The sequence below is a fragment of the Tenrec ecaudatus genome, chromosome 5 (assembly GCF_050624435.1).
Source record: "Tenrec ecaudatus isolate mTenEca1 chromosome 5, mTenEca1.hap1, whole genome shotgun sequence".
NCBI classification, from domain to species: Eukaryota; Metazoa; Chordata; class Mammalia; order Afrosoricida; family Tenrecidae; genus Tenrec; species Tenrec ecaudatus.
Window position 1 is genome coordinate 176,900,151 of NC_134534.1, and position 144,179 is coordinate 177,044,329.

The 144,179-nt window shown below is 42.3% G+C and overlaps 1 protein-coding gene and 2 pseudogenes across 4 annotated transcripts; 2 read left to right on the top strand and 1 right to left on the bottom strand.

Moving 5' to 3' along the window:
• Positions 1 to 1,017: 1,017 nt before the first annotated feature.
• On the top strand, positions 1,018 to 104,156 carry EPC1 (enhancer of polycomb 1). 4 transcript variants are annotated; one of them, XR_012784521.1, is made up of 16 exons: positions 29,113 to 29,558; positions 69,844 to 70,003; positions 81,517 to 81,662; positions 82,059 to 82,265; positions 82,454 to 82,602; positions 84,806 to 84,965; positions 87,545 to 87,721; positions 87,808 to 87,897; positions 87,993 to 88,141; positions 89,254 to 89,606; positions 98,438 to 98,556; positions 98,637 to 98,723; positions 99,485 to 99,626; positions 99,732 to 100,095; positions 101,906 to 101,965; positions 102,740 to 104,156. XR_012784521.1 is itself a non-coding variant. In XM_075550325.1 (15 exons), the coding sequence occupies exons 1-15, from the start codon at positions 1,299 to 1,301 to the stop codon at positions 102,810 to 102,812; spliced, it is 2,379 nt and encodes a 792-aa protein (XP_075406440.1). In that variant the 5' UTR covers positions 1,018 to 1,298; the 3' UTR covers positions 102,813 to 104,155. The 4 variants fall into 4 exon arrangements, 3 of the variants coding, with proteins under 3 accessions (XP_075406440.1, XP_075406436.1, XP_075406439.1); XM_075550325.1 differs by lacking the exons at positions 29,113 to 29,558; positions 101,906 to 101,965 and adding an exon at positions 1,018 to 1,301 and having other exon boundaries at positions 102,740 to 104,155; XM_075550321.1 differs by lacking the exon at positions 101,906 to 101,965 and having other exon boundaries at positions 29,114 to 29,558; positions 102,740 to 104,155.
• On the top strand, positions 50,062 to 50,337 carry LOC142449035 (COP9 signalosome complex subunit 9 pseudogene; annotated as a pseudogene).
• On the bottom strand, positions 64,345 to 64,770 carry LOC142449036 (cofilin-1 pseudogene; annotated as a pseudogene).
• Positions 104,157 to 144,179: the final 40,023 nt, after the last annotated feature.

Sequence of the window (144,179 nt, forward strand, 5' to 3'; positions counted from 1 at the left end):
GAATACCTGACTCAGCTCACAACTAGAGACAGAGCATCAAATTTCCCAGCCCACTTAATTTGAAAGCCTGCCAAGATAGGTGCAAGACCTTATAAATATGTAAAGCAGGAAGTTCAAATTACAGTCAAGTGAATCTCTACTGATTGATGCTCTTTACAAAACAATTAAAAATAATAATAAGCAGCAGCAAATTTCTAAGACCCCCTTTACCACTGGTTTTCCCCCGAGTTCAAACTTGACATTGTACTTTCAGTACTGTATTTATTTTGGATTTTCACCACTTCCTGGAGGCCAGGAGGAGGTTCAGTGGGAGGATCCACAAAACTCAGGGCCACAGCCATTTTGTTTGTAAGGCAGAGTGGTAGAAGACTGCCAGCCAGTCAGGGTTTTTTGAAACACAAAATTTTAAGGAAAAAAAGAAAAGTCTGCCTCTCTGTGTCCATCTATATGTTCCTGAAATAACCACAAAAATAATTATTTTAATAATTTCCCCAGCACAAATGGCAGTCATTATATTTAACAAATAATGATCGACACCCCCCCTCCCCAAGGAATTAAGGACTCGAAGCTAGAGCAAACGTGCATTTCCTCCGAAGAAGATTGCCTTCTTTAGACACCTTCAAGAGTCAAATCCAAATATATTTTCACGGAAATGGCTTTTAAGGGGCCCCCTCTGCAACCAAACGTCCGATCTGGAAGTAATAAACACCATTTGCTGAAGAAAAGCACGGTTTTCTGTTCAAACGCCCGTGCCAGGGGCAAGCGTGTTCCCGGAGACGGGGAAAGGGCATTTTCCGGAGCTGAAAGGCAGCCGTGAACGCTATTGTTTTGCAGTGTCACTTAATAGCGAGCCTCGACTTTTGTCGTTGGGGTGGCTGCGCTTTTAAAAGCCCAGTGTAAAATGGCACACACGCCGCATTTTTCGTGAGCTGCAGAGGGCGGGGGCCGCGGGGGATAGTGCAGGCTGGAGGGACACTGCCCTCCCGGCCAATCAGAACGCGCCTGTTTGCCGTCGCAAAGTTGTTAACCCAGAGTCTTCTGGCTGCCGCTGCCTCCTCGGCTTTTAATCTTCCGTGGATATCCCTCCGATTTCCCCCAAACGCCCACCGATCCTGGGGGAAGCCACCCTCTCCGGCCACCGATCATGGAAGAAAGTCTGACTTGGTGCCCACCAAATATTTTCAAGATGTTTGAAGATCCGTATGCTGCATGGAGGCTGTCGTTTCTAGGGACACAAGTATCCAGCCTATATTGTTACCATTATTTCTCCCCAACTGGCTTCTTCGCTGCCTACACTAATGGTAAGTTTGTAGTTTTAAACATGTATGCCATGAAGTCTTTTGAATGAGCCACCGGGTAAAAGGGATTTTCATTGTGTTTCCGCTAACAAAAAGCAATCTTTCTCTTGTTTCTTTAGCTTCGCTCCTTGCATACTCCACTTAATCTTCTCTGGTTAATTTTTAGCAAAAGAAAAATATAGAGGTTGCTTCCCCAGCCCCCTTTTGTTGAAGCTACATATTTATATAAATTATACTTTAATTGCTGGGAACTACAGGAGAACTCAGATCTTTCAAGATGGACTTGTTTTGTGCCAGAAATGCTGGTAATGCCAAATATGTGCATATCCTCTTTATAAAAATTATGTATTACCTAATTTGTCCTGGACTACATTATCAGCAGATAAACTATGAAGGTAGTTTAAAAAAAGAAAAGAGAAGGGGGGAGGGGGCTATTGTGGTTCTCTTGATGGATTACTCGGACACAAACTACAGAAAAGCTGCCCTTGGTATAATGAAGGTGGAGATTGACATAACCGGGTTTCTATTAAGTTATGGCTGTTGCTAAATAGTGGATCTTTTATTTGCCCATCAGATCTAAACTTGTATTCCATGGTATTATTTCTTTGAAGCTGTTCATTAGGTAATTTTTACAGATCGATCTTGATTTTCTCCAAAAAGGTACATTTGGGAGACATTTTGTAATTTGGGGCATTTTTTCTAATTTTTTTCTTCTTTTTGCACACGGTGGGAGATCTTTTTTGTTTTGCATTGATCTGTGTTGGTGGCGCTGTGGTGCTCTTCAACAATTTATGTCAGTTTCACGAAAAGAAAAAGGGAGGAAAAAAAGAGGTGGGGCAAGATTTGATCTATTATCTTATCCCTTTATTTCCTCAAGGAAAGTTGAATTTAGTCCCAGGGAATTATTCCGTTGTATTATCTAAATGTTTGCCGTGAACTGTGGATGAGAGCAGACATGTCGTCACAGCCAGTCTAAGGAATCGCAGCGACAGGCTTGCAGTTTGCAGTTTTGTTTTATCTGATGTAGTTTATTATCTCTTAGATCAGAATTCTTCAATAATAAGAGGTTGGGTTCATGCTCGTTTTCCTCAGTAATATTTTGTATTTGACTCCGGCTCCACTATCACAGCATCTTTTCAATGTAACTAAATTGTTGAAGTTTTAGTTCACTGAATGTGGTGAAAGTTGAATTTCATTTTGATCCCAGGGATTTCTTAAATAAGTATTCTAAGTTTCGCCTGAGAATTTTCTAGTACTTTGATGCTTCGTAACGCCCACGCTATTTATTTATTTATTTCAACATGCTATTTCAATTGACTTCATGTACATCCTTGTTGTTGTTCTTAAAAAATGTTTAGGGCCTAAGGTAATTTCATAATGGTATGTGCTTCTGCTTCTGATTTTCTAAACGTTGATGTCACATATCTAAGTACATGATTAGAGCTTTTCAATCTTTGTTCTAACTGAGAGTTCTCTGATTAGAGAATATTGGATTTAGGCCCACAGCCTCCCAAGAACAAAAATGTATTAGGGGATGATATAGGTTTTACTGATATATGTAAATATTGTAGTTGTTTATAAAGATAGTAAATACATCCTTCGTTCAAAAAAAGGGTGAGGAATCAATAATTGTACTTCAAAAATATTGGTTTGCCAAATAGAATTTTTAAAAATTCAACTAATCACCTAGACCATCTCTTTCCAAGTAATTTAATGCTTGATTTCTTGAGGGAGTGAAATGTTCAGGAGTTATTAAAAGTGATATTATTTCCCTTATATTATGCAAATGCTCATTTCAGTGTTTAATCATCTAAAATGTTGAGGCAGGAAAACATGTATAAGTATTTAAGAGCAGTATTTTTTTATTTCTGTGTCCTTGTCATCTACCTTTATGAGACCCTTTCCTTCACCTTAAAAAATAATTATGTACTATATACTATACCCATATTTTGTTTATGCTCTAAACAAATTTTCTTCACTATACAATGTGAAAATGTTTATTGTAACATATCATCTGTTTGTAAAATTCAAATGCCTTCATCAAGACTGGTTTTTGACATTACAGATTATTTATAGAATGAAATGCTGCCGGTGTATATATATTATCTGGTCTTCTGCTTAAACCGCAGAGTTTAGTTCTCTGAAGTTAATCTGCCAAAGAATGTATACTTTCTAACATGTTTATTGTTAAGTTATTCAGTTATGCAGCATGGTGGTGGTTTCTGTTTTATTTAATCTGTGGAAACAATAAATATTTATATGGCATATTTTCCTTTAAAAAAACTGATGCTATGAAGTCCATATGTAGCTATGGAATGCTCTTTGTTCTCCTACATCATTGACTATTACATCATTGATTATGAAGAAGCAATTATAGTTAAACCTTCACGTCTTAAAATCATCTCTAGATATTTGCACTAAAAAGATTCTTCTATATGTAACTTGCAACCCAATATGAATAAGGAGGCTTAAATCTATGACGCTAACGCAAATCACTATTCTACATTATTCTCCATTTTTAAATCCATCTTGTGCTTCATTTTAGCTCTCCAGTTTTTGAAAGTTAACTCCCTTTTTAACTGATAACATTTTTGTAGACATCCAGTTCCTAAGTCTGGTGTGATTATGATTAGAATGATTATAATAAAGTATGCTTTTATCATGGGGAAAGTAAAAACCCTTTGTTTTTAATATATAGAGCACTCAAATCAATTTTCCATGGTAGCAGTGGCTAGTTCACGAACAATTTTAATATTTTTTAAATCTTAAGATGTCATTTCACTCAACAATTACACACTTGTTTCTTTCTTGCACATCACCTTATCAGAAATGGTAACAAGTAGCACAATTGACTATATTAAAACGTCACTCGCTTTTCACCCTACCCATCCCTCTCTGAAGGGAGGGGTTAACAAGTAACGAAAGGCCCCAAAACAGGTTGTAGGAAGAAAATGAAATGATGCCAAGGACATGAAGAATCTGCATATCAAATTCTAAACAATAAATTTCAGAAAAAATGAACTTGGAAATATACCTCTTTGCTTAATAACAGATATAAACAGAAAATTATATGAAGATCTAATATCGTGTTCCAATATAATTTCCTAATTTATTAATTTGTATTCATTCATGAACTGCTAAAGATGGAAGAAATTACCAGGTCAGAGAATCCTATTAGGGAAAAGGAGGTAACAAAGGAAAGAAACAATTTTTTTTCCAGAAATATTAGGGTGACCTAACATCCAATGCAGAAAATCTTAGGCAGGATCAATATACCTTGTAATGAACTTTCTTAAAGGGCGGGTAAAGAGCTAAAATGTGTGTCTTTGACAACCGTGCCTGATGGAGCCGAAACCTTGGGTGCTCTAATTCCGTCCATTTCGCACAGGTGTTCCGGGGCCATTTCTTGGACAGGTGATGTGTTTTCCGTACGACTATCCCCAGCATGGGTTTCAAAGGAAGGGAAGAGTGCACAAAAGGAGAATAGTATGCCTTTGTTGTGTATCATTGTTTGCCTTTTCAAAACAATTCTCAAGCAACCCGCTAAAGAGAAAGTGAAGCAAAGATAATGATTTCTTTCGGAAAAAAGTGAAAGGGGTATTTATGCTTCATATATTGAACATGGATGTTTATTTGGGGGATATGTTTTGGTCTGGCCCCGTCAGTGTGTGCTAAGGTAGTAAAGATAGGTGCCCGCATGGTTATAGTCCAATACGGCTGAAAGTGCTGAAAGAGGCTTCATGTCTAAGGTCTTAGTTGTGCAACATTCTTATTTGAGGAGGAAAGCTAAATATTTCTGGTGTAAAAAAAAATTTTAAGAACCATTTTAGACATCGCCTTATGGATTATACATCAATAGATGGTTATTTCTACGAAATCCTGGTGGTGCTAGCATGTAAGCATTGGACTGCTGACCTCAGTGTTGGCAGTTCAAATCCACCTGCTGGAGAAAGTTGAAGTTGTTTGCGCCCATAAAGATATACAAAGCTTCAGAAGTACTATATAGCATCTCTATTGATGGCAGTGGAAAACCAAATTATTACTATTTCATCATTATTAATATTGCATATTACTGTTTCACAGCAAGATGTACAACATTAGCATATTTGCTTGAGAAGAGTGACTAAGGCAGGCCTCTTGGTTAATACTGGTTTTAGATGTGTCCATGTGAGGTCCATTTGAAGAAATCATTAAAAAGGGAAAAGCTGGTAAAACTTAATTTTGTGGTTCCTCCCTCCTTTTTCTCATGATACTTGATGATCATGAAATATCGATGTAAATATGAATTGCGACCATGACAACAGGAAATTAAATAAAACATTCTAAAGACTATAAGCCAGAAACCAAGCTCCAGGTCATGGAGTTGATTCCAATTCATAGTTCAGTTTACATGCTTTCTTTTATTTTAAAATTTTTCATAATTTATGAATATTATATATTTTATATATAATAGAACGTTTTAAAAGACGATTTTCATGTAGAAAGATAATATAATTAGACATTTAGATAACGATTAATTAGCTGAACACATCAGGTATGTAAGGTTGATGTGATTTCTATACAGATGAGCAAGAAGAAACTATCTTAAGTGGATGTAAAGGAACCCTGGTGGCCTAATGGGCTACACATTGGGTTGCTAACTGCAAAGCCAGCCGTTCGAAACCACCACCTGCTCCGAGGGAGACAGATGAGGCCCTCTACTCCCGTGAAAGATTTACGGTCTCAGATCCTCAGGGGCAGGTCTACTCGGTCCTGGAGGGTTGCGATGAGTCAGAATCCACCATGAAGGAGTGGGAGAGCACGTGGTTTCAAGGCGCCCCAGTGCTGCGATGCTTAAAGAACTTGGCTGTGCCGCAAAAGGTCTGCGTTTGGAGAAAGAGGCAGCAGACCGCTTCCGTGAAGATGTACAACCCTGAGAACCCTTGGAGGCAGTGCTCCCTGTCCTATAGGGTGACACGAGTCACAATCAATTCGATAGCACTGGGTTTGGTTTTTAGTTTACATGTAGCTTAGGATACATCAGGAATCAAGTAACCAAATGATTTCGTCATACAACTTATCCCTGCTGAATAGGACAAGACATCATTTAGTCTGCTTTCGTGCTAGCACAGAACCCAGTTGATAAGTGACAGAAACCATGATTTCATGGAAATCTATAATCAGGAGGCAAGCCAACTCCATAGGTGGTTCAAGGGCTCGGCGGTGCTGTCAACTTCCTTGATGTTCACATGGTTAGCCTCACAGTTCCTCGTCGTCCCAATATGGCTGCAGGTGCCCGCGTCACATCTTACATTACAACTCACGACGACAGCCAGGGGAGCTTCTTTTTCATAGGGAAGAACCACGTCTAGACTCCCTTCAGTGCGCTGTTGCTTACAGGTCACTGCCCAGGTTTGTAAAAGATTCTTTTGCCTGTACTGATCGTGGACAGGATTGAAAGGACCAGGATTGGTTTGGTTTAAGGAACAGCTCTTGAAGAGAAGACAATTACTGTGTCTCCAGTGCTCTGGTCTCCTTTATGTAAACTGACACTGCTTTGCCTAAACATTTTTGTGTCATGAAACATTACTGTCTATTTTCAAAAGGACCAGTCTGGTTGCAGGTAAAGGTAATTTAAATACTAATAATTACAGTTTACTGTGTTCCAGCTTGTAGACTAGATGATGCCTTTATTATCCCCATTTTATAGACAAGGAAACCGAGGTTTAGATTCTTATGCCTAGGATTTAACCTAGATTATACACTGGTGAATCAAAAGGCTAGACTTTCAAACCTGGACAGTTTGACATCAGAGCTTTTGCAGTTAACGACCTTCTAAGCTGCCAAGTTAGACACATGCAAAGGTGTATTCTGTAAAAGGTATACTCTGTGGCATGTTTTAAATGCGCTGCATTCTAGGAGTCCATGGACAGACTAAATGGTTAAGTTCTCAACTGCCATTCTCCATTTATCCTCCTGTGAAATATTTTATAAATCTAGTCATGTTTTCACAAAGTAAATAATTGCCCTCCTACTTTTGTCAGTGGTACGCATGCGAATTTTGTTTGTTGAATTTGCTTATGTTATATGCGGTATATTGTGCATCTCATTTCTTCCAGAACATCTCACGAGACTCTTTCAGAGGGTGAATTTTTTAGGGTGGGGGGAAATGAACGATTAGAGTTCTAGTGAGGCCTTGTCAAAGTTGACAAGTTCCTGAGTCATAACCTGAGGTCCAGAGGTTACACTGAGCTCTGGTTCACAGTGTGCAAGGCCAATTTTCTGTACTGAAATACTTTTGTTTTTATACCATTCAAAATATATAGACGTTGTCCACCCTGAGACTTTTGTGTTGGGGGGGGGGGCGGGGGGGCGCTCTCACTGTCTTCTAGATCAGCGGATCTCAAAATTTTAGTGTGTAACAGAATCACCTGGATTGTTAATTAAAACAGATCACCAGTGGCCACAGCGAAGATTTCTGGTCCTGTAGGTTTGGGGGTAGCGCCTGCAAACAGGGATGTCTAATAAGCTCCCGGATAACTGAAGATCAGTTCCGAGATATTGCTGCTAATCCAGGAACCACCTTTGAAGAGCTGCCCTGATGGTGGAGCGGTTTTGCGTTGGGCTGCAAACCGCAGGGTCCTACATACAGTTCTAAACCACCAGGCACTCTGCGGAGAAAGATGAGCTTTCTACTCCTGCAAAGAGTCACAATCTCAGAAATCCACAGGGGCAAGTCTTCCCTGTCCTATAGGCTGACCATGAGTCAGGAGTGACTTAATGGTAGTGAGTTTGGTTTGGAGTTTTGCTCTAGAGAAAAAGGGATGTGGTGGTGTAGGAAATGAAACAGTGTGTCGCTGACCTCGATGTTAGTGGTTCCAGCCCACCCACCACCCCGCAGGCGAAAGGTGAGACTGTTTGCTTCCGAGAAGATTTATACTCTGTCTTATAGGATTGCTCTGAGTTGGATTCAGCTAGATGTCAGACGTTGTGGGGTTGGGTTTTATTTGTTTGTTTTTTGACGCCAGAGAATCAGATTGTACCTGGAAGAATTAATATTTGGTCTTTGAAATATGTATCATAAACTCCAAAGGAAAATATTTAGATAAATACTGCATACTAAATAGAGTGGTCAGGGTATTTGTTCTTGCTGGGTGGCATCGAGTCGATTCTGATTCATACTGACCCCATGAGTCGAAATGTTCCCTGTGGTTTTCTTGTCTGGCGGCTTAGTGCTTATGAGTTGAGCTGCAGTTCAAAACCACCAGCCACTTCTCAGGAGAAAGACGGGGTTTTCTACGCCTCGAAAGAGTTATAGTCTCTGAAACTCTTAGGGGCAGTTCTATCCTGTCCTATAGAGTCGCTAAACATTGGCATCAGACTCAATAGCAGTGAGCAGGTTTTTGACTTGTAGAACCTTTTTCGGAAGCAAATCAGTAGATCTTTCTTCAGAGAGCCGCTGGATGGGTTCGAACAAACAACTTTTCAGTTAGCAGCTGCTGGCTTTCCTCTTACATCCCTGGTACTCCTTGGTAGTCAGGGTAACCTCTTTGAAAAAGTTGAGCCAAGACTTGGAGGGGGGCTATTCGTATGCTTAGTATTAACAACACATTTGAGATTTACTTGTCAACAATTCGTGTGTGTGTGTGTGTGTGTGTGTGTGTGTGCTGAACTTTAAAAAAAAGCAGTCCATAATTTATCAATTTTTTTAAATATTAAAAACAGTAGCACTCAGTTTTTTTTTACTAGCCAGTTATATCTGAAAGTGCTTTCTGTGTCTATGTCATATTGCAGGCTTTTCCTCACTCGGTTAGCCCATCAACTCCTGAGGTATCACTTTCATCTATAGAGCTGGTTTCAATGAAACCGAGAAAGGGAGTGAGCCGGCCAATGGCCTATATTTAGCGCTGTAACTCAGGCTCGACCCCTTGGAAACTCGCCACGTCCCAACACCGAGGTCACACACTCCAGTTGCCAAGGGTTTAATTGCTTGGATGCTCCCTCCTTAAGCTGGGGTTCTTAAGAAAATGTTCATTCAGACCGCTTTGGCTCACTTTCCATTAAAGTATAAAGTCCAGGAAACAAGAGACTAACCCTAAAACACCACCAACCAGGAAATCAATATAAAGATCAAACTATCCTTCCTTCTCCCTGTAATCAAGAAGATGATGTCCAGGATCGAGAAGAGTCATTCAGGACCCGTGTAGTAATAGACCTTGAACACTTTAAGTGACCAGAAGCTGCCAGAACTAATCTAGTTACCAAGGTGGTGAAGTAGAGGTTCGGATTGAAAAAGCGATGCGAGGCCAATTTAGCAATAGACTCCAACCCCTGGAAACGACCTCAAACTGCCAGAGCTGTGCCGTCCAATACGATAAATAGTCCCTACCTCCTGTGACTTTTAAATTTAGTTTTGGTTTAATTAAAATGAAAAAACTTTAACCCCTGGGTCACACTAACTACACTGCAAATGCTCCACGGGCACATTTGGGCAGTGACTGCTGATCGGCCCTGCATCCTCCCGACCAGAGCCATTGGCTCAGACTGCTCTGGTGGCTCTCCACGCCACTAAATCACCCAGAAACGTGTTTCTAGAAGGGAAGTGCTTGGTCCTTCTCTCAGAGATGTCATTGTTCTGGGATGGGATGTGGGCTTCAGTATTTCCCAGAAGCTGTCCGTGGAATTCTAATATGAAGCGAAGAGTGAGAATCCCTAAATTTCACAAGCAGGCTAATGGAGGTGGAAGAAGCCATTGAGCTAAACATTTGAGGAGGTCAACAGACTAGTGATGCTGTCCTCGTCTTTTAAAACACATAAGCCATCTCCTGGGAGCGGCGGGGGGTAAAAGACCTGGGCAGTCAAGCCAGTTCTCCTGGGTGAACACTGCCTGCCTAACACCAACTCTGGCTGCAATAAATTCATCCAATAGGCTGACCTCTTACTCTACACTGCATGGAGTGATCTCAAGTAGGAGTTAGCAGTCACTTAACACTGTGAAATATGCTGAGATTGATTAACCCACCCCAAAGCAAACCCACTCCCATCAACTGAATTTTGATTCATAATGACCCGATGAGCAGGCCATTGTAGAACAGCCCCCTGTGGGTTTCTGAGGCTGTCAGTCTTTCCAGGAGTAGAAAGCCCCATCCTTCTACCGTGAAGCAGCCGGTGGGCTCAAACTGCTGACTTTGCAGTTAGCAGCACAACATGTAACCCACTATGCCACCAGGGGGCTACTTAGGTTGATTTACAGTAAACTTTTTTTTTAATTTTTGTGTTTATTCTAAATATTTCTTGAGTTGAAAGATGCTTACCTGCTAACCCCAAGGTCAGCAGTTCAAAACCACCACCCAGCTCTGAGGAAGAAAACTCCCACAAAGATTTACAGTCTCTGAAACTCACAGAGGCAGTTCGACCATCTCTGATAGGGACACTGAGTCCTTGTTAACAGTGAATTTGAGTTTAAGGAAACAGTTATGCCCTATAAAATTTGAATGTGGTCTTGAGGTTTCTTGATGGATTAGCAGAATTGCATTGGAACACAACTGGGATCGGTGTCTGGGATGCTTACATATCCTGAGACTGACTTAAATCTACTGTATATTTTTTAGAAGTATTCATAAGGCCTGCTTCCTTAGTTACTAACCAAGAGGCTAGAGGCTCAACTGCACAGGCTGCTTCTCTGAAGAAGGACATGGCTGTCTGCTTCAGGACAAAGGATGGCCTTGGCAATGCTATGTGTATGTTGCAGGTCTGCTCTGCCCGATAAGGCTGCTGTGAGTCAGAACAACTTGGAAGTGGCTGTGTGTGTGTGTGTGTGTGTGTGTGTGTGTGTGTGTTGGAGTAGTGGTTTATACATTGGGTTGCTAACTGCAAGGACAGCAGTTTGAAACCACCAAATGAAAGATGAAGGTTTGCACTCCCGTGAAGATTTACAATCTTGAAAACCCACAGGGGCAATTGTACCCTGCCCTATTGAGTCTCTGAATTAGATCCAATTTTGTAGCAGTGAGTGTGTGTGTGTGCACGTGTGTGTTTCCTTTTATGTGAATCTTGCCTTTACCTATTTTCAAATTAACTTAAAATCTTTATTGTCCACCTAAGTTGCTACATCAGCTAACTTAATATTTGGATTTTATAGTTTTAAAATCTTGGGAACACCTGTCTTTTATTTCTAGATCTAGAACCTTCGAATGTGGCAGAATCCCACGTACTTTCACATCCTGTCAGGCTGATCAGTTCATCTAGCTCTTACAGACACCTGCTTGAATGCTAAGTCTATTTCTTGGCTTTTTCTGACCATGTGAGCATACTGACCGTGGCTATTCCATTAGTGGGGTGTTCACATTTTAGATTAGCCCCCAGAGACCTAACCGCATACATTTTCCTGAAGATCCTGTAAGAAGACTCCAGGTACACAGGCTTTGGGATGTTCTGGATTACCGGCTTTGCTCTTTACTAGCTCTATTGCCTTATGCCAATTGCTTCTTCGCCCAGATCCTCATTTCCCTTTTCCCACATCATTGAGCTGCTGTGATACTCGATGAGTGAATACTTCTAGATTACCACATGACATCGCATTCACTCTATGCTCCAAATTCATTTTCCATAGACAAGCCTGTTCTCAGAGATCAAACTGGACCTTACACTGTGTCATGAGAATTCAGAACATCACCCTATTCAGGTGATATTTGGATATTAGAGGCTTCTCTGGGATAGATCAGTAACCTTTCTTACAATCTATTAAAAGTCAGTTGAGTCAGATAACCTTTCCAAGAGGTAAGGTGTTTTTCACTCATTAAATATTTACTGAGCGTCTACTACTGTTGTTTACAAAACAACAGCAAAACAAAAACACTGCTGAGCCTTCAAAACAAACAAACTCAACTGCTATCAAGTCAGTTTAGGACCTTTAGGACAAGTAGACCCGCTCCTTTGCGTTTCTGAGACTAAATCTTTACAGAAGCAAACTCCTCTTTCTCCAGTGCAGCAGCTGACAGCTCGTATCTCAAAATCTAGTCTCTTTTCTTGACACTTTACATTTTAGAAGAATGTATGCGCGCCCAGTTTTGCTTCCAATAAAGAAGCCCTGGTGGCGCAGTGGGTTGTTAACCCAAAGGTCAGTGGTTTGAACCCACCAGCTGCTCCTCAGAAGAAAGATGAGGCCATCTGCTTTCATAAAGATTTCAATCTCTGAAACTGGAGCAGCTCTGTTCTGTCCCAGAGAATCAATGTGAGTCAGAATCGACTCTGTGACAATGGAGTTAGTTAGAAAGGGTCAAAGAGAACAGGAAAAGAGAAGCATTTGGGAATTGGGGTGAACTTTACAAAGAAGACCGCTTTTGACTAGAGCCTTGAAGAGCAGGTAGATTTCTCACCATGTCGAAATTTAGAACACAGCAACAGGCACAGGCAAGGAGGCAAGAAGTCGCATGGCGTTTGGGAGCGTTAGCTCGCAGTCCAGGTGGGTGTAGCACGTGCGCTATGAGGTGGAGGCTAGAAAGTGGGGTAGATAGGTCCGGAGAGGGAGCCTGGCACCAGCACAGACGGGTACAAGATGGGTTTGAAATCCCAGGCTAAGCAATCCAGACAGAAGCCAGTCACTGCCCACAGCACAGCACTTGGTGATGGGGAGCTACCTCCCTCTAATATCGGTGTCGGAGAGGAAAGCTCGCTGCAAAGGTGTTCCTTTCCAGCCAGGTGGGTTGTTAAGGTGAGACTCAAAAGAAGTGGAACCGTCGAACGCTGGAGACGTCTTTTAGCAAGTGTGGACACTGAGCAGCAAGGCCAGCATGAGGGTGCCTGCACGTTGAAAGCATTGTTATTGCATTGAAGGCGAACCTCTTATCAATGATGGGCCTACCTATAACTAATCATCATCTGATATTTGCACCCCCAAGTGGATGGAAATAAGAAGGGAAAAAGAACCGTGGTGCTTCGTTAGGCTGGGCCACGGGGCAGAATGGCGTCGTTGTTTATTTGAGAGTGTAGAAACAAGCAGTTCTCTGCTTAGTCTTATCTCCTTTCGTGTGAGTAAGAAATCAGCGTTTGATGAAAATGAGTAATCTCGATAGAAAGGAGCATCTCTCTGGTGTCCTTTTAAAATTCCGCTCAATTTTCTAAGTACCCGAATGTAGCAGCACTATGTTCGAGGGATGAGTGAGCCAGTGGGAGAGGGCTTACAAAAAAATCTCTAAAAAATGACTTTAAAATATAAGATTATTCTCCTTTACACAGCAAACAGGAAACTTCAAGTTTTAGGATTAAACCTGGGGGAATTTTACCCCTGAAAGTCAAACCTCCCTGCACTAAATTTAATCAGGTTTTTCAAGTGAAACCCATCCTTTACTAACTTTTAAAAAAAGAAAATAAAAAAGGCTAATCAGTAATATGTGATATTAAGAGGGGAACATTGTGTTTGTTTATTTGTTGCTTTGGAATTTGCCATTGTGAGTGCTACATTACAACCTCCAGAAATCTTCCTCTTTGCTGTGTAGGGAACTGTGTCATCCACTCTAGTTACAGACCTCCCAAGTAGCTTGACATCCCCAGATTTTAATTCAGCATTGGACTACTAGCCTCAAGGTCAGCTGTTCAAACTAACCGGCCACCCCATGGGAGAAAGATGAAGCTGTCTGCTCCTACAAAGATTACAGCCTCAGAGGGCTGTGTAAAGTCACTAGGACTCGGCCTTGATGTCATGTTAATGGGTTTGTTTTGAGCTGTTTTATTAATATGTTTCATACCTTCTACTTTAGATGGCCATATAAATTGATAGCCTGATTATGCTATAGCTTCTGAATCTTGGCTTCCAGTTTTTATTCATAAAAATCTAAATTGATAACTTAAATTCTGTGTGTGCTAGTTTTGTATGAAAATAGGTTCTTAAGCATGATGGAAACAATGAAGATAAATTCATTTGTAAAGCAAATTTATGAAACTTTTCCTGTATCTTTGATTGAGATCTTTGGTAAATCTAAGAAATTAAAGATATCAGATTATTTTAAATACTACCTCTCAAACTAGGGCATGCTTTCTATCTGTCCCCTGTTTATTTTCACAGTTCATTAAGCTCAATAAATAGGGGTTCTGGTGGCATAGGGGTGATAGACTGGACTACAATCCACAAGGTCAGCAGTTTGAAACACCAGCCACTCCAAGGGGCAAAGACAGGGTTTTCTACTTTTATAAACAGTTTCAGTATCAGAAACTCAACAGGGACAGTTCTACCCTGTCCTACAGTGGCAGTGAAAAGGCCAATGACTAGGTCATCTTTTATTTTTTATTCTCCATGGTTCGTAACCATGCGTGAACAAAAGAAAGAGCCCAAACCAAGATGAGATAAACTTGAAGTATGTGAAACAATATTCTTGATATAAGATTTAAATATAGTCCCCATATTTTCACCATTCTTTTTACAGGTGGCTACATTATCACTGTTGTTCTTATTTTAGTGTTTTTTTGAAACCTATAGAATACTCTCGTGCTAATTATTTTAATTGATTACATAGAAATCTTTTGGCCCTTTCCAGTGAGAACCTCAGGCTATTTGGAGAGCTCAGTCTATATGGAGAGCTTTAACTGTTTGGATACTTTAATCAATTCTGTTTCAACTTTCTTTTTGAAATTTGCTTCTTGCAAATTTACTAGTTTTAATGTAATTTACTATTTTTAATGATGTCCCTAAGAGGTGCATAGTTTTCCTAGATCGCATTTGACCGCACTCAAGAAAAAGCTATTTCCTCCAATCTTTCTCCAAGACACTTTTGCTTAGGTGTTAACTACTGACCCAGAGCCTTATTGTCAATTCTAACGCATGTTAATCCTATGCAGGGTGCCGTTGTTTTCTGCCGACTATAGAAAAGTTAGGTGCCCTGCTCTTACAGCAGTTGATTTAATGGTTCGTTAGCAGTTCAAAACCACCCAGCAGCTCTTCAGGCTGCGAGCTCTCCGTGTAGTCTTCCACCAAGGAAACCCAATGGGGCCATTGTACTCTGTTACCTCCCAGACCCGGGAAAGACCATCAAGTCTTACTTAACTTCAAAATTGAAGAAATTGAGTCACAGGGAGATTAAGATCAAGAACTGAATCTGGTGACGGAGCGAGGATTAAAATCTATATCCTTTAAAATAAGATACTGAGGAATGATTCATTCAAGTGAGATGGCCTAGCATTTTGAATTGCTTGATGATATTTAAAATTCCGCCATGGCTTGCAATGTTTCACTTGTTTAAAATAATCTTAAACACAAATGATGGATGCTATAAAAACCCAAGTAGATTCCGACTCATAGCAACTCACCCGGACAGAGTAGACCTGCCTCTGGGCTTTCCAGGACGGTAACTCTATATGGGAGCAGAAAGCCTGGTCTTTCTCTCGCAGGGCTGGTGGTTTCAAACGACTGACCTTGTAGTTAGCAGTCTAACACATAACCCCCTATACCCACAAGGCTCCATTGATGGATGTAATACTATTATAATATCTTTTTTTATATTCAAAGGCTTGTTTTGCTTTTTTTCCCCCCACTAAGAATTAAGAAATGAAGGAATTTTAGGAAAGGCCATCATACAAAATGCAACTTAAAATTCATTGTTGGTGAGCCATTCCTTTTCAAGTAAACTGTGAAACATTGTTTTATTTGAAAAAGCATACATTGTGGCATTCAATAAAATAAAGGCAAAGAAAGTTCTGCTAGAAATGGGGGTTGGGTAATGGAGAGATACACAAAAGCATCTTGTAAAGGTGTGTGTGTGTGCGTGTGAGCTTAGAAAAGTGTGGGGAAATGGGATTTAAAAAGCAGTACGGTTTTTCCAAACGTTCTGAAACCTGTTCATGCATGTGTACTTGTGAGCATTTTCACTAATGGGAGGAGAAAGGTTAGGATTTGAAAAATTGTTCCAGAAAGAACACTTTTATATCAGAATAGTATTTATTCCTTTGTAATGCTTGAGTTCTGAATGTTTTTTTCTCAAGAAAAAGGATTGAGTAGCCAGTGTTCAAAACTAGCTACTGGGTTCATGTTCAAATGAAACAATTTAGACCCCCAATTAAGCCTACATGGAAGCAACTTTCCACCCTGCACTGCAAACTCTTCCTCAATCTTTGTATAAGAAGTGTGTTTGTGTGTGTGTGTGTGTGTGTAATAATATCAATAGTATCTAGTACTTACTGAAATCTTATTATATTTAATATTGGCATTGGAGCTATCGTAACAGATTTTGTAGAGATTAAAGGAGATAACACATGTAAAGTTCTAAGCCTGAAGTAAGAACTCTGTTCCAATGTATTATTAAAGAGTGGGAAATATATGCCTTTGTAACCATCAAAATTAACTTTCAAAAGATTTTCATCATCTTATCTCATTTGCTTCATAATAGCCTAAGAGGAAAAAGAATAAATATGCTTGAGACGGGACATATGAGAGGCTTTCGACTTAGAGTTAAGTCATTTTATTGAGCGATTCTGCTGGCACCCATTGGCATTGAGTCTGTTCTGACTTGTGGCACCTTTTGGGAGTAAATCACCAGACCTTTCTTCCACGTGGCCTCTAACTAGTTCAAATTGCCAATCTTCAGGTTAGAAGCTGAGGGCTTAGCTGCTTGCTAGTAAATGGTAGATATTTGACTAGAATCCAGGTCTTCAAACATGGAAGCCCGTTCTCCTTCCAGCACATCATAGTGTACCTCATTACAAAATATAGCTCCTTGGAAGGCAAGCTGTAACTTATCGTTTGATTGTTTTAACACAAGGCACTCACCTTGAGGGAAACAGTAGCAACTTGAACAGGAAAGAACTGACCTCCTGGGGATTTGGCTTGACCAGAGTTGGAAATGAAGCAGTGACTGGCAACCACCCAATGAACCACATAGAGTTCCTGCCAAGGGGGTACTAGGCTACAGGGTTCTTTGTAGATATCAGCATGTACATGATCAAATAAAACAGCCAGGTGAAAATAAAACAAAAAGATTCCAGAAATCCATTCTGATATTTTATATCAATTAATTTGATATAATATTTTGTAAGTCTGTGACTCCACCTGAAGATCCTTTTCTTTCATTTCTTCTTTAGCTAAAGATTAGGAGGCCTTAGGAGCCATGTTATATTTTATACTAACAAACAAAAAATAAATAAAGCTTAGGAAACTAACACTACCTATAGAGAAGCTCCATGAAAGGAAATGTAGCTGGTCTTTTTTTTAATCCCAGCTAAGTAAGCCCCCTGGTGACACTGTGGTTGAGTACTTGGCTGCTGAGTGGATGGCGGTTCAAATCCATCAGCTGCTCCTGGAGGGAGATGAGGTAATGTGCTACACTAAAGACTGACTGCCTCGGAAACTCTCCTGTAGGCTGTTGTGTGTTGGAATCAAGCCAGTTGATGTCAATCGTGTAGCAATCTGCTCCCTCCGAATACCTGTTAGAATTCTGCTCAGTTTTACATGTAAATGTCTTGAGCCGGACAAAAATCACAGTGGCAATAAAGATGATACTTTACCTTTATCCGATCTTTCTACTTCTCCAAATTTTCTATATCATACTTCTTAAAGTAAGTGGGTCGGTGAAACTACTATTATCTTACACTGCCTAAATTAGAATTTATCGATGTGTGCTTGTAAAAAATTAAGGTAATAATTGACTATACATGGAAAGGGGTTTCATGGTCAGATAAGTTTGAGGAATATTCGATCAATCAATGGAAAATGTTGCTTTCTGCAGGATTTCTCCAAGCCCATACAGTGTGATTCTTAAAGAGAAAGATATAAGTGACACTATTGCCCTGATTTATTAGACTACCCCATTCTTAAACCAAAACATTCGGATTTAGTGTTTTATAGAACATAACTATTACTATGGAGGGAATTGATTTTTGAGAGCTAGATTTTTCTTTTGCTCTATTCAGACTCATCGGCAAAATCACCAACCTTCATTTGTGTCGACTTGGCACTGCTGTTATTCAAAAGCAGCAGATCATTTTTGGTGCTCTTACTCCTAGAAATGTAAACCCGCTCTTTATTTTAATTGCTATATTACAAGTTTTCTTAATTACAGAAAAATGATTGTTAGGTGCTGTCAAGTCAGCTCTTGTCTCTTAGCAACCATACGTATGACAGAACATAGCGGAGAGAAGGAGACAGCACATGATTGATGGTGCACACAGGAGAGAGGTATTTCCCACCAAACTGTTCTTAGAATGCTTAAGGCGGTAGGAACATTCTCAAGTTAGAATAGTCATTGAGAAGTGAGGGCCATCCAACAGAATTGTCCGCATGCCCCAGAGTGCGAAACAAACAAATGAAAAGCAAAACTCAAAAAGGACTGCAAAGGAAAGCAAGCACACCAAGATGTCAACTTTATTAAGTCAATTGAAACCGAAATCTACAGTCTCGCCCAGATACATGCACTATTACACTGCAACCCACCGAAGGGCTGTGTTTGTTGGTTTGGGTTGAGTTTTAGCTTGTAAGTCTGGTGTGTGTGAACTCGAATTCCAAAGAAATCTTCCGTTCTGGATGTGGCTTAGACCCTTGTGAGTAATTCACTTGGATAAGTCCAGTCTTTTGTCTGTAACTTTAGAATAAAAACTATGTTCAACTTCCTCTTGCCACCAGGATGGTGTGAAGACTCGCGAAATAATGAAATGTTTCCTCTTCTCCGTGTGGGAGGTGCTGATGGTGTTGGCTGTGTTCTGCGCCTAAACTTCCTTTTTGATCTCTCAGAGGTCTCACTTCCACAAGCATGTATGTATGTGCTTTGAAAAGTGTCAGAGAAATTACTTCCTTTTTTAACTTGGGTTTGCCCTAACCAGTAAATGATTAATGAACATGCTTCAGGCTGTACCCAGTCCGTGACCCTGACCCCACTTCCGTCTCAGGTTGGAATATCTTTGCTGCCAGCAGTGTCCTCTCGAAAGTGGGTGTGAAAGGATCTCCAGAAAGGTCCTCATTCTTCTGGGGCCTCTTCATTGACCGCCCCTTCCTTGAAAGGTTGCTCTCATTGGCTTCTTTCCTGACTTCCCCAACTTCCCCTCCCACCTGGGACTCTTCCCCTGGTTCCTCTCCAGCTGCTTACCTCCCAGGTTTGGGGGTTCCCAGGGCTGCTGTCTCCCAGCCCTTCCGCTCCCCCTCCATGAATCATTCTTCACACCTATTACCTCACTCCTCAGGGTTGGGAGTGTCTACTTTCCCTTGCCCAGTAAGGAAGGGAGGAGAAACTGGGTTCAGAGTGTTTACCTGTTTGTCACCATGTGACTCAAAATCTCATTATGAAAAACAGAGTGACAGTGAAACATTCCATTTCACAATTACGCCGTTATTAGATTATATGAATGATACTTCTATACCTTTAATCTCAGAAGGTAAAGAGAAATGATTTCCTTATCTAGGTCATAGCTACTGTAACTCACAGTCTGTCCCCTCTCTTGAATGTCCTCTGGCCTGACCATCTATGTCCACTAATAAATTGTATCTAAGTCGGGGAAAATATTGTATCTAAGTCTTCCAACATGTTTCTGCTACCTTAAGAATTCTTTCTTGCTCCTCTAAATCTCATCAGGTATAATTTATAGTATAGGAGCGTAACACTTTATACCATTAGTGATTTGTAGGTGTCGCTTGGTAAAACCGATGCTCAGATACTTTAGGTGTGGATTAATGCCAAGCTGAATTGACACAGCCGAAGGCAATCGTGGGCTCAAACGTAACAATAGTGATGAGGTTGAAAGACGGGGCAGTGGCTTGTTCTGTTGTGCATAATAAATTGTTATGCTGTGCATAATTGTGAATAATGAAATGTTGTGCATAATTGCTATGAATTGGAACCATTCCCTGGCATCCATCAGCAACATCATAGTCCGTCTCCTCCAGGTTCACAGTCAGGTAAAGACTGGTCCCTCTTCTTTGTCTCTCGTTTTTATAGTCTCACCTCTCACAGCCTGCGCTACCGCCTTAAGTGTCAAGGGGTTAACAGTGAGTTAGCACAATCAGGTTAGACTACCACATACTTTCGCCCCCGGCCTAAACAGATGGTGTACTCATCTGACAAAATGCCGGAATGTAGGGAATGGGAAAGGTGGCTTCAGGGTGAGTTCTTGGGTCGAGTAGGAAGCTGTCGTTGTTCAGGTCCCAAATGATTCCCTAGTTCTGCTCCAAAGTGCTTCCCCGACAGGATCCTCATTGAGATGTCCCCACCGAGTACTCAGCGGCTGCCTGCCTGGTGAGGAAAAGAACAGATGACTTCCACCTACCTATGGACTGCGGTCCGCAAGGCCAGCAGTTGGACACCGCCAGCCGCTTTGCAGGAGCAAGATGGGCCTTTCTAGTCCCAGAGGGAGTCACTGTCTCCGAAACTCACAGGGCAGTTCTGTGGGCAGATGCTCACTCGCAGTGACCCTTGAGGACAGAGTAGAACTGCTCCTTGAGGTTTTGGAGACTGGAATCGTTGTGGGGCAGGTGGCCACAGGTCGCCTCCTCTTTCCTCTGGTGGTTTGAGCCGCTGATCTTGCTGTTAGCTGCCCAGCACCCAACCACCAGGACGCTGGGATGAGTTTTAGGAGCCGGGAATATAGGGAGCCAAGTCTTAAAATGTGTTCAAACTTCGTGGCGAGTCCCAGTTAGAATCTGGACTTTTTGGTTCTTCTTTTAAGTCTAGGTTGGCAATCGAATTTAATGAAAATGACTAAGTTCACAAGGATTGGTCATTTCCCCCATATTCTCTGAAGATGGGGATGGACTGGAAAGGGGCATATTGTGAATGCCCTTCCTTTATACGACACGTGTCGTTAGCTGGCCTCCCCTGGCCCCAGACTCGGGACGGTGTGTCCCAAGGACCCTTGTGCACAGTGGAATGGAATGCTTCTGGGTTCACAGCATTCCTATGACTAGCAGCAGAGCGGATCTTTGTGATCCCTGTAGGAGATTTGCATTGGCTGAGCTTTGGAATGAAAGCACCAGGCTTCTCTTCCGTGTCTATCTTTCATCCTCGGGAGCTCCCTGAGATCGAGTCAGTTCCAACTCACAGTGACCAGACAGGACAGGGCAGAACTGCCTCTTTGGGTTTCCGAGCCCGTAAGTCTTTCCTGAAGCAGAGCATCCTCATCCGTTCTCTCACAGAGTGGCTGGTGAGTTCAAACCGCCGACCTTGTGGTTAGCCTCTCGAGGTGCCACCCAGGCATCTAGCTCTGCTGAGACTTGTGCAGCAGCATTATAGCAACACACACGCCTCCGCAGACAGGTAGGTGGTCGCCATATGTCAAACAAACATAGTTCTTAACTACTGTGCACAGAAGTCTATGCATAAATCAACTCTGTAGAGACCCCTAATTCAGATATTGTTTCTGTGGCACTCTATTAAGACTATCTCCATGCCAACTGGACTAGTTACTTGCTGGCATTTCCTAAATGAACAGGAAACACACACACACACACACACACACACACACGCTTCCTAAAGGGTTTCCAGCTTGCATATTCTTAAATCTTAATTTGGAAAAGTTATTTTGTTGCCATTTCTTTATAAAGCTTATGAGAAAAATGAAAAGCAGAAAGATAAGGGGGAGGGGGATTACTGCTTCAATTTAAAGCACCATCATTCAGTATTAACACTTTCACACAATGATTTCCTTTATAGCACTATATTACTTTTTAGTAGACAAATGTGCCGAATTCATGTTTTAAGGAAATGAATTTGACATTCTTCCCATTAACTACAAATGCAGCATGGTTTACTATCAACTCAGTGAGGCTAAGGATCACATTAACCCAGAGCCATCAAGTCAATTTTGAGTTATAGTGAACCTACACAGGGTAAATTTGCACAGCTGTGGATTTTTGCTTTTGCGGACAGCCTCATATTTCTTCAAAGGAGGGTCTGATGGCTTTGAACCACTGACTTGGCTGGTAACATTCCAAGACTAACGCAGCAGCACAACCAGAACTGTTTACCATTGTTTCTCCAGCACAAACCACTTTGCCTAACCTTAACAGACATTCGATAAATATTTTTTAATGCCTAAGTCCTAGGGTTTTAAAAAATCCTATTGTCTACTCAAAGAAAGTTGCTCTTTTATATTACCCAGTCTTGCCTGCCCTCCTGCTGGTCTCAAGGGAAGAAGTCACTACGACTGATTCACGATGCTTTCCTTTTAGCATGAAAACATGTCCACACTTTTCTCACCTTTAAAAACAACAAAACCCTTGCCCTCCTCCTCTCCGCCTCTTTCCTTCTCCTCACTGCCAAGCCTCTGAAAGAATAATCCGACAGTCAGCATCTTTTCCCCGCATACTACCATTTTGACTCTCACGCCACCTTATCTTCTGTGGCTTTGCTCTGGGACCAGACAGTCAGGAATTCAAATTCCAGCATTGCCTTCGGTAGCTGTGAAACCACAGGCAGGTCAGGTAACTTTCCGAAGCCCAAGAGGACATAGCTGGTAGAACTGTCATGAGAAGAATTCAAGAGAACGCGTTGAGGCCACTTGCACATTGCTCGGTATGTAGTAAGCGTGCAATGGTGCCTGCTGTGGAGTTGATTTCGAGTCATGGGGTCCCTGTAAAACAGTGGATCTATCCCGTAAGATTTCCTAGGCTGACATTGTTTATGGAGAAGGATCCCTGGCGATGCTGCGGGCTGTGTTGGATTGCTAATTGTCAATGGTTCAAACCCACCAACCGCTTTAAGGGAGAAAAATGAGGCCGTCTTCTGCAAAGATGTGCAGTCTTGGACAGTCTGAATCCGATGCTACGAATCAAAATGGACTTGATGGAAATGGGTGTAGTTTTGGTTTAATCTTTTGGAAGAAGACCACTGGTTTTGATTTTTAGGTGATTCCCCTCCCCCCCCCCCCCCCCCCGTGTTGTGGTTGGAGGTTTGAACCGTCTACCTTTTCATTTGAAGCTGAATGCTTAACCCTTGTCCTGCCAAAGCCCCTTCAAGTGTGGAATAGATGGTGATAAGGGAGTGATGAGTCTTACTAACTGAAGTGCAGTAGGACTGTAGGAATGAGAACTTGGGTGCGGGTTTGGGAGCATAGCTTTGGTTCTACCTCACAGCTCCCTCATCAGAAATTAAGTCACAGAGAAGGTGATTAGTCAATGATAGTTGCATGGAGCTTATGCTTGAATTGAATTTTGAAGGACGACAACATTATTTTCTATCTATTGAGTATTTACTGTGGGCCAGAGACCATTCAAGTGCTTTACCTAAGTTTTAGTTCCGTAGGTCCACCATAGTAAAACACGGTCACTTGTATTTCCCCAAAATGCAGTCCCTGGCCACATAACATCCTGCTGCAAATGAGTGGCCCCAACACCATTCACGTCTACTACATTAAAAATCAATGTATACACAGTGGTCTAGAATAAGAAATGGGCATTGCTTTGTGGCATGCATCTAAACATTATTATTATTATGTTAAAGATGTTTTACTGTATCTGAAAGTGGTTCATTACTTTTTTATGCATAGAAAGGAACCCTATGTACTACATACTAAGAGAAACAGTTGACTAGTATTAGATGTAAACCATACCCAAGTGTTCCGACTTCTGCTCATATTTGACTTATCGACAGATTTGGAATGGGGAAGGTTTGTACGTATGCAACAGGTGGTTCACAAAGTGAACAGATCATATAGGACATCCCGAACCCTGAGCAACACCTACCATCAACTGGGTGGCTTGTAAGAACAGACGTTCACTGGCTCGTAGGCAGTGAGTGGTTCTAAAGCAAGGTGTTGGCCACGTCTAGTGAGCGCTTGTGAGGAAGAATGTGCTGCATGCCTCGCTCCTAGTCTCTTGCAATCCTTGGCTTCTGGTCACATCACTCAGATTTCCACCTCCATTGTCACATGGCTGCCTCCCCTTATTTGTCTCTCTGTTCTCCTTTGGAAGGGTACCATTCAGATGGGACTAGGAGGTACTCTACTCCAGAATGACCTCATGTTAGCTCAGTTGACAACATCTTCAGAAGCCCCATTTCCTAACAAAGTCATGCTCACAGGTACCATCGGTTAAAAACAAAACAAAATCCCCTACCAAATCAGAGTCCCTATAGGGCAGGCAGGGTAAAACTGCCCCTGTGAGTTTCTGAGACCAGCTCTTTACAAGAGAAGAAAGTCCTTTCTTTCTCCCCTGGACCAGCTGGTGTTAAGAAACGTCGACCCTGAAGTTAGCAGCCCAAGGCATGACCACTGTACCACCGGGCTCCACTACAGGTTGGGGCTTCAATAAACCTTTTGGGGAAACAGAACGTGGACTTTTAAATTTTAATTCAAAAAACATTTCTGTGCAATAGGATTTGGATCCTTAGCAATAGATGGCCCATCTGAAGAGGGAGAAAGAGGGGGAAAGGAAAGAAATGAATAAAAACGTAGAGGCAAGGGAGACATGATTTTTTAACACAGTGATGAGATTTACCACGCCAGAGCGAAGAGGCTGGGAATAATGACAGATGGTTCTGGGTAAAGAGAGGGAAGCAAAATTATGAGAGTCCTTGACAACCACACTAGAGAATTTTAACTGTTATTTAGTGAGCAACATAAAGAGATGTTGTATGCCTGTGGAAGGGAAGAGGCTACCGAATAGAAATGGGAAGTTTAGGCACCTTAACTTGGTGGTATGCATTCACTCTAAATCCCCAAAGGAAACTGTTGGTTTGCTCTTAGCCCTAGAACACATAGCGTCTACCAGCTACTATTGGTTAGCAGTCGTCATTAGTCAGAGAGAGGGAGAGAGAGAGAGAGAGAGAGAGAGAGAGAGAGAGAGAGAGAGAGAGAGAGAGAGAGACTCTTAAGAAAGGTTCATTAAAAAAAGGTTCATTGAAGAAGTGAACAAATGAAGGGTGATTTGAGTTGGCAGTTGTTGCCAGGTGTGGTTATTTTTAAGACAGTGTGAGTGAGAATGCGAGGGAGCTCCAAGATGTTGGTGGAAATATTCTGTTACCCTTTCATTCTATTTTCGATGAACTGTTTGAAGCCCCCTGTACATACAGTCAAGTCACAGAAGCAGATCCAAAGAAGAAAGAAGAGGGCTTAGGAACAGACATCGTGGCCATAACCCAATGTTGAGAGCCATCTTTCAGGCTGAATACATACGGAAAAAGGAAGGAAGGAAAAACAGTGTCAGTGCAGCTGCACTTGACACATATGTATTCTCTTTGTAACTTTTCTTTTATCAAAAATAAATTTGGCGTTTGAAAGCGAAGGCGATGATATACTAAGTAAGCATTTGCACCATAAAACAACTGATCTCATTTTATGTTCTACTACTCCCTCCACCCAAGTTCTCACCAGCTTTACATCCCCCGCGAGAGCTGATTGTCACCTACGGAATGCTGGCCCAAATAAAGGTCTCCTCCTCAGACACACCTGGCTGTCGCCTTCTTCTGTCCTCCCATAAGTACTCCTTCTTCAAGCACGCATTCCTATTTCCAGTTGCCGTCCTTCCAAACCATGTCCTCCACCACCCTGTCTGTGATGTCTGATAAACCCCACTGGAGCCAATTGGGCCCTTTGCTAAATGCCCGCCGCACTGCATTGGGTTCATTAGGCATCACTTTGCGGCATGTTGTTTGTCTCCCTTACAATGGTAGCTCTGTGTGTTGTCTAGTCATTCGGTACATATTTGTCGCATGAATTACAGCTATTTTTTAATACTACAAGTCCCTCCTCAACCAACGTTTCCCTTATAGGAAATGTTAGTATGTTCCGCTGTGTGTGTGTGTGTGTGTTTCAGCATTTAGAACTTCACATCACTTTGTTTGGTCTGGAGCCCTAGTGGTGTAGTGGTTAAGAGTTGGGCTGAGGTCCTCAGGGTTGTAAGTTTAAAACCACCAGCAGCTCCGCAGGAGACAAGGCTTCTTACTCCAGTCCACAGTTACTGTCTTGGAAGCCCCCGGGGAGTCCGTACAGGTCATCATTTACTGGATGGCAGTGAGTTTGTTTGTTTGTTTGTTTGTTTGGTGTATTTAGAAAATGAAGCAGCCCGAGGTTGAGAACAGAAAAGAAAGTGAAAGTGAGTGCAGGAGTAGCAACGTTTGCAGGAAATTGTTTCATAGGATCAAGGAAGCAGACAAACCAAAACCCTAGAGTCCATTTGGATTCGTGGTGATCCTGTGTGTGCACAGTACTAAATTCCATAGGGTTTCCGAGGGGCAAGAGCTACCAACCTTTCCGTTAGTCGGAGTGTGCTTCACATGGAAGACTCCCAGAATAGAGGGAGCTGAGGAAATTACCCTGGGCCTTGATTGCTGCACCCCTAGGCCTTACAAGGGAGGGACGTGAGCTGAATGTTACAGGGGCTTGAGACCTTGGAGTCCTTGGGGACCAATAGGATCTGAAGGTTTAAGACCTAGGGCATTGAGGAGCTGGATGGGGAATCAATACAGGATACACACACACACACACACACACTTCTAGCAGGTATTTTATCTCCAGGGGAAAGAAAAGGCACATTTCTAAGCATAATTTTGAACTTTTGTGGAGGGCAATTTTAGTTTTCAAAGAACAAGGAATTTAGTTATTTTAATAAAAGTAAAAGAAATTGACTCACTTCCTTAACTCATTCATAACTTAACAACTCTATTTTATTCTATAAAAACTCCCAATTATGGCTTCTCCTATTAGACTTTTCAGGAATCTAATATTCTAGGGTGGCAAGGAATATACGAATTTCAGACAATAGTATTCAGGGCTTTGAACTGCTAAATCTGGTTCTATCCTTGCTAAGAATTTTCATTTCAACTGTAGACATACTGAATCAGAATCTACATTTTGAGCCAGAGCCCAGTTGAGGCTACGTAAACATACAGATTCTCTGGAGATCTCCGAGAACCACCCTGGGATTCTTGTTAAAATATAGATTCCGACTCAGTATATCAGGATTGGAAATGCAAATTCTCAGCAGGGGGTCAAAACAGCATAAACTCGCTCAAAGCCCTTAATGGACTCCCCTGCTGCTTGTGCCCACAATCGCCTAGGTTTTCATCTAACACTTATACCCTGGTGGTGCGGGTGTGACAGTTGCTATTTGTGGGTCTTTCTCCTCCCTGTTGCATAAGGAAGAGGTGGTGGGGAGCCATAAGCCCTGGGGGTGCTGCCAAGCAAGCATCGAATTGCTAGTCCCAAGGTCAGTGGTTCAAACCCACCACCTGCTCCAGGGGCAAAAGGATGAGGCTGTCTGCTCCTATGACGATGTATAGGCTCAGAAACACTTTGGGGGTTGTGATTAGTCACAATGAACCAAGGGTTTTCTTGTTGTTTTTCCAGTGGCTCTGTGGGTACCAAGTGATGAGCAGCATCTGTGGGAGACAGTGGGGGACTCCCTTAAAAGCCCATTGAATGAGTAAATGCAGTGCAGGTACAAGAAATGCAGGTGAACGTCTTTCTGCCTCACAGCGGTGAGTTGCAACTTGAGAATAAATTTTAGAAAACTGCACTCTGCCTCACCTTGTGCTCTTCCCTCCCTACAGAGTGCTGCTGAACCAACCTGGAACATAGCAGGTTTGCCCATGTGCCCTGAGCTAGTAACGGTCTATTCCAACCCAGCATTTAAGAACACTGATTATTTTTACTATGTAGCCTCCAGGGGGAAAAGCAGACTTTGTAAAACAACTTTTGTATCTTGCTGAGCATTTGGAATTTTGTTGCCGAAAGTATTAAACTCACTCCAGTGCGATTTTAAAACTGTTCCACGAGAAAGAGCTCTTGGACTTGCCCTTTTTTTTTTTTTGCAGTGTGTCATAATATAAACCAAACGGCAGCCATCAAACGCATCCATGCACATCTGTTCTAATCTGTGGTCTCATTTTTTTTCTTGGGGGGGTAGTATTGCAGGTCTTCATACAATTAAACTTTATAAAGTTTTTCAGAGACCAAATGATCAAAATTAGTACGAACCCATGACTGTCATTGAAACTGCATTTTCTTTCCGTGCCAATAGAAAATCGTGAACGGAATAGAAATAATTGACTAAAATTTTGAAGATATGGCTTTATTATCCCCCCCCCCAGGTTACTGTCCAATAATCATTCCCTAGGCTCTGAAGACAATAAAAAAATTAAATGTAGAGGTGGTTTATTTTTAAAGTAGGGTTAAATTTTTTAAAACTACCTAAAAGAAGGATGCTTACCATTTATATGGATGGGAAACTGGCCCATGCTTTAATGAGGCGCCTACCGAATAATATAACCCGACTTCATTAAGTGAGTGGGGGGGGGCGGGGGGTACTGCAGGTACAAGTTCACCGAAAGTGAACGCTTGCCCCTAATGTGTTGCATTTTTGTTTTAAAGACGTCAAGCGCCGTGGTAACCCGACACGCGTTCAAACCCCACGCCGCGTCGGGACCGCCTTTCAGAGATGCCCACCGAGTGGCACGGGCATCGCCGGGCATCGCCTCCGCGGGGAAAGCGGCCCGGGCGGCGGCGATGACAGGTGGCCGCCCGGGGCCCGCCGCCCCCGGGGCTGCGGCCGCCCTGCAGCGCGGGGCTCCCTCCGGGCGCGGGGCCCGGGCCCGCCGGCGGCCGCCCGAAAGGCGCCGAGTTTGCCGGCGCCTCCGCCGCTCGGGAGCCCGCGACGGGGAGGGAGGGAGGGAGGGACGGCCGGGCGCGAGCGTGCGAAAGGGAGCGTGTGCGCGAGCGGCGCTCGGGGCCCAGCGGGCTCCGGGCGCCCGAGCGTCCGCACGCCGCCCACGGTCCCGGCGCGCGGAGGCCCCGTCCGCCTCCCGGGCGGCGGGGGGCGGGGGCCGCGCCGAGCGGGGAGCGAGGCCGGCGGGGGCCGGGGGTTGGCGGGACGCGCGCTCCGTGCCGGCGCCCGGCCTCGAGCCCGCGCTCCCCCCCCCCGCGTGCCCGCGCCGCTGCGCGATGCAGTGTGGGGAATGGCTGGGGTTGGCTGAAGAGCGCACAGTGGAGTTTTAATGTCCGCCATGTTGGCCATGGCGTATTGAGGAGAGCGAGCGAGCGAGGCGCGGGGCGGCACTGACTCCCACCCTCCCGGCTGCTGTTAGAGCCCGGACGGCGGGCTCTGCGCTCCGCCCCTCCAGTCCCCGGCAGCGGTAGGCGAGTGGGGACCGAACCCCCGGTTCTCCATGATCCCGCTGGCCGGGGCCGTTTCTCCAGAGCGGAGAGGTATCTGCTGCGCCTGAGATGAGTAAACTGTCGTTTCGGGCGCGGGCGCTAGACGCCTCGAAGCCGCTGCCGGTTTTCCGCTGTGAGGATCTGCCCGACCTGCACGAATACGCCTCGATAAACCGGGCCGTGCCGCAGATGCCCACCGGAATGGAGAAGGAAGAGGAGTCGGTACGTGTTAACTCCCCTGTCCGACCCACCGCCAGGCCCCGCTCCCGCTGCTGCCGGCGGCGGCGGCGACGGAGCAACAGAGCCACACAAAATGGCCGCCATCTTCTCTTCCCCGCCGACGCTCAGTCGCCGGCCGGGCCCTTAGCCCGCCTGCCCCGGCCCGGCCGCCGGCCGCCGCGGCCCGCCGGGGCCCCTGCGAAGGCCGCCCGCCGACCCCGGTCACTTGTACCCGGGTCCCGCGGAGTTCGGGGGCCCGAAAGGCACAAAGGGGTCACGTGACGGAGCTGCCGGCAGCCATTTTGCGATCTTTCGTTCTTGGGCTGGGCTTGCTGCATCCGGAGAGGGGAACGGGCTGGGAGGCGGTGGGGCGCGGCGCCGGGAGCCGAGGCGGGCCTGCCTGCAGGGCGCTCCGCGGGCCGCTGGGGGGCGCTCTCGGGCCGCCGCCGCCGCCCGGGCGCGCAGGTTCCGTGCTCGGCGGGGCGCCGGGCTTCCCGGCGGCCCCGGTGCGTGTCGGGCTCCGTGCGCGCAGCCCCCACGTGGAGTGTCCGGGCCGCACGGGCCCGGCGCTGCGGGTCCTTCCGGCGGGTGTCGCCCCCGCCTTGCAGCGAAATGTCCCGGGTGCTGCACATTCCGGCCGGGCGACTCACTCTCGTAGCAGATTGGACTGCGCCGGTCGGGCCCTCCCGGGACCTTTTTTTCCCTCTCTCTGTTTTGCATCCTCTCCTCTCCCCTCCAGCGCCGGCGAGCACTCTCGCCGACTTTTCCTGAGGTCGTTGAGAAAGTAGGTTGCAGATTGGTTGGAGTGGAGGGTGGGGAGATGTGGCTCTCCGAAAGCCTGAACTTTGCCAGTTCTTTATTTTCTCCGTGAGAATTCATTTCGGTTTGCCTTCCTTCTCGGCCTTGGGGGAGCAAAGGCCGGCTTTAGAGTCAACGTTGGTAGATCCACATTTCCCAAAGGGTTCGCATAACGGAACTGAATACGGTTTACCCCCATGCTTTCAGTGACTTCTTTACGTTGCGCTGTCCAATTTGGGTGGGTTGCGTATTGAAATGACAAGTGTACCGATTCCACGTGGGGGAGTTGGGTTCCGATGGGAGGATAATAGAATCTCCGACCATTCGGGTCCCCCCACCCCTCGGCCCCCCTCCCATCCTTGAGAATATAACTTTGATGACTTCTAATGCTCAGGAATTGGTTTTCAGGTACAGCCATTTAAACCCAGGGTGCAAGTGTATTGACAGTTCAAGGAAGTCATGGAGTCGCGTGGATTTGGGTGCTACAATGTGGTGGTGGGAAATTGTGCTGTAATACTTCGATTCGATTTGGTCCTGTAAGAATTTGAAATGTCATCATCATGCTCTGTACTCTGAAAATAAAGCTGTTGAAACTGTTTGGGCTGCCTAACCTTTTAAAGTAAAATAGTTGTGACAGTTGAATGATCACTTTTAAGAGTAGTGTCTTAAATATCTAGAAGAGCCGCTGAGCGCTGAGTGTGTGTAGTCGTTGAGATTGTCCTGTGTGGTACCACCTTTCAGCACCTTATCTGTGAGACAGTACCTCGTTTTCTTCTGGTTTGTATCAACGTTAGGGTTGAATGGTGCCATTTATTGATTTTTAAATAAGTGATTTTGATTTTTTAAAACAATTAAAGTACTTGTGACTGCAGAATCTTGTCTTTTGGTTTTATTTTTGTTTCTGTTTATAAGTTTTGCAGATAATACTTTCAAGTTGAGGTGTTGGTACACTGCCTTGGAAATTAACTTGAAGTTCTTGTTTTCAATTCCAGGGGAGAGAGCAAGTTAGCACTCCGGTACAATGTAGACCCTTAGTTTAGCCCTGTTTCTGTGAAGTCTCTGGACGAGAAAGCAAGCATTGTAAACCCTTAGTTTTAGCCCTGTTTCTGTGAAGTCTCTGGACACCGCAAGAGCTGCAGCCTAAAGTCAGCCAAGCTTAGCTGAAGCATCTGTACTCGTAAATTTTGTGCAGGTAATTTTTGCTCACTGAAATAATTTCAGCAGAGGTATCACTAGTTTGTAGCACATGGAGGGGTCCCTATTTTGGAGGCATCTAAGCCATTTTCCCCATTATCCAACCCACTACCCTATTCATCTTTTTGTCATTGGTTTCCCTTTACAGCTCCGATTTATGAGCAAGCAGTGAACTTAATAAGAATGTGAAAATACCGAGTAAACCGGCTGCTCTCTAATTCTGTGGTCCGTGCTGGTGGTAGTTAGCCGTGTAAATGATACATGAAAAATACCGTGTTCGTCCCTATTGAAAATACACACTAAACCTACTAACATTGAGACTTTAAGCAACTCTATAAGGACAGTAGAACTGACCTTTGGGTTTCTGAGGCTTTAAATGTTCACGGAAGCATCTTTCTCCTGAGGAGCAGCTGGTGGATCGGAACTGCTGACCTTGTGGTTAGGAGCTCGGTGCATAGCCCACAGTGCCACCAGGGCTCCTTAAGCTTAAATAAAATCATTGAATTCCAAGTTAACCTTAGGAAATAAAAAAGGTTTGGGTAATTTGCTGGAAGATTTTGTGTATATAAGAAGAGGGGCTAAGATATAAACATGCTTTTGGACTGACACATTAGTTAAAACGTGTTTTTTGATGTTTGTTTTTATGTTCCAGTGACCCAGATAAAACATGGATTTAATATCTAACTTAGAAAAAGTATATAATCGTGTTGGTTATGAAAAATGGGCAGATTTAGATTAGGACCATTTCTTATCTACCACCAGATTAAGAAAGCATTTCCCGATCAAAATGTATCTTCAAAATTGTTATAGGGCTGTATCTAATAATTATTACCATATTTTGTTTGTGTGGTAGATTTGACAAATGTAGGTGGTTACATTGAGAAGATAGCATTAGTGTTTCCAGATAGTTTATCTTAATAATATAAACAAACACACTAGTCTTAGTAGACATGCTTCTTTAATTTTTAAATGATTCTAAGTATAGTTCTATGCCCCACCTCAATGACTTAGATGATTAAAAAAAAGTTAACTCAGATTTAGAATTTAGTTGACAGGTTTTTTAAATGGTTTTTCTTTTTGGTGGGATTAAAAAAACACCTCTACATTGTAGATGTTAGGGATTAAAAATCTCAATTACAGATTGTAATACATTGTAACTTGCTAAATTAAAAAGTAACATGAAAGCTTTGCATTTGCTGAAATTAAAAAATTGTTTTCAAGCCCTAGGGAAGCAAGAGACTTTCAATTTATGATGTAAATAATGAGTTCTTTTTGAGATTTGAAAAAGGACAAAAGTTTACACAAATTATACCCAAATCAGGGTAGGAAAGGATAGGAGGGTACCAGATGTCACTTAAATTTATGGGCATAGCATCATATTTAGTTGAAAGAACAGCTTTAAAAGGGTATTAATACTGTTGAATATTTTTTATTCAGTTTTATATTGCTACGGTTGTTTATGGATGCTTTTTATATTCGGATAGGTGATTTAGCAAATTGGAGCTACCTGGCTCTGGCTCCCTTAGTAGCCCTGATGGGATAGCAGATTACGCGTTGGATTGCTAACCACAAGTCAGCAGTTTGGAACCACTAGCTGTTCATCGACAGAAAGCGAAAATTTTTACTCCTGTGAAGATTTAGTCTGGGAAACCCACAGGCAGTTCTGCTCTGTCCTGTACGGTTACCGCGTCGGACCTGATTGTAGGGCAGAGTTTTTGTTTTGGCCCCCTTCATAGTTATAATTTGTCACTGGAATGTCTAGAGCAGTGGTTCCACCTTCCTAATTCCACGACCCTTTAATGCAGTTCCTCCTGTTGTGACCACCCCCCAACCATAAAATTAACTTCATTGCTACTTCATAACTATAATTTTGCTACTGTTATGAATCAGGCAACCCCTGTGAAAGGGTCATTCGACCCCCAAAGGGGTCACGACCCCGTTGAGAACTGCTTGTCTATAGAGTACGTGATTCCATTTGTAAGGGTTGGAGGTTTAGCCTTTATTTCCCTGCTACCATTTGGGTAGGCTGTTTGAAAAGCGTAGTCCCCTAGAGAGTCAACTTTTGAGACCATCGGTCAAGCCATCGTCATCTACAACACATTGACTTAATAGGATATGTCACCAGACATCTTTCTCTTCTGTCACTTTACAGTGTTGTTGAGGCCAACATCAGGATCCTTTATAAGGTGCTCAGCTGTTGCTTGGTTTTGAATTAGTCAGCAATAATTAAGTTGGAAACATACATATCCTGATGTGAGAAGCAATAGTTACTACATTTTCAAAATTAATGACAGATTATTTTGCTACTTTATAAAATAAGACTGAATCATTTTTAAATAAGTTTAAAAGTTTGAATTCTCTTTTTGTTTTTAAGAATCCGAAAATGTCATCTTCTGTCCCCCCCCCTTTACTATTTTGCAAATTAAGACTTTTAGCCCTTTTGCTTGGAACAATAAATAACAATATGGATTTGTCCATTCTGTCCACTCTCGAAAGTGAAGAAGAATTTGTGAAATCTAAACTATAGTAGAAACAAAGCTACACTTTTACAAATAGTTTGACGTAGAAATGAATGGAGACCATTTGAGGATTTTGCATGGAATAGGAAATAATCTCAGAAAAATCAAAGATAATTTGGGAAATAATAATAAAATTGAATTTCAACTGCCCCCAGATTTTTTAATGTTTCTAAGCTGAGGTTCTGTGGGAGTATGTGGAAATGACCCTGGAAACTGGGGTGTTTCTGTGATACACAGAGAATTCGATGATGGTGTATGTTTTGGGGCATTCAGTTCAGATTTGTCATCAACTTCTCAAAGATAACAGGTGAGAAAGCTCAGGGTCTACTGTTGGAGATTTCAGAAGGAGTATTTTGCTCTCATCCTAGCCTGGTAAGAGGAAGCAGGATTCCCCGGTGGCTGCTGCCTGAAAAGATCACTGCAGGGTTGAACACAGCAGCTGCTCTGTAGGAGAAAGATGGCACAGACCACGTTTACACAGGCGACCACCTTGGAACCCCTCTGAGACAGTTTTACCCTGGCTTACAGGGACAGTATAAATTGGAATCCATTTGACTGTTTAAATAGGGTAATGGAAAAGCTAGAAACTGCAAAAGGAATCTTGAAAACTAGAGTGCCTAACTGCCTAAAGTGTTAGTGCTTACATTTATTTCACCGATAATTCATTTTATATTTGATATTCAGTTTGCTGTTTAAAACTTTGGATGAGTGCCATTTACTTAGGCCCCATTTTCTCATAAAATAAAGTCAGTGAAAAAAAATGGGTTTTAGAGCCCTACTGTGTAGGAAGCGGGTGCTGTGTGTTGAGCTGCAATGGGATCTGTGGTGAGCTTCCCTTTGGATTTCCCATTGCCATCAAGGTGATTCTGATTCACAGTGATCTTGCCATCCTAGTACAAGTAGTCCATTAGGTTTCTGAGGATACAAATCTTTTTTTTTTTTGCATTCAATTCAGATCTCTTTTTTATTTAGTACTAGGGAATAGAGTTTAGAAACAGGTGAATGGTTCATCCCCAACTCAGAAGTGCAGGAAATGGAGAGGAAAGCAGGGGAGGGTGCTGTTGACAGGTGTGGGAAGAGGAGATTTTGATCCTTTGAGACTTCAAATCATCGTGAAGCAGCAACCTCAGCCCATATCTCTGATTCCCTTTTCTCAAAGAACCTGGATCCTGATCACTCCAGCCAGTTAACACGAAGAGACTGACCACTTTTGGTTCCTCTACTCTCTCTTCCAGTCACTAGTCTTGACTCCCTGTGTTCCTTCTATTGCAAGTGAATCTCCTTTGATCCACCTTGCCTAAAAACATTCATACTACATTTTACCCTAGGATCAACACTTTGCATAACGAACCTGCCTAAATCCAAGTTTCTCTCTACTCATACCCAACCCTGCCTGCCTCTCTGCCTTAGTTCATTCAAGGTTACCTTAGATTTCAAATGGAGGATACAAATCTTATGGAAGCAAATAGCTTCATCTTTCTCTAGAGGACTGGCTGGTGAGTTTGAACCACTGATTTTGCAGCTAGTACCCCATTCTTTACCCAGCACCACCGTCATGTAGCTTAAGTTTTATAAATGAGGTAAGAGATCGTAGGCTATTCATGAATTTGTAAATGGGATTAAATATTAGACCAATCACATCTAATACTTTGTTAAAATGGACTGGATTTTAGTTTTTACATTCTGCTATATCATGATATAAAATAGTGGTGAAAGTGCAAACAGTTAAGCACTCCACTACTAGCCAAAATGTTGGCAGTTCAAAGCCATTCAGAGGCACCTCTGAAAATGGCCCTGAAGATGTCAAAAAGTCACAGCCTTGAAACTCTGTGGAGTAAATCTGTGCTGCGCAGGAGGTTGCCCTGAGCCAGAAATTATTACATGCCAATGAAGAGCAACCGTGATAAAAGTAACGTCTATGGAAGCCAGGCTTCTTGTTGTTAGGGGTCATCAAGTCAGTTCTGACCCATAGCGACCTTCTGCACAACAGAAGGAAACACTCCATGGTCCTGCACCGTCTTCACAATTGTTCCCACGGCTGAACCCATTGGCATAGGAACAAGCACGTGTTAAGTAATGGCAAGGAGCCTTAATAATGCTTAGAGTTAACAATTGGATTGCTGCCCACAAGGTTGGTGGTTCAAACCCACTAACGGCTCTCCAGGTGAAAGCTAAGGCTATCTACTTTCATAAGAATGTATACTTTATGATCCCCCAAACCCAGAACAGCACTTCTTTTTTGTCTTTTTTGGTCTGTGAGTCAGTCTCATCTCATTTGCCATGATTTTGAGATTGGGTTGTAGATGGTAAGTTCAGTTTATGTATATAAAGGTGTGAATTCTGACTACATTTTCTGGAAAACGGAGGGCATTTGTTATCAGAAGTTGGTTAACATAGTAAGTTCACCACAGAAGGTGGCATTTTAAAAGGAATAATGCTAACGTGGAGTGGTGCTGTGGGTTGTGACCCTGTGTCTTAGAAGAGAATTTCTAAGAAAGAACTGGAGTGTATCTTTGCTTTCTGGAATGAACCTTCCATAGGGCAGTGGTTCTCAACCTTCCTGATGCTGCGGCCCTTTCATACAGTTCATGTGGTGGAAACCCCCCAACCATCACATTATTTTCTTTGCTACTTCATCACTGTAATTTTGCTACTGTTATGAATTGAGCGACCCCTGTGAAAGGATCATTTGACCCCCAAAGGGACTTGCAACCCACAGGTTGAGAACCACCGCTATAGAGCGACTTAATATAGCTTTTCTCTTAAATCTCAAATTCTTGAAGTTGCTATATTTTCAGCATATTTATAAATTGTGGGGAATCTAAAATTACAATTTGAATTATGAGGAGGGAGTATACCCTGCCCCTGCGCCACCCCACCCCCGGCAAAAAAAACAACAACAAACAACAGTAGAAAGCTCCACTGGTAGTGTGCATTTTACCTGCTAACATACTAAGAAATCCACTCTGCATCGAGTCACTCTCTCTGAGTTAGGTCACCCAGTGGTGTCACCTAAGAAGGTTCAGTGAATTCTTACATAAAAGCAGCTTTGCTTGAACCTTGTTTTTTGCGGCTGTGATATTTTGTTTCCTACTTGGGAAAAATGCAGAAAGTGTTGTGATTTTGAACACAGTTTACAGGGACAGTGCTAGGGGAAAAATTCAAGTGTACAAGTGATTTTCCCCTTTCAAAAAGTGGGAAAAACCTCATTCTGGATGTCCATCAACTTCCCAAACGAATGAAAATGTGTACTCTTAGTTCGTTTTGAGTTCATTCCGCCAGGTCAGACCGTTCATCAAGCTTTCCATATTTAGAGACTCTGAAAAGATTGTGTAACAGTGTGCAACAAAAAAATGCCTGCATTGTGGCAGATGGTTTTGCTACCATGACAATGCACCTGCTCACGCCTCCATCTCATTGCGCCAGTTTGGCACACACAAAAAGCATGCCCCTCTTGCCCCACACACCTTACCTGACTTCTCACCTTTCTTCATGCGACTTCTTTTTGTTTCCACGGATAGAAAGTGACTGAAAGGACAGCGAGTTGACGACATAGGAGAGGTGAAGGAAAAAACACAGGAAGCTATCAGCAGTCCAAACAGATGAGTCTGAAAAGTGTTTCCAAGAATGGAATCACAGATTTGACAAATGTATTAAGTGTAATGGAGAATATTTTGAAGGTGATAAGGTTGTTTTGTGAATAAATTTAACCACACAGCTTTGGCAGCTGTGGGGAATTCTGGTTTTTTGGAGGGTGTACCCCCTCGTACAGAGTGAAGTTACTAGTAATTTTGTGTTATCACAATATTTTACGCATAGTGAAAAACCAGTTTTATACCTTTAAATATATTAAATGGATTCCATTCACCAGCCCCATTGTAGTGGGTGGATTAAACACAAAAGACAACTGTAGTTAGTAAATCTATACATATGAGGGTGCTTCCGAAAGTTCATGGAAAAATGGAATTCAAAGGTAATGGATGTTATTCAACCCTGGCTTTGCATTATAATGTGGGTTGCAGAATTTTGCAACAGCAAATTTTGGCTGAGTATCCTTACTATAACTACTGCAAGCTGAACAAAAAGACAGTGTGACTTTAGAGTGAACCAGGGGAAAATAACCCAGCATCTAAGATGTGCTGTAGATGATTTAGTGTGGTGCTAGTCTTTTTGTATATTGGCATGAATTATTCCGATCGTTTGGAATCACAAGTAGCAGTTGTGTTTTCTTGGGGAATAGACATGTTGACGTTATGGCCTTTAACCTGCCTGACCTGCCGTATTAGGTTGCTAAGAAGTGAATATAGCACTATCTGAAAAATGTTATGCAGATGTATTTATTTCCAAACATTACTCGAAAATTCAAAATGCTCTTCCTTATTTGTTGGTGCTCACGTGTGCTTACATTCATACAATTACTGTGTTTTGGATGTTTTCTTAAATAGAAATGAAAGTAGTTGTGGGAAATGGTCTTTAAAATTAGTAACTATTATTTGGGGAAGGCATCAAATAGGAGTTATACCAAAATAAACCCACTGCCATTCATTTGATTCTGACTCAATAGCCATGCTATAGAATGTAACTTTTTCTAGGAACAGAAAACCTCATTTTGCTCCTAAGGAGCATCTGGTGAGTTTGAGCCTCAACTTTGCTTTTGGAGTCCCCTCTGCTTGACATTGTCACCAGGAGATTTCTAAATCCTCATCCAGCCTCCTTGGCTTTGTGGATATGTGTGCACCCCTCCAGCTTTTCTGAGTAATAAAATAAAGTGGTTACTAGGTTTCGTTGCGTACATTCTGGCTCAGAGTGGCCCCATGTGACACAATAGAGCTACCTCATACAGTTTTTTAGGTAGTAAGCCTTAAGGCAGCAAATCCCAGGCTTTTCTCCCATGGAGCCAGTGGGTAAGTTCAAACCACCAATATTGGTTGGCAGCCATGGGCTTAACCACTGTCCATCAGCGCCCCTTAAAATGAAATGGCAGGCCTACGGGTTCCCCACTGTAATAAGTATATTGTTTTACCCGTATGTTTACATACTGGTTCCAGATGTCTTTTATAGATATGTAACAGCTACTAAACCATGAAATACTGAGTGATTTCATTTGTGTATCACACAAATATAGTTTAGCAAACAGCAGTGGCTTCAGTGCATGGATAGATTATGGGTTCTAGTTTAGTCCAGCAAGACTCAAGATGAGCCACATTCTAAAGAACTTAAAAGGTATGAGATGAGTACAGTCGTCCTGGGTGAAATGAGTATCCTGGGATGCTTTTATTATTTAGAATTAGAGATTTGAGCCAAAATTGCATGCTGATGGTTATGAGCATGTATTTTCCCATAAGGCAATAGAGTTCGGACGTAGAACATAGTATTTTTAATCTAGTTGAGAATTTTGAGTAAATATAGATATATCAATTTTTATTAAATTTTGCAGTAGACATACATTTGTCTTTTTTCATAAGTCTTGGATTCTAGAATACAGGTTCTATGGGGGTGGGACTCTAGTCTGCTTTTTTTCTCTAATAGTCTTCAACACTTGTTACAGTTTTTGACACAAAGTAAGTATTCAGTGTGGTTAAATTGAATGGTTGAATTCTAATGGATGAAGCTAAGGCAAAGTTAAATGAACAAAAATAAACAACTTGACTTTTACTTGACAATGGAACTAAGTTAGACTTTCAAGTGGTAAGGAGGAGGTGAGCGTTTCTCTGATTAAATGGTCAAAGACCACCTCTCTGAGGAAAGGACCTGAAGTTGAATGGTGGGCATCAGCCAGCCCTGTCAAAACCTAGATGAAGAACAAACCAGGCAGAAGAACCCACAAAACAGGGGAGCTTGACTGAGCTAACAACAGAAAGGAGGTTAGTGTGGTAGGACAAGGTAAACACAGGTTGAGTTGTACGAAGTGAGAACTTGGGAGTTGTCTCCACCTAGGTCCTTGAAATGAAATTAAACCACTGGGGAATTTCAGGCAAGGGAGTTTAGGTTTTCTCAAGATTTTTCTGACTATCCTGTGGAGAATGAGTTGTAAGGAGAAAGAATGTAAGTTAACGGTGCCTTTAACTAGTGTGGGAGAGATGCAGAAAAATGCCTGGATTTGAGGTGTATTTTGAAGGGAGGACCCACTCACACTCGGTCAATTCTGACTCAGCTACCCTACACACAAGAGAACTCCGTAGTTTCCAAGGTTGTAATTCTTTTTCTTAATCATTTTATTGGGGGCTCGTACAGCTCTTATCACAATCCATACATGCATCCATTGTGTCAAACACATTTGAACATGTGTTGCCATCATCATTTTTAAAACATTTTCTTTCTACTTAAGCACTCGATATCAACTCTTTTCCCTCACCCTCCCTTCCTCCCTCATGAACCCTTGATAATTTTTTTTTCATGTCTTACACTGACCAATGTCTCCCTTCACCCACTTTTCTGTTGTCTGTCCCCCTGGCAGGGGGTTATATGTAGGTCATTGTGATCAGTTATCCCTGTCTCCCCCCACCTTCCCCTACCCCTCCTGGTATCTCTACTCTTATGTTGGTCTTGAGGGGTTTATCTGTCCTGGATTCCCTGTTTCCAGTTCTTATCTGTACCAGTGTACATGCTCCAGATTTGTAAGGTAGAATTGGGGTCATGATGGGGTGGGGAGGGGGGAGAGACATTAAAGAACTAGAAGAAAGTTGTGTGTTTCCTTGGTGCTATACTGTACCTTGGAGCTATACTGGCTCCTCTGTTTCTTGTGACCTTTCTGTAAGGGGATGTCCTATTGTCTACAGATGGACTTTGGGTCTCCACACCCCCCCTCATTCACATTGATATGATTTTTTTGTTCTGAGTCTTTGATGGCTGATAGCGGATCCAATCGACACTTCATGATCACACAGGCTAGTGTGCTTCTATGTGGGCTGTGTTGCTTCTTAGCCAGATAGCCGCTTATTTATCTTCAAGCCTTTAAGATCCCAGATGCTGTATCTTTTAATACCTGGGCACCATCAGCTTTCTTCACCACGTTTGCTTATGCACCCATTTTGTCTTCAGCTATTGCATTGAGAAGGTGAACATCACAGAATGCAGGATTATTAGGACAAAGTGTTCTTGTATTGAGGGGAGTGCTTGAGTAGAGGCCCAATGTCCATCTGCTACCTTAATACTTAACATATAAATATATGTACATAGATCTATCCCCCTATCATATTTAAATATATTTACATATGTACATGCCTGTATTTAGATCTCTATAAATGTCCTTCTCCTCCTAGTTCTTTTCTCTATTTCCTTTTACTTTCCTCTTTTGCCAGTATCATGTTCGACCTTCATTTGGCTTTCAGTAATTCGGCTTGACCCAAGGTTGTAACTCTTTATGAGAGTAGAAAACTTCATCTTTCTCCCCAGGAGTGGCTAGTTGTTTGGAATTGCTGTCCATGTGTTGAGCAGTCCACCTGGTAACTGACTATGCCTTCAGGGCTCAGATTTGAAGGTGGAGCCAATAGAATTTGTTGATGGATTTTAATCTACTGGATGGAGGGAAAGAATCAAGGACACATTCCAAGCTCGTTGCTATCAAGTGGATTCCAACTCATTGTGACCCTGTAGAATAAAGTAGAACTACCCTTGTGGATTTCTGAGAGTACAACTCTTTGATGGTAGACAGTCTCATCCTTCTCCCACAGATGGGCTGGTGATTGTGAATTGCTGACTTGGTGGTTAGCAGCCCACCTGCTATGCCACCAAGGTTCCCTAATCAAAGATAAGCCCCTGATTTGTTGCCTCAGCTAGTGGATAGGTAGTTGATTGGATCATTTGCTGAAGTAGCTGCTAAACATGAGGTCAGCAGTTTGAAATCACTAGCTGTCCTGAGGGAGCGAGGCTTCTAGTCCTGTGAAGAGTTTACAAGGAATTCACAGTGGCAGTTCAACTCTGCCTATAGGCCCACTGTGAGTTGGAATCAGCTCTGTGACAGTGAATTGGAAGTTTTGGAGTTGGAGGGAAAATGGGAAGGGCAAATTTTTTCAGCTCAAAATACATCTTATTCAGATGTAATGGACTATATTGTAAGAATGTATTGCTATATGTGTAAATTTTGAAAGTATTGCATGTCTTTCGTATATTGTGGGCATTTAAAGCTGTACACTGAGGCACTAGTAGAGCTATTAGAAAGGTTAGGAAGGAGAAACAAAAAAAAAAAAACACCTCACTGCCTTTGCGTCGGTTCTGACTTATGACAACCCTATTGGGAAGGGTAAAACTACCCCTGTGAAACCTTCCAGGAATCGAAAGTCTCAGCCCTCCCCCTGGGAGTGGCTGGTAGGGTTAGCAGCCTAATCAGCACCCCCCACTGCTTTACTGGGGCTTCTTAGGAAGGAGAGGTAGGAAGAAAATAAAAGAAGTGCCTTGAGGGAGAGAAATTGCTTAAAGTCCACAGAGAAAATATGTAAGGAGAAGTGACTAATTTGACAAGATGTTGATGACACATGCCATTGACCTCTTTCGGTATAGTACGGAGAAAGTCCGATTAAAGTACCTAGATAATGAAGATAATGAAAAAAGATAGACTGTATATACTTGTGTGTAAGCCGAGTTTTTTCAGCACATTTGTGGTAAAATTAGGTGCTTCGGGCTGATATTCGGGTCGGCTTGTTCTTGATTATGTATGGTAGCCAAGTTTTTGAACTATACAAACCCACTTACATGTGGATTAAAAATTTTTTATAATATTAATCATCTCTGGAAGCAGTTTCTCTTTCCAGTAAATTGTATTTTGTATATATTAAAGTAAAATGTGAACTTCCATGGCTCTCATACGTTTTTTGTCGTGTTTGATGTCACCATAACCTTGAATCAACACCGTGGGATCCATGTGAAATGCCACTTGTGATGCTGAAAAACCATGCAGAGGAGAATTGTGACATTGCTAGAAAAATTAAAATTACTTCATATTGGACTGTGGACCAAGATGTGCAACATCAGTTCAAGATAAATACATCGTGTCAGGACCAGTGTTTTAAGAAAGGAAATTAATGAAGTTTCTGCAGCCATGGCAGCAATGCCAACACTACATTTTGCAAGATTCATTTTTATTGCATATTGAAAGTACAGTTTTGATAAATGAAAATTGTACAGTATATGATACAACTATTTGTGTTATCCATCAACAGTAAGCTATTAGTAAAGTTTCTTAGGGAGTCAAGTTACGTCTAGAGTTTTGTCTGAGTGGGAACGGGTTAGAGAGTAGGGCAGGGCGATAACGCCTCTAGGCCCCCTGCCCCCCAAGCAGGGGTTCAACTGTACAGGCAAACCATTAGAGTAACTCTGCCTTGAAAGGAAGTAGAAAAAATAAGGCAGCCACTGGAGGTGCTTGTGGGGTCAACAAATTATTTTTTTATAAGAATTGGTTAGTTTGATCACCTACAGATGAGGGAAGTAAAGGAGCCCCAGTTCACTGCCTAGAAAGTACCATAGACTATCAAAAGAACAAACAAATCTATCTTGGAAGAAGTACAGCCAGAATGCTTAGAGGCAAGGATGGTGAGACTTCATCTCATGTACTTTATACATCTTATCCAGAGAGGCCAGTTCCTGAAGAAAAGTAGAGGCAGCGTAAAAGAGGAAGGCCCTTGATGAGATAGATTGACACCGTGGCAGAAACAATCGGTTCCAATAGGAGATTAGTTGTGAGGATGGCGCAGGGCTGGACCGTTTTCATTCTGTTGTTCATGGGGTCAATGTGTCAAACCGACTCCGCACTGAATAACAACACAAAATGTTAAAACCTGTACTTACTAGTCAGAATGATCTCATTTTAAAAAGGTGCAATTTTTAAATCTCATTTTTAAAAGAGAAAAACCTTAGGAGAATGTATGGGATTATGTGCATGAAAGGACAGAACTCTCAAACCAAATTGATTGCCTTTGAGTTGATTCTGACTCATAGCAACTCCTTGTCCTGAGGAGTGGCTGGTGGTTTCAAACTGCTATTGACCTTTGGTTAGTAGCCCATTTGTAATCACTGTTGAAATTATGAAGGATGAGATGGGTGGCAAGAGATTTTGTTGAGCTGGTGATGGGCAGATGGAGTAGTTTGATTCAATGATTCTATTTTCTCTATGAAGTATGAGATGAGGTCATCCCCTGAGAGTGAGGTGGGAAGGACTAGCCTTAAGAAACAAAGGTAAGGATGGGAAAGGTAACTTACTAGAGAAAATGTATTGAGATTGATGGACTTAGTGAGTGTTTGTGATCATTTAAAATGAGACCAGGAAATTCATTTAGATCTGTGGGTCATGACCCCTTTGGGAGTCAAATGACCCTTTCACAGGCGTCACCCGATTCATAACAGTAGCAAAATAACAGTTATGCAGTTGCATCGAAAATGTTATGGTTGGGGGTTTGCCACAACATGAGGAATTGTATTAAAGGGCCGTGACATTAGGAAGATTGAGAACCACTGCTTTAGATAGTTAGGTACAAGCACAAAAGCACAAAGGTTTATTAGGAGAATCTCTGGTAACTCAAAAATTAAATGCTTATCGGCTAACCAAAAGGTTTGCCATCTAAACAACCCACTCACCTACTGAGGGATACAGACCCTGGTGATTACAGCCAAGGAAACCCTACGGGACAGTTGTGTTCCATCACATGGGGCCTCAAGGAATTGGACTTAGGAGCACACAACAACACAGTCGTCTAGGGTTGAAGTGGCCCACAACAAATACAGAAGAGGAAGGGAGGAGTGAGGGAATGAAAGATGTTTGTGAGATACAATTAACGGTATCGTGTGTTTTAGAGGTGGCACAGTTACTAATGCAGGCAAGACACGGGCTTCAGCCAGAGGGAGGGTAACTGAAATACAACAGAGGACCATGGGATATGTTAGATGTTCTCTTTACTGATGCAGAGAGTTTTAGTGGTGGAAAGGAAAATGGTGAACGTTGTGACAGTTATGGGGAACTTTCAAGGGGTTGTGAATATGGAGGACAGCGGGGAAAAAAATGGTGATACGACTGGCATGAGGAAGCCAGGAGGATGAAGTGACCCCCCGTTTAAGTCTGTAGGACATAGTGAAGTAGACAGCTGCGTGTAATGGCTACAGATAGCACTGTGTGAGGAGGACACTGCTAGGCTTGAGTTACACTAAGATGAAGTATGGAAATTTATTGAAAATCTTTATTCTAGAGATTAGAATGTAAAAGATATGGTGTTGAGTAAAAGATTGGGTCAAATTAGGAAATAAAAGAGCAGGAATGAGGAAAGAGCCAGAAGTGGTGCCTATTAAGTCTTGAACTCTGTTGATAATAACTAAGAAAGATTGGATTTGACCAGCCAATCTCAGAACAACAAACAGTTCACAACAGCAGTGTATCTCTCTCTTTCTTGCTTTTTCTTTTAAATCATTTTATTGGGGACTCATACAGCTCCTCTCACAATACAAACATACATACATAGTGTCAAGCACATTTGTAAATATGTTGCCATCATTATTTTCAAAACATTTTCTTTCTACTTAAACCCTTGGTATCAGTTCTTCATTTTTTTTCTCCTGCCTCCATTCTCCCTCCCTCACGAACCCTTGATAATTTATAAATTATTATTTTTTCATGTCTTACACTGACCGATGTTTCCCTTCACCCACTTTTCTGTTGTCCATATCCCAGGGAGGGGGTTGTAAGTAGATCATCATTTTGATCAGTTCCCCCTTTTTCCCCCCTCTCTAGCCCTTTCTCTTTTTTTGAAAATTTAACTTGATTTATATTGGTATTTAATCATTTTTATATATTTTAAATACTTGTTTATGATTTTGTATGCATAACAATAATTCAAATAAAAACATACTCTGTGTGGTTGCACTGCCCATCTCATCGCGTCACATCAGTAAAAGTGACCCAGTGCTCTCCCCCTCCCCCACTTTATGCAGTTCATTTTTTAGCTGTATGTTTTCTTTTATTTATTTTAATTTTTAAAAATCATTCTCTAACCCTTTCACAAAGAATTTTGTACCCATTGACTTAATACCCAAAATGATTTTGGAATCTTGCTGCAGGAAATCACTGTATTCCTTTTCAATGTTAAATGTGGGAACAAAAAAGTATGAAGGAACAAGGTCAGGTCAGCAGTATAGAGTGGCTGGGGTAGTTTCCCCTGAAATTCTCGTAGGTTGGCCTTTGGCTACCCTCTAAGGATAAGCATGTGTACTGTCAGGAAGGAACAATTCCTCAGTGCAAATTTCCTGGCCTTTTTCTTACCCATGCAATTTTCCATTTTTTAAAAACTTCAATTCTTGGTCGTAAACCTCCATGATTGTCCTGAGTCCTTTGAGAAAAAATTCAAGATTATCCCTTGGGGCCCCACCCCCCCAATCCCACCCCCAGAAACAGCCACCATAGTCTTCCAAACTGTCCTCTCTACCTTACGTGTAACTGGCGCCATTAAAAAATACCCTGTGCAGCTACAGTTTTGATTAGACTTTTTTAAAAGACAATTTAAAGAGAATAAGAAATGGGCTCAAATATCGGAACTGTGAGGATGGCGCAGGCCTGGGCAGTGTTCCAGTCTGTTGTACATGGGCCACTGGGAGTCAGAACCTGCTCAATTGCACCTAGCAGCAAGACAAGTATATTCCTGATAGCAAACTTGCCTGCCGCTATCTACTGATTGCCTGCAGCTATCTACACATTTCGTTTGAAATAAATGGGTGCATATATAAATTAGAACCCTAGAGTAACAACATATCTTTACATCAATTTTACGTTCAAATTCTTTAATGAGGTGTACTCTTACACAATCTTCCAAGTCTCCATTTCCAGATTTTTTTTCTTTCCCTTCCTTAAACCTCATCTTTATTGTTACATAATGAATAATCCCCAAATTTAGTTACTTAGAACAGGAAACAATTATCTCTCAACAGTCTTCAAAGGGTAGGTAGCTTGTTGAAACTTGGTTGTATTCTAGCAGCTCTGGATCTTTCAGGAAGCTCTGGTAAAGCTCGTTTCTTGGGTTGCCATATACATGTTCTGGTCTAGCCAGATTTGTGAGATAGAATTGAGGTCATGGTAGTGGGAGGAGGGGAAGCATTACAGAACTGGAGGAAGGTTGTGTGTTTCATCTATACTATACTGCACCCTAACTGGCTCTTTTCTTCCTTGTGGCCCTTCTGGCAGGGGGTGTCCAATTGACTATTGACGGCTTTGGGTCTCTACTCTGCCCTTCCCATCATTTCCACTGAAAGGATTTTTGTTTGTTTTGTTCTGTGTCTTTGATGCCTGATACCTGATCCCAATAATACCTCATGATCATACAGGCTGGTGTGTTCTTCCATATGGGCATTGTTGCTTCTCAGCTAGATGGCAGCTTGTTTATCTTCAAGCCTTTAAGACCCCAGACACTTGTGATAGCTGGGCACCATCAGCTTTCTTCACCACATTTACTCATGCACCCATTTTGTCTCCAGCGATCGTGTCAGGGAAGGTGAACATCAGAGTGCCATGTTAAAAACAAATTGTTCTTCCATTGGAGTATTTGGTGGAGGCCCAATGTCCATCTGCTTCTGTGATACTTTATAAATATATATATGTACATAAATCTATCCCCATCATTGAATATAAATATATTTACATATACATGCCTGTATTTAGACCTCTATAAATGTTCTTTGCCTCCCATTTCTTTCCTCTGTTTCCTTTTACTTTCCTCTTGTCCCCCTATCATGTTTAGCCTCCATTCGGGTTTGTGTAATTCCTCTCAGCTACATTGCCCTTGATCAAGGCCCCACCCCAAGCATCCTATACTATCCTCACCATCAACTTTAGATCACTTATTCTTCTCTTGTCCCTGGATTTGTTGGTACCACCTCCTTTTCCCCTATCTCCCCTTCTCCCGTTGGTCCCATTGTTCTCTCCTTCGGATTGTTTATCCTGCCTATCTTGTTCAGATAGACATGCATAGACAATAATATAAACAAAGCAAAACAAAATATAACCAAAAACAAAAAATAAAAAACAGTTAATATAACAAAACAAAAAAATAAATAAAGGAAAACCAACAGCAAAACTGAAAAGCCCTCAAACAATTCCAGGTCTGTCTGTTGACTTTTATGAGTGTTTTCGCCTGGCCTCCAAGTCCACCTTTGGCATTCCTTGGGGACTTTGTTGCTTTGTTCCCCTTGCTGCCCCACTCTATACCCTTAGTGTTTCACCCTTGTGTGGTGGGGTCGGATCGGTCACATATCCCACACCGTGTCCCCAGTGCTCCCCCCCTCAGCGCTATGTGTCATTGTGCCCTGTGATCCTCTCGGCATTGGCTGCTCTGAGCCGGAATATTGTCCTCAGGACACGGTGGGCCGTATCATATACTATGGATCACTCAAACCAACCTGGTAAAATATAGTTGGTGATTACACAAGGGTTTGCGTATCAAAAGGCAAAGATCATTTGAGACTGGCTAACCAACATGGTTCTCCTTCTGGTCTGCAAAGATTCGTATCCTAACTACATGTAAAATGTACTCACCTCTCCAAAGACCGTAAAAGACTCTTTCTTCCCTTTTTAAGTATCAGTTCAATGTCCAGGATTTCATCTAATAACTAATAAGATTGGGGTTCTTTGAGATTTCTTGGATGTAGTTCCCTTAGTACAATTTTTCAAGCGTAATTACTCTTCATGACCTGTAAAACTAAAGAAAGAGACATGTTATGTTTGTCTGCACACCCAGCATATAATATTGTCGGGCATAAAGCAATGGCTATAAAACAAGTCTTACTTAAAAGAGGGTGGGGATAGTAAACATGGGAGTTGTGGTCCCATTCTGAGATCTAGGCCAGTGATGTTAGAAGTTCCCTGTTTAGTTTTGATTCCTGGGTACAATTCACCCAGAGCAACTCAACTTTGCAGTGTGGGCATTAGGTTCTTGAAAGCTGAACAGTTTACTTAGCTTGCTTCCTATCAGATTTGGGAGATCTGGAGGTTTTATTTTATAATGTCTCTGCCCTTTTCTTCCAACCTGTGTTTCTACATATATAATTCTTTTAAGAACTTTGTGTGTCTTTTGTGAATTTTATTGGCATCTGCTCCATTAGTCAAGTCACATCCACAGCCTCTTTGAGATAAGTCTTATACAACCCTTATGCTTAGACAACACACCCTTAAGACCCCCCCAAAACGCGATTTTGAGAGGATATGTGAAATTCAAAGATCTCCCTGGTAGGTTTTGTATTTGACATGGTACTCTTAGGCACCATCTTTGTTCTTTATGAAGTCTTTAAAGTAAGTCTCTTAACTTAGTATTTGGACCATATTTTTCTAGCATGCCCTATTTTTGATCTTAGCTCAGAAACCATTTCTGAGTTTTAGCAGTTTGCCATCTGGAGAGGCTGAGAATATTCAAACCATCAAGTTACGGTCTACTTTTCTGTAACAATCTATTTAGCTTATTTCTTCACATGTCTTTTTATATATAGCAAAAAGAAATAAAGGGCACTTTTTTACTTTAATAAATCATTGTATGGGGGGCTCTTAGGGCTCTTAAAACAATCCATACATCAGTTGTATCAAGCACATTTGTATGTATGTTGCCATCATGATTTTCAAAACATTTTCTTTCTGTTTGAACCCTAGGTATCAGCTCCACTTTTTTCCCCTCCCTCCAAACCTCGTGAACCCTTGATAAATTACAGATTACATTGTTTTCATATCTTACACTATCTGCTGTCTCCCTTCACCCATGTTTCTGTGGGGAAACATCTTAACCAAATCACCCAGCTAATTAGATGACATTTAAATTTTTTTTCTCTTTCTTAAAGGTAGCTGTGTTTCTGAACTTTCTGCTCTTTAATTACAAGTACAGTTTCCAGTAACATTTACCTTACCTGTAGTCTTAGCAAACATAAGGCTTTTCTGTTTACAACTTTTTCTGAGAATTTTTTATCTTGACTCAAACTCCTTAAAGCCCATGATCTGGTTCTAAAACCATCCCAACATTGTAGGATTCTTATTATGGCGACTTCCATAACAGCTGATACGCAGGAGTTTCAAAAAGTTCATGAAGACTTTTTGGCTCCGGGCCAAGATGAAACTGGCTGTGGATGAGATGTTCCCAGAGGGTGCTAGGCCCCATGTGTACCTAGATGAAGCTGGAGGGGGCACCGGGCTGTTGATGGACTTGGTTGCCAATAAGAAAGCCAGGCAGGTAGATGTCAACGACTCTGAGAATCTCTGACAATGACGATGTCCAGTGAAATTGCCCGGTGGTGCCTGTTTGTGTTAGGCCTTGGTCATGCAGTGGGGAGGTTAGACCCAGAGGAGCACTGGAGGCGGAAAAAGACTGACGACATGCTTGTCCAGGAGGGAGAAGAATGGTGTGTGCTCACTGTCAGAGTATGACAACTGAGCGAGTGCCTGCTTATTTCTGAATATTACCAACCTTTGTCCTAATTTCAAGTAAAGCAGGGTCATCATTAAAATAATATTCGTGGAAAAATACCGTTATCTTCATTTCCCTTTTTCCACGAACTTTTTGACGCCGCTTTGTAATTTAATTACCTAGTGCTCTGTATAACTATCCAGATTGTAGGAGGTTAAGACAGCAAACATTTTGCTTTCTAAGGATCAGGAATCTGAAGTTTTACTGAGTTGTTTGGTTCCAGGTTTGTAGAAAGGCTGTCATTCATTGTTGCAGTCAACTCAGCACTGTGTCCAGTCTCACTCACCTTGTTGGCCAGAAGTTTTCATTCCTTGTTGGCCTCTCCTTTGACTTCACTGAGTATTTACATAACATGATCTAAGACTAAGAGAGTACACTAGTGAAAAAGAGTACCTGAGAGAGATACTGCAGTCTTTTATAACCTAATCTTGCAGGGGATATACCATCACACCTGCCAGATGTCGTATATACTCGTGTATAAGCCAAGTTTTTCAGCACTTTTTAAAAATCGTTTTATTGGGAGCTCCCCACAACCCTCTCCCTCATGAACCCTTGATAATTTATAAATGATAAATATTTTGTCATTCACTATCCGACATCTCCCTTCACCTACTTTTCTGTTGTCCGTCCCCCAGGGAGGAGGTTATAGGTAGATCCTTGTAGTCATTCCCCCTTTCTACCCCACCTTCCCTCCACCCTCCCAGTATCACCACCCTCACCACTGGTCCTGAAGGGATCATCTGTCCTAGATTCCCTGTGTTTCCAGTTCCTTTCTGTACCAGTGTACATTCTCTGGTCTAGCTGGATTCGTAAGGAAGAATTGGGATCATGATAGTAGGGGAGAGGGGGAGGAGGAAGCATTTAAGAACTAGAGGAAAGTTGTATGTTTCATCATTGCTACACTGCACCCTGACTGGCTAGTCTCCTTCCTGCGACCCTTCTGTAAGGGGTTGACCAGTTGCCTACAGATGGGCTTTGGATCCCCAATTTGCACTCTCCCTCATTCACAATGATAAGATTTTTTGTTCTTTGATACATGATCCCCTCAGTACCTCATGAACATACAGGCTGATGTGCTTCTTCCATGAGGGCTTTGTTGTTGCTTCTGAGTTAAATGGCCACTTGTTTACCTTTAAGCCTTTAAGACCCCAGATGCTATCTGTTTTGAAAGCCAGGCACCATCAGCTTTCTTCACGTTTGCTTATGTACACATTTGTCTTCAGCGATCGTGTCGGGAAGTGAGCATCATGGAATGCCAGTTTAGTAGAACAAAGTGTTCTTGCATTGAGGGAGTACTTGAGTGGAGGCCCAGTGTCCATCTGCTACCTTAATACTAAACCTATAAATGCATGCACCTAAATCTATTTCCCCATCATCAAATATAAATATATTTACATCTGTACATGCCTGTATTAGACCTCTGTAAGTGTTCTTTGCCTCCTAGTTCTTTCCTCTATTTCCTTTTACTTTCCTCTTGTCCCACTATCATGCTCAGCCTTCATTTGGGTTTCAGTAGTTCCTCTCAGTTACATTGCCCTTGATCAATCCCTACCAGGCCTCTTACACCCTCCTTGCCACTGATTTTAAATCACTTGTTCCTTTGTCCCTGGGTTTGTTAACACCACTTCCTTTCCACCACCTCCCCCTCTTCCATGTCTTCCGAGAACCTTAGCTCCCTTTGTTTTCTCCTCCAGGTTGTTTATCTGCCTATTTTATCTAGATCTGCAGAGAATATAATATGCACAAAGACAAGACAGAGCAAAACAAAGTAACAAAACAGCAACAAAGCAATGACAAAAAAAGAAAAACCTGTATATAATTTAAGGTCTGTTGATTGACCTTTAGGAGTGTTTTCCCGTGGAGTCTGATGGAGTGCCATGCCCTGGGCCCAGGAACTTCCTTGCTCTGCTCCCCTGGCTGCTCTGTTGCACACCCTTAGTGTTTCACCGTGGTGTGCTGGGGTCAGATCAGGCACAATTCCCACACTGTGTCTCCAGTATTGTCCCCTGTAGGGCATTGGGTCAGTGAGAGATGTGGGGCCAGCCATATGGTCCTCTCTGTGCATTGACTGCTCTGAGCAGGGATATCGTCTTCAATGCTGTTGGGCCAGGATGTACTTCACTCTCTTTCTCTCCCTTGATTTGCTCCCGTGCGCTCTGATCAAACATGTCACTCTCACTGAGCTGTAGCTTCAGTGCTGTCCTCGGCAGTAAATTCTTCTGGGGGGAGGGGTAGTTCAGTACCTTTTTAATGCAGTTTTTGTGGTAAAATTAGGTGCCTGGACTGATGTTCATGTTGGCTTATATTCGAGTATATGCGGTACACCATGTGAGAAGTATTACCCAGTGGTGTAATTGTCGAGATACAAGGGTCACCAAAGATCATCTCAAGACTGGCTACCACAAACCCTCTCCCCAGTGAACGGATGTACTTAATATATTTATCACATTCTCTGTGAACCATGCTGTTTTTATGCTTTTCACTTTGCTTACATTTACCCCTTCTTTATCCCAAATGCTTTTACCTTCCACAATTCTACTCAACAAACCCCTTTTCTATCAATTCTTATGAAGCCTCTTTTGACTTAACCCTCTCCAAGCCCTACCACCTTACATACCTGAACTTTTAGAAACATTATATTATTGTTACTATAATGTACAGTGGACTGTAGGTCCCCTTACTATACTGTAGGTCCCTTGAAAGCAGAAAGTGTTGTACTGTATTGTAAAGACTTAGTATCTGGCATGAGTGTTTCTTGGACTACTAATGTTTAAATAGTTCTGGAAAAATCTAGGCCAGTGGTTCTCAACCTTCCAAATGCTGCAACCCCTTTTTTTATTTTCGTTGCTACTTCATCACTGTCATTTTCCTACTGTTGTGAATCAGGTGACCCCTGTGAAAGGATCATTTGAACCCCAAAGGGGTGGCCACCCACGGGTTGAGAACCGTTGCTTTAGACACTTCTTGATAAATCTGTTATAAAACAGTGATCAGCTAGCTAGCTACCTGTTGTGTTTTCTTGAAGCTTTTGGAGTAAGACTTCAAGTATAAAAGTAGGATTTGCACTATGATTTTAGTGTATTTTTGAAAGATTGAGAAGGACTTGAGGCATCCTAATAAAGTCTAAGTTTTAAGCCAAAGTACAATCAATATTTAATATCTTGGATTCCACCAACCTTTTTTTCTTCAAGGGCTTTATAATTCTTATGTTAAATGTAGTAAGAGAAGGTGTTTACCTCCTAGTTGTAAAGGGAGAAATAACCTTTTATTTTGAGTAGTTTGTATGCTACCACTCAAAATTTAATAAAGCCAGTTTCTAATGTTAACTTCCTAAAAATCATGTTTCGTGTTTATTTGAAGTATAAATAAAATACATTCTGTAAAATGAAAATCAAGATTTTGAATGCAAATGCCTTTAATTGCCTGCCTTGAAGTTTCCTTTAATGTACCATATGGCATCTTGACACCAAATGTGAGAATTACCGTATATACTTGAGTATAAGCCCACCCAAATGTCAGCCGAGGCACCTAATTTTACCACAAAAACTGCATTAAAAATGTGCTTTAACTGGAGGCACAGGGAATCCAGGGCGGATGATACCTTCAGGACCCGGGGTGTGAGGGTCGATACTGGGAGGGTAGAGGGTGAGTGGGTTGGAAAGAGGGAACTGATTACAAGGATCTACATGTGACCTCCTCCCTGGGGGACGGACAACAGAAAAGGGGGTGAAGGAAGACGCCGGACAGGGGAAGATATGACAAAATAATAATTTATAAATTATTGAGGGTGCATGAGGGAGGGAGCAGCGGGGAGGGAGGGGAAAAAAAGAGGACTTGATGCAAAGGGCTTAAGTAGAGAGCCAATGCTTTGGAAATGATGAGGGCAAAGAATGTACAGATGTGCTTTACACAATGGATGTATGTATGGATTGTGATGATAGTTGTATGAGTCCCTAATAAAATGTTTTTTTTTAATGTGCTTTAAAAACTCGGCTTATACACAAGTATATACTGTATGTGAGCTCTTACTCCCTCCCCCGCCACCCCCCCCAGTGAATTTTTCCTTTGGCTTGTAGTCCTAATAAAATAACAGACTTTCCCCCCCCCCCTATGGATACCAGCGAGCATTGTGGAATCAACTTCCATAAAAATGTTTTCCTTTATAAGCTTTTGATTTTTGATAGGTTTTTTAAAGATGTTTGTTAAGTTTTACTTCATCATTTGTCTCAACTTTTTATCTAATTTTATCAAAGATGCACGTAACTTCAAAAAATGTTCCCTGTTGTAATCATAGAACAAACATTTGTTTTTAGATGGGACAGAATAAAAAAGTTATAGGAGTAACATTTTTTTCATATTCTTTGTTTTGCTACAAGTGGGGTTTTTTTTCCATATAAAATTCCTTAATCCTTAACTCTACTTCATAGCTAAGACTTGATTTCTCTGGGATGCCTAGTATTTTGTATCAGAAGTGCAAAACCAGTTGATAAGTAACCATCAGCTTCTCCACGAGAGAAACATGGCAGTCCGTTGCTGTAAAGATTTGCAGTCCTGGAAACCCTGTGGGGCAGTTGCATGCATAGTATCCCTGAGTCAGAATTGATTTAAGCAGTGGATGGTGGTGAGTATTTTGAGGCACAGCTACCTTGAATTATTTTCTGAAATTTAAATGTGAGTGTAACACCTGGAATCTGTTACATTCTAGTCTAGAAAGTTTTCATTAGGTGCTTGCCTTCTCATTGGGAATAGATAGAATATAATCAGATGTTTTAGCTACTAAATTAAATGGCATGAAATAAGATGCTCACGTGTACCTAATGTACATGTGTCCTATAAAAGGACTAAACTTGGTACTGTTGATTTCATCCCAGCTCATAGGAGCTTATATCAGCCTTATTAGACAGAATTGAATCGCCCTGTAGGATTTTCAAGATCATAACCTTTTTTTGAGAATTAAAGAACATTTTTTAAATTAAAAGGTCATTTTATTGGGGATTCTCACAACTTTTCCCCCCCACAACTCTTATAGCAATCAATGCATCAATTGTATCAAGCATATTTGTACATGTGTGCCATCATTTTTTTCTAGACTTTTACTTTGTTTTGAGCCTTTGGTATCAGATCCTTCCCTCCCCCCCTGTGGCCCCTTGATAAATTATTATTATTTTCATATCTTACTCACTGCTATCTCCCCCCATGGTTTCTTTTGTTTGTCCCCTTGGTGGGGATGTGGTTTTGTCTGTGTCATTGATCAATTCCCCCTTCCTCCCCTTCCTCTCTCCACTTTGCCTCTACCGTTCATAAATCCTTATGAAATCTGACTGCCACCCACATCTTTCTCCCATGGAGCAAGTTAGTAGATTTGAACCCCCAACTTTTTGCTTTGTGGCGGATGTTTTAACCACTGTACCACCAGGGGTCCCAAAAGAATAACAACCCTATGGGAAAGGCATCCTTGTATAAATTTCTTTCTTTATTGTTGTTAGTCAAAGCAAATCAGTGTTATACTGTCCTTTCTGCTTAGTATGTTCAGGTTCCTCTGAATCACAGTGAAGAAATGAAGAGAGCTGGTAGGAAAATTTGAGTCGGCCATTCCCCACTCATTGCCCCTGAGTCAGTTTCAACTCAGAGCAACTGTATGTGGGGTTTCCAAGGATATAGATCTCTATGGCAATAGACTGTCATCTCTCTTGGAACTGCCAAGGCACTATCATCTCTTCCTTCAATTTCAGTAGTTTCATGGATATTTTTTACCAAGTTGGCAGTACTGTAGTCGCTAAGACTGACTGCAACCAAAATGATCATTGGAAAATGGAAATCTCATGAGGACACTTGCCTGCATACAAAAACCTGCCATTGCTCTTAAACTGGCTACATGCTGACTTCTTGTAATCTGACCCTGTTTCGGGTCAGTTCCTGCAAAGCCTTCTTGTTTCTTAAGGCAGGTTCTTATTCCTATTATATACAAACATTGTCCCCCTGTTTCTTTGTTTAATAATTTCCCACGAATCCTTCAGATTTCAGCTTCAAAGTCAGTTCCTTAGGTATCCTATCACCAAGACAAGGCTGTAACGGGCTCTCAAAGCTTTCATAGCAATTACTTTTGTAAACTTGCATTTTGTTTATGTGGTTATTTTTATTAGTCTTTTGTACATGACGCTCAAATCCCAACTGTCTCTAGGATTGGAGTTTAATGTCTCTTATTTATTGAGTGAATGGCTGAATTGGTCCGTTAGTCAAATGTGTCTAGTTCTATCTCAAGGCCATGTTTAGGGATTAGCAGCACAACTCCCACAGTAATTTGAAATTACTTAAGGATAACGATAGTACTGTGTGGTTAGGTCGTTTGAGATGTAGACCTCAGTATCATTTGTAAATGAGACTTGTACTAGTGATTGGACAGCTTGCTCTGACTTGGAAGTTCAGTGAATTATGGCTTTCCTGCCATTTCTTACCCAGGAGTGTCAGTGCTATTTTATACATTTTCATAATCTTAGTGACTTTAAACAGAGTTTCATTTCTTTCTAATGCTACATCGTCCATTGGGGTTGATTTGGAAGTTCTGTTATACGTGCTTTCCAGGATCCTAATAGACTAGCCTTTAGCCTGAACATTACTGGACACTGACAGAGGGGGGACATGTCTTAGAAGACCTTAGGTCTTCAATTAGCCATTAAACTGCTCTAACCCCAAAGTTGCATGTCACTTTCCTTCACAACGCATTGGCTAAATGGGTTGCAAGACTGACCCTAACTTTAGGAACCAGAAGATGCAATCTTACTATATCACCACAAGTTAGAGAAGAAAAATACTGGGCAAACCAGCAGTGACAAATCTTCCCTTCTGGTAAAACAGTGATTTGGATCGCTTCCCTTTCTCCGGGAAGAATAATACGCATATCTCCCCCAGTGAAGCCAGCCCCAAAGTGTCATCTGATTGTAAGGTATCAAGCTTTCTCCAATAGTGCGCATTAGTCTCATCGTCAGGTATGAATGTGGTTCCTTTCAAAGAGAATGAAAATATTACCTGCAACACACAGTGCACAGTACACAGCACACAGTACACAGTACACAGTACACAGCACACAGTGGTAGAACAGAGAGAATAACCGTAGCGAGCTTCACAATTTGGACAACAGAACCCTGAAGAAGCTCAGCAGCTCCTGCTACATAAACACTGCCATCAAGGCAAAGCTAACGCATAGCGATCCTATAGAAGAGGATAGAATTGTCTCTGTGAGTTTTCGAGACTAACTTTTTATGGGAGTAGAAAGCCCTGCATTTCTCCTTCTCAGCCACTAGTGGTTTTAAACCGCCCATCGTGAAGACCGCAGCCAAACGAGTAATCACTATGCCACCAGGGATGCTAGCAATTCAAAACTCCCACCAGGCTAACTGTATAATCATCCCTTTAATCTCGCAGTGGCAACTATTGATTAGATACCGAGTGAGCTCACCTGTAAGAGCTTTCTAAGTCCAGTGTTTTGTCCTTGTATGGACAGCCAGAAGGTTCTGCCTTTTCCTTCCTCTTTCTTAAACAATCTGACATAAAATATGCTTTATTTGAGGGGCTAAAGCAGATGCCCTGGTGGTGCAATGATTAAGCACTCATCTGCTAATCAGAACGGTCAGCTGTTTGAGCTCTCCAACTAGTCAGTAGAAGGCAGATAAGGCAGGCAGTCTCTTTCCTTAAAGATGTACAGCCTTGGAGAAGGTCTCTACTGTATTGTGTAAGGTACGCACAATACAGTGAGTTTGAACTCACTGCCAGCAAGTCGATTCCCACTCATAGATAAAGCTCTCCTTGTGGGTTTTCAAGACTTAAGTCCGTATGGGACTAGAAAGCCTCATCTTTCTCCCAAGGAGTGGTTTCAAATTGCTGACCTTGCAGTTCGCAGCCCAACGTATAACTATATGGTACCACAACTCCTGATCCACCAGGGCTCCTGATTAAATAGGGTTGCTGAGGCAAACTGGGACCTTGCATTTGGTTTGTGGACTAAAGAACTTTCCAGCTTGCCTCCTAACTGTAGAAAGTACTCTCAAGGGGAACCAATTACAAGGGTAGGACAGCAGAAAAGTGGGTGAAGGGAGATGTTGGACACTTAAAATATGACAAAGTCATAATATTTTATAAATTATCAAGGGTTCATGAAGAAGAAGGGGGGAATGGGGAAGGAGGGGAAAAAATGAGCTGATACCAAGGGCTCAAGTAGAAAGCAAATGTTTTGAGAATGATGAGGGCAACAAATGTACAAATGTGCTTTACACAATGTATGTATGTATGTATTGTGTTAAGTTGTAAGAGCCTCCAATAAAATGATTTTTTAAAATAAATAAGTCATTTTTTTAACCTGGAAATTGAGTTTTGTTTATTTGTGTCTGTACAACTCTGTTTTCACAGGTCTTTTCCAAGCGTTTGTCTCATTCCCAAATGCTAAGACCCATAAAGCTAGTGAAGGTGGGGGGGAAATTCGCGAAGGAAGAACTAAACCCTTTTCCCGCCCATCTTCCTAAATTTATAGAATCAGTAGAGGGGGATAGGAGAGTATGTTTTTTTCCTTTACCAGTAAGGAAATTAACACAAAGGCTAAGTCAATTTTATTTATTATAAAAAGCTAAGTGTACACCAGACATTGTGCTAAGAGTTTTATGTGTATTTTCTTATTTTATCCTTATTATGGCAATTACCTGATTACATTAATTAGGAAATTGAAGTTTAGAGAAGTTTAAGTCACAATTATTAAATAGCAGAATGGAGATCTCAACCCTGATGCCTGATATGAAAATATGTGCTGTTATACTTCCCTATATCAGTATCAATGTCCATTTTATCAAAATTAAAGTATCAATAACTTCCCATTTCTAAAGTGTATTATAGTAAATGCAGAAGCATTATATATACCATATGCTTTAATAGTTTATCAGAAAAGGATGTAACAAATAGTATTAAGTACAATAATTTAAAATTATGATATGGCTTATTTTTATCTACTATGTTTACTACTTTAAAAATAAGTGTACATTTGAGTAAATAAAGAAAACATAGTTAAACAAAATTGTGTGCCTGTCAGAGCCCCCTTTTTTAAACCACTACCAAGGGAAGACAGGCAGCTCCTACTTCAGACATCAGACATTACGTGGGGTGGCTCATGGGTTTGGTGAAAGCCAGGGATTGGCTAAGAAAAGGAAGAAAATGATGGAAGAGTTATTCTTAGTTGTATTCTAAAGTGAATAGTAAGACTGATACATGACTATTATTACTACTACTATTGCTATATTTCCATGGTTACCTTAAACCTGAAAAAAATGAGTATTCATACAAGCCCTCGAGGATAGGTAAAACAAATGATACAATAAAAACAGATGTAGCAAAAATGAGGACCTGATGCTAGGGGCTTAAGTGGAGAGCAAATGTTTTGAGAATGATGAGGGCAATGAATGTACAAACGTGCTTTACACAATTGATGTAGGTATGGATTCTGATAAGAGTTGTATGAGCCCCTAATAAAACGATTAAAACACAACAGGTGTACCAATAGGAAAATCCTAATTGCTACCTTGACTGCTAGGAAAATACCATAGATTTGTTATTTTTGGTAGAAGAACTAGGCACGTAATTTAGTCTACCTTGAGGCTTTGTTTCAACCTATTCGATCATCACTACAGAGCCCTTATCTCTCTGGGAAATAAAATTAGGAAGCCTTTATAGGAGAAGATATATTAGGCTTCAAGTAATTTATGGGAAAATTGCATTATCCATTCCATTTTTCCACAGACTTTAAAACCCCTTCATGTAATAATAGCTAAGTAAATAAAATACTTTAATAAGGGCCAAGTATAAATTTCTTCATAATTTTCTTTTGATTAAACATCTGTTCCCTTCTAGAAATTTTGTACTTCTGATTGTTTTGTTTTTCTCCTATGGCAAACCATGGCAAAGGTGTAAGCAATGTGTTAAAAGTCCAGGGGAATGAATAATTTGAATGTTTTCCTATGTTTATGTAGATTAAAACACCGAAAACGTAGTCAATTCTGAGCTGTAGCAACCCCACAGACAGTAGAACTGCCCCTAGTCTTTACAAAGTTGTAAATCTTTACTGGGGCACACTGCAGGTCTTTCTCCCATGGAACAGCCGGTGGGTTCCAGTCTTTGGGTTGGCAGAAACCACATTAGCAATGTGCCAGTATGCTTCCAGGACAACACATTACCGTTATTGAAAAGCTATGTACATACGTGGTTGATTAGCACTTAGTAGTTACACAGAGGACCTGCTCTTGACTCTTAGTGATTGCATGTTTCTTATTCCATCCATTACATGCAGTGTCAGGATAAAATCTTTAAGAGCTCTAATCTATTAGAAGAATGCTCCAGAGAATCCTCTAGGTAAGGGGTGTCAAACTGGCGGCCCATAAGGTAATTTTTTATGCCCTCTGGAATAAAATGTAATGGAATTGTGTGTACAGTATTGCCTCTATCTCCTCTAAGCGCTATTTTCTTCATAATAATTTTTTTCTATTTTCATTTTATTTCATAGCATTGTGGACCACAAAAATTACTTCAGGGGCCGTCAGTTTGACACCCCTGCTCTAAGTCAATGGTTCTCAACCTGTGGGTCACCACCCCTTTGGGGGTCTAACAACCCTTTCACAGAGGTCACCCAATTCATAACAGTAACAAAATTACAGTTATAAAGTAGCAACAAAAAAACTTTTCTGGTTGGGAGCTCACCACAACATGAGGAACTGTATTAAAGGGTCACAGCATTAGGAAGGTTGAGAGCCACTGCTCTAGGTGAAGCAAGGAAAATCTGATCCAGCTACGCTTTCTGGGTCCCAGTTCTCTCATTCGGAAAAGTACTTCCTTATAAAAATGTTTCAATTACCTTTATACTATTGCTATCATTGATATAATGGTTGGCACACAATTTCTGGGAAGAGCCAGATAGTAAATAAAAATAGTAAGAAAAATCAGATAGTAAATAAAAAACAGACTTTATAGTTATATTGTCTGCCACAACTATTCAGCTATGCTACTGTAAGGCAAAAAGAGCCATAGACCGTATGTCAATTGATTAGGGTAATTAGATTCAAATAACTATTTTATACACTTGATCTTAGCCAAAAGGCCGAGAAGTGATCCAATAACTATTTTCAAAAATACTGGTTGGCCAGATTTAGTCCCCAAATCATAGGGTTTTTGGTGGTGCTGTGGTTAAAGCACTCAACTGCTACCTAGGAGGTTGGCACTTTGAATTCACCATCCATCCGAGAGAGAAAGATGTGGCAGTCTGCTTCTGTAAAGACCCACAGCCTCGGAAACTTGGTGGGCTGTTCTTCGCTTGCCATGTAGGGCAGCTGTTGAGTTGGAGTCGACTATCATGGCCTGTGGAAATGCTCGTGGTTAGTTAAAAATTGTTCAAGAAAGAATATTTAGCAAGGAAGGGCCATTTGATTTTATTTTTCACAAGAAATAAACAGTAAAAGAGTCAATGACAATTACTTTTAAGAATGTGAAACAATAAAGATTTGTTATGTTCTTGGTAAAATAGTCCAGTCCTCTTATTTCTCTTCAGTGAGAAACACATGCAAATTTTCTATCTTACTTAGAAGTAAAGGCTTAAAGTTACTAATTGGTTAGGCCAAGGTAATCTTAGGTAATAATAAGTTTAATTTATGATCCTTACCTATTTCTCATGTCTTATTTGTCTCCATTATATTCCTTTAGACATGGGTTGTCTGCTGTACTGAGTAAGCGCGTGCATGACCAGTGTGTACCTGTTACTGTGAAGGGGAAATTTTGAAGTCTGTTCTATCCACAGAAAAGCCACAATCTGATTGGACTGTTTACTAAAAAATTTAAAAGCTAATTTTTAAAAGGGTTTGTAAAACTTTTTCCTGTAAATCTTTATGCTCATAATTGCTGTACCACCAACTGTATCCCTAGGAGCTATTTTTATTCTCATTTCACTTCTTAGTACTTTTAACCGAAACAGTCAAAATACAAATGTTTTCCTTTCTCTTTGGCAGTTAATATCCTAAAGCACCAGCACTAAATAAACTAAATACCTAGCTTAAACTTGTCTAAAATTAAATGTTTATATAGTCCAGAACACACAAAAGATATACCAAAATTTAGCCCTTGGCCCTTGTATGAACTTATCTTTACAATTTCACCTACTATCATGAATTCAGCTACCACATGTTGGCTTCTAACAAGCTCTAAATATTAATTTCTAGCCCGGATCTCAGTTAACACCATAAATATAGGCAGGAATACGTTGGAAAAATTGTGCTTTGCTTCTAGACTACTTCAGTACAGAGAATATATGAAATGAGTCTCATAAATATTTTGGTTTCTTGGTGTATATAAAAGTTGTTTGCACCTATCATAGTTTGTTAAGGAGCCCTGGTGGCACTCGTGGGTGAGCGTAGAACTGCTAACCGCATGGTGGTGGAGGTTCAAATCTACCCCCACTCGCTTCCTAAGACAAAGATGAGGCTGTCTACCTGGTGCTTGCCTTCATGAAGAGATAACTGAGTACATAGCAGAGCGCAGTGCGAGGCATTGTAAATATACCAGTTCCACTGAATTGTTTACAATGGTTAATTTTAATTATATTTGATGTGACTTCCTCTCACTATAAAACAAAAAAAAATAATTGTCAGTCTTTCTTAATATGTGAGAGTTCTATTTATTCCACATCCTCACCAATATTTGTCACTGTCAGCATTTTGAATCTTAGCCACTTGGGATATATATATAGTAGATCTGATAAGGACAGGTCTGTCTGGGAATGTGATTGTAGAACAAAGACTTAGAGGAGATAAGTGACCAAAGCTGCATCTTAGAAATTTGACCAACAGCAAGAAATACAGTCTGATCAGGACTGCATGAGTGGGAAGAGAATTGATGCCAGTGAGGTAACGAGAAAGGGGAAATGCAAATCGTGTCGGAGTGTGAAATCATAATGTGAACTTCAATATTTATTGTAAGGGAGATGGGAAGAGAAGAATAGCATGATCGGACTTTTCACAAGATTCTTGCAACTATTCGGTGAAGTAAAGGTAATAGCGGAAAACATAGAATGTTGTCAGAGAATAGGAGATTGGGTATTTGTAGAAAAACTAGAGAATACTTGCCGGGGTATTGTTCTTGAATAGGCATTAATAAGGATTTAGTTCTGAGAAGTATCTTTTGAAATTAGGATTGAGAGTAACCCAGCCCTTTTGCTCAGGTATAAGTGAAGTCTAGCTGTACATGCATAAATAATCATGAGTTTAAACGTGTTAGTACAGAATTTACATAATTAGTCATCACTCATTTTCCCAGAAGAAATTTAACCTTTATTACTATTTTATTTTACTTTTTTTTTTTAATTGAAGGTTCTTCATTAACCAAGTGGGGTAGTGGGGAAGCAGCCAGTGTGGGTGGAGTCATCTTAATTTTCCACTAATATGCAGTACTAAATGAACGGGACAGACTAGTACAGTTAGAAGTTGGCCGCCTAGAAAAGCGGAAGGGATTGGGGTGGGGAATGGTCATTTAAAAAATACAGCCCCCCCCACACACACACACCAAAAAAAAACCCAAAAATCTGTGGTGCCTGCGGGGGCAGGGAGACACCTGGTCTGTTTTAACAGAGGAATCAAAGGTCAGAAGCCATTTGGGAAGGCCAGTCATCAGGGCAGAGGGAGGAGGGTGGTCCAGGGGGTGAGGGGGCTGTTTGGCAACTTGGGTAAAGAAATTGCCATCCCCTGCTAGGGTCCCCCCAGACTCTCCCATCTGGCAGGAAGGGAGCAACCTGTATCCCCCCACAAGCAGGATTGGGGCTGCTGGATGCTCCTGGGCAGGGGTGGAGGGGGCTCACAAAGGCTTGCCCTCCAGGGAGATGATGGGGCTGCCCCCCATCAGTCCTTGACCTCCTCGTATTAGTTTGCTTGTAATTCATGTTTGATTCCCGTCAGCTTCTTGGTGGCATCCTTGGAGCTTGCGTAGATCATTTTGTTCTTTCCGGGTGCACACTCGGGGGCCCAGAAGATGAACACCGGACCTCCTCGGCCTCATAGGTGATGGTGTGCAGAGTGAAGCAGTAGCCCTTGTCAGGCAGCCTCTTGACAAAGGTGGCATAGGGTTGTCCACAGTCTGTCCCACATTCCCAACTAGGCTCTCCTTGCCCTCCTCCAGGATGATGTTCTTGTCTTCGCTCAGGCAGAAGAGCACGGCCTGCTTGCGCTTCTTGACTTGCTCTAGTGTCGAGGATTTGCGTACCTTCATCTCATTGAACACCTTGATGGCACCATTGGAGACAGCCACACTAGAGGCCGTTTCTGGAAGCCAGAGGAGTTTGGGAAAGAGAGGGAGAGAAGATGGGACCCGACTAAATGCGGCCTCTCTCTCCTGGCCCTTTCCGTGCAGTAGCCATTACTATTTTAGAAGGCTGTTTTGAATTCGCCACTTAAAAGGACCTAAACGTGATCTTAATTATTATAGCTATGTGTTGTGATTATTGCTTAAAATTAATAAGTAAATATTTAAGTGTTCTAGTGACATACATACTATAAAATTATGTTTAGGTACTACATAGATTACAAAAATATACTTAGTTAGCCCATGTCTTTAAAGCAATGTGCGCTCCCCAACTAAATACTACAAGAAAGCAATTTGGTTTTTTCTGGAGAAAAAGATACAGTTTTTTTCTTTTTTTTTACTGAATATTCCAATAGCGCAATTGGTTAGCGCACGGTACTTATGAGATACAAATTTAAGAACATTTATTAAGTCCTAACCAGACAAAGACAAGATACAGAATCACATCATCCAGATGAAGTAGTCCATTAGCATGATGTCATAATGACCTCCAAGAGTTTTCAGAGATTCAGACTTATCAAGGGCATCTCTCTTCCATCGAGCCAAATCAAAGCTACCCTAAAGGACCAGGTAAACCTGCCCCTGTCAGTTTCCGACACCACCTCTTTACTTAAGGGAGCAAAGCCTCTTCTTTCTCCTGAGGTGGTTTTGAACTGCCGCTCACTAAAACAGTCTCCAATCTTACACACTTTTCAGATCATTAGAGCACAAGGTCCTAAGTGTAGAATGTAGGGACCAAAAGCAGAAAGCATCTGTTTTAAAGGAACAGTGGGGAAAAATCATTTCCAGTGAGGCTTTGACGAACAAATGAATATTTCTCATCATGGATGTGACCTTAGGGAATGGTACTGTCAGTAGAGATGTTCATCCATGTGAGCAAAATCATAGTGCAAATTTGAACTGAATCGTGTCCATCAGTGGCCAGATATTTTGACACATTTGCAGTACTGCTCCTGCAAATATATTTTACCTACAGATCGGAAAATGACACTCTTGGTTACAAAGTGGTATTTTTTTACTTCTCAACTATTAGTAATATATCTTACTTGAGTTCAACTTTTATTAATTACCAATGTTTTTAACAAAGAACAAAAAAAAAAGCAAACCAAAAAAAATCAATATTTTCTACCAAGTGAGCAAAATCAAAATGAGAGAAGTAGTATTTCCTTCTGGAAAGAAGGGGGAAAATGGATGAGGGAAAGTGTAAATACTAAACACAGAACAGGAGAACTTGTGAACTTGAACGTAGGTGCTGATGCCAAGCTTCACATTGGGATTTCTGCCTCTCAAGCTTACATTTGTCCAATTCACTAGGCAAACGTAAAGTAACAACATTGAGTACTTTGGGAGCCCAGAGCCATGGCGCAAAGCTTCATGGAGACTGGAAATGTGCTGCTGAGCTTTCCAAAGATCGCCACTGAGTCTTTTCTGATCCTCCTCTTCTGTTAGTATTGCTCCTAGGGATCCAGTTCCTACATGCAGGGGGCTTAATCTGAACAAGACGCATTTAAACATGTCTTTGTGTCCATGTATGACTGCAGACCAGTTGTCTCAGTAATTCCCTTTGTCTTGGTTACATAGAGTTCCTTAAAGACTCCGGATAGGGCAAGATATGACAAAATAACAATGTATAAATTACGAAGGGTACATGAGGGAGGGGGGATCGGGGAAGGAGGGGAAAAAAAGAGGACCTGATGCAAAGGGCTTAAGTGGAGAGCAAATGCTTTGAGAATGATTGGGGCAGGGAATGTGTGGATGTGCTTTATACAATTGATGTATGTATATGTATGGATTGTGATAAGAGTTGTATGAGCCCCTAATAAAATGTAAAAAAGAAAAGGAAAAAAAATGATTAGGGCAAAGAATGTACAGATGTGCTTTATACAATTGATGTATGTATACATATGGATTGTGATAAGAGTTGTATGAGCCCCCTAATAAAATGTTTAAAATATATAAAGTTCCAGTCAAAACAGTAGCTTCTCTAGGGATTTGCTGTGGCAGTTAAATTCAAAGCAGAGGTTATGGTGATAGCGTTTGGGGGATCCCAAGGCCCCTAGACAATCATGGGGCTTATTATAAAGAAGTAAGACAATGGAAGATTCACTGGTGAGAAAGGAGACCAGGGAATTTTAAGCAAGGAATTCTTTTTCCCATCATGACAATGCAGCTGCTCTTTTTTTTTTTTTAAGGTAAAGCTGTTCTGCAAGAATCTCATTGAAAAACTACTATATCACCCACCCTCTAATCCTGATTTTGCTCTTTCAGACTTCTTTTTGGTTCCCATAATTGAAAGGCCATTTCAGAGGAACTCAATTTGAGTTCTTTGGGATGCAAAAACTGCAGTTTAATGTGTTCGTCCGGATTGACTAGAGAAACAAATCCCAAGGCACTCATGTGTAAGAGAGAACTTTATATCAAAGAGCAATTGTATCACAGCCCAGTCCAGATCAAATCCATAAGTCCGATATTAGCCTGTATGTCTGATATCAGTCTATAAATTCCTCTTCAGACTCACACAACACATGCAATAGTACCAAATGCAGGAAGATGACCGGTCAGTGGGTGGAAAGTCTTGTGGGTCCAGTGGTGGTAGAAGCATCTCAGTGTTGGCAGGGGTCTCCACGTGGCTCCTCCAACTCCAGAGCTCTGGCTGCATCAGCGTAGCTCCATCAGGCTTGGTAACAGGACTGTCTCACATAGAGAATGAGCTGTTTCTCTCTGTTGCGTCTCCAAGTGAGGTCAGATGTATAAACCAAAGAGCTCAGAATGTTTCAGATAAAAGATAGAGAGATACAGCACCTTTTAGAATATTAGCTTCACGTGTTGATATTTTTGTTTAGTAGGCTTTTTACTTATCTTCATACAGTGTAGCTATTAATGTAAAACTCCAAACCATAAAAAATGCCATTCCATCAATTCTGACTTACAGCCCTATAGGACAGGATTGAACTGCTCCTGTGGTTTTCTGAGAACTGTAACTGTTTACTGCATTAGAAAGCTACAACTTTCACCCAGGGAGCAGCTGGTAGATTTGAACTGCTGACTGTATGGTTGGCAGCCCAATGTGTAACCCATTGCACCATCACATCATAGAAAGAGCTCTAAGATCTATTAAAGTGAACCCAAGATGGTGCCCAGCTATCATTCAGAATAGTGTCTAGGGTCTTAAAGGCTTGCAGTCATCTAAGCTAAATCCACACAGAGGAAGCACACCAGCTTGTATGCCAGAGATAACAATTACAAAATTTGAATATGCTGAGGAGAAAATCATCAGAGCAAAAATTGTGAACACCTAATTCGTGGAGGGCTATGGGGACAGTGGGATCCCAAACCCATCTGCAGAGTAGTCAGGCTGAGCTGCTGGCAGATCTGCTCTAGCTACAGGGAAGAGTCAAAACCAGCCTTACTACCAGGCAGAAACCATTGTAACCTTCATTATGCTGGCTCAACTTTGATACTTGGCCAGTTGACCTCTCTGTAGACATACCTGAATTTGTTCTGGATCCAAGTATTTCTTACTGGTTCCGTGACAGAAATTTCTTCCCTAGTTTTTGAATGTTGTTGGGAGCCTTTTCCTTCTTACACATTGTTTGTATTATTGTCTGTATACTATTATGTTTTTAACCTTACCACCCTAACATGATTTTGTTTGATATTGTTTTCTGTTGGGTCTCCCAGCTGTGAAGCACAGGAAGAGTGAATGCATGCATAATGATAACAACAGATACAAGGGGCTATAGGGAATACAGGGGCTGGGGGGGGGAGGGTGGCTGACAGGGAGGGGGCACTAGAATGGACTGTGATTGCATAACTCATTTGAAAGGCCATTTAGCCATGGGGGGGGCGCTTTAAAATTGATGTGGCGGTGATTGTACAGTTCTTGATATGATGAAGTAATTGTACTATTGAATTATGTGTAAATTACTTGGCAGTACTCTTGGGAAAAGAGTAAAGCTATGCATGTTATAGCCTATATGTGAATTATATATGTCTATGTGTGCATTTAAAAAATTGGAATAATACAATCATTCTTAAAAGGCTACGTATGAAGACTGGAACTTTTCATTTTCATACTCTTCACATATTTTTAAATCAAACCGTAGTTGCTAACTTGCTGAGGTTGTAATCTACCGGTGCCCTGCAGGAGAAGGCTGTGGCCGTCTGTTTGAGCAAAGATTTGCAGCCTTGAAAGTCCTACCATGCAGTTTTTACTCTGTCCTTACAGCATCCAGTCAGAATCCATCCAAAGGCTCTGGGCTGACTTGTTTTTTTATTTCAAATTTTGGTCGATAAGGCTCGGTAAGAACAGACACTTGTAGCTGGTGAAATCACAAACTCAAAATCTTGGATAGTAAATAGACAAGTTAATTTTGAGTACTTGTTATAAACTAGGCATTATACTAAACATTTTACTCACATTTAATTTAGATCTCTTAATTTGGGTTCTGATTTTTCTCATAAGTAAGAAACAGATTTTGATTAAAAAAGTGAAACATATTGCCAGGGTTACATTACTGTGTTGTAGTTGTGTACCCTTCTCTGACAAGATCATATTAATGGATATATATATATATATATATATATATATATATATATATATATATATATATGAAAGTACTTTCTAAACTTACAGTGCCCTCTGGGTAGAATAAAATACTTCACAGTCTTGGTTCATATGTTAAAATGTTTTAACCTTTTTTCTTTGAATCTCATAGGAAATTTGAACTTTAAAACCTTTAGTCAACTGTGGAGTCTCTGTGTAATATGGTTTCTCAATTTCAGTGTATTACATCTTTTCTTAAATAAACCTTCGGTGTTTCTAACAAAATATTCTATCTGCATAAAACTTTTTACCCCTAGCCGTAAGCATCATTTCAAGACTAGTGAAACCCCTCAATGTAAGAAACAGACACATAAAAAGAACTCGGTCGGGCTGTTTGCTTTGTGTACTCTCTTTCATTATATAAGTTGCCTATTTTCCTCTCTTTTTAGGAACATCATCTTCAACGGGCTATTTCAGCACAGCAGGTGTATGGCGAGAAGAGGGATAATATGGTTATACCAGTCCCAGAGGCTGAAAGTAATATTGCTTACTATGAATCTATATATCCTGGGGAATTCAAGATGCCAAAGCAGCTCATTCACATACAGCGTAAGTAGTTACTTTTCCAAGTGATTTTACTTGCTCTTCCATAACTCTTGGCACATTTTTATCCTTTCAGGGTTATTTTCCTTGCCTGTTTCATTGATGAGCATTAGTTTGAGAGTTGTGGAAGCCCGTTTGCAACTTTTTCAACGGTGCTTTATTGACTTTGCTCTGCAAAGCAAACCAAAACCATTTACCATCCTGATGTTCAGTTTAGTGCCAACAAAGGATCTTAATGCTGCATTAGTCAAATAGGAGTAACACGAAGCCACAGATAAAAAAAAGTGATGTTTTCTTTCTGTCCAGAAATAATAGTATAGTAATATAGTCTTATTAAAAGATTTCTTAGGATCAGCAAACTGCTCAATAAGGGGTACAATTATAAGTGTTTTAAGCTTTGCAGATAACACGATCTTTATTACCACTATTCAGCTTGTTGGTACAGTGTAAAGTAAGCATATAGGACCATGGCTGTTCCAGTAAAACTGTATACGAGTAGATTACAGGCCAGATTTGGCCCACAGGCCATCCTTTTTCAACCCCTAATCTATGTTCCTAAGGGGAGACTGATGGTAATTTTCAAAATTTTATTATTCTTACTGGCAACCTAGTAATAGATTCTTATTAGAAATAGTTTTTGATAGCGCTCACATTTGGTAGATGGTGAACAGCTGATAATTTGTAGGTTTTAAATAATATATTTCATTCATGTCATTTCCCCATCTTTAAGTACTTGACACCTTTGAAACAAATAAATAATTGAAAGGTGATTAAAATAAAACTCTTGTTGACCTTTAGATTTTCTAGAGAACGATCTAAACTTCTTTGAGGGCAATATGAACCTGTTTTGTTTTCATTGGTCTTTCTGAGGACAAGAAGAACCTTGTTTTAAATCTCTTTATTAAACTAACAGTTGGATTCATTTAATATGAACCTACTCTTTGTAGTTCAGGATTCCAGCACTACTATATTATTTAAGTAATTTATAAAGAGAAAGTATATATTTTGTGTCTTATGATTATTATCTTACCATTATAATATTTTTATTTTGACTTGAACATAGTTTTAGAATAATTCTCTAATTTTTAAGTGGTATGTCTATATATTTCCATTCATGTAAGACATAGGACATAAACATTCCAAGCAGATTCTAGGTAATAGAATAAGAAGAAATCTGAATAATCTTGTTCAGGTGATTCTGAAATTATGTATGTCATCCTTAGTTATATTAACTAGAAGGCTGTAGTGGACTGGAGTTGCAGTGAGTTACAGCAATTGACTCAATAGCATTGAGATTTTTATTTTGAAACATTTAATGAGAGCCACATCTGCTCTATAACCAGCGGCTCTATAGTCTTATAAATACACACTTTGAGGTTAAAGTAAGAGTTCGTAAAATAGAATTACATCAATCAATTTGCTTGTCTTATGCAGACTACTTACTGATGATTCAAGCACAAAACACACTTTACTAGTAATTAGTGAATCTGATTGTAAGAAAAACCAAAGGTATTTTATTGAAAGAGGAATAAATTGCTGACATTGTAATCAAATAATAAAATGTCAGCAGAATTGTAACTTCCTTGTTGGGGTGGATTGAAGTCTTTTTTAACCCCCCAGAAACAATTGAAAAGATATATGCATTCAATTTTTAAAATAGTTTTATTGACATATCTTACACAGGCCAATGTATACATTCACATACAGTTCTATTGTTTAATCCTATTGAGTGCAATTATACAATCAATTTTATCAGCTCCCCATTCCCTCTCGGTGAGTCAGAATTAGCTAGATGGCAGTGAGGTTGTTGATATGAACTTGCCTGGCAGTGCTGTAGGTTGGTAGTTAAAACTCACCAGCTGTAAAGAAAACTCACAAGGTTAGTTGCGGCGGGCAGTTCCAGAGTCATTGTCAACTTGATGTAAAGTCAACATTTGATTTGCTTGCCATGTTGCAATGGCTATACTTCATGTGCTGCATCGAATACTAGTGGGAACAGATAACCTTGTTCCTAATCTGAGAAAGGGTTCAGTCTTTCACTGTTAAGTGTAATGGTAGACGTGCAAGGGTTTTTGTAGATGATTTTTAGGACCTTTCCCCACTTCTTCATATCTGAGTGTTTTTACAATGAATTGGTATTAAGTTGTTAGATGGTTTTTCTGTAAAATGATTTCCTCTATATTTACCTTGTTGATAGAGCTAGTTACCCTGATAGATTTTCTAATATTGAATCAGCCTTTCTTATTTGGAAGATATCCCACTTAAACATAGTCTAGTACTTTGTTCGTGTAGTGTTGCTTTTAAACCACTTCTGCGTCAGAGTGGCCCTGTGCATGCAGAGTACAACGGTACTCCGTGTGTTCTGAAGACAGCTCCACCTGGCTTTGCCCCAAGGAGTCTCTGGGTGGGTTTGAACTGTCAGGTTTTGGTTAGTAAACAGAGGAGTAAACCATCTTAGCCATCCATAGACTACATTGTTGGATTAAATTACTAGCATTTACTAAGGGTTGTTGTGTCTGTGTTCATTCGGAACTATATTAGTATGTAGTCTTATTTTTTGCACTGTTTCATCTGCACTGTTTATTTTGGTGTCAGTAATACTGATCTCATAAAGTAAGTTATAACTGTTTCTTCTGTCTACTGGCAGAGATAAAATTGGTGTTCATTCTTCTTGAACATTGATGGCATTAACTTTTAACGGAACTTCAATAAATGAGGGAAAAATTCATTACTCTCACGTATTATCTATCTTATTATCCCAACATTCCACATTTATGACAAGTAAAAAAAATCTGCCCTAAGTATTTTGGACATAAATGATGTGCAGTGATGTTTAGTGACTATTGTGTTACATTGCAAGAATAGTGCTGGCTCCGACGTTTAAGGTTATGTGTCAGTGTGGATGGGCCATGATTCTCAGTGGTTTGTCACTTAGGCCATGACGCAGTCTGTCAGTTATACGGTGATGTAATTTGTCTGATGTGGTCATCCTCCTTTTTCACATAATGTCAATTTTCACAAAAACTTGGTCTTTGGAACCTACCCGTGTTGATAAATGAGATTGAATATATAATGTTAATTTCTTCAAAAATAAAATAGAATCTTGAGCGCTAGGTGGTTTAGTGAATTGCTCATGAAGGGTTCATTGCCTTGAATTGAAGACATTAAGAAAGTGTGCGTAAGAAACAGAAGAGCATGACTGAGGACTAGTTTATGAGGGCCCCCGCAGGGCTAATTCTTGGACAGTTGGGTAACAAAATAAGTACAATAATGAGTTACAACTTATTAAAAAGATAGGAACCAGCAAGTACAGATTGGTAGGTAAATGTAAGAGGAAATTTTGATGAGGAGCAGCATATTTGCATGTTCTCAAGGTCTTTCCCACAGACTTGACTGGTGATCAAAATTAGCATCATTTATGAGGAATAGATGAACATCATATGCCTCTATATTTATATTTGAAAGTATTACAAATACTCAACTTTATGCAGTATTTGGCAATGTGTAGTCTAGTCATAAGGGAGGTGAGAATCAGTTTATTACAAAGACTGGGCTTGCTACCTCCATCAACAGTTCCAGTCTCGGAAACCTACAGGGGGTTTGTGGGGGGGGGGGTTCATTAGAGTAAGCATTGACTCGAGGGCGGTTTGGTTTTGGAGAGAATAACAACTAAATGTAATATGTAACCCTAGACTGGATTCTGTACTGGAGGGGAGTGTTACAAAAGAAGGATTAGAGCAATGGAGAACAGGGAAGAAGAAAAATGTATGAAATTAAATTGTTGTGGGTGTACATTTACGAAGATAATGTGATTATGTAGAAGACTTTGAGTCAGAATTGACTTGATGGCAATGAGTTTGAGTTTTGATTCTTACGGTATGTATATATATATATATATATATATATATATATATATATATATATATATATAGTAGTTACAAGCAATCATGAATTTGACTAACCCTCATATGGCTTGGGGGAAATGTTTTATATCTACATAGAAAACAGTTGCATTCAAATGTAAAACACCTGGAATAAAGATATAAAAATAGGTGCTTCTTGTATAATTTTTGCTTTTGCAGCTTTTATGTTTGAACTTGTTAGGACCTATTTTCTTATTACCTCCCAGAGCAGATGTCTTTCTTTATACCCTGGTTCTGAAAAAGTACATTTTCAACTTCCCTTTGCCTGTCTCTGGGTGGTTCCAAAGGTTTGCAATGGAAGACTCCCCTAGCATTTCTGTTTTGACACTCAACAGCACCAGAGAAACAGGCCTAGTGGTCTGTTTCTGTGAAGAGTACAGTTCACAGAGCAGTTCTACTTTGTAGGACAAAAGTTGCCATGAGTCAAAATCACCTTCATGGCAGTTGATCTAGGTTGTTTCTGTGTGTGTGAGAGAGAGGTGTGTTTGCATGCCCACCACATAATACTCTTTAAATACTATTCTGTTACTACTTTCTACCAGATACAATCTATGTCTTCGATCACAGAACTTTATTTACAAAGGCTTTGCCTTTCATACCTTGGATTTCCCATTTGCTCTTCCTGTGAGCCATGCCAAGTGCAGAGGTCAGCAGCTAAACCCTCCAGCTGCTCCACAGAGCAAGATGAGCGAGCGTGTCTGCTCCCACACAGATTGACAGCCTCAGAAGCCCTGTAGGGTCACTGTGAGCCAGAATCTACTTGATGGCAGTAAGAGGGTATGTACATTACAGAAGTGACTCAAAGTTCTATAACTTTTAAATTTTAAAAAAAAGTTGCCATATAACTAGCCATTGAAAGTCTGTGTCATTTTAGCTAAGGGTGTCAAATACGACTACATAGTAAATGTCACTTATTATTGAAAAGTCTGTTCTACTTGATATTTATTTAAACAACTTTTCAAATAGTTATAAGTTGTTTAGAGTTAGTGGTTGAGTTGAAACCTTTTTGCAATTTTTGATCTGAACAAATTCCTCTTCAACTTTGAGTAATTTAAGCCAGGGATTATATTCTGTTCCTCAAACGTATTTTATACTTGGACCATAGCCTTGCTTTCACTATTTGCTTCCTGTCGTTTTACAATACTATTTAAACTTAAGGACCTGTACACTTCATGTTAGTCAGAATGTGGCACTTGTAGACAGACACATTGATGTGTGTTTCATCTCTATTACTAGAAACTGAGTACTAGGGCAAAGTACCACTCTCTCCTTTAAAATAGTCTAATTTGTTTGTATTTACTATTGTGTTCTTTTTCCGTAGATGTATGTTCTGTGACACCTTTGCCTCCATCCGTGGGTCACATTCAATATTGCAGTTTAGTTGATGGTGTGTGTTCCCTGTCAAAGAGTTTCAATGGAATCAACTCCTGCTGTGTGGCTCCTATTATTTAGCAGTTACTGGACATGCTGTCAGGAGAGGTCATTCCCTGAAAAAAGACAGCATGCTCGGTCAAGTGGGGGTGCAGCGGGAAACAGGAAGACCCTCGACAAGATAGACTGAAACTGACTGTAACAGTAGGGACTTGGCTTTCTTCTTTGAACCCATTCAGTAAGATGACCCATAAAAACCTGCAGCTAATCCAATTTGTAGACAATGATCAATATGTTACTATCTTTGCCAGCTCAGGTTGAGCTGTCCAGTTGGGAGCAGGAGGCTTTGCTGAAACTAAATATTGCACATTAATGTCAGTGGTAGATGTTCTTAAAATATGTGGCTAGTTCCTTATTTTTTGCCTACCAATAGCTAATATTCTTTTTGGGAACTTGGTCAAATGAAGTCCTAAAGTAAATCCTTTCATGTGAGCTTTTTCTCAAGGATTTTCTTATTTTGCATCTGAACAAGATTGGGTTCTCATATTTAAGAATTTAATTGTTTTTTACACCAACATTTTGGTTTTTGCCGTTTTAAAGGCATCTTTACACAGGTAGAAGGGAAACCAACACTCAAATACATGATCCCTTCACTGTACAAAACACTGACCTCCTTGAGTCATGCATGGGTAGTAGTCTTCACAGTCTTGATTCAGGTCTATATTGTGGTGGAAATGACTTGTCCTCAGTGAGGTAATGTGTGTAAAAGTATGGCAAATATATTTTGATGGTGCAAGAAAGTGAAGGGATATTAGGTGAGTTGCTTATTTTTTATAAATAAGCTTTGTGATTTGGCATGCAGTCTAAAGAAAAATGTTAATTTGACGGTTGAGGGTTACGTGTGTATATATACATATATAATATTTAAATAAAATCCTGAAATTATATAAATTATACTTGAAAGAAGGCAGTAGCACATTTATCACTCCATGTCAATGTGGCTTTCTGGATTATCTTGAGCAATATGTTTCATTATATGGAACCGTCTTTACTTCTGTGTTGTCTGGTGCAGTAAAGAGCAAGCAGCATCATTCTATTTAGCACTTGTAATGGGCTAGGGTGACAGGAACTGAAATTTAAAATTTTTCTTTAGATTAAGCTACACACATGTGACTCTCACTACTATCTAGTTGATTCCAACTCATTGCAAATCCTATAAGACAGAGTAGTGCCAAGAACTAACAACTTGATAAATGGAAAAAAAGGTTTAAGTTGTCAAGGATTTTGTCTTGCTTGAATCCATATTCAGTGCTCATGGAAGCAACAGTCAAGACATAAAAAGACATATTTATTGCATTAAGGTAATCTGCACAAAGCCACTTCAGAGTATTGAAAAGCAAAGGTGTTACTTTTAGGACTAAGGTATGTCTGACTAGGCCATGGTATTTTCAGTTGCCTCATATGCATCTGAAAGTTGGGTACTAAATATGGAAAAATGAAGGACTGGTATACTTGAATTGTGGTGCTGGAGAAGAATTTTGAAAGTATCCTGGACTGCTAAAAGGACAAGTCGATTTGTATTGAAAGTTCAGCCAGACTGCTCCTTAGAGGCAAGGATGGCAAGACTTCGACTTAACATACTTAGGACATGTCAGGAGAGACCAGTCAATCCGTGCAGAGAAGGAAGTCATAGGTAAAGTGGAGGAGCAGGGAAAAAGAGGAAGGGCCTCAAGGAGATGAACTGTGTTAGTCTGGGTCCTTTAAAGAAAAAAATCTACAGAAACTCATGTATAGAAGAGTCTTATATAAAGGTAAGTACGCATCAGTAAAACTCCCCAATCCAGTGCTGCCCAAGCCCACAAGTCCAACATTAACCCATATGTCCAACACCAATCCACAAGGTCCTCCTCCATCTCACAAAACAGACACGTTGATGCTGACGGCAGAAGGATAGCTGAGTCAGTGAATGTGTAAGCATCTCAGCACTGGCAGGGGTCTCCACACGGCTGCTCCCACACCCAAGGCTGCATTGGGGTAGGTCCATGCGGCTTCTCCGTGGGGGATGTCTTGCAGGAAGTCAGCCTTGCCAGCTGAAACAGGGAACTGCTAAGGCAGCTGCACCCTGGTCCAACCATCACAAAGCAAGAGACCCGGGAACGCAAAAAGACTCACTGAGCCATTTATCCCGCCGCCCTTCAGTTAACCCCACATGTGTTCATCAGCCAGGTTGGCACACTAAACTAACTACCTCATGGACTGATACAGTGGCTGTGACAATGGACTCAAACATAAGAACAATTGTGAGGATGGTACAGGACTGGGTAGTGTGTCATTTTGTTGTGCATAAGGTCACTGTGGGTCAGAACTGATTCAGTGGTACCTAGCAATAACAACATGGCAGAGTAGAACTACCCCTGTGGGTTTTGGGTTTCTAAGACGGTGTATGGGAATAGAAAGCTTCATCTTTCTCCCTCAGAGCAACTGGGGGTTCTGTCTGCTGCTTTGGGGGTGCAGCCCGTCATATAGCCCACTGTGCCTCCAGGGCTCCTGCATATCTGAACATCAGATATCCGTATTATTTTAGGTAGGCATTAAAAGAAATCCAAACATTTTAGTTCAGCAAGAATTTTTATCTACTCTGGGGTCTCTGAAAGCCTTTTGCGGATATAACAATAGGACATATAATCAACGCAGTGATGTTATTTATTCTACTCTTTTGAATCGTGCTTGGATTTCTGGCACCTCCCTGTCAATATGCTGATGTAACTATTTTTTGAACAATCATCAGAACTTTACTTGCATGTGATATTGATAATATTGCTTGATAACATCTGCATTCTGTTGGACCACCTTTCTTTGAAATGGAAACAAATCTGGAGCTTTTCAGTTGATTAGCTAGGTGACTGCCTTTCAAATAAGTGCGTGCCTCCAGTGCTGCATCAGTTTGCTCAGACATTTCAGTTGGTGTCCTGTCAGTTTGGGGAGCGCCGTTATTCACCAGTGCCTTCGGTACAGCTAGGACATCTTTCTCAATACCATCATTTCTTGATCTGCTGCTACCTGTTGAAAGGATTGAACATCAACCATTTCTTTTTGGTATAATAGCTCTTTGTATTGCTTCTATCTTCTTGCATGCTTCACAGTTGCTATTGAGGCCATTGTGGGAGCCACTGTGTCAGCCCATCTCGTTGAGGATCTACCTCATTTTCACTGGCCCTGTGCTCTCCCAGATGATGTCAGATGTGTGTGAAATGAATCTCATTATTATCATCACCTCTAAGGAGTATTCTGGCTGTACTTCCAAAATGGATTTGTTTGTTATTCTGGTAGTTCGGGCTACTCTGAATATTCTTCACCAACACCATAATTCAAAATGCATCAACTCTTCAGTCTTCCTTTATCATGTCCAACTTAATACATGTATATGAAGCCTTTTGATGATACCATAGCTTGGGCCAGGCCTACCTTAGTCCTCAAAATGATGCCCTTGCTCTTCAATACTTTAAAAAGGCCTTGTGCATCGGTGTTAGTATTCCAGACCTGAATTCAGATTGAAGGATGCCAGCTGTGTTCTTGCCTTCTGGTGCTCTGACTCCAAGTCTTGAGGTTCCCATTGAAATGAACTGGTTAGTCCCTTTTGTCCTCTTCTCTTCTAGTCATGTAAACTTTGTTCAAGAGCACATTTCAAAGTTTTTCTGACATCCATTTGGTCTTTTCTCTGTAATGACGTTTTAAATTCTTCATGTTCTTGATGCCCTTCCACAACACATCTGGTCTTTGGACATTAGTGTTCATTGTGTCAGATTTATTCTTGAATTGGTCTATACATCCAAGTTATACTTCGGCTTATTTATTTTAATTTACTCTCACTTCTACTTGAACTTCAAGGTTAGCACTTAATGTTCTGTTTTGCAGTTGACCCCCTGGTCTTTTTCTGACTGATCCTGATGAGCTTCTACATTGTCTCTTCCTACAGATGATTTGATCACGTGAAACCCATCTAGTGAGGTCCATGTTTATAGTTGCTATCTGTGTTGTTTATAAAAGGTATTTTCAGTTAAGCAGCTACTGGCCTTGCAGAACGGTCTCTTGACCTGTGGCATTGTTTCTTTTACCATGGCTGTTTTTTTCCAGCCATTAGTAATTATTTTCTTTTTTTAACCATTAGTAATTATTAGTGTATCTTGATTGCATGTTTGATCAAGTAAAGATAGCAGAAGTTGATTAAAGTCTTCAGTTTCTTCATCTTTGGCATTAGAGGCTGATGTGGAAATTTGAATAGTAGTCATATTAGCAGTTCTATTGAGGTATATAGATGTTATCTTGTAAGTGATGGGTTACTTCAGTCTAGATCTTGAAATGTGCTTTTTTGCAATGACTGGGACACCATTCCTCTTAAAGCTTGTCATTCCTGGCATCATGGACTGTATTCAGAACGCCAGTCCATTCAACGCACTAACTGCTTAGTATTCACGTTTGATGACTTATAGTATCCTAGATTCATAATTTGAACATTCCACATTCTGATTACTAGTGGCTGTTTTTGGCTGTTTGTTTCCTTTTGAGCCCTGCTGCATCAGCAAACGAAGGTCCCCAAAGTGCTCTGTTCCATCCCTGTCATTAAGGTCTCCTCTGTTCTGAGGAGGCAGCTCTTCCCCAGTTGCATTTGCGTGCCCTCCAGCATGAGAAGCTCAGCTTCAGCACTATGATCATTGCTCATCATAAAGTGTTGACTGACTTGTTTGCGTTTCAGAAGTCGATTACCATGTGTTTGTCTGGAATCTCTGCTGAAAGTTCTCCACTCTGAGTGATTTTGCTTGTATTTAAAATAGTGGTGGTTTGACTTTCAGTATCACAACAACACACAAGCCACTGCCAGATGACAAACACACGGTGGCGAGTGCTCATGACATATAAAAGTAGTCAAAGTGATTAGGAACCACATACTGGGTTGAGAACCATCTCAAACTCCCAAAAGAGTTAGGATCAGGCTGGATTTGGAATGAATTAAATAGCCATTTCATACGTGGACATGTATAAAACAGCTCTTGTACAGGTCTGGAGTCATGAAATAGTATACTGCATGAACAATATGAAACTAAATGTTGCTAGATCATAGGTTACTGCTGAGACCGGATTGGCTAGCTCCAGAGAGCTTTATTTATTCCCTTCTTATTTGAATAGGACTTTAGGTCATGGAAACCTAGTAGAGGAGAGTATGCAAGAGAAATACAGAGACAGATCACAGTGTCAAACTATTGAATACTTTTCTTGTCATATTAATGTCAAACTAGCTTGATATTGATAAATAATTGAATGATCTTTGGTAACGTAGCATAGAACAGTGATTTTTTCCCTCATTGTGACAAATTTAAGAAATGCCTCATATTTTTATTACTGCTTCAAGGGAATAAATCTTATCTTTTATCACTTATATCTGTATAGATAAAGTGAAAGACAATCTCCTTAAACTTTAAATGTGTAAAATATGCAATCAAGATACACTAGTAATTATTCATGGTGGAAAAAAAAAAAAGAAGAATCAGTAGTTGGGAAAAAATGGTCATGATAAAAGAAACAATGCCACTGATCAAGATACAATTTTGCAAGACCAGTGACTGAATAACTGAAAATGCCTTTGTTAAACAACATCCCAGTATATATTTACAAAATAAATATACTTAAAGAGTGCTAATCATTACCTTTGCTGGCAGTGGCTTCCAATATGTCGGCATTAACCATCACCCGCTAACCTTTTGGTTTAGTAAAATAATCTGTTTAGTGGGACTATTCTAGACATAGTCTTCTGTAAAGGCCTTCCTGTGCTGTCAAACCATGTGGGAGTCCTGGTACTTGATTGTCTTTGAACTTCAAGTGGCTCAGCCAAATATATATTTTTTAATCACTTTCAGCCTAATATATTTAATAATCTTATTAAAATCTTTATAATGGTCATCTACATTATATAGTTTGAGATTTGGGCAGCAATGGGTAAAGCTATTTGTTATCTTTTTCCACTTACATCTGTATAAATACAGTGAAAGATAATCTTTCTTAAACTTTAAATGTGTAAAACTTATCTGTAAGTTTAGATTATTTGTGTTTCTGAAAACAATCTAAAATATCTCATTTCTTTAGGAAATCTAGGTCTTTTTTTTATCTAGACATCTGGTTTTTGTCAGTGAATTCACATAGCAAATGACTGCTTATGGTTCCTTCTGTCAGCTTTTAGTTTGGATGCCGAACAGCCTGATTATGATTTGGATTCTGAAGATGAAGTATTTGTAAATAAACTGAAAAAGAAAATGGACATCTGCCCATTGCAATTTGAAGAGATGATTGACCGTCTAGAAAAAGGCAGTGGTCAGCAGGTACAACGTCATTATCTATATAGCGTGTGTGCCCATAGATTTATCTAGATAAATAGAGCCATGGGAAGGGCATGTGGGGGAGGCTAAGACAAGCAGGATCTGGCACTGACAACATGAATTCAAATCCCATCGCCATTAACTACTAACTTGTAAAATCCTGAGCAACATGCTAAAACTGATAGCCCTCAAGTTCCCCATCTGTAAACTCGAGAGGGTAAGCATCCGAAGCTTATTCTAAGGATGAAGTAAGTAATCTATGAAGCACATACCTCAGTGACTGATACTTCCCATGTTTGCCATTGTTTGTACTGGTGTTTTAATTGTAAGTAAGTTTTAGAAATACTTACTTTTGAAACTCTGTGTTATATGAAAATGACATAATGATTTTTCATTTAGCCAGTCAGTCTGCAGGAAGCCAAACTACTGCTTAAAGAAGATGATGAATTAATTAGAGAAGTTTATGAATACTGGATTAAAAAGAGAAAAAACTGTCGAGGACCGTCTCTTATCCCATCAGTCAAACAAGAGAAGCGAGACGGTTCCAGCACAAATGATCCTTATGTGGCTTTTAGAAGACGAACTGAAAAAATGCAGACTCGAAAAGTAAGTGAATTACATGGTTCTCGCTAATGTAGGAGAAATTGTCTATAATTAAGATTTTGACATCTAAAGACTGTAATATGAATTTGATTCACTTCCTGTACAATGATTTTAAAATAGATCAAAAACTGGTCAGAATACCACTAGTTACAAATGCTTTTGGCACTAAACAAGCTACTTCATATTTACAGAATCGCAAAAATGACGAAGCCTCTTACGAAAAAATGCTCAAGTTGCGTCGAGATCTAAGTCGGGCTGTTACAATTTTAGAAATGATAAAGAGAAGAGAAAAGAGTAAAAGGGAGCTATTGCACTTAACACTGGAAATTATGGAGAAGAGGTAAAATGTATTGTAATAGTATTAGGAAATATGGTATTAGGAGTGACTAGCTATGGTATTAGGAAATATGGTATCATATGGTATATTCAGTTAATTTCTAAGCAATTGTGTGTAACTGCAGAAATTCTTTTTTTTTCCCATTGGGATCTCTTAAAGCTCTTATAATCCATACATTTATCCATTGTGTCAAGCACATCATACATATGTTGTCATCTTTTTAAAAAACATTTTCTACTTGAGCCCTTGGTACCAGCTTTTTAAATTTTCCTCCCTCCTCCATGTTCCCTTGAAAATTTATAAATTATTCTCTTCCCCCCCCCCCCATGTCTTACACTGACAGCTCTCTCCTTTCACCTACTTTTTCTGCTGTCGGTCCCACTGGGAGGGATCGGTTGCCCCTTTCTTTCCACCCTCCTAGTATCACTGCTCCCCTTATTGGCCCTGGGGGATTTATCTGTTCTGGATTCCCTGTGTTGCGAGTTCCTTTCTGTACCAGTGTATATATTCTGGTCTAGCCAAATTTGTAAGATAGAATTGGGGTCATGATAGTGGAGGGCAAGGGGGAAGCATTAAAGAACTAGAGGAAGATTGTATGTTTTGTCAGTGCTATACTGCACCCTAACTGGTTCATCTCTTCCTTGTGGCCCTTCTGACAGGGGGTGTCTAATTGACTACTGATAGGTGTTGGGTCTCTACTCCTCCCTCCCCCTCATTCCCATTGATAGGATTTTTTTTTTTGTTTCTTCATTTTGTTTTGGATCTTTAATGCCTGATACTTGATCCCATTGACACCTCATGATCACACAGGCTGGTGTGCCTCTTCAATGTATGCTTTGTTGCTTCTCACCTAGCTGTCTGCTAGTTTATCTTCAAGCCTTTAAGACCCCAGGCACTGTACCTTTTGATAACCGGCACCATCAGCTTTCTTCACCACATTTGCTTATGTACACATTTTGTCTTCAGCGATCGTGTCAGGGAAGGTGAACATCAGAGTGCCATGTTAATAGAAAAAATTGTTCTTGCGTTTAGGGGGTATTTGAGTGGAGGCCCAATGCCCATCTCCTGTCGTGATACTTTAAATAAATATATGTAAATAGATCTATTCCCCTATCATTATATATAAATATATTTACATATCTACATGCCTGTATTTAGACCTCTATAAATGTCCTTTGCCTCCCAGTTCTTTCCTCTATTTTCCTCCTATCCCACTATTAAGTGGGATCGATTCTTTTTGTTTGCCTTAATGTTTGAAAATATTATATATTACATTTTATACTTATAACAGTTTTATTGACATACAATTCAATGGACCAATTAATATTGAAAGAGTTGTGCAGTCATCTTCACAGTTTATGAAATACATTATTTTAATAAGAATTCATGACTACTTAAATGTGTGACACATTGTTATACTTTGTGTAATTTAACTGGGGTATTTCCATTTTCTTTTAAAGTGCCTAAGCTTGGTAAACTTAAAATATACCAAGTATTTTTATTTTAAGACTTGAGTACAGAAAAAAGAAAGAACATTTGTCAATTCCAGGGCTTTTATTTTGCTTACTTTATGGTATGGGTTTATTGTTTTTTGCTTGTTTCTTAAACATAATATTGTATTTTTAAAAAGAAAAATGTTAAGAAGTAGTTGGGGCAGTACTCATTGTACCCTTTCAACAACTATTCCTCATAGTACACAATGAAAACTAAAAGCCTCCGTGCCTCCCTCCCAGTGCTGGTCCTAAGGAAGACCGCCGTTCCGTTTCAGAGCACAGAGTAAAGCTCCCCAGCACCACTTTAGGCAGTAGTTGAACCTTTGTCACCGTATTCTCCTCCAAAATTGCTAAGTTAAAATTCAGACCTTTGTCATCCCCGTCTGTTTGTTCTCTCTCTCTCTCTCTCTCTCTCTCTCTCTTGCACACACACTCACTCACTCACTCACTCACTCACTCATCTATTTCTGGTGCCATGCAAAAAGTGTGATCCAAGAAATAGAAGGAAGAAACAGAACTCTGTGTGTGTTTTCCTTTTCATTTTAATCAACATTCAACAAATAGTCAAGATTTAACTGTATTCTCTTAAGTGTAATTGGTGTTTATAATTGCTCTGTTATTATAAGGGAAATTTGTGAAGCTTTGTAACACTTTAAAAAAATTATTTTATAAAAATAAAATTTTTTAATGTATAATTAAAATTTTTATAATAGGTATAATTTAGGTGATTATAATGGAGAGATCATGTCCGAGGTTATGGCACAGAGACAGCCAGTGAAACCTACTTATGCCATCCCCATCATTCCTATAACGAACAGCAATCAGTTTAAACACCAGGAAGCAATGGATGTGAAGGAGTTTAAGGTTAATAAGGTGAGTATAACTTTTGTGGAGATGCACCTGACTGTAGTCATACTGAAGGACAATTCGTGATGATCGGGAGAGTGCCGGGCAAACAAATGGAAGCCTTTTCCTCAATGTTAATGACTGTGGCACATGGTGAAAAAACAGGAATTAAAATCCTATTTTTGTTTTGTTATTTTCTTACATTTTGAATGAAAGATAAAATTACTGTGCCCAATAAAGAGAATATCTTATTAGCTGTAGGATTATGAAGCATTGAAATCACTCAGAATAAGGAAATGCTGGTGGGAGGACTTAGGAAAGTTTTTCTCATATACGATGAGTCATGTTTTATGGACACACCAAGTTGCCTCTTTTTAATATTTTATGTAGATAATTATTTAGAAATGGAAATATCTGACAAATTCTTTATCAATTTTTCAGGTTGTAACAAGTAAAATGAAGTTTTATTAGTTAAAGGAAGCTGAGGGAGATTAAAGGAGGGCAACAACTTAGTAGTATCCTCATGGATAATATGCATCTGCAGTGTTTCTTTTTCTTTTGGAATTTCGATCATTGCAGTTAGACTTCGCCATTCTAGTTCTCTCTCCTATGACATTTGTGCCACTGTCCTGATACGGGTGTTAGTGTGATGATAACCTTCAAACGCAACTGTACGACTGACTTGCCGTCCCCTTATACTAATGTCCCTGGCCTAGTATTCCTGCCAGGGTAAAGCAAATGCCAGAGGTCATGCTGTGAGGACGTGAACACTTTAGTTTAAAAACATTTTTTTTTTAGGGAGAAGTAGTTAGTCTGTAAACAATCCAGAAAGTTAGGCTTATATGCCAAAATACATTTTTGTTTTGTTTTATTTCTTTTAGCCCATGTAAATATCTCATCCATAAATACATTTAAGTCTTTCATTTATCCAGTTATATACTTATTTATAATTAATTAATCCTAAGTATGCTTTGAAAGTTTTAGTAGGGTTTTTCCACCTGCAAGATTCAGAGTGTGTGATCTGTGAAGTCTGTGAGCCTCTGTGGTATTTTAGATGGCTTCAGTTCTATCCTCCAGTCCTTGGGTTTTTCTGTTAAGCTGTGTAGTTTCTACTACACATTCCAGAAATGTGAGCTTCATATCTCAGGGTTTTACTTTAAAACCTTCCCAGTTAAAACACTTTCCTTTAATGGGGCTGCTCAGTTACCTTTGGTAATTTTTATTGTAGTTTATTAGAGTCTCAAGCTCTGTTTAGTAAGATTTTGAAACGCCCTGTTCTAGCTGACCACTGATAATAGCTTTAAAATAGCATTTGGTATCACCATAGGCAGCTGTAGATGTACCGAGAAAGCTGCTGCAGCAGAAATGTCTGATAGTTTTAATAGTTACTGTTTAAAGATTTAACTCTTTGAAAGGGAAAAATCCAACATGAACTAAGTTTTGATAGAAATTGTTGGCAGATTTACATAGTTGTTGACCATGGTCTATTTCTTCTCAACAAATTGCCTCCAGTCCTTTTTGCCTGTTGGTTTACATCAAATAGTTCCTCTCTCCTGACCTTTGTTATGATTGGCCTTCCTGGGAAAATGGAATTCAAATATAATGGCATTTTTACATGACTATTTTGAAACCCCTTTGTACTTCAAACATGCTCTGTGTGTCATCAGCTCAATTATTCTTCCCTCGGTACATTTTCCCCTGGTGTTTCCTTTATTTAATGTATGCCCGTAGATGGTTGAAAAACACCTCACAGTTTATCATTCCAGAAGCCTTCATTGCTCTGCTAGCAAATCCTTAACACAATTGGCTGCTAACCTCAAGGTCAGCAGTTTGAAACCCCATGCTCCACGGGAGAAAGACGAAGCTTGCTTTCTACTCCGTTGAAAAGTTACAGTCTCAGAAACCCACAGGGGCAGTTCTAACTTGTCCTGTGAGTCCCAGTCGACTTAATGGCAGTGAGTTTGGATTTTGGTGTTTGGCCTTAGCTAAGGAGTGCTCAGGGTGCACTCCGCCTTCATCCGCTCTGCGGGGGTGGGGGGGGAGCCTGAGACAATCTACTTCCATAAAGATGATGGCCTTGGAAACCCAGTGGGACAGTTCTACTCCCCTGTAGGATCACTCTCAGTAGAAATTAAATTAACGGTCATGGTGTGGATTATCTGTCATGGTGCATTAGGACTTTATTCACTATGTTAAAAGTGGTTGGTAGTTTGACTTATATGTAAGTCAGATCATTTTCATTATTCTCCTTTACTGATTTGAAATTAACTGATAGTAAAGACTAGACATTCTTTTTTTTTAATTCACCTTAGAATTTTCATAGAAAATTAAGAAAATGAGCCGCAACCAGTAAACGAATGGTTACTTTCTTCTTTTACTTTAATAGACACAAAATAGATTATGAGATTATGTTTAGATTATAGTAATAGATTTATGCATTCATATAGGACATTAAATAATAAAAAAGGGCCAAACATAAGCGTTTGTCTCTTAGGAATATAAATGCCTTCAGTTATAGCAATAAACTTGTTAAAGGCTTCCCAAAATAGCTTCAGCATGAATGAGCGTAAGTCCTTGTTTTTATTTAATGTATGACTTTGTTGCAGCAAGATAAAGCTGATCTTATACGACCGAAACGTAAATATGAAAAGAAGCCCAAAATCTTGCCTTCGTCTGCTGCTGCTACTCCTCAACAGACGAGTCCTGCTGCACTGCCAGTCTTCAATGCTAAAGACTTAAATCAGTACGACTTCCCCAGCTCAGATGAAGAGCCTCTCTCCCAGGTAGAAAATGAGAATTTCCCTGGGAATATAGAAAAGAAATCGAGTAAATCACGTGCTTTGACCCAGTTCAATCATCTTATTTCCAGGTTTTGTCGGGCTCTTCAGAGGCTGAGGAAGAGAATGATCCCGATGGTCCTTTCGCTTTCCGCAGGAAAGCTGGCTGTCAATACCACGCTGTAAGTTTTCACATCCTCTGTGTCAGGAGGGAGCTCTTTCCCTTTACCCGACAAAATTATTCAATAACTTGGATTGGTTTTCTCTTCTTTTTTAGCCTCACTTAGACCAAACTGGCAACTGGCCTTGGACAAGTCCTAAAGATGGGGGCTTAGGGGATGTGCGATATAGATACTGCTTAACGACCCTCACCGTACCCCAAAGGTGTATTGGATTTGCACGAAGACGGGTTGGGCGCGGTGGAAGGTAAGATTCACTTAGTGTGGGATACCTTAGCAAATTAGGGCAATCATATCTAAAATGCAATTGAAGTAATCTTTCTAAACAGCTCATTTAGTTCTCTTTATTTTTTATTGATAGTGTTGGCTTGTATTGTTGCCACTGTGTTATTGGTTCTTCTGTACCCACAGCTTTCATGCATGCAGAACTCTAATGGATCCCTCATGGGTCTGCGTTTCTCTGTAAGAACAGAACCCAGAGAAGTTATCGAGTGGTAGCATGCTGAGCACACAGGCACAAGTGCAGACAAGTGGAACCGTGACTGCACAAATCTTATCAAGCTACAGAAACTATTCGATACTGTGTTAGAAGGCCTGGGACAAATTGAAAAAAGGATTACATGGGCCAAGATATGGCATGTGAAATACAAGGCCAATATATAATTTGTAGCTGTAATTTTTTCATCACTAAAACTTAAGGATTATTTGGGCAGTAATATTATTTATCATTATTGATATGAGTAGTGGTTAGAATTCTTTACATTAGCTATTATTCTATTACTAGCTTTAATGTTAGAATTTTAAGATAGTGCCATTTATATATGTTCTGTAAATTAAAAATCCTTTAGCATAATTGATCATTCACACTTTTCCTGGTTTTTTTTCCTCCTCCTCTTCCTTCCCCTCCTAACAACAAGAGTACTTTAGTTGAGAACAAGTATGTGAGCAACATTTTTTTAATATATACTTTTGGAACTTTGTAGTAAAATGTAAAAATCTTTAGCTAAAATACTTACTGAAAATATATATGCTCTCATCTATTATCAGTAACATATTGGTAAGCCGACCTATAGAACCTAAAAAATATATATATCCATGCTATAAAATGAACAGTATAGCTGCTCTTTAAAGTGGCTGGTGGGTTACTTTTGTTCAATAGATCATTGTCATGCAAAAAGAAGAACCTTTATCAGAAATCCACATTTTAACTTCTGAAACAAAATACTAAAATAGTTGATTTTTCAGCTTTTCAAAATTCATTATGTGTTGGTTTTGAAGAGAAGAAAGGGAAACTTTTCAAGTATAATTTTTGATTGATTATTTTCAATATATGTATATATCTTGCCTTGTTTTTAATAGGGTCTTACTGGACAGAGCTCATTCAGACTATGACAGTGTGTTGCGCCATCTGGATCTGGAAATGCTTTCCTCTCCACAACATTCTTCAGTCAATCAGTTTGCCAATACCTCAGAAATAAATACCTCGGACAAATCTTTCTCTAAAGACCTCAGTCAGATACTAGTCAATATCAAATCATGTAGATGGCGGCATTTTAGGCCTCGGACACCATCCCTACATGACAGTGACAATGATGAACTCTTCTGTAGAAAGTTATACAGGAGTATAAATCGAACAGGAACAGCACAACCTGGGACCCAGACATGCAGTACCTCTACGCAAAGTAAAAGTAGCAGTGGCTCAGCACACTTTGGTATGTTTACTGGTTGTTATGTACATTTCTATCAAAAGGTCATCTTCACCCTTTTTTTTTTCTTTGAATATATGGTCTGTTACATTTATGACTAAAGTCATTATTTGGCAATAAAAAATAATTCATTACTTGAAGCAGTAAAAAAAAAAAAAAAACCAAAAACCTAGGTCTCTATTTATTTGATTTCTGTTACTATAAGGAGCAAAATAAATGTATGTGTCCTCAAAGGCAGTTCATGATCACATATATGACGTGTTTCCTGGGTATTCTCCGTGAATGACACAACATTTTTCAAATAATAGGGGAAAAGGCAAGCCCGGGTTGTTGCTGTTTAATGCTTGAACATTTTTCTCGGTTTCCTGTCGTCTACTTAAAAGGAGAGACCAGTGAGGTGATAAATTTATAGCTTTAGCTGCTGAGCAATATTTCAGAATAAAGTATCAGAAGCCAATTTTTTGGTGATTACTTAAAGTGGTATTTTAATATCTTTTCAAACATTTTCAGATAACTACTTTATCATGGCTACATTATGAAATGTCTAAAAACTAATATAATATTAATTTCCCATTTTAAAGATGTGTTAAATATATTATTTGAAGCATATAGATCATAGGTTTCCAAACCTTTTGGGCCTACTTCCCCATTTTTAGGGTGGGGGAATTACTCAGTGGTCACCTGGGCAATTAAAAACTTTTGTACTCACAGTAGCCCATTAGGGCAGAGGAAAACTGCCACCGTGGATTTCCAAGACTGTAACCCTTTGTGGGGACAGAAAGTCTCATGTTTCTCCCAAGGTTTCAGACTACTGACCTGGATGTCAGCAGCTCTACATGTCACCACTACATCAGCAGGTCTCCTAGGATAAATTCTTACTCATTCACTCCTTTCCTCACTGCCATCTTGTCAGTGCTGACTCTTAGCAGCCCTGTAGGACAGACAACAGAGTGAAACTGCCCTGTGGGTTTCTGAGACCGTTCATGAGAGTAGAAAGCCCTATCTTACTCCTGCAGTCCTACTGGAGATTAGGAGCTGCCGACTATGCAGATTGTAGCCCGATGTTGGACCAGTACACCACCAGGGCTTCTTGGGTAAAGTATAGGTATCTGTTTTTGCAGTCCAGCACCCCAAATCATTCCAGTGCCCTCCAGAGGGCAGTACTGCCCACCAAGTAGGACTACAGTGAAACCTCATACATATGACCGTTTATTTGTCTCTTTTTTAAGAACTCCAGAAAATGTTCCATGAATTAATTTTTTCATGGTTAAAAAGTAATACTTCTATAGAATGCAGATGTTTCAACATATAAGAAAATAATCAAATTTCAGAAATAATCTAGATTTACCTGCTAGAAATTACTCATTTATTCTGCTTAGACTGCATATTTGGTCACTGCTCTCAAGTCCTGACATATTACTTATGATCCTGTTAGATTTTAGAGTTTACCTCTTAAAGATCAGCTTATGTGATGACAGTCCTAAAAATCAGAAGGTAGAACTTTTCAATAGAAAAGCTTACATACAGTGTGAGTGTAGTGATTTTTTTAAAGTGTAAATGTGCAAAATATTCCTTTATAAGTTGTATAAAATGCTTTGCGAGATTGTAGGAAATGGGCATGTTTCATCTCCACCAGCCCTTAATAAGAGAGAAGTCGAAATGTGTTAGCAAATTGAGGATCTTCTAGTGGTCTTTTCTTAGTTAAATTGTTTTGCTATTGAAACGTCTTTCCTATTTTCCAAAGAACTTTACAAAAATTATTGCTGGGGAAAAGGGGGAGACTTTTGTAACCTTATATTAATTTTATTCATTTCCTTTTATATGTGGTAAAAATGAAAATACATGGGTTTCTCTTTTTACACACGCACATCCCATTGCACTTAATTATTTTTATTCTTAGCTCTCAATAAATACCCTCTTAAATTTTGCTGAGTCTCCCAGAATAGATAAGGAATAAATGTCTACAGGCTACTAATATGGTGGCACTCTATTTATTCCTTTATTCTTGTGAATGTTCCAGAGCTTTGGGCTCTATTGTGTGTATTATACTTGAGTCACATCATGTGTGCATTTGACTTAAAACAAGTTCAACTTTAGGTTCCTAGAGGTGGAAATTTAGCAGCGTAAGATGCCACACAAGATTCTCTCAATACTCTTCCATTGAAAGAATGCATTCCCCAGCGATTCTCAATCTCCTGTTCCTTCTCTTGCTGTCCACACCTAGTTGGCCTTTTTATTAACAGTGTAAACATCTCCCCAACTCGGGAATTACAGTGTTAAAGGTTTTCTTTTCTCTTCTTTTCCTTCAGCATGGCCCCCACACACAAACCATGCTACTACATCTTGTACTCAGGTGAAGAAACCTAGATCTAGTGTGATGCCAGAAGGAAAACGGGCTGTGTTTCATTTCTTTAAAGAGATCGGTCTCGCTAAGAATATTCAATGTTTAATTCAGACTGTACTGACTTTAGAATTTAACCTTTGTTTGAGATATAAATCCAGTAGATATACTTGCCTGAATATTTAAGCCAAATATGTTGGTTATAATTTTATAATTTAGACTTGTTTCTATTATTTGATAGTTATGAAAAATATTAATGCTTACACATAACCTCTGATATGCTGATACTCACTTGTACTTTTCTTTTCCTTTTCTAAATAATCATAAGGGCCTATTGGCTTAATTTTTAAGTAGGATGTTCTCAATGAGGACATGAGGGGTCTACAGCACATCAACTTCTATAGCCTCTGCTCTGTAGTTTTCTACTCTCTTCCTGTTTTAGCCAGTCTCATGTTTCAATGGCTATATGGGTAATGAGAGTGTTTGGTCTGCTGGGAACGTTAGAAGTAATCTCGGGTGGAGGAAAGTAGGAAGACTCAGAATACTCGCAGTAGGTGCTCTAGGATAGTAGAGCATTGGTCTATAAGAAGACATATTCTTCGTCTTCGGTTGTACATTATTTGGGCAGTTCCCAAATAGAAATTTCTAGATTTAGGAATAAAACCATCTTTAAAATGTAGTTTTTTCAATAGCCTAAGTATTAATTTGCTTGTGCTTGAGTTTGAGAAATATCTGGCTTCAGAATTAATAGCTTAAAGAGACTGAAAACAGTAGAAATGTGATTTTAAAATCACAGTTATGTGTTTAGGATCTGAATTCTGAGTTTTCAGTGAAACTTCATCAACATTAACAGTCAGTTTTCTCAACTCACGTAGATGCACTAGAGATTTGGTTAATTTTAAATTAGCATGAATAGGAGATATGTAACTAGTGTATATAGGCTCAGTCTCACTCGCAGTAGCTAACTGACTCACCGGTACATAATTTAGTGCATGTTGCTGAAGTAATTTGCAACATAAAATATGACTATTACCACGGAAAAGAAAAGTCTAGACTTAAGCACTGAATATTTTGTTAGATTTTATAAATCTGAAAGATCTTAATTCCTTAACCGGTGTTACAAGCTCAGTTGTTTTTTTTACTTTGATTGAAAGTGAATTTATCACATACCCTCAGCAGAATCTAAAATAATACCCCTCTGAAAAAACATCAAATTTTTTTGGTTGTACAGTGACATGCAGAAATAGTCACACTAAATGGAATAGCGACTACAAATAATATCATGTCAAATTACTTGCTGCCAAATGAGTTTTAGGTCTGCTCAAATTTTGCCATCATATGAGTTACAACAAGCTTTGGTTCCCAGAGTGGATTTCTGGATTGCTCATGAACCAGAAAGCTTTCAATTCAAGCTTATCAAGTAGAAGATCATACTTTAATAACTATCTAAGGAATCATTTTGTTTGATATTTATTTTCTTTAAAGTTAATATTCCTTACATTAAAATAATGCTCTGACGATACGTTACCCAACTAAATTTTTTAGTCAGTGTCTTTTTAATAGGTGTTGAGAGAGAGAGAGAGAGAGAGAGAGTGTGTGTGTGTGTGTGTGTGTGTGTATGTGTGTGTGTTACTAAGCATATGTTTGGGTAATTTATAATCCATTTTCCCAAACTGGATTTTCAAATAATCTTTAGTTGGGCATTATTTGGGCAACTTCTAAATACACTGTGGGCATATCTCTTAAAGTACAGCTGCCTGAACTATATAAGTGATTCTCGGTACTGATGCTCCTTTTTTTTTTTTTTTGCTCCATAATTTCCTATTATAAGAAATAGACTCATGACATTTAGGGCTGTTTCCTTACAAATTCCTACCAAAGAATTAGATGCTTCCATCAAACAGTTTCTGACCTGCCCAAATACTTCTGATGTTAGCTCCCATTGAGCCAACTCCGCTTCATGGAGACCTGATGTATTAGACAGAACAAAGCATGTGTTCCTGTGTGTCACCCTGACAGTAAATGTTCTATTTGATCCATTGTTGCCAAACACTTCTAGTAAGGGCAAATTCAGCAACTTTCCAGCCGTTTATTCTGCAGTTGGGAAACTTGGTTAGAAACTTTGTCTTGTATTGAATCCTAAACTTGCTTTCTTACATCTAAAGCTACAGGCTCCTGTTGTACCCTAGAATGTATATCGAATAAATTTTCTTGCTTTTCAGCATCAGTGCCCTTCAAATATTTGAGGTCCTGTTAAGCTTCCTCCCCTAGTCCCAGTTTTTAAATGCTCTGTTCTAAATCAGACTCATCACATTTTTAAAGAACCCATTACTTCAAAATCCATTTACCATGAACTTTTTGAAGCTCCTTTGTATATGAGATTTTTAAGCACTTGAGTCTTTTAATTTTTAATTCATTCTAGAGTTACCGTATCATTGGTTTCTGGAGTCTTTTTTTTACATCTACAACTAAATTTTTTGTGACCTCAGACCAGGGTTTTTCTCTGGAATGAGGTTCTTATTTGAACCATTCATCAAGGGTTCCTTCTTGGTCGAAAAATTGTTCGCTTTGGTGAGATGGCTTGATTTTGGATTTGGCCGTGCGCACAATGACCATCTTGTGTCCATTGCAAACTTGACTACTATAACATATATCCAGATAGACTATGCCTATAAACTTCTACCTTGATGTCCATCTATTTATAGACATGTTGAAAGATTAGTTATTCTTGTTTCATTTCCATTATTTAACACTTGGTGAAAGTCTGGAATTTTAACAGTACCTTGATCTGAGATTTTCTCAATTTTCAGTATGTATAATAAAACCCAATATAGCTTATGTTTGTCTTAGTTTACTGCCTTAACATTGTCCAAATTTCCAGTTGGGTTGGAATTTCATTGCCTAGGATTATAAAAAAATTAACATTTTATTTGTGAAAAGAATCTTGGTCACCTAATTTAATTACTTTCATATTTTAGATTATTGAACCTCAAAGAGTTAAATAATTCAACCAGTTTGCTATCTTTAAGGACAAAGTTTCTCAGCTCCCAGACCCATGAATTTATATGACAATTACATCTACTGTATCTGTTGTACTACGCATTTCTTCTGTATCATTTAACCAGTCAAGAGAAAATTTCATAACTAGACATTGAAGTATAGAAGTAGTTAACAGAGAGACTTTTATCTCTATAAGATGAAAATTAACAGTTGTTAAAAAGTGAAATTTAAAGGAGCCTAGGATAAACATACTGGCTTAAACAAAACAATATTTTAGGACCTCTATTTAAAATGTGTTTCAGTTTATTGTACTTAATTTCTAATCTAGATATATATAAATATTATCAAAGTTCTATAAAGGGATTCTTTTTATATATAAATTAAGTTGTACATGTCTACAAGGAAGATAAGTCAAACAGTATTGCTGCTGGAATTCTAGTCTCATGTGCACAGGTGTACTCCATACAAAATGCATTTAAATGTGTTTCTGCGACTAGTGGATAACTGCAGACAAGTTTCCTCAGTAATACACTTGCCTTAATTTTCAAGTAAAGGTGCGATACATGGTCTCATGTAACACCAAGGTCAATTGGCATAAGGTCCACGAAGACAATGTTTTCTTCCTACTTTGGTGAGTAGTGACGGGTCTTAAAGGCTCAAGAACAGCCGTCTAAGACGCAGCAACTACTCGCCTCTTCCCCACCCAAAGGAAGGAATTACGAAGACAGTCTTAAGACATGGAAACGCTCCAGTGGACTAATGAGCCACGTGAACACCAGTCTCCCTCCCAGACCCTAAGATTAGAATAGCTGGCTGATGTTCAGCCCCCACTATCAACTGCTCTGGAAGGAAGGGATCACATAAGAAGTGACTGAATAGAGTGGGAGAAAATTGTGGAATCACCCAAAACCTGTCCCGGTTGGATAGAAACTGGTCGAACCCCTATGACTACAGACCTTCATCCCTCTCGGGTCTGGAAGTGAGCGCACCCCATGGGTCAGTTCTTCAGCCAAATAGAAGCAGAGTGCTGAGGCCAGCAGTAAGTGTAGGGAGTTGCATACCCTTTGGGATAATCAATCATTTTGGGTCAAAGGAAGATGGAAACAGGAGGTGGGAGATTGTGGGCATTGCAAGCAGTGACCTGAAACAAAATATGTGTTCATTGTTGAGCAGAAAACTGTAAACCTTCACCCAATTTACAATTTTTAAAAATGTTTTTAATGAAATAACCAAAGCAGTGGCTTTCCAAGGGGATGTGCATAGGCAGTTAAATTCAAGGCACAGAGAGGTCAGTCAAGAACTTGTTTTTTTAAATTCTTGCCCTTTCAAACTTCTTTTTTCGCCAAACTGAAAGATTTGCGAAAAAGAACACTGTTGTTGAAGTCCTTCCCCAGAGTGCTAGACTGGCAGTTTTGATATGCAGCGTCCGTGCAAGAGCACAGAGTTCTCCAGGGAAGGGTTCGGGACATGGGGGACACCGCCTTCAGAAGGGTGCCAGCCCTGCTGGAGGCCATAGTGAGAAAGAGAACTTACACAGTTCTGTGTATTTGTTTAGTAAGGGCTTCCAATTATTTGGGGACAGTACTTTTCACTTATTCACATAAGTGTCTTCACTGAGTGCTCAATTATTTCCTAGATGAATAAATGGGCCTGTTTTTTCAAAATACGTACTGATAGGGGGAGGTAGCAATAGACCAGATAGTGGCGGTCCATAAGAGGGAAAAGAAAATTCAAAGAGCCAGGGAAGAGTAAACTGCTGGGGGAGGTTGGTTAGTAATTTATAAACTGTTGGATACAAAGTTGATCTGAAATGTAAATCATGCCTAATTTATAAATTAAAAATAGATAAAAAATAAAAACAGACTATGGGGGAATCCTAGAAAATACAAGGCTTGGGCCAACTCAAATTATTTTTAAGTGTGAATCTCAGTAATTAGCTTAACTAATTAAAAATTCTCACAGAGTTAACAGTTTTTATAGCCTCTTGAAGTTTTGACAACTCATCTATTATGAGTTATGGGAAAATGTTAACAGGAAGCTACTTGTATGTTAGGGGACCCCTACTGTCAATAGAACTCTTCCGTGTAGATTTCCACTTTGAGAATTACAAAATGAAGAGCGAAAATAAGTCATTAAAAACTATGCGCTCACAGAACATACGGAAAGAGCAATCAATAGGATGTGTGGGGGAATAATTAGGATTTTTTTGCCCTTGTTGCCCGAGAACTTAATTTAGCTCAAGTTTAATGCTTTTGTAGACACTAGTAACTTGTAAGATTTACATGCATAGTATTTTGTAATTTTCTGGTCTGTTTGGAATATGGTAGGTTTTCTACTTTAGCATTTTCTAGTTATACTAGAAAGAAGTAGCTTCCTGAGGGACAGAAAAATTCTTCCTGTATCATGAGTGAGGTTATTGAACTTGATGAAGTGATAGTTTTATCAAAATGCAGCTACACAACAAAAAATTTAACAAAATGTTGAATATATCAAACTTTAGACTGAGGAGATTTGCATGATTTATCCCTGATACCTAGGGATGCATGAATACCTTTCTTGTTTTAAAATACTTCTTACCCAGACATTACAGACTTCTTGAAGAAGCCTTCAAGTCCGATGAACTGTGATTGTACGTGCTTCCCCCACCTGGCCTGTTTTTTTTTTTTAATTGGCAAAAAGAAAAGAGGTTTTCTTTTTTTTTAACTGCACACCCTTTTGGGGGGGGTTAATAAATCAACATTTTTGTTTGTTTTTTTTAGAACTGAGCTCTCCATAGACAAACATAAATAGCATAACACAGTGTCTTTCCTCAGACATCATTCTGTACAGTAAATCAACATAAACAACTCCGTTCTTATTGACTGGATTTTTTCCAGGTGGGTTAATTGGGTGGGGAAAAGTAGTTAACTAACCGTAGCATTTGGAGCCTTTTTTCTTCCTGTTAAAGGATGGGTTCTTTTTTAAAAAATAAATGAGCTGAAAACCTATCTTTCTTAATAGATTGAAAACTTGTACTGGTTAATTTTTTTAATATGTAGAGCAATTATTACTACACAACTATTAGGGATCATCTGAATGCGTTGGTATAATGATGTGGATGAAATATAAACCAAATGGTGGTTGTCCGGCTTCCTCTCAAGTTCAGTGTGAAGTTGACTTCCAGCCCCGTCGATTTAAAAGCTGGCATTGCTTTCTCACACTGTCGTGCACACGTGCCACAGCTGAACAGATGTAATGGTGTTGAGACTTGGAAAGTAAGCCATTCTGGCTGTGCTCACCTCAAGCTAAATTCTCTTCTTAACTCAAACCACTCATAAAATGTGGTAGCCAAAATGCTAAAATTTTATTTGGGAATTAATCTTTAGCGGGATCATGAGCCAGTGTCAAGTGCTTAATTTTGAAAACAATCTTTTTAATGCTAAAATGTGTTGCAGTATTTTTAAGCGTATGTGATAGCTCCAGATTCCTATAACGTGTTTCCTCGTTTTCTGTTCAGCATTCACAGCCGAACAATACCAGCAACATCAGCAGCAGCTGGCACTAATGCAGAAACAGCAGCTTGCACAAATTCATCAACAGCAAGCAAATAGTAATTCCTCCACCAACGCATCACAGGTGAGGGATTTGTCTGTCTTATGATTATCCCTCACTGTTTCCCGCCAGAGTTCATCTCTAATTATCAACTGTTGTCATAGAACCTTGCATCTAACCAGCAGAAAAGTGGCTTTCGCCTGAATCTACATCATAGCCACTCTATACAGGGTTTAGAAAGAACATTGCAGGTGAGTATGGAAGCTGTTGACTCTGTTCCCTATTTTACAAAACAAAACTTAAAGGCATAGTTAATTGAGATAGAGACCCCATTTGATCTCTAGCCCATTAATGTACCTCTTTAAAATATATTCATACCCAATTTGTGATTTGGGGCTTTTATTGTTAAGTGGTGCTTTTTTTTTAATCTCACACTAAAAAAGCCTCTTTTACTATTTAAAAAAATCAATTTTAAACTTAGATAATAAATGTTTGCCATTTAAGGGCCAAAAGGTTGAGATTCAAGTCTAGCACCTTGCAGCAAAAATTCATCTTAAAAAGTTCAGAAGGTCTCTCAATTTCTAGACTAAATTATTAATTTGTTGTTGTTCCAGTTCTTAAAGGGTATTTTGTTATCCCAAAGATATCCCTGGTTGTGTGTATAAATAAGGTTAAGGAAATCTGTATATTTGTTTATTGTATGTATTTGTGAAGTGCAATTTGTTATACCAGAGGTCTTTTGTCTAACAGTGTTGGAAGTTGGCAGTTTCTACGTTGTAGGATTTGGATTTCTTTTGATAATTGACTCATACATAGTATATATGTTCACATATGAAAATCAGTATTTGTGGCCCTTGAGTGACACGGTTACTTGTTCCTCAAACATGATCATCAAAAGAAGTGATTTGCCACTTTCATTGAGATTTAAATTGCTTTGGGCACACCTGTGTAGCTTTAGTGTTAACTTGATATTAAATGATATTGATGAGATGTATGGTCCATTGTCTTTTAGGGTTTTGTTTCCAAGACTTTGGATTCTGCTAGTGCTCAGTTTGCTGCTTCTGCTTTGGTGACTTCAGAGCAACTGATGGGATTCAAGATGAAGGACGATGTGGTGCTTGGGATTGGGGTGAATGGCGTCCTTCCAGCCTCAGGTAAGGAACAGAACACCTAAATTGATTTCTTCTATTTCTAGCAAATCTGTAATCCAAGTAGCAAAGTCACACATTGCTTAGATGCTTCTTTCTTTTTCTCTCTAGGAGTATACAAGGGCTTACACCTCAGTAGTACTACACCGACAGCACTTGTACATACGAGTCCATCAACAGCAGGTTCAACTTTGTTACAGCCTTCAAATGTAACACAGACTTCGAGTTCCCACAGTGCACTGGGCCATCAAGTAACTGCTGCCAATTCTGCAACAACTCAGGTTCTGATTGGGAACAGCATTCGATTAACTGTACCTTCGTCAGTTGCCACTGTAAACTCTCTCGCTCCCCTAAATGCACGACATATACCCAGGACTTTAAGTGCTGTCCCATCATCTGCCTTAAAGCTGGCCGCCGCCGCAAACTGTCAAGTTTCCAAGGTTTCGTCTTCATCTTCTGTGGATTCAGTTCCAAGGTGAGGAGTTCTTTTAAGGAAAAGGTTTTTGCAAATTAGGACAGTCTAACTTTAATTCTGTGACATTGCTTTTACCTAATTCTTTTCTCTTTTTTCCTTTTATCCATTTAAAGCCATAGATAAGAATTAATTCCTTATTTATTCAAGAACTAAACAGATAAATGTTATAGTTCAGTGTTAGTGGGGATTTTACATCAAATGATAAGAGTAAAAATATTTGCTTAAATGTTTTGGGTTTCCCTTTCTTAATACAAGGAGCCCCGGTGCTGTAGTGGTTACACATCGGAGTGCGTTCCACATGGTCAGCAGTTCAAAACCACCAGAAGCTCCATAGGAGAAAGACTGGGCTTCCTGCTCTCAGAAACAGTTAACAGTCTTGAGAAACCCACCAGGTGTTTGGCTCTGAGTCAGCAATGACTCAATGGCAGAGAGTTCTTAATAAAACAATAGCTTACAATGCTTTTGTTTTCTTCCATGTTTAGATTTTTAATCTTTAAGAGTTCATAGTCACAGATTACCATGAGGAAAGTTGGACTGGGCAGAACTATGTCTACTATGTTAAACTCTGACTATTTAATGCTCGTGCCAGTTCTACTCCTAATGAAGCTGTTGCTTCTGTGATAGCTTGTCTTCTTGAGTTTCAGTCAGTGGCGAAGAATGTTCAGGGTCTGTTATCGGTGATAACTAAGGTCCTGCTGTTTACAAGTCACTGTGTGGGAAATAAAAGCACTCCAGTGGCCTCGTGTAGCAAGCACGGGGCTGCTAACCAGAAAGCAGTTCACAGCCACTCTGGGAGAAGGACGAAGTGCCGTGCTTCCGTAACAAGCCTGGGAATCTGGGGACAGGGTCACGGTGAAATGGAATTGGCTCTGTGGCAGTGGAGTGACGGGTAAAACAAAAGGAACAGCAAAGTGTTTTCAGTTTAGCTAGAAGGGAAGCATGAAGGTATGGAGAGGTCAATGCCTGAAAAATCTTCCCAACAGTATCCCAGTGCATTATATATGTCAACTGATTGTATAGATCACACGTTCCCAGACTTACATGGCCTACTATCCCCTCTTCAGAATACTCAACACCCTCCTGGCAATGCACAACGTTCATGCAGTAGCCCCAAATCCAGGGTCTGCTTTTGCAGCGCACGCCCACGCTGCTGCCCCTGCATTATGCCAGTGCCCCCTGGGGGTGGCATTGCCCATGGTGCAGATGGCCGCTGTCATGGCAATACAAGCAGACACCTTCTCACCCCAAGAGTCTTCGCGAGGTAGTCTGCAGAATTCGGTCAGCTTAACCCTGTGGTTGAATTTGGTCGGCCTTGATGGGAAAGGGGCATTGCAGGCAGGTATGTGGCCTGTGTGAAATTAAATTGGGGAAACATAAATGTATTCAGAAATGAAGGAACGACTAATTTGTTTCAAGGTTTGGGAAGGTTAGTAGTTTGAATGGTAGGAGGAGGCCAAACTGCGATCCCCTTGAATACCAGGCTGGATTTTTAGATCCCTCCAGCCGGAAGGGACCGGGAGGGAGAAACAGGGCCTGCTGCTGCAGATTGTGGCCGGTTTCCCAGGCTTGCTCATTGCCGTCAGCTACGAAGCTTACGTAATGGTCATGTCTGTTCAGCACTAATCCATTCTTACTGGTATTTTGGATCCAATAAAAGCTAGCCAATCCATTATGTGAGTAGTTCTGAAGTAAATATTTTCACTTAAATAATTTATGTCTAAAAGATTTTCATTGCATAGAATTGAATAACCTTGGAACACTCTCAGTGGGTGTAATTTTAAATCATTTTTTGTACTTCTTTGTTTTAAAGATGAGGAGACTGAGACCCAGAGAAGCTAACTGACTTCTCCATGAACACTCAACAACCTAGGTGATAGAACAACAAAATCCATTCCTTCTGTGTGCTAGCTCAGTACCTGTTATACACAACATACAGTCACCATAAGTCCTGTGACATACAATGCTCTGTGTACATAACTATGTGTACTAACAAACACTTCCAGATACACAAAAACATCTTTAATAATACCGCAATATGATATTTTCATGTGCATAGCAAAGGAGCACCTGTTCATTACTACAGACCATTGCATCTACCTCGAGTTTTTACCATAATGGGCTATTTGGGGCCGTGACCACGGATATATATGTGCCAGAATGCTGCACAGAGAGCATGCAGCTTATGCCTGTAGCAGAACCCCAGACTGAAAACTAGTGACATGAACCTCAGTCACATTGTTTCTTTTTTTTTAAGTTCTTGTAAATTTAAGACCAGAAGAAATTGAATACAGAAGGACATTGAAAATACAAACTGAAAGTTGACAATTCCTTATGTGTGTTTTAATACTGAGGTTGAAATATCCATCATCTTACTTGTGCTGGGTGCTGCAGCAGAGTACCAAGTTTCCCCAGAGTTTTGTTCCAAGAGATGCAGTTGACTGTGGAATTTAATAGCCTTGTTTCCGCCTGTATGTCCCTGATGATAAGTGCGCAAGGAGTATTTCTTTAGTTGGTCCCATATTCCCCAAAACATAAACATATTCCTACTATTAAAATGAATTAAGCTCTTCACTGGGAAGGTGGTTTGGGCTTATTAAATCTGTACATTGCAGATAAGTAATTGATTGAACTTTTATTTCAACAGGGAAAATCATGAATCGGAAAAGCCAGCACTGAACAACATAACCGACAATACAGTAGCGATGGAGGTGACGTAGTTTCCTCGGGAGTGGACCGCAGCCTCGGGGACTTGATTAGGTGCTATGCATCAGTAGCATTTGAATGCAGGGGATGATGGAATGCAACACATGCGTTTCTGTGGCAGCTGTGGGGACTTGACAGCTCTGCTCATCTCTCATGCTTCGATTTTTCTTTTCTTACTGTTAATAGGAAAAAAATCAACATCTGTAAATTAAGAATACAGCAATTATCTGTACAGTACTGCATATTTGTAATACCCCTGTATATATGTTACTTGAATACAGAAATGTTCATTTGTGATGCTTTGCACTTGGGGGTGGGGGTGGGGTGGGAGGGAAATAAATTGCAACAAAGAGTGTGAGATGTGAGATTGTATAGCGATGAAGTGTCATCACATCATGTGCATGGTGCGGAACCTGCTGTTTTATCTATTTATTGTGCCGTGTTTACAGTTTTTTGTACACTGTACCTTCATTGGTTCCTGTGCTGTAGTAAATGTGTTAGGTAGCTGTGGACTCCTTGGTATTTTGTAAATGGTATAACATAACTTGGTTCCCTTCTGGGTCCCTGAGTTTTCTGTGTATCATGTGAAAAAAAAAATGGTGACATACATACAGAATTTTACAAAAAACAAAAAAGACAAAAAAAGGCATCAGTTTAAAAATAAAAATGGGGAATGTACTGTTAAATGGGGCTCTTCCTGGTCTACTATCATTAGGACAAGTAACAAGCTAAAAATGAAGTCTCTTGAATCTTCCCATCCCCACGTGCCCACAAGCGAGTGGGTGGTTTCTGGTACTTAAAGCACTAGTGTTATGTTGCTGCTCTGAAAACAGCCCAGTAGTCCCATTTCCTTCCACACCAAAAGTGCTGAATCAAGTATGCAAATGGAGTCCTTACAACTGGAGTTTATGTTGTCTTGCCCTCTTTTCAACCACACATAAAAAAATTGTACTTTTTTATTGTCGAATTGTTTAAAAGACTTCATTCTTTACTTGTTCTTATCACAAGGGTATAAGGGAGAAGAACGCAGTGATCGCTGTACGTGCATCATCATTCCAGTTTCTAGAAACAGCCAGCCAGCTCTGTTCCTTTCAAGATTCTCCAGAAGGCTGCAAGGCCAGAACCACAGATACCGGGTGCCTTCCTTTGGGAGTATCTGACCTCTCTCTCTTCTGTGAAGAGTACGGTACTTCACAGACTGCCACCAGTGCTTGGTCAGTAGCGCAGTCTGAATGCCCAGTCCAATGGCACACAGTATCCTTAAGGTTTTTAATCCCACCTGGAAATATTGTGACAGAAATCTCACAAAATAAACCCAGGGCATTACATGTTGACAAACTAATGTGTAGTGGTCTTTTGCTTTTATTTGCAGTCCAAGAACTTTTGTGTGAATTAAAATCGTTCAGTGGGATGGGGGAGTGATAACTTTGTCTAGTTCCTTTTTCTGCGATTATTTCTTGAATGCCTACTATGCCGTGGATGGTGATATGTCCATGGAGCTTCGTCTCTTGGCGGGGGGGCGGGGGGGTTCGTTTTTGAAGAATACTAATTACCTATCAAAGGAGACAAGTGCCGTGAGGATGAGGGAGGGTGGTGCCAGCTTGGCTTGGAGGGTAGAGTTTCCAGGAAGGTGGTTGAGGCGGGATATCAACCCATTGGCCGTCCGGTGAATTCGGACTCTCAGCAACCCTGTGGGACAGAGCAGAACTCTCCATCGAGTTCCTGCCATGGTGTGGCTGATAGTTAACAGCCATGCCTTTAACCCACTGCACACCACACCACCGGGTGGTCAAGAAAGGCCTCGTAGAAAACCAGGGTTGGGGCAGCCTTCCAGGCAGAAAACAACCAGTACAAAGACCCTGACGTGTGTGGGGCCACCAGGTAGACAATTGCGAGGAGAAGTAATATCGTCTAAGCAGGGCTCCTCTAGCTTGTGTTGAGAATGACAGGAGAAGCCAGAATAGAACATGAGTTGCAAAAAGATAGGTAAGAGATGAGCTGGCCCGTAGTGAGAAGTGGTTAGATTCTGTGTATAAAGGTTGGCCCAGGAAAATGTGCTCACTGGATAGATGTGAGGTATATGGAGAAGAGATTGAAGGATGAGTCCAAGGGTAATCTGGCCCCAGCAGCTAGCCACAGTGCAGAACTCTGGGAGAGGAAGCGGTCTGAGGGAAGACCGTGCTCAGTTTTGGACTGGTAACTGAATGCACGGAGCCTCCAAATAGAGACGTTGGGTGACTGTGGAATATAAAAGTCTGGAGTCTGTAGAAGAGGCCAAAACCCAAGTGTTGACTGCATAGATGAACCCAGAGATCTAACTGGATTACCTGGGGAGAGGAATTAAATCTCAGTGAAGTACAGTCGTCAGGGATGAGGCTTTTATTTAGAGTTGGTCTTAAATTTGATAATCCTCTGTCTCAAAGGAAAAGACTTCCAATTTGGGCACTTTTGATTAGTCTGTACTGCATTCTTCATCCTGTTTGGGTTTTTAATAAAAATGTGTCTTTTCCCTTGAAGTAGCTGATCAGTGACTGAAAACAAAACCAAACTCACTGCTACCAGCCCACTGCTGACTCAGCCTCCCCATAGGACAGGGTAGAACTGCCCCAGCGAGTTTCCAAGACTCACTACAGGACTAGAAAGCCCCGTCTTTCCCCTGCAGAGCAGCTGTGATGTCTGACTACCACCCCACTTGGATTAAAATGGACCCAACAATTAAGCAGGCTGGGATGAACATTTTTAGAGTCAGTGGGTAGAATGAGTTCTAGGCCCGTGTGACTGATGTGTACTCCATGTAGTGTCCACAGGCAAATGAGGAGGCCAAACATCCCCCCCAAAAAAAATTTTTTTCAAGCTATACATTAATTTTTTTTTTACAAAATACCTTTGCGCCTTCAAAGTACCCTCTATTACATTTAATACATTTGTCAAATCTGCAATTCCATCTTGGAAACATTTTTCAAACTCGTTTGGATGGCTCATTTTTTTTCCTTCACTCTTCTATGTTGTCAAATTGCTGTCCTGTCATGTCCCTCTTCATTCGTGGAAACAAGAAGTCACACAGAGCCAAGTCAGGTGAGTAAGGTTTGTGGGACCTGCTGGTTTTTGCCCAAAGCTGGCACACTGAGATGGCTGTGTGCACAGATGCATTGTTGCAGTGGCAAGTCCAGTCCCCTGCCTGCCACGCATCAGGCCAGTCTTGTCACATACTGTTAATGCAATCTTTTTAGGACTTATAAATAGATTGATTAGCAGTCTAACCTGGTGGAATGAACTCCAAATCCACTGTCCCCCTCACATCAAAAAAATGAGCATCAGTGTTGGGGTGGCCGCCCCTCGTATGTAAAAGGATGACAACATGAGACTTGGCATCGGGCTGGGAAGTGACAGAGACGGCGATTAAGGTGCATGTGGCAGCAATCGACTACTTGACCACATCAACTCTGGAGATGCAGAGGAATTAAATTTACAATTCACACATTTTAATGTAAAGAATTTTACTCAAAAATGAGTTGTGATCCTCTAAAGCTGCTGATTTTTTTTATGTACTCTGCTGCCAGCACTGCAGTTGGACCGACGTGATGAACTCAGTACAAAGCAGCAATTTAAACAGGACCTTCAGGAAAGAGCAAAATAGGTCTAGGTGGAACTTGGCCACCTCATCTTAATAGTGACATGGTGGTTACACATTGGGCTGCTAACTGCAAGTCCTGCAGTTCGAAACCACCAGCCACTTCGTGGGAGAAAGACAAGGTTTTCTATTCCCACACAAGGGAAAGCCTTAAGAAACTCGGGACAGTTCTACCGCGTCCTATAGGGTTGCTATGAGTAGGTATTGACTTGATGGCAGTGAGTTTGGTTTTTGGACTGAGTATGATGTGACATTATGCATAGGAATTAATCCTTTGCCTTTTCTGTAGATACAAGACTCACCATTTTATGGGTGAGTGAAATTGAGTCATTCCTTACGGGTCCTAAGTGATTAAATAGTCGTCCAGTATTTGAATAGCTGCCATATTTTCAAGCTGGCGTCTGTTCTCCCTGCCCGTTAGTCCTGACGGGGCCCAGCCACACCGGGAGTGACAAGTTGGGCTGCTAACCACACAGTGAGCAGCTGGCCACCCCGAACCGATCCAAGGGAGACTGGCTGCTCTGCACCTGCACAGGTTGGTGGCCCAGAAGCCAATGGGGGCAGTTCTGTGCACGAGGAGCCGACTTGGTGGCAGTGAGTTTGAGTTTGACTTAATCCATCAGCCTGGAGCATAGCCTCCTTTCTTTCCATAGAGTCAAGATGACCCCATCAGCTGGAGAGCCATAAAATAATGCATAGCTTAGTTCTTTCCCTGGTGGTTGCTCTTTGCCAAATAGTTGGTTTATAAGGATAAGTAAAGTATTTCCACTAGGGTTCTAGTTCAGAGGTTCATTCCAAACAAAACCTGCTTAGATATGGCCGCTGAGATCAGGGAGCGCTGCAGATAAATTCTCTCAGTACTACATTGGTCTTAGTCTCATTAGGGTGCCTTCCAAAATCAGGGCCAATCAAAATTTACTTCTGAGGGGATCTGCTGGGCCAGGTAAGTTCAAGACAGAAAACAATTCAGAAAGGTATGTAACTGTTTTGGGTTTTTTTTATTTGGTTTGGTTTTTCCAAAGAGGTCATTGTACTAGTGGTCCTCCATGAATACAGAGTCATCAGAGGGGCTTAAAAGGAAGAGATTTTAAGAAAACTGAAAACTGCATTGGTGAGAAAACAGGCCAGCAAAGTTACACCCAGCTCATGCTTCCACAGTGGTAGCCAAGGCTGCCCTGAGAGAGTTTCATGGGGAAACCTTACCCATGTGACCTGATCTTGCCCCTCGGACTTCTTTTTGTTCTTAAAACTAAAAACACATGTCCATGATTTGAAAAATGATTTGAATCCCTCCCTGATGCCACAACTCCTGTATTGCCATCGTGTAAATTGAAGATGGCTGAATTCTTCGGGGCAGGAGTAGAGAGATGGAAAAACACCACCTTCAGATGTGTGTGGACCTAGATGAAGGCTGTGCTGAGAAACAATAGCTTCACATTCTGATAGTTTGAACATTTCCATTGTAGCCATATTTTTTTCCCTCCTAAGCATACTCTGCCTCTCCAGTTTATGCCATTGTTTTGAGAAATTGGTACTATTGCGAGTCACGGTGGCCCAAGAGAAAGTAGGCGTGTCGAGTCTACCGTGTAATCAATGATGCCCGCTCACACCAGCTGGTGAGAATTGCTGGCTAAGTTCTCAGGAATTGAACAAACCGGTTGGTAAACAGAGCCGTTATTAAAAATTAAACCATATTACCTTACAATGAAATAAGTTACACGAAAACAAAAGTGAGGCCCCTTCAAAATGTATCACTTCCAACTTTTTAATTATGTTTAGTAGCACCTCCACACAAGGTTATTCCATGTGTTGCATGCAAGTGGTAGGAACACATATGCAGCTGTGACCCACATCTCTTGGCAAGTCTGCCTCTGGCACATCGGATTGGTAGGAGCCCTGCTGGTGGTGTGGTACCCGCTGGGCTCTGGCAGTCTGAAACCACCAGTCTCCTGGGGATGCAGACGGGCATTTGACGCGGAGTGGCAGTCCTGGAGGCTCACTAGGAGTCAGAACTGACTCCTTTGGAGTGAGTCTTTTTTTTTTTTTTGGCACTTTGGTTCGTAACTAGTTATCAGCCACGGTAGGAGAATTTACACCACTGAAATTGGCAAACGCTACAAATAGGTTTGAGGGTTCTGTTTTGTTGGAGAGCCATTTAAAATTTTTAAAGTAAGCTAATCAGTACAGAGGGGATCCCTTCTTTGTTAAGTCCTTGCATGATAAGGGTGTGTTTGGCAGGCCATGTGACAGTTATTTCTGTTGTCTGCCTTCTTTAGGAGCTAGAGGCCTGAGAAGGGGAAATAAAAAGGATTGCGGGGAAAGAGTGAGCCAGCGGTTGCGTGTCTGAGCCTGTACTACGCAGCTGCTGCGTTATTCACAACTGCCCTTTCCACGCCCAGGACGGTTCACGCGAGCCCTGCCCACAGCTGAGGCCAACTAAGCCTTTAATTACTCAGGACAGTGAGATGGCCTGAAATCAGTGCTTCTGGAAACCTAGTGAATGCAGAAAGATCCAGATCTCTGTGGCCATAGACATCAAAGTCTGTCTGATAAACCTTACTTACCTGGGTCTTTCTCCAAATACTTAATTGGCCTCCCTGGCCGCCTTTGGAGGCAGTCACTCGTGCCCCCTTGTGGCAGGCTCTGGAAAGAAGCAAAAGCATCGTCCACCGAAGCTCACGGACGCGGTTTCAGAAGCTGTGAGTCTACCGGCACAGGAAGCCTCACCTTTTTCCAGTGACAGCCCAGGAATGTGGAAAACAAAAGGTCCTGCTAGGTAGCAAAGCCAAGTCCAACGTGTCATATGTCGGGGTGTTTCCACTTGGGTTACAAACGGAGCAACAGTGGAGAAGCAAGTGGAAAGAGTCTCTAGAAGTGCTGCCCCCTGAAGATGGAGCTGACAAACATCCCTTTTTCTTGTAAGAAGTAGAGACAATGTGGCCTTGTCTGAAGAGACTCTGAACATTGTGTCAAGCCCTCGGTGTGGCTTCTCAAAGTCAGACTCGTCTGGTGTGCATCTTCCCCAGCAGCTCGAGCCCCCTGGATCCACTGCTCCGAGAGAGCCTGCAGTGAGTGATACAAGCTCCGGGTGATTCTTAGGCACGCGACCGCCTAAGAGCCAAGAGTAAAGAAATGCAGTGAAAGATCGTGGTGACGGCACCTCTCACCCACTGGCCCTCAGAGTCACCATCCCTGAATAAAGGAGGCATGATGACTAAGTGCAAGGCGTCATCCTGGCTTGGATCCTGATCCAGAAAAAGGGACATTCGTGGTGCAATTGAGGACGTTTGAAAAATCCGTGTTTGTGTGGTGTGTGTGTGTGTGTGTGTGTGTGTGTGTGTGTGTGTGTGAGAGAGAGAGAGAAAGAGAGAGAGAGAGAGGACGGGGGAAGGGGGAGGTTAGGCTACATACTGTTGAATTAGTTCCAACTCATGGCTACCCTGGTATAGTCGATATTCTTCACCACCTCCATCCTGCCAAGATGCCCGCTTCCCTGTGATCTTCCTGGTTCGGATTTGTACAAGTGCTTTCTTCTGTGGCAGGGACATGCCTTCGCTAAGAGGTGGAACCCACCAGGTGGCATCTAACAACCCCTGGGGCTGGAGGCAGCCACACCCAGGCCTGTTGAGTCTCCCAAGCAGCGGCTCAGCCATGCATCCAGCCAGAGAACGAGCCAGCGAGGCTGTGTGCCTGAGTTCAGCCGCAGAAGGCTGCCCGGCCCTGGCTGAACTGAAGCTGGCTGTGAGCGGGAAATTGAGTTTGTGCGGATGAAGGGAGAAGGCTAAACCAGCTATTCAAATCCATCCCGACTGGGTGTGTGCAGGCTACAGCGGTCTCAAATACCATTAGCACGGACAACTTCGCTTCTCTATCTTCCAGGCACCCCTCTATGATTCCTGGGAAAGCCCACCTTCTGAGAACCGCGATTTCCAGTGGAAAGGGGTGGGGGTGTTCAATATCAGAGTCAGCAGCTTGTTTTATTCCCTGACGTTTATTGGGGTGAAATGTGAAAGCAAGACTTTTGCCACGTTGACTTCTCCAGTGACCTTCGTGGGACAAGAACTGTCGCCACTGTTCCCAGACTTCTTCATCCCCGCCCTGAAGCAAGTGCCCTTGGACGGACAACCCAAAACCCACTCCCTGCCAGGACTCATGGAGAACCCCCTGTGGGTTTCCGTGCCTGTAACTAGTTAAGAGAGCAGAAAGCCCACGCGTTCTCTGGCAGAGCTGCTGGTGGTTGCGAACCGTCGACCATGCAGATCGCATGGTCCCCTCGGGTCACAGCACCAGGGTTCCTGTTTCGAACAATGACGACCCTGAAGCATCACCAGGTTCTGTGCGTTAAGAGTTATCCCAAAGCTCCGCCTTCCTTCGTTTTCTCCCTGGAACTGCTCAGAAGCCCGTTGTTAAAGTTCTTGTGACCGGTGATCAGCACCTTGAACCCACCGGCCCTGCGGGGGGAGAGAGATAAGGCACTCTGTGTCTTTTCCACAAAGATCACAGCCCTGAAAATCCCGTGAGTGTGTTCCCCTCTGCCCTACAGGGGGGTGATGGGTTGGAATCTGCTGTCATACAGGTGGGTGAGATCGTTAAGGTTTATTGTACCAGCCTGGCTGATAAACACATGTGCGATTAATTGAAGGGTGGAGAGATAAATGGCTCAGTGAGTCTCACCCTTCTAGTTCTCAGGTCTCTTGATTTCTGATGGTTAACTGGGGTGCACCTGCTTAGCCGGTTCTCTGCTTCAGCTGGCAAGGCTCACTTCCTGTGAGACATCCCTGAGGAGAAGCAGCATGGTTCTACCCCGATAGAGCCCTGGCTGCTGGCGCAGCCACATGGAGACCCCTGCCTGAGCTGAGATGCTTACATGTTCACTGATTCGGCTTTGCCCCTCCAGTTGGCGCCATTGCGTGTGTTTTGTGAGCTGGAGGAGGACTTTGTGGATTGGTGTCAGACATATGGGCTAATGTTGAACTAATGGCCTTGGACAGCACTGGGTTGGGATGCTCTTTTAATGTGCACTTACCCTTTATATGACACTCTCTCTTACATAAGAATTTCTGTGGATTTGTTTCCTTAGTTTACCCACACTAACAGTGGGTTTTTGTGTTTTGCATGTGTGTCACTGACTCTGACGCACAGTGACCTACCTGATAGCACAGGGGAGGATGACCCCTGTGGGTTCCGAGACGGAAACTCTTGCCTGGAGTAGAAGCCTTTCTTTGTCCCTCCGAAGCTGTCTTCTGCAGAGTGGCTGGCGGTTTCTAGCTGCTGATCTCGAGGTTAGCAGCCCAAAGCATAGACGCCATGGCACCTGGGTTCCTTCTCCGACACATGCCTGCTCTGGGCATTCCACTGACGTGGGACCACTCAGTCTTTGTTCTTTGTGTCTGCCTTAGTTCCCTCAGCGCAATGGTTTCAAGGTTCACCTGTTATGTCACATGTATTAGAACTTCCTTTTTCTCCACAATTAAATGGTATTCATATATATATATATATATGGAAACCATTGGAAAAATTACAGTGTCTAAGCTAATGCTGTATAAAGAAGAGGTAGTGTGTCAGGCCGGGTTGACTGGAGAAACAAATCCAGAGACTCTCATATATGTGTAAGAAAGAGCTTTATATCAATAAGTAAGTAGATATATATTGAGAAAACACTCCACCCCAGGCTAACTGAAGTCCATAAGTCCAATACTAGTCTATCAGTCCCTCTTCAGATTCACGCAGCCACATGCAGTGATGGAGAATGCAGGAAGATCACAGCCTGGTGGGTGCAAAGCCGTGTGGATCCGAGGCCGCTAGAAAACACAGGGTTCCAGCAGCTCTGAAGTGAAGCACAAAGGTGAAGGCAGAGAGAGAGAGGCAGGCCTCCAGAGAGCTATAGATCTGATCATACCTCCTAGGGATGTCATCAGGCTGCGCCCTGATTCACAGACTAAAACTCCACCCCTACCCTTTTATATATCTCCAAGTTGACATGAAATTGTGGAATTACCACAGGTAGCTTTCAAAAAGTAGGAAGACTTTTCTTTCCACCCCCACCTCCCCCCCACCCCCACCTCTGTGGCCGTGGGTGCTAGGGCTGAGGCCATGGCACCCGGTGGTCAGCCATGAACCATGAACTATGGTCCCAGACAGAGAGCTTCTGGTGAACTGTGTCGAGTGTCTGAATGTGTGTGTGTGTGTGTGTGTGTGTGTGTGTGTCCATACTTGGGGGGGGGGGGTCTATTGGAAAGACTGGCCAGGCAGAGTCCTGATGTGGCCCGCCTCTGTGCTCCCACCTAATGGTGGAGGGGACAGTAGGGAGCAGGGGACTGTTGTCCTTAATCCCTTGAAAATTTGTGAGTGTGATAAAGCACACTTTGGGTTTCTAAGGGCATAAGGAAATGTGTTGATGAGAGTCTTTTGAATTTAGAACTGTCAAAAACACTGTAAAATGACACAGAATGGTGGTATATGGAATTTGAGCCATCTGAAACACACACACACCACCACCACCATACACACACATCAAATCCACAGCTGTGCTGGACAGATCAATTGGAGATAATTGTCCTGAAATTCTGGACGTGGACCAGACAATCACATCACCCAAGGCACTGATTGATGAGGGCACCGGCCATTGCTCTTCCTACCTGGACAAACAGCTGCCACCGTCAGTCCTGCCATGTCCCCTAAGCAGCTGGCTGGTGTCAGGGTGTGCAGTGGAGACCCTGAATGCTTGACAGTCAGGGTTGCACCGAGTCTGCAGTGAGGTAGGTCTGGGGAGCTCTGAGGGAGGGCAGCACACCATCACCATGGTCTTTTCCCAGCTGGCATAGGCCGTGAGTCCGTGGGTCCTTTGGGGGAACTACCAAGCCCCTAGCTAGCCTGAGACAATGGAACTGGAACACGTTTGCAAATGGAGCTTGGAGATTCACGAACGTGCAGTGATTGCAGCCTTCATGAGGTATAGTGGCGATCCTTGAGAATCAGAGATTTTTCTTTTCATCTTTTAGATATTTTCCCCAGCTTTAATCCCCACCCTCACCCCCACCCCCCACCCCTGTTCAGGGGTGAATTTCCTGCAAAGCCCTAGTTGGGCCTGGGAAGGAATCCTCGGTGTTCATGCGGGTTTGGGAGGGTGGGAGGGCAGAAATAGGGAAGGGGGTGTTTCTAAGCAGACAGACCCTGAGCTGAGATCACTGAGTCGACTCCTGCTGGGTGCTTTCTGGCTTTGCTTGGGAGGTTGGAAGCAGGCAGGTGCCAGCACCCCTCGATTGCCTCCTCTAGCCAGTGTACCTCCGCCCCCCACCTACAGCCAAACAAACACTCATACACTTGTTGATTCTGACGCATAGCCATGCTATAGAACAGGGTAGAACCTGCCCCCTTTGAGTTTCTGAGATGGTAACTCTTCACAGGAGCTGAAAGCCTTGGCTCTCACCCCAGGAGAGGCTGGTGGTTTCTCATTGCGGGCCCTGAGCTGAGCAGCCCAGCACGTGGCCACCCAGGTGCCTGGCAGCACATGCTCCCATGTTGGTTTGAGGTCCAGGAGGGTGGAGGGTCGCGACAGCAGGACTCAATACTGCACTGTTTGGTAAGTATTTCCAAGAGATGCTACCAAAGGTGGTCTTAACCCCCCCTCTGAGACACAGTGCACTCTGGCCGTCTTGTTGTGGAGTTTTCAATGCCCCAAGTTTGTCATTAAGCGGCAGTTTCGATTCGGTGGGCCTGGGGCATCCATTGCTCGAGCTCCTTGTGAGGAGTCACCCTCTGAGTGGAGACTGTCTTCCCCAAATACAAGGTGTCAAGAGCCAAAACCCAAAACAAAAGCAGGCGTCCATCTGAGCCAACAGGACCTTATTCTTTAGCGGAAGGTTCCTTAGGGAGGGGCAGCCCTGCTTGTCACTCTGGCGGCTGAGAGGGTCAGGGTTTGTTCTGCACTGCTCCTGAGCAAGCCACGGTTTCCATGCTAAGGTAGGGAATCGATCTCACGGTTATCGAGTCACATTGGTTACATGTGGGGTCTGCTAACCACAAAGTTAGCCATCCGAACCGACCAAAAACCAGTGGCGCTCCGGGAGGTAAACGAGGCCTTCTAATCCCATAAAGAGTTAGGGTTTCAGAAACTCCCAAGCCCTGTTCGATGCTGTCCTCTGGGACCGCTGTGTGTCCGCAGAACCTGGCTGGCCCGGAGTTTGGGTTTGGGAAGGGAGGGGGCGTCCAGGAGGCAGGCCCAGAGCAGCCGCACTGGCTGCTGACTCCTCAAGGTCATCCCACAGTGGCTGCCTGGGTGAGAAAGTGTCTTTGGGGGGCAGCTCTGGCTGTCGACCCTGATTGGGAGGGCTAGTCCACGGGGAGCCCTTGGACGGGACGTGTGCGGGTGCTCCCTTTCTCTACAAACCTACATTTCTAACAATCCTCCAAGCACCACAACTCTGAAGAGGAAGGCTCTACAGTCTCAAGTCCCTTTCAGGTGTGGGCTGATTCAGGTGTGACCTAAGACCTGGTCCAGTAAGCTTCCTGAGCGATCACTAGTTCAACTTCATCTGGGACCGATAGCTATGACCGTCATTCTGCAGTCTACATAAAAAAAGCCCGAGCTTAGCTAAAATCTTGTAAGAGAAAGAAACTTAACTAAATCTTGCCAGTCAGCTAAGAGTTAGCCTATTTTTGAAAGCCACATAAAATTCAATAGAGTCGACTGGTGCCAGGTGTTTTCCGGTCTTTGCAGACAAAACTGCTAATTCAGGCCCCAGCTGCAAACATTTCTCTCTCTCACTCTTTTTTTATTTTTTTGGCTTTCCTTCTTGAGGGAAAAAACAGATTTTTTTTTTTCAGTTCAGTGACTGCAGCTCTCTAGAGCGCATGTAGAAAAGATAAATACACCACTTCAAACTGGTCTCTAGTTTGTTATCTGCTCAACGGGGTACCTCCAAAGTCTTCAGTAGGAAGATGTCCTCACGGTGACCTGACCTTGACTGAGAATGCTCATGCAGAACGGGGGTTCAGAAAGGCTATAGAGGGCACCTCCGACCCCGAAGTCAGGACCACCCACCTGCGAACATGTTAACATAGAACTCCAACTCACATCACGCTCAACGCAGGGCAGAACCAGAAAGACTGGGTGGGGTGTTGGAGTCGTAGCCAAAGACCCAGAGCTGAAACCATGAAGGAGAAAGAAGACATTCTTCACCCAGAAACGTCCTGGGGAAACTATGCACTCTAGAGCAGAGGGGGTCTGTGCCCTGTCTCTTGACAGCAGGGAGGTGGTGATTGCAGGCACAGTGAGGGACGCAGCCCCAGAAGCAGGGAAGGGAGGCCCCCAAACAAGAGAGAGCCGCCGAGACTTGGATGAGACAATGGACTGCTCAGGGCACATCCCCTGTGGATCAGTGACACGAAGACCAGAGGAATGCCATCCAGTGTTTCCAACACACGGTGACAAGCCACCAGGAAATGAGACACCACCCTAAACATGAGTCCCATCTCGATCCCAGCAGTCCCTCAGGAAGAGTGGAGCTCGAAAGAAAAGGGGAGTTAGGAAAATAGAGAACGCTATTTCTCATCTACTTGAACTTGTGTGCTGGGAGTCCTACCCACCTGCCTTGCTAACTACAAGGTCGGCAGTTAAGAAACCCCAGCCGCTCTGCGGTAGAAAGACGAGGCTTTCTATTCCCGTGGGGTTCCAGTCGTGGAAATCCACAGGGGCAGTTCTAGCCTGCCCTGTAGGTAGATCTCTATGTGTTGGAATGGACAGATGGGAGGGAGGGGGAGGAGTGGGTGGGTGAGTGAGTGGTGAGTGGGCAGGTGAGTGAGGGAGTGAATAGGGGAGGAGGTGAACTACAAGCGGAAACCATCAGGATGAGGGACAAAATGCATTACTGCCTTTGAAACATTTTCTTGACAGCAACTTATTCTCCCAAAGAGATAAAGAATAGTGTGCTGAATACACAGATTCCACCAGAGAAGTATTCGATCTGGTTTTCAACCTTTTCTCAGTGTGTGTGTGTGTGTGTGTGTGTGTGTGTGTGTGTGTGTTTCAGATTGGGGTTTATCTCTGATGTAGTTTGTCAATTGAATTGAGGTGGCCCTCTTGAATCTTGTTACATGTTTTTCTGGGTTTTGGTGTGTGAAACCTAGTATTCTACCTTATTCAATAAGTAGAATAAACGTTCCTGAGGGGCAAGGTGGGGGCATAGAGTTGGCTGGGGATGGGGTGTAAATTGGAGCTGATATGAAGGAATTCAAGAAAGAAGAGAATGTTTTAAAGCTGATGATGGTAACAACTGTCCAATGCTGTTTGATGAGATTAAGCGATGGAATGAAATCTGCATTAGCTCCTAATAAAATTGTTTTGAAAAAAGAGACTAAGGATTTCTTAAAAAGAAAATCAAAGGGGAAAGTTGGAACTCTGGGTGGGGGGTGAGAGAGAGAGAGACTGGTCATTTGCGTGGGTGGACATAGCAATAAACTCCCCAGTGGAAGACGCACTGCTTTTCTAGAGCAGCTCAGAGGTCAGCTGAGGTCAGTAGAGGTCTCTCTACTGTTAGAGCGGAGCGAACTCTGAAACTTGGGATCACGAGTTTGCTTGAGATCAGACTTCCCATGCGGATCCCATCGAGTGTGTTTCACTGCCACCCAAGCCGCTGAGCGCGCCCTCTCACCAGCATCTTGCTTTGCAGAAAAGCTCTGTTTGTCACCCAGTACCGTAGTGACTGGACTTTTCTCTTAGCACAACGCGACTTAACAGGGAGGAAAATAATACAGTTCCTCGTGATGGCAAAGAAGCGAGCCAAGCAACGATTTCTCTAACCTCTGGCTCGCTAGTGATTAGATCCGTGCGTGTGCTCCTCCTCTAGTCTACGAACCGGGTCAGTCAGCAGTGTTTAGATTCTCCCAGCTCCTTAGTCCTTGATGAACAAATCAGGCATCATTGACTCAAGCATCCTCTGACTGCTTCCCCAATTTCTCCCCTTCCCTCACGGACCTCCTAACCTCTCCCTTACCTAAGGGACGAAGGGGCCTCCTCTCTCCCAAGACCAGGTCACACTTGTGTCCTGACCTATCTCCCTCTGCCTCTTGAGACACACTGCTTTCTAAAACTGCTCGTTTTCCTCTCTCTTCAACCTCTTCCTTACCCTTGATGTCTCTCCTTCAAAAACAAGCCCATAGTTCTTAAAATTTGTAAAGTAAATAAATAATTATTTCCGTTCACGTCATGCTTTCTAGGTCTCAGTTTGCGCTTTGTTTGTTAGGTCAAAAATGCAGTTCATTTTTCCAGTGGGAAAAATTGCACATCGAATGTCTTTTAAATTAGCTGGAATTTTAAAACCATCTACTTTAATTTCCCCCTACTTCACTGACAAGGACTCTTTGTAAGATGTAATGCTATTTTTTTCCATTATTGCAAAAGTGATACCGCTTCATTGTTGAGATTTGGCAAATGGCTGGCCACTCGTGGTGTTCTCTCACTTGCCATTGCAAGCAGTACTGTGTGTCTGTGTCAACTTTACGTGCCACAATGTTCTCATATAATTACCAGGTCAAAGGGTCTGATCAGAAAATCTAGCTCTGGCTACATGTGTTTCAGAGAATACCATGGTGATCCGCCTTATGCAGACAGCACGGATCAGAGGCACAAAGGCATACGATGATGCTGGAAGCGATGCCACCAGTATTTCCAGTACCACCCGGGTGGCCCGTGGTGGTGCTTCAGTAGAGCTTCCGGACTAAGACAGACTAGGACGAAAGACCTGGTGGTCTACTCCTGAAAATCAATCCGCGAAGATCTTAACGGATCACAGAACATTGTCCAAGACATTGATTTGTTTGCTTTGGATGGGTCCTCCGGCCAGGCCAATCCCTGCAGAAAGACTTCCTGTGCAGGAAGACAGAGGTTCAGCAAAGGCGAGGGAATGCCTGGGTGAGCTGGGTCACCACAATGGCCCCAGCAAAGATTCTGGCCTTCCAACAATAGTGAAGACGGTGCAGGAGAGCAAGTTTTGTGTGGGCGAGCATGGGTCCACGTGAGTCAGAACCACCTGATGACAAGAAACACCAGCCGTCAAGGTCAAGAAACACCAGCCGCCAAGGTCAAGAAACACCAGCCGTCAAGGTCAAGCATTTCTTTATGTTCGTGGAACTGTCTAAGGTACCCAGGGGAAGGCCACCAGGCAGGATCAGGGAATTCCTGACAGAGGGGAGCATGGGAGCAGCAATGGAAGGGGCAAGGAAAGGGGACCACACACATGTCCATCTTTTCCGGAGGACAAAACTGCTGAAAAGGAACAGAGGAAGAGGAAGCTTCACAGAAAGGCAGTGGAGGAGGTCCGGAGAGCTCTTGTGTTCTGAGAGAAGCTCTGGCTGCAGTCTGGGGACAGTAGGGACCCCCTGATCAACTTTGATGAGGGAAGTAAGACAATCAGGTGCATATGTTAGAACTCACGGAAGCCGGAGCAATGTGGAGTGAGCATTGGAAGCAGGCAGGCTAGAGGCAAGGAGCATAAAAGGGACCAGAAGTCCAGCTGAGAGATGGCGCAGACCGAAGCCAGCGCAAGGGAGGGCAGGCAGGGCCCACCGCTAGGTGGCAGAGTTTGTCTGACTTGGTGATGGATGGAATGTGGAGGGTGAGGGAAGGCTCTCTCCAGCTTCCCTCCCCATCACCTACCAGACTTTCAGATGATCTATCAAAGCAGAGCAGCAATCTTTGCAGGCCTAGCCTGGCACCGTCATGCACAATTCACACGGACCATTTGGTTTCCCAATCAAGCAACTGTTGATTGCCTTGTCTTTGGAAATCAGTATTCCATTCACAATCCTGCAGATGCCGGCTAATGAAAATGACTTGAACAGATGTTAAAATAATGTTTTGGGTAACTTGGGTGTTGTGTGAACAAGGTTAGCATCTTCCGGTGACAATTTTCCAGCACCACCCACCTGACACCTTTGCTCATTGAAATGGTGACAGCACTCACCAGAAAGCCTCCTTCTGTGGTTAATGTCACGTGAAATTATGGCCATCGAAGCAAAACAGTACACAGTCAACATTGGCAAAGCCAGTGCCTGTGACAGGCTTTGCTTGAGGAATGTAGAAGCAGGTTTCCTTCTGGGGTCATGTGGCCAATTCTTCTTCGTTTTGTAAATGCTATGCACAAAACAAGGTAAGTACTATAGACTACCGGTGCACTGTGCAGTAAAATCTCACTGGTTATGGAAACAGGAAAAAAAGGATAACAAAAGGATCATAGGTAAGGCATTCCTTGATTTCTGGAAGTACCTTTGACCATTTGGCAGCGTGTGTGTGTGTGTGTGTGTGTGTGTGTGTGTGTGTGTGTGTGTGTCCACATCAGATACTCAAGACAAACCTGGGAAGTTCAAGGGCCAGTCACCCCCGAACATGCGCTTTTCTCTTCCTCTCCACCGCTGCTCCATGACTCGGCCCTCACATAGCAAAGTCCTGGAGGATGCCAATGGTGAACAGACTCCGCTGTGAACAGGACCGTCGGTGGTTTGAGTCTGCCGAAGGTCCCTGAGAAGAAAGAGCTGACTGTCCACTGTGTGAGGGTACCAAGGAGACCCTCAAATTTCATGAAAGGAGACCATTGATTACGTCTTAACCAAGACATAAAGACAAGGACCCGTCACCTGGATGAGGGAGACCATGAGGCATAATGGCAGCCACGGGTTTGCTGAAATCACGAACTTAGAAAGGACAGGGGAGGGCAAAGGAAACTGTCGCAAAAGCATGATTGGTGGCAGATCCATACATCACAGCTTAGGGAGAGGAGGGTTACAGACATGAGAATGGGACCATGACTGGGACATGTACATTATGTTAGAAGCTTTGTAAGACTAGTTCAGATCCCTCTGATCAAGGCAGTCAGGCCATGGCTCCTGAATAACGTGCTACCCCAGTGCCCTGATCTCCATCAAGGACACACCCAGAAGTAGAAATCCCCGTCATTCTCTGGAGGAGCGGCTGGTGGTTTCGAACTGCTGACCTTGAGGATCACAGCTGAACATGTAGCCCCCACAAGCCACCAGGACTCCTTGCAGAGCTCAACATAGTGAACAAAATATTTGGTGGCCCACAAAGGATTCCTTTGAGGTGAGAGTGCATGTGTTTTGGCATTTCTTTGTGGCTGTAGCTGCAGGACTCATGCGGTAAGTGAGTTATGGTCACTAGGAGTCAGGATCAATGGCCGTGGGTGTGCTATGTTTTTTCCTTATATCAGTAACTTGGAACAGCCTTTATTGATTATTACATGAGCTGAAGTATTGCCCTATAGCCTATATTGCCCCGACATTGACTAGAGAAACAATTTCATAGACATTCATGTATATAAGAAAGAACTTTATATAAAAGAGTAATTGTATACTGAGAAAATATCCCAGTCCAGATCAAGTTCATAGGTCCAATGTTAGCCCATATGTCCAATACCAATCTATAAATTCCTCTTCAGGCTCACACAACACATGCAATGATACCAAATGCCAGAAACTCGCAGGCTAGTGGGTGGAAAGTCTTGTGGATCCAGTGGCAGCAGAAGCATCTTAGTGCTGGCAGGGTCTCCACATGGCTCCTCCAGTTCCGGGGCTCTAGTGTAGCTCCATGTGTCTTGTCATCAGGAATACGAAGCAGACAGTGTCTCCACCTCCAGGGAGGAATACAGGAGTTCCCAGGATCTTCAGGAAAAGGCCATGCCCCCATGGAAACCTCATTGGCTATGGCCTGATTGGCTGGCTAGACTCACCCCGTCACAAGTAGACAGGAGATGCTGTAAGTGCCACAGTTCTCAGGTGCCACCACCAAGTTTTCTATTGGAAAAGTGAGTTAGGTCCTTCGGCTAAAAGTCATCATTTGCTCATTTGGCTAAGACTACACTTAGAGCAGCAGACCAATACCAAACTCACGGCCTTTGAGCTGATTGCAACTCAGTGACCCTTTACGACAGGCTTGAGCAGACCCTTTGGTTTCCTGAGACTGTATCCTCACGGGACTAGAAAGCCCCTTCTTTCCCTCTGAGCGGCTGGTGGTTTAAAACTGCTGGCCAATAGTTAGCAACCCAACATGTAACCACAGTGCCACCGGGGCTCCTATGCTGTGAGCTAAAGTGAGAGAGGAGGAGAGGAGGGGGAGGAGGAGGAGGAGGAGGAGAAAAAGAAGGAGGAAGAAAGAAGAAGAAGAAGAAGAAGTAGAAAGGAAGGTAGATAGGTAGGTAATGGAACAAGCTTTGCTTTCTAGGGGGAAAGAGTGATTGTGTCTGAAAGTAACATGCCATTTAGTTACAGAACAAGCAAGCATAAAATGCAAGACAGAATGTGAATGAAGTGCCAATCAAAATGACAAACCAAAAGGACTGGTCAGTTCGGGTGTGTGAGAGAAGTGGATCTGGTCGCCTACGTTTCTAAACCTTTCGTCTGAGAAGAAACCGTGACTTTTGTATTCTAAATGTTGTATTATAAATGTTGACTTTGACAGACCTCTTCACCAAGTGTCTCAAAGAGGGTCAGCGTCAGGACATGTGCCCTGCGTGGACTAGATTCATGCGCTTCGGCACCTTCGATTCACTTCGCTTCTAAGTGGTGAATTGGTTTTAGAATTTTGATCAAGGGCTGCAGGGGGTTCTTGCCTTCCATGCCAAAGGCTCAGGTCTGATTCCCAGGCGTTGTCTGTCGGTGGTGGGTTGATGTTGCTATGATGATGAACAGGTCTCTGCAGAGCTCCTAGATGCCGTTGAATTAAAGAAGGTGTGGCCGTCTGCTTCTGAAAACCAGCCAGTGAAAACTCAGTGGGCCGCAACAGTCGAATCCCCAGTGGATCATGGCAGTGGCGCAGGGCAGGGCTGCATGCTGCTCGTCCGTGCGCAGTCCAGTGGTAGCCCTGAATATACCTGACAAAGTAATAAAGGGGTGATGGAGAACGGACCGTGATGACGGTGCACAGCATGGCAAGCACCCTCAGTGTCGCTGAATTATGCGCGCAAACGTGTTGAAGCGGCAAGTCTTTTGTTATATATGTTTTCCCACAGTGTTAAAAAGAAAAAAATAAAACACGGAAGGAGCTCCAGTGTGAAAACAGATACAAATATATTGTGGATAATTTAGAAATATTTTCAGTATCTGGAAAGGAAGCTGCCGATACAGAGCAAGGTCTGAAACATGCCATAATTTTCATCCAGAGACTCCATAGTATTATCGTCCAAGGAAATCGATTCTACCTTTTCCCCCTCCAAAATCGGGAGCATGCACATTAACAAAAAAGCAAACACAAAAACCCGTACCAGTTACCTTGATGTTGATTCCAGTGTGCGGAGACCCACCCCAGGTGTGTCAGCGTAGAATGCAAGGGTTGGTGTAGCTGCGACTTTGGGCAACAGATGAGCAGACCTGGTCTGTGAGGTACTGGTGGGTGGTTTTGAACCATCAACCTTTGGAGTTCAAAGTCGACTCTTCACCATTTGGGTATCTAGGGACTGCAACGTGTTTATAGCAACACATCAATGACATTTAAAAACTGCAAGCACCACACCTCCAGGCATACTTACATAATGCACTGTATCAACTATGTCAATCCATGCATGGTTACATAATAGCTGTGTTACTGTAAATGAATTTAAAATGTGGACTGACACAAAGGAAACTGCTTGCCAGCAGGGTTCGTCTACCTGGTATTGTGGCGTCGGGCACATGGCAGGCGTGGTGCTCATGAAGAGAGGCATGACAGGATAGACGTGGGTAAGATGAGTACACGGAGTCCCACCCCACACGCACACGGGTCCTGTTCCGGGCTGGAGGGATGGAACCCCCTAGGTGTCAGACTCCATTTTACACCCTGGGGGTGGAGAGCTTCAGGCGCTTCTCTAGAGGGAAGGCGACATGTTACAAACCATATTTGAGGAGCAATTGTGCTTGTTTGGCTAATGGCCCATGGGGGGCCCTTCCTGTACCTCTAGTCTGCAAAGCTGGCGAAAGATTAGGAGCCAATCGTTGCTCCCTTTTATATGACAGTCCCTGGCGGATACAGCCAGTGGCTAAGGGAAAGACTGAAGGTTCCAGTTAACCTAGAGGCACTTTGGGAGAAAGATCTGACAATCAACTCGCAAAAAAACAACTCTGATCCACAAGGATGGTTTGAATCAACTCAAAGACAACTAGTTGCTGGTTTTATATATGAGAAAGGAGAGTCTGAAGTTATATGATTAGGAAAGCACTTCACTTTTTTGGGGGAAAGATCCTTAGATTTCTGATCAAGTTGGTCGTCATCTTAATTAATTTTTTTCAATTGACCTGGTTCTTGCCAAGATAGAAACATCTTGGATTTCCACTAGAGGGCAACCTAATCACAGTCACTTGACATCTCTTGGGCCTGACTGCTCCCAGCGAACATCAGGGTGCTCACTAGAAATGCAGAATCCCGGGCCCTATGGAGGCATACAAGAGCAGAGCCCGAATTTTAACAAGAGCAGTGTTTGAGTCAGTCATGCCCAGGGGCAGCAATGTCTGAGAAGCAGTGCTGGGCACACAGCCATCTCCTTCCTTTTGTTATCATGAACCACGGAGGGCTTGCTGTTCCTTTTCCGTGGCCAGGCCACTGGAGGAGGTCAAGTGGTAAAGTGGACGGCAGGAAAAAAAAAAAGAAGAAGCCCTTCCCGAGACGGGCTGCCACAGTGGGCTCCCACATAGGGACAATTGTGGGGCTGGGGCAGGACCTGCACGGCTTTGTTCTGTTGGGGGTGCTTCCGGTCAGAACTGATTCGATGGCACCTAACACCGACCCCAGTTCCCAATAGCTCGTTTGCCATTTTTCTCTCTCCCCTCTGTTCCTTCCTCCACATGTGTCATTGTCCACTGTCTAGTCTAGCCCGTGTCCTGCAGCTCGTGAAATGCGCACGCAGGAAAGCCAGGCAGGCGGCCCAGCAAGAACCACACCTGCTCGCTCCTCCTAGCGCCAGCACTTGCTCAGGCCAGCACACAGCAGCTGCTTCCACTCGCTTGCGTTGCTGTGGAAGAAGAACATTAATTCTGGTTTCTGATTTACCAGCGCAAAAAGGACAGCTGCCTTCAAGTGCGCTTACCACGGGGCACGTTTTAAAGCTGGGGCCTCGTGATTGAACGCTGGGACTCAGGCTCTTTGGCAAACCAAATGCGTACACAGCCTTTCCCCCGACCCCCACCCCGCATGCGCTCTCCCGCCCAGATAGGCAAGGCAGGTAGGCCGTCAGCCTGTGGCAGTGCCTGTCTTTGTAACCAAACTGGGTCTCGGTGAAGGAGCCTGGAGACGAGGTGCAGATGAGGCACCAGCCGGCCAGCCCCAAGGATGAGGCTATCTCTACTCTGAAGATTCAAGTTCCACCGTGTCCCTCCCTGTTGCGATGGACTTAATGGCCGTTGGTGGGAGTTTTGTTGAACAAGAATAGTGCTGAGCTGTCCAATAAGCAGGGGCCGACTAGTTCTGACTCATGGCCAGAGAACAAGTTCACGTGTTTTCCATTAGAGTTCGCCTCTTGTTGTTGTTCGGTGTTACTCATTAAGTCAGTTCCTTCTCCTAGCACCCTGAAGTAGACAGAATTGAAATACCTCCGGTTCCTGAGCCAACCTCACAATGGTGATGTCTGAGTCCATTGTGTCGCCCCTTGAGCTCAGCTACATCCTAACAATCTGACGCAACCGCTCCCAAATATTCCCAGTCATCAGAAGCACCCGAGAAAGCAGGCTCGATTGCCAGCACCTGGACCTCCCTCCTATGCCACCTCCACCTCCATCCCCACCCCCATCCCGTGTCTGCGTCAGCTGGGACCGCCCAGTTCTACCAGGTGCAGCTGGTGCTGCAGCGTGGGAGGTCTAGTGGTGAGCGCTTTAGCATCTTGAAGGATGGCTGGTGATGGACGGTGAGGGCCACTCGCTGACAGGCGGCAGTTCAAAGCCCATGGCTCAAGGGAGAAAGAGCCGGCAATCGGCTCAGGAAGGACCGGGGCCTAGAAGCCCAGGACCAGGAGTCGACAGCACGGAACTCATCGGAACCCACTGCCAGGTGTACATGACTGTGGTAGGTTTGGGGATTTTCTGGAGACATTAATCAATTTTTTCATTTGTTTCCTGCCCATTTGAAAAGCCCATTTTAAAGCAGGAATGCACTTGGTGGCTAACAGGAAGGTTGGAAGTTCAAGTGGACCCACAGACCCCTGCTAAGACAGGCCTGGGATCTACTTCTGGCGTGATAAAGAGGGGGAGGCGTCAACCCCAGGTTCATAGATCCACACCGGCCCACATGGGGTGGCCTGGAGTCAGATCCCACTCAATGGCGGCTGGCTTTTAAGATGTTCACCAGGGTTTCGAACCAGTTCACTTGAGGGGATCCTCGGCGGAGAATATGCCTTGCTGGTTTCTACCCAAACACCCTCAACTCACTGACGTCCAGTCGATGCCAACTCATAGCGACCCTCTAGGACAGGGTAGAACTGCCAAGACGGTAACGCTTTATGGGAGTAGAAAGTAAATAGAGATTGAAAATTGACCTGGTTTTGCACAGACAGGAGCCTGTCTCCCACAAGCAGCCCCGACAGTGTGGAATTACCATTGGGACTGCCCAGCGGTTGGAAGGTTCGCAGTTCGAAACCACTGGCCTCTATATGAAAGAAAGATGAGGTTGTGTGTCCTATGAAGAATTACAGTGTCGGAAACCCACAGGGAGCAGTTCTAGTCTCTCCTCTGGGGCCGCCATAACCTGGGTGGACTCAATGGCTGGGAGTTCTGCAAACAGGCCAACGGCCAAAGACCCCACAGGCATTCCCTGCCAGACGAGGGGCTCTAAGCTGGACGTAAAGCAGGATGGGACATTGCCCAGGCCACCTGCGTCCGATCATGCTCTATCAGGGTGCCAAGAACACCAGAACACCCCGTGTCTTACCCACGGCCGTCACAACACAAATGCCACACGCGGGCGGTTTTAAAAACAGCATGTTTTTCACACTCTTGCAGGTGGAAAGTCCACAGCAAGGAGGGTGTCGCTCTGCCGATTCTGTGCTGCGGGCAGTCCTCGGCGCTCCTTCTCGACATTGAAATGACCGCATCTGTCATCCAAGGTCAGCTTTGAGCCACTGGGGCCGATGTTCAGATCGGAGGGGTAGGGAGTCCGGAGGGTGTTTTTCTCATGAAGCAGTTTTTATTGTATTTGTTGATACATATTTCATGTTTAACCCTCCTTTTTTTGTTTGTTTGGGTAACCCATCCCTCCCCTCTCCCTTTTCCCACTTGCCTTGGCCTCTTTGTGCTGGTCTTGCCTCGAGGTGGATAAACCACCTTGTTTCTCGCAACCGTGGTGATAGCAAAGGTCTACCTTTGTAAGGTTGACTGAGTTCGCAAAGTATACTGTTCTCCAGTTTTGCCTATGTCTTGTGGTGTTTAAGAGAATTATCATTTTTTCCATCGATGCATAAGATTCCATATGATGATTGTACCAGAGTGTTTTTATCCATTCCGCCATCGTTGGGGGTTTGGGTTGTCTCCATGTTTGGGCTATTGTGGAAATGGCTCCAAGAAACGCCGGTGTGCCTGTGTCTGTTTATGTTATATTCTTAACTTCTTTGGGGGTATGTACCCAGTAGACAGACCGCTGAATCCTAAGGTTCTTGGGTTTGCATTTGGTTAAGGAAATTGCACACTGATTTCCATAAAGATTGTACAATCTTACAGGCCCAGCAGCAGGGTCAAAGCTTTCATTTTATTAGGGGCTCATACAACTCTTATCACAGTCCATACATACATCAATTGTGTAAAGCACATCTGTACATTCATTACCCTCATCATTCTCAAAACATTTGCTCTCCACTTAAGCCCCTGGCATCAGGTCCTCATTTTTCCCCTCCCTCCTCACTCCCCCCCTCTCATGAGTCCTTGATAATTTATAAATCATTATTTTGTCCTATCTTGCCCTTTCCAACATCTCCCTTCACCCACTTCTCTGTTGTATGTTCCCCAGGGAGGAGGATACATGTAGATCCTTGTAATCGGTTCCCCTTTCCAACCCACTCTCCCTCTACCCTCCCAGTATCGCCACTCATACCACTGATCCTGAAGGGATCATCCGCCCTGGATTCCCTGTGTTTCCAGTTCCTATCTGTACCAGTGTACATCCTCTGGTCTAGCCAGACTTGCAAGGTAGAATTCAAATCATGATAGTGGGGGGAGCGGGGGAGGAAACATTTAGGAACCAGAGGAAAGTTGTATATTTCATCGTTGCTACATCACACCTTGACTGGCTCATCTCCTCCCCTAGACCCCTCTGCAAGGGGATCTCCAGTGGCTGACAAATGGGCTTTGGGTCTCCACTCTGCACCCCCCACCCATTCACTATGGTAAGATTTGTTTGTTCTGATGATGCCTGATACCTGATCCCTTCAACACCTCATGATCGCACAGGCTGCTGTGGGCTTTGTTGCTTCTGAGCTAGATGGCCGCTTGTTTACCTTCAAGCCTTTAAGACCCCAGACACTGTCTCTTTTGATAGCTGGGCACCATCAGCTTTCTTCACCACATTTGCTTATGCACCCATTTTGTCTTCAGCGGTTGTGTCTGGAAGGTGATCATCATGGAAAGGGTCAAAGCTTTTCTTTCTCACGACACCCTCTGCATCGTTGTGATTTTCTGTTTTATTGAATTGTGCCAAAAGGGTTGGTGTGAGGAGTATTTCACTGTTTTAATTTGTATTTCTCGTATTGCTAAGAGATTATTCAACCATGAAAACAAAACAACCACAAAATAAACTGCCATGCCTAAATGATGAACAATAGTAATCAGGAATTTTCCCTTCCTGTCATTTAATGGGCAGGAGTCCTGGTGGGGCAGTGGTTATGAGTTGGGCTGCTAAATGTAAGCTTGGCAGTTTGAAACCACCAGTCACTCCAAGGGAGAAAGATGAGGCGGTGTATATACACACATACACACACACATGCTAGGCTATAAACCCCTGACTGTGCGATCACTTTGTACACAAGAGACTTGAGATATTCTCGCTGCGTGCAGAAGTGGTTGCATTGTCTACAGCCTGTCATATCTGCTATGCCCCATTTTCTAGCTGGGCTTTCTGAACTGTTATAACCTTATGGGAATGTGGGCAGAGATGTGGTTGGACACGACCCAAATGAATGTCATGTGCTGTATGACTGTACTTCTAGCTAGTTATTTTCTAAGTATGCCAGACGGTAACATTAGACATTTTTCTGCTTTAAAAAGCCCTTTGTTGATCACATATTTAGACAATCCATTATTTGGGATCCCCAATATTTATTTGTATTAAAAACAAATTAAGTCAATAGCTATCGAGTCAATTCCAGCTTATAACAGCTCTATGCATGGTTTCTGAGGCTGTAAATTTTGGGGGCATAGATAGTCTCATCTGATTCCCAGAGTATCTGGTGGATTTGAACTGCCAACCTTGCTGTTAGAAGTTCAACGTTCACCCATCAGTACCACTGTAAAACCTAAAAAACCAAATCCACTGCCATCAAGTCGATTCCAACTCACAGCAGCCTATAGGGCAGAGCAGAGATGCCCCTTCGGGTTTCCAAAACCTTATATAGTTGCAGGAGCAGACAGCCCCATCTTTCTCTCCAAGAGCAGCTGGTTAGGGCTGAACCTCTGATCTTGTGGTTAGCAGTTCAAATCATACCCCACCACGGATCCTTAGAGCCACCTTGGACACATTAAAGACCACCATGAAAAAAATGCGTATTAGAAGAATACAGCTTTCCTCCAGTTCCTAAATGCTTCCTCCCCCCAACTACCATGATCCGAATTCTACCTTGCAAGTCTGGATAGAGCAGAGGATGTACACTGGTGCTTATAGGAGCTGGAGGCACAGGGAATCCAGGGTGGATGATACCTTCAGGACCAGGTGTGTGAGTGGCGATACTGGGAGGGTAGAGGCTTAGTGGGTTGGAAAGAGGGAACCGGTTACAAGGATCTGCATGGGACCTCCTCCCTGGGGGACGGACAACAGAAAAGGGGGTGAAGGGAGATGTCGGACAGGGCAAGATATGACAAAATAATAATTTATAAATTATCGAGGGCGCATGAGGGAGTGGGGAGTAGGGAGGGAGGGGGAAAAAGAGGAATTGATGCAAAGGGCTTAAATGGAAAGCAAATGCTTTGAAAATGATGAGGGCAAAGAATGTATAGATGTGCTATATACAATTGATGTATGTATGGATTGTGATAAGAGTTGAATGATTCCCTAATAAAATGTTTAAAAAATAAAAATGCATATTAAAAATGCATTGTACGACCATGTAATGCAAGTAGAGAACACACCTTAAAGATCTTCATGTATTCATTTTATTTTCTGGGTAGTTTTTAGATCAAAATTCTGCCATCTGGTGGCATTAATGATTAGTGCAGATATAGCACCAAAACAAAACAACTCAAGTTCCCTGCAGAGTAAAACAGCCATTTCATGTTTCCAGGACTCCAAATCTTTAGACAGCCTCATCTTTCTCCCTGTGAACATCTGCTGGGTTTGAACTGAGGACCCTGTGGTTAGCAGCTCAGTGTGTAGGCCACATAGTCAAATCGGTATATGGGGTAGGGGAGAAGAGATTACTATGTATCAGGGAATGACTGTTGGCCATGCATTGCAGTTGGCAAATTAGTATATACAGTGAAACCCATGAGAGCTGCCCTTGACGAGTCTGCCGTGTTTCCTTGAAAAGATCCTGCCGTTATCAGGCCAGCAAAGCCCTCCCACTTCCTATTGCTCTCTCCACGCGTGGGAGACGTGTGACTTTGCCTTCCCTCCCAGGCTGCCACTCTCCACAGGTTCCAGCTTTTGGGGGCCTTAGTATGTCCTTCAGTCTTCTCTAGTCTTCCAGGCGAGGAATGCCGCTGCCATAACCTTTCCCCATGAGCGCAGAGTGGACAGCAAAGGAGCCGTTTCTTCTAAAGTTACATTGAGGTAGATAAGGAACACAGAGATACACACACACACACACACACACACACACACACACACCAGAATGGAAAGCAAAAGAGACGTTTCTTCTAAAGTTATATTGAGGTAGGTTAGGAAAACATACACAGTTGTACACACACACACCAGAAGTAGTGTTCTACGACTCAGACTCCATGAACATCTTCTTCCATAAACATGAGAATTAAAGGAACCTAAACATTACCTGGGAAATACCAATCCCAAGCCACAAAGCCAAACTCACTGCCATCAGGTCGATTAGACTCAGGGCGACCCTATGGGCCAGAGTAGAACTGCCCCTGCGGGTTTCCAAGACGCATCTCTTCTCAAAAGTAAAAAGCCTCAACTTTTTCTCACAGAGTAGCTGGTGGTTTTGAACTGCAGACCTTGAGGTTAGTAGCCGAATGCACAATGAATGCACAACCACTACGCCACTGGGGATCCTGTACCAGCCCATGACCACCTGCTATGTGTGCTTGTAAATGGTGCCCCAAGGCTTCGCAAAGAAGGATGTTTTTGGAAGCAGATTGTTCGGTCTCTTTTTGAAGTGCCTCCTGAGTGGACTCAAACTACTGACCTTTTGGTTAGCAGCCAGGCGCATTATCTGTTTGCTTTAGACAAGGACTCTTTAGTGGTGATGTGAGCTCCATAGTGGTGAGGATGATGGCATCATAAACTTGTCACAGACACACTGCCACGGTGTGCACCTTCCACTGCTCCTTCCCGGAAACACGTCAGTAAACTTGCGCTAAGGGAGTGATTGAGCCTCCGCCAGCCCTGCCTTGCTTTGGGCTAAGGCAGTGGAGGGCACTGGGAGCTGTAACAAACTCAGAGCAGGGAGTTGCCTTTCTCTCTGCTCTGTCAAAAAGGTCAACAGCCTAATCCCTATGAAATACAGGTCAAACGTACAATGTCCCTCTCTCGATATGTCTCTGCGTTTCTGCTGATGCCAATTCATTGCAGCGGCTACCCAGAACGTACCAACAATTCTGAGTTACGGGATTTATTAGGGAAGTAGTTCAGGGTCAGGAAACACTCAGGATACAGGTCTCAATCATCAAGGTAGTCTCATCTCAGCCGTGTCCTCAGGCGGCTCTCTCCCTCCGCTCTTGGGGCTCGGGGTGGCCTCTGTCCTCCTTTGCAAGTCTAAGAAAGTCCTTTAGTTCCACTGACAAGTGCCGTCTAGACACACCTCACTTGGTCACGAAGCCTCCTGCCAGAAGCCAGTCAGCTCCCTTGTCTGTCAGCTGGGAAGCCCAGAGCCCAGTCCAAGCCCATCTCCTCCCTGGGCTGCCCGTGTTTCTCTGCCAGTGTGTCTGTGTCTTGCCAACCTTGAACCATCTCAGTATTACAACTCTCTTCCTACCAGGTGGGTCTGTCTAGGCCAGTGGTTCTCAACCTTCATCACGCCGTAACCCTTTCATACAGTTCCTCATGTGGTGATGACCCCCAGCCATAACATTATTTCCGTTGCTGCTTCATCACATCATTTTGCTACTGTTATGAATTTGGCAGCCCCTGTGAAAGGGTCATTCAACCCCCAAAGGGGTCACAATCCATAGGTTGAGAACCACTGGTCTAGAAGGTTCTCAGCGCAAGGACCTCAGGTCCAAAGATGAGCAGTGCTGTTCCCTTTTCACCTGTCGTGGTGTCTGCGAAGCCTGCCTTTTCTGCCTCTAGAATGGCAAACCGTGAGCCTAGCAGGGTGGCAAAACTGGCCAGTAGCCTCATTAGAGTTTCATACACTTTATTTACATGGTCCCACCCCTACAAGTGTGTCGTACACCTTATTTGCATGACTCATCATTTTTCCAATCCCATTTGTGGGCTTCGAACGCCTCATCTGCATTTTCACTTTTTTACTCACTTCCACCAAGTCTGTGCAGACTCATAGCAACCCTCTAGGACAGGATAGAACTTTCCCTGTGCATTTCTGAGATTGTAACTGTTTATGGGAGTAGAAAGCTTTGTCTTTCTCCCAAGGAGCCGCTGGTGATTTCAAACTCCAGACCTTGAGGATTGCAGCCCAGTGTGTAACCACTGTACCACCTGGGTCCCTGTCACCCTCCTTTGCATAGTGCCACTCAATCATTTGATGGGCTTTACAAGACAAGAGTGAGGTGCCCTCAGGCATTTAGCAGCACTAAAGTAACTTTGTAACACATACCTAAGTAGCATAGAGGCCAAGGACCAGAGATACCTAAAGGCTATAGATCAAAGAACTGTATCCTTAACCTTTCTGATCCTGATGTGTAACCTGCTAACTTCCCTAAGAAACCCTCATAAGCATGAGGATTACATTGTGTCAGTTCTGTGTGGCCACTGCGATAGATGATTGAATCCAATAGAGAAGCAGAGTGTGAGGAGGAGAGTTGATGCCCGAATAGGGTAAAGAATGTTGGAGAGTGAAGACCTGTTTGACTTCTACCACGCAGGGTTGGATTTTCCTTCCTCCTTGCATCATCGGAGGAAGTCAGGTGTGATTTCTCGGCCATTTCCACAGCACCCTCCTGGTTGTTCCTTCTCTAAATGCAACTGTGTGATAATGTGATGTTGGAGTGCAGCAACCATCCTGTGAACATGAGAAAAAAGACCAAGACAATAACACACTCAGTGAGGGCCATCGGATCAGTGAGCCATCTCCCTCCAGACATTCTTTAAGGAAATCACAAGTACTGCTACTAGTCAGATTCCCTACGACATGCAATAGAATGCATGCCAACATACGAGTAAATTTCAGATGCCCAAACTGGGCAGAATGTTCCTCTATTAGGTGGTTTTATATAGTCCTCTTCCAACACTTCCACCTGGAAACAGCCTTTCTTCCCTTGGGAACCAAGGGTTTTACCAAACCTTCTCAAATCCTATTGTTGTTAGGCATCATGGAGTTGCTCCAACACATAGCCTCGTGTATAACAAAATGAGAGACGGGACCCTCCTTACAGTCAGGACTAGGTTCCAGTCCACTGTCGCAGCTGCTAGGTCAGTCCATCTCACCGAAGGTCTTCCTCGTTTTGTTTTGCTTTTTTCTGACCCCCTTCTTTACCACGTATGATGTCTTTCTGCTGGTCCCTCCTGATGACACGTCTAAAGTATGTGAGACAACGTCCTGCCATCTTTACTTCTGAGGGACATTCTAGCTGTACTTCATTTAACACAGGTTTGCTTGTTCCCCTGGCAGTCCATGATACACGGTTAGTAAGCTTTGGTAACACCTAAATTCATAGGCGCCAGTTCTTCAAACCATTGTCCGGGACACAAAGCAATTAACCCATGGCTCGGGTCAAGCACAACTTAGTCTTCAAAGAGACGTGGGTTTTTTAAAAAAATCTTTTTATTGTGAGCTCTTATAAATATTATAACAATCCATAGTTCAATCAGATGAAGCATAATTTTACAATTGCTGCCACCGTCAGTTTCAAAACATTTTCTTTTTCTTGAAATCTTTGATATCAGCTCTCCTTTATATCCTCTGTCCCCACCCCGATACCCCCAGGAACCCTTATTATTATATTATGCATTATTTATTTTGCCATTTCTTACACCATCCAATGTATCTGTTCACCTACAATTCTGTTACTCATTCCCCTTGAAGGGGGTTATACAGTCATCATTGCTGTCAGCTCCCCCTCCCCCCTCTTCCCTTCTCTTCCTGTACCCTCAGGGAACCAATACTCCCTTTACTGTTTTGGAAGGGTTTATCTATCTTAGATTTCATGCATCGAACTATCTTAATTATACAAATGAGCATATGTACATCTAATAAGATTAATGAGGTAAGATTAAGACCATAATAGTCAGGGGAGGAGACAGTAATGTTAAAGAACTAGAGGATAATTGTGTGTTTCATCCCTACACCTTGCCATGCAGCCCTTCTGTGAGGGACTGTCCAGTTATCTGACAGGTGGGTGTGAGGTATCACTTTGTCCATGCTCCGTCATATCAATTTGATCGCTTGTTTTTGAACTTCTGATACCTATGCCTGCCAACAGCTCATGATCACACAGGCTGGTGTGCTGCTTCCATGTGGGGAAGGAGACATCTTCACCCATTGTTCATTTGTTTTCTGGATTGCTTGTTCTTAATACAGGCGAGCACATTCGGGGATCTGATGGATTATATTATGGTGAAACACATGCACAAGTGAGCGTGTCTGTAATCCCCTAGGCTCCTCCTAACCCGAGGTCTGGCCATTTAAAAAATCTAGAACAGGACAGAGAGCTGTAACGGAGATCAAAATGTTACGGCTATTTTCCTTCCCCTTCTCTCTCCTTTCAAACCTTGCTTTTGCTTGTTGTAGTTCAATGACCAGGATCACTTAAAATACCTGTCATTAAAAATATCTAGCAAAGGTCAAATTTTCATTCAGAAAAAAAAAAAACTAAAATGAAAATGGCCTGCTGGGAGCCCAGTCTTAGACATTCAGAAGAGACCACGGTCATGTTGGCTTATTTTTTTGCTATAAGTCAGCCAACGTCAGCCAGACGTATTGAGGAAAGGCCACACAGGAAAAACGCAGTGAATCCCGAGGGAAGGGCAGCCGCCGCAGGCGACCAGCCCCTGAGCCTTTTCAGTATTAACCAGGGAAGGAAGGACTACAGCAGCCCAAGGAAACAAAATAGGCCCGCTCCCTGAGGACAAAAGGAAAACAACACACCACCAAGAGCCTGGGGCTTCGTCCTGCTTTGGCCCTCGGAGCCCAGGGGGCTGCAACCCCTTATTGTCCACTTTCTCCATCTGTAGGACCCCTGGTGGCTTCGTGGGTTCTGCATGGGCTGCCAACCACAAGCTCGGCAGTCTGCACCCACAGCCATTCCTCAGGAGAGACCCGAAGCTTTCTGATTCTAGAAAGGTTTACACTCTCAGAAACTCAATGGGGGCAGTTCTCCTCTGTCCTGTAGAGTCACGGTGAGTCAGAGTTGACTCAAGGGTGATGAGATTTTATATTCTTCAGCGATACCACGGTCCCCAGGTGGCCTTGCCGCGACCAGGTGAAAAGTTTCAAAAGCACTAGTGACAGGTGGTGATATTCTTATCATGACTTCAAGTGTCAACTATCTTATTCAGGCGACTGAAATGACTCTCCTTTTCTGACGTGGCGGTCCAGCATCATGGAGACCTGCGGGGCCAGTGGGTCGAGCACTGGGCGGCTCCTGAAATGTCTGTGGCCTGAACTCACCAGCTGCCCTGAGGGAGAAAGATGGGGCTGTCTGCTTGCAGAGAGTCACAATTGAGAGAACGCCTTTGGGGCAGTTCTACTCTCTCCTATAGGGTTGCTCCCAGTCGGAATGGACTTGGTGGCAGGGGATTTGGTTTAGGTTTGTGCCGGTAGAGTGTCCCTTGACCTCTGTATGGAAGCACAACATCTCCAGAAAGAAAGCTGGGGACAATGTTGGGACTTATCAGATAGGGGTTGGCCTCCAAAGAGGCTTGGGTGACCTTGACTCCTTCACTGATGGTATCGGTGCTGGAGTTCGGGTGTCATAGTGGTTGGGAATCCCCAGCCAACACCTCGGGAGAAAGGCAGGGCTTTCTTCTCCTGAAAAGAGTTAGTCTCAGAAAGCCCCAGAGTCAGTCCTACCTGTGCTCTAGGGCCATGGCGAGTCGGAGTCGACGCCAGGACTCTGAGTTGGGAGGCTGCGCTTCCTTGTGCCCATTCATTTGGCTCTTTTTTCCTGCCAATTCCACTTAACTTGATCCTGGAAGTTCCCAGCTCCTAGAAGTTAAAAGACCCCGTAACTGGGATAGAGCCTCTGTATTTTGTTGTTAGGAGAAACCAGGAAAATATTATTGTTCTCGTCACAGCTGAGATAGAGATTTGAGAGGAAAAATAGTTGGACCAAAAGGCATTCTGTTATTTGTCCAGTGGCTTATCTGATAGACTGGATTTCTGTGGAGTGGGTCGGGGTGTTAGTGCGGATCTAGTGCGTGACTGAGTACGTATTGGTTGGGTGATTATGTTACGCTGGGTTGACTAGAGAAACGAATCCAGAGACATTCATATGTGTACAATAGAGAGCTTTATATCAAAGAGCAATTGAATATTGAGAAAACATCCCAGCTCAGTCCAGATCAAATCCGGAAGTCTGATATTAGCCCCTCTGTCTGATACTAGTCTCTAAATTCCTCTTCAGACTCACCCAGCACATGCAATGATGCTGACTGCAGGAAGATCACAGGGTGGTGGGTAAAAATTCTTGTGGATCCAGTGGTGGTGGAAGTATCTCAGCACTGGCACAGGTCTCCATGTGGCTCCTCCAGCTCTCTGAGTGTAGCTTTTCAACAGGAAGGTGAAGCCGAGAGAGAAAGTTCCCAGAATCCTCATGAGAAGGCCATGCCCACAAGGAGGCATCATCAGGCTGTGACCTGATTGACATGCTAGACTCCACCCCTTCACTCTTCATCCCTCAAATTGACAGAGATTATGTAGCTACCACATTAATAAAGGTTGATGGAAGGAAACCACCCTCATTTGCAGATAGCCTGATCTTGGAGACAAACAACTACAGCACAACGAGTTTTTTCTTTGTTAATCATTTATTTTATACATATTTTTGGTCCATCACCATATCATATGATTTCCTGTTTCAGATCCTCAATAAATCTTTTTATAATTCATTAACTGGAGACATACTCATATTTTCATTCAAAATCGGCTGCAGCAGTACATCCACAGGATGCTAGCTGCCAGAGGTTCAGGTTGAGTTCAGAAGGGGATGTGGAACAAGGAACATCATCGCTGGTATCACATGGATCTTGGCTAAAACTAGAGAATGCCAGAAAGATGTTTACTTATGTTTCATTGTTTATGCACAGGCATTAGACGGTATGGATCATTAAAAACTATAGATGATACTGATAAAAAGGAGAATGCCAGACATGTCATTGAGTTCATTCAGAATCTGCACACAGATGAGAGGTCATTCAGACAGAACACAGGGAGACGCCTGGCTCAAAATCCGGGAGCTGTTCATCAGAGCGGCATCCTTCCGTGATATGGATTCAGTTTGCATGCTGAGCCAGTAAGCCAACCGCCGGGGCTATATGAAGAAGAGGTCAGCATCAGGAATGGAGGCAGCTCATTAACAACCTGTGATGGGCAAGTGACCAACCTGGCTTGTTGAAAATGAACAGAACTCGAAGCATTACTGAGGAAGAGCAAAGGCTATAATCACCTTCAGTGGGATTGCAACGCAATGTAAAATAAATAAAACCCTCCCAACGGGACTAATAGGCAACAGCATGATAAAGGGAGAGAAGATTGAAGTTGCCAAGGATTGCATTTGGCGTGGATGCATCCTGCTGATGGAAACAGCGGCGAAGAACCAAACAACAGATACTGCAGCGGGCAACTCTGCTACTTACAACCTCTTTACATTGCCCAAAGGAAGGTGTCACTTTGAAAACCAAGGTGTGCCTGGCCAGGCCAAGCCATGGTCTTTTCAATGGCCTCATAGACATGGGAAAGCTGGACATTGTCATAAGGAAAACCAGGGAGAATCGATGCACTTGAACTATGGTGTTTGAAGGAATTTTGAAAGTAACATGGGCTGCCATTTGTCAAAGAGCAAGTACCTCCAGAATGCCCCTTAGGAAGACAGGGTGGTGATATTTGTCTCAAGTCCTTTGGACACGTGATGAGGAGAGACAAGCCCTTCAGGACAAAAAAGAACATGGTGCTTGGTAAGGTAAGAGGGTTAGCAAAACAGAGGAAGACCCCCAATGAGATGAACTGACACAGTGGTTGCAGAAGTAGGCTCAAACACGTGACTAACTGTGAGGCTCTGGAAGGACCGTCCAGTGTTTGCGTCTGTTGCCCATCGAGTCCCTGAGAGGGACGCATCAGTGCCTGTGCTTGAAAACACTTTAAATATTATATTTTGAAACAAACTAAAAAAGAAAGTTTTAAAATAGTATCAAAAGGTTTCCCCACCCCACCCCAACTCTCCCAGAGTAAGCTGTCCATCCCATCTCATGCCGGACTTGTCAGACATTCTCCCACAGACCACCATGCAGTCATGAAAATTAGGAAGTTCGTATCAATTCTTTCCTATCATTTCATCCTCAGAAGCCATTCCAGTTTGTCGTGTTGGAGACAGTGAACGGCTAGACAGAGGCTGGAAATGACATTCACCGAGGAAGGAAGCCATATATGCAGAAAGCACAGCTTGCAGGAACAATGTCTTGAGGGGTGGGGAGCACACAATGGGCCATTGTAAAATAGCTCATGGAAACTACAACGTCCAGGCATCAGTGTTTTCCAGATCACAAACTTCCTCTTCCTGAGAGATCAAGTTCAACTGGCTGCAGAGACCTGCACGGTGTGAGGCTAACATGGTAATTCTAGTCCTAGCTAGAGAGTTGAACTCAGAAATAAGAGTTGTACGTAGGCACAGTCAGTTATGCGCAGAATCCCAGTCGCCCTTCCTACAGGCTCCCCTTTGCATTTCGATTCCATCTTGGTCCAGCCGTGCACACGCACCCCCTGGAAAAGGGACCCAGAGGAGCTCGCGACACCGCATGACTGCACTACGTGTCCAAACAAGAAAACTTGCTCCAAGAAACACATACAGATTCTTGGCTAAGACAACAGCCCTGTGAAAGCTATTTTGTTTGTAAGGTACGAGAGGCACCACTGTCTATGTGTCCCCTGCAGGTCTCTACAGCATCCCAGTCTCCTGGTCCACACCCATCTCCAGCAACAGTCCCATTGTCTTTGGGAACAAAATAATGTAGTCCAGAATGCCGCATTTAACTTGCTCACACGTCTTGTCAATCTCTTTGGACTAGGAAGGACTCTGGGAGGTGCAGTGGGCTAAGTATGAGGCTGCTCCTTGGAAGGTTGGTGGATCAAAGTCACCATCACTCTACAGGAGAAAGGCGAGGCTGTCTGCTGCCTTAAAGATACACAGACCAACGGGGCAATTCTTTGTCCAATGAGTCGGAATCGACTGAATGGCAGTGGGTTTTGAATTTGGGGGTTTTCAATCGGGAATGATTCCTAAGTCTGTCCTTGACTTTTATGATTTTCAGATAACCGGTTAGTTATTATGAGCAAAATTCATCAATTCATATTCCTCTCATGATTCCTTGCTATTATATTTAGCTAAGCGATTTTGACAGGAATATCATCTTTGGCGGCAGAGTGGTTACACATTGGGCTGCGAACCCCAAGGTCAACAGTTGGAAACCACCAGCCACTCTGAGAGAGAAAGACAGACTTTCTACTCCCGTAAAGAGTGATGGTCTCAGAAACCCAGAGGGGGCAGTCCTACCCTGTTCCATAGGATCGCTATGACCCTAGAATTGCCTCTAGGGCTGTGTTTGTTGTTGTTTTGTTTTTTTAAATCACGATTGGCAACATGTTCTTCACTTTGCTTGCCATTAGGTGGCGCAAATTTCGATCTCTCGCTGACTTCACAACTGCTTAAGGTGGCAACCGCCAGGCTTCGCTACTGAAATTAATAAGTACTTCGTGAGAAGCTGCTTTTAGTGGGCGCAAGTACCCTGTTCCTCATCAAGCATTTCTTTTCTTCGTTTGTTTTTATCAATGTGTTCTAAAGAATAGGTCTGCAACGATCGAATTTCCTGATGCTGTGATTGCAGAGATACCACCGGAGGAAGGCTCTAAAGGACCATTCATTTGTCCACAAGTTCGGAGGCAATTTCCCACAAGTCCTGGTGCAAATTCCAGGCACGAGCAACTGGAGGATGTGTGTGTGTGTGTGAGAGAGAGAGAGAGAGAGAGAGAGAGAGAGAGAGAGAGAGAGAGAGAGAGAGAGAGCGCTTGAGAAATGATCTGTCTCCCTCAGCTTCTCCAGCAGCAACATCTTTGTCTTCGGATCCTTGGCAATCTTCACATAGCCTCTGTCTTCCCTACGTGTGCGCTCACCTCTATAACTGATCTTTTAAAAATAAAGAACTCAGAGGTTATAAGGCTTAGGATACACCTTACACGGATATGACCTTGTTTATATAACAAAACAAAACCCTGTTCTAGCTCAAACAGGATTGCATCCACAGATATTCAGGGGAGGAGTCCAACACATATTTGGGGGTGAAATAATTCAATTTATGGTAATCATCTATTACTATTATTATTACTTATTTTGATGATCATACTTTCACTGTTTGCCGAAGAAGGCCCTCCAATCAATTTTCTAGGTCTTTTCAACTTGTTTTCACCATTCTTTGAACACTTCTGGCCAAACAAACAAAAGGTTCCGGAATCATCTGCATCAGTCATTGTACCCATCATCCCTGCTCCCACTTACAGAATGATGGCATTTAGATACAAGACCTGGATGATCTAGGGGCCAGGTGTGTTGTTGTTATTGTTGATGTTTCTGGTTTGGGATTTTAAAGCTGTCCTTAGGATATTACTCATTTCCTTCAAAGGAAAAGGTGGCCTTGGTGGCTTCCTCAGTCCATAGAAATGACAGGGAGCCCCACCCCACCCCACCCCTATCCAACCCACCCCATGCAGGTAGCTAAGAGAGACTCTTCAGTGGAAGGAACGAGCTGCAAATGATGATGATTCAGGCTGGCATGTTTAAGGGCTGGTGGCTAGAAGCGAGAGCAGAGACAGAGACAGGGAAGAAAGAATTCACATTACCAGACAAAGATTCTTAGGCTTGGTCAGGGGTAAGACTTTATCCCATGGGAAAAACTGTCATTTATCCACAGAGAAAATTGGGAAGCTATGAAAGGAAACCAAGACAAGTGCCCATGATAAAAATTAAACCCCTTTGTTAAGAGGGTGAGCTAGGCCTCAATTCATCAACTATGATTTTCCTCGATGCACCAGATACTGGATCTATGACAATACAGTCGACAGTAGCTGCTGCAAGATAGCTAACTTGGCCAGTAATACTAACCTGTTCGGAATGTTGGTGTGCGTGTGTGTGTGTGTGTGTGTGTGTGTGTGTGTGTTGGGTGGGCGGTAACAGAGCTTCAAAAAGAGTTGCACTGAAGGTCTCAGCACTTCCCCTAAAGCTCACAGAATTGCCAGAAGGACTCAAACAGCCCAAGAGTAGGTTATCTTGATCGTTGAGATAATGACACAGGGAAAAGGGAGCAGGAAAAGAGACATGCCTGTGCAGGGTCCAGACCGGTTCCGCATTGGCTTCTGACACCTGTTCTTGAGTGTGAGGGTCCCACATGGAATGTCTATCCACGGAAGCTCCTTTGAGTCTCATTGTCCAAGACATATATGGGAGCTTCTTATGTAGGCACATCCCAGTAGCAATTCAAAATTTGGGACCCCAATAAATAAGCTAAATCAAAACCAAACATGTTGCTGTCCAGTCAGATTCCGACTCGTAGCGACCCTGTAGGACAGAGAAGAACTGCCCTGTGGTTTTTCCAAGGCTGTAATCGTCATGGAAAATTACTGCCACATCTATTGGAAAGTGGGTTTGAACCGTGGACCTCTTGGTCAGTGTCAATGAGACATGGTACACACTATGAATCTTAATGTTTGTACAAAGCAACCTGATGGTCTAATTTGGAAAATCCACTGCCCCCCAAAAAACAAACTCACAGCTCTCAGGTCAATACCAACTCATAGGGACTCAATGGAACAGGCTAGAAATGTTCCTCTTGGATTCCTGAGACTTTGAATCTTGATGGGTGTTGACAGCCTCATCTTTCTCCCTTGGAATGGCTGGTGGATTTGAACCACCGACTTGTGGTTATCAGTTCAGTGGGTAGCCCTTGATGCCACTAGGGCCCCTTATCTATTGCACCCAGGGCATAGGATACCACCATGCTTCGTTAACGCAAAGAGCTCTCCAATGGCTGCATTCTCAAGCTTTAGCGGCACTTCCTTGGGGACCCACAAGGAGTAAGCAGGCAGACCTGCCATGTTAACGCTCTTAAGAAGGCCACGTACTCTAAATGGATGGGGCCAGAGAAGGGTGCTCTAAATGGGTGGGGCCAGAGAAGGCAGGAGCTGAAAATATGTAAGATCTAGATCTGGCCACTTAATGCCAAATGAACTCCCAATGAACTATCACCCTAAATACTTATTTGGCTCTAACTTAAAATTCATAAACTGATGGAAATTCAAAGCAAAAAAAAGAAAAATTCTTAGACACATATCAAATATCCCCTTAGTACTAGAGTGGTTGTAAATGAAAGGTACTTTGAAAATTATAAAGCATTATAGAAGCATGCAACCTTTGAATGCTCTGCCTGAAGAGCAAGCAGGCTCAGGGCACCCTCAGGAAGAAGCCTACCTCCAGAATGGATGATATTGGAGGTGAATACATGTAGAGGTTGGCGCCAAGATCTCTCTAGTTCTTCTCAGGGCGTGTTGAAGTTCAGGGCTGAAGAGCTTGTGTGTAGAAACCACCCACCCATGCTCTTTGTTCTCATATGTCTCATTTTCACAGGAGCCCCACGTTTTCCTGCCATAGGGTGGCTCCCTCCACCAGCGGGGAGTCTACGAGTTCCAATTTTCTTACACTGTCACATTCTTCAAAGTGGGATGTGTGTAAGAGAGAACCCTTTCTAGTACTAATATTGAGCACCTCTTGCTAATATTGGGCTTCAGCAGGAGTGGTGTGTGCGTGCGTGTGTGCCTGTGTGTTTGGTTTTATAAGGAATGGGCTTGACAGAAAGGGCTTAATAGGTCAATCGGGCATAAAACCTATTTGGCTTCACAAGTATACCATCAGGCACTGGTGGCAGGATCAAGCATGTTTTGCAGAACCTCCGCCCCAGAATCTCTCCAAAACCACACCAAATTTGGGCGGGGGGGGATTAAGCTGTTGAAAACAAACAAACAAAACCTGAAACCTGCTGGTTGACGACAGCAAAGATTTCAGATGGGAGGACATCTCTCATCGTAGAACAACTGGCTGAATTTGTAGCAAAAGCACAATCTCTCTACTGTTCTGCTGGTTTGCCTATGAGCCCTTTAAAATCGTGGGTGGGTGGGTGGGGCCTTCTTCCATTCCTGGCCCTACCCTTTCTTCGCGCCATCTCTTCCTCCATCTGGCTGTTACCCAAGGTTATCAAAGTTGGCTGTATCCTGGTAGAGCATTTGGGAATTCTTAAACTATTCAGAGTAAAGCCTCTCTCTCTCTCTCTCTCTCTCTCTCTCTCTCTCTCTCTCTCTCTCTCACACACACACACACACACACACACACACACACACACACACACACACACACACACTGCCTCTCTACACTATCACTTACCATAGTATAACTCCAACGGCTTGATGACTTTCTCTTAGGGCAGTGGTTCTCAACCTTCCTAAATCATTTTATGGTTGGGGGTCACCACCCCATGAGGAACTGTGTTAAAGGCATGAGGAAGGTTGAGAACCACTGCCCTCGGAACTGTGACACCAAGAATTGACGATGAGAATTCCATCGGCGTCTCATCAGATCCGTCATGCACAAAACTGCGAGACCTCGCCTATTATTGCAACCTTGTAAAAGGAGATTTAGTTCATTGAACATGATTTACCACATAAGAGGGAAATAAGGCCTTACTTAATCCATGATGTCCCGGTCTCTTTGATCATCCCATCTTTTTGTGTTAATCAATAGGGTTTCATGACCTAGATCCGCCTGCCCCCCAACACACACATACACACCTCCTCCTTTCTTTCATTTGCCCTTCTCGTGTACCTTTTAAAAATCTGTGCTCCAAAAGTTTTGTGACGTACATTTATGACCACAGTTCTTGAATTTCCATTTGCAATGTACATTAGAATTTTGCCTCTAATGATGGAAAACCCATCAATAAATAATCAAGATCCAGCAGAACCCTGTCCTGGCACCT

Excerpts from the sequence above, each read along its gene's own strand:
- EPC1 (XM_075550321.1), top strand. The coding sequence starts at position 29,406 with ATGAGTAAACTGTCGTTTCGGGCGCGGGCGCTAGACGCCTCGAAGCCG. Across the intron at positions 81,663-82,058 it reads AAAAAGGCAGTGGTCAGCAG|CCAGTCAGTCTGCAGGAAGC; the intron begins GTACAACGTCAT and ends TTTTTCATTTAG. Across the intron at positions 87,722-87,807 it reads ATGAAGAGCCTCTCTCCCAG|GTTTTGTCGGGCTCTTCAGA; the intron begins GTAGAAAATGAG and ends TCTTATTTCCAG.